The following is a 144,179-nucleotide window of genomic DNA, read 5'->3' as shown; positions in this document are numbered from 1 at the left end:
TTCACTTTTAGATTTACCTCTTGATAGCAACAACAAAAAATGAGGGCCACTTAATCCATGTGTTCTTGGAAACATTCCATTGAACTTGCATAGCCTTCGCCTAAGAATCAAGAAAAGTCATCCATGAAAATCCACAGAAACTTGTTGAGGAATGGATCAAACACAACATAGGCCTTTCTATTCCAGGAAGCTGGTGCATCCTTCAAGACAGAGGGCATCTGCTTGAAGATGATGGCTCCCCATGGAGTAATAAAAGTTTTCTTGATCCTATCATCTCCTAAAATGGCCATCTAATTGTAGCCTCCATAAGAGTAAGAGAAAGCATGGCCGACTACATCTTCTAACATCACTCAAAAAATCGGGTCAAAAAGCCATCTAGTATAGTGACCTTATTGGGAGCTTTGAAGTCTACATAGACCCTAATCTTGTTCAAACTCTTCTTTGGGGCAATAACCATCAAGGAGATCCACTGTGTGCGCTCAATGGGTTCAATGATATCTATGGCCAACATCTTATTAATTTCCTTCTTGATTGCTTGAGCTTGTATGCCTAACCGTGCACATGCTTGGCATTCCCCCCTTAGGGGTATGGAGTGAATGCTCAGAGCCGGGTCAAGTCCTGTGAGGTCCTTGTATGACCAGGAAAAAGCGTATTTCCAACTAGTACTAAAGGAAACCATCAAATCTAGTAATTGGGGATGATCACATGGCCATGATGCCAACAAAACTAGGTTGGGTTCTTCTTCAATACCCAAGTTGACTTATTAACTGGATCTTGATAGTTGTCCGGTTTCACTCCTCTGTGACATTCTAGTCAGCTTTAGTCAGTGCTTCCACATCATGAGTAGGAGTCTAATCAATGGGAAGGTCTTGTGCCTGCTCATGTAACCATCCTTTGAGGATGCTCATCCACACGCAAGTCATCTCTACCTTTCTTGGAGCTAGTCTTTTGGCTCTCTGGCTGGGCGAGATCAGACCTTGCCTTTACCACCTTTGACTTGGTAGAATCATCTATGTATGCCTCACATTGTGAATCCTCTTCGTATTGCACCTTTAGAGGAGACTTATGAGCATGCATGTGATAAGTGATGGGCTCACTTACACCAAGATGCATGACTTCTTCAATCTTTGGTGTTGGCTCTTCGAGGCTTGTGTCTTCGTCAATTCCTATGATGAGTGAAAAATAGTGAGGTTCATGTGCTGCTTCTAGCCATTTGAGGAGCTTAGTTTCTCCACGGGGGACTATCCCTATGGGCACAACCACCTCCACTTGTTGGGCTTGTTCTCCTTGTCTAGCCTCTTCCTTCTAGTCATCCTACTGTGCAATGTTGAGGGAATACCTTCTATTGGATAGATCAGCTCCACTATCAAGTTGGATCTCTCTATGCCATGTTCTTGGTGTGGTGATCCACATGTTATCATTACCCCAATCATGAAGCACTCAGGTATGTCGTAGCCAAGGCCTACCAATAAGAAGAGGGAATCCGCCATCCACTTTTGGTAGCTAGACCACCACAAAAAATCAGCCAAAAGGTGAAGTCTTCTATTGCCATTGTTACTTGTTCCACCACTCCCATTGGGCGGACTTTGCGCTCATCGGTCAAAGTGATAGTGAAAGTGGTGAAGTCTTCTATTGCCATTGGTACTTGTTCCACCACTCCCATTGGGCGGACTTTGCGCTCATCGATCAAAGTGATAGTGAAAGTGGTGGTCTTGGTGGGCACCAAACCAAGATGTCTCATGGTGAACTCTGGCATGAGGTTAATACCTGAGCCACCATCCACAATCACACCTATAGATTTCTTGCCATAAATGGACACTATGAGGTGGAGGCTTTTATAGTTAGTAAGTGTGGGATAGTGGGTAGGAAATCATGTATGACTCTTCAAAGGTAAGCATGGGTAAGTTACCGCTACTATTTATGCCCGAGGGTTAGGGAGCTTGGATTGCCCTGAGGAGGTCACCCCTAAACATAGGATCTATTTGGAGAAGTTTGTACAGTGAGACACTTTTATAGGTGGTCATTAAAATATCCTCAGTTGGCAATGTTGTTAACCTATGTAGCCTTCTTTGTGGTAGAGCTTGGGCTTTCATGATTTGTAGGGCTTCTGTGTATGCTTACTCCAATGACAAAGGCATAACTGCATTATGTGGCTCCGGTGTTGTTTCTTCTTCCACTATTTTTTGCAAACGACTAGTTGACTCCTTTGGAGGTTTCATGGGGGAAAGGCTTCTCTATGGGCAAAGGTATGCCTTAGGCTATTCTTTGAGCTCTCATGAGTAATGTAGTAGTGCCTGAGATCTCTTGGGCCAAGGTGGCTGTTGAAGGGTGAGGAGTAAGGACATGAGTGGATGGTGAGGAAAAATTGTACACATTGGGATCTTGTGAAGTAGGCAGAGAGATTATCGAGGTCATGTTGAGTGAAGAAGATGGGCGTTGCTTTGAAAAATCCCTAGTGTAATGGTCTTTGGCCTCTAGACAATGCCTTCATGGTGTAGCACCTTCTAGTACATAGCCTCAAGCAAATCACTACAATAAAAAATGCCTATCGCATGGATTCAACAATCAAGATTATTTTATTCTATATTTTCTCACATTTTTACATACAAAAAGGTTTTGAGAAAATGATCTTGAATTTTTTTTTAACAGATTAATAGTGACCTCCCCGAGTACTAAGCATGGGGTTTGAGAGTGACCATATTAACCACACCTATAGCATATCACTGGTCGGTTGGCTAGCCAGAATTTTGTGAGGCGTGGAGGGCAAGGAGCCTATGGGACAACAACTTGGTATAGGCTAGGGGTGGTATAAAAACTCTATATCAAAGGTCCATTGTATGGGAACACATTGGGGACATTGGGGGACGGTAACAGCCAAGGAGATGTACTAGAACCTAAGTGGGTTGCCCATGGCGAAGTAGTTGAGGCACCCATGCGTGTGGTGCTTATGTGCATTGTCGAGGCTAGGTTTTGGTGGAGATGATGGACACCCTTGAGATGGTAAAAATCCTTGGCCTCATGACCCCTTTACCACAAAACTGACAATGGACCATCATGGGGAATTCCTTAGGTGGGTGGATGGGGTTATTGCAATTTTTGCAGCATACATGGGCCCTAGCCTATTGCTGAGCTTTGAGTTCTTCTAGCTCTTTTTTGAGTTGTGCCAGCATATCTATCTGATGAGTTGATTGAGTCAATGTTGCTATGGATGTATTTTCCTCTTGTAGTGCCCTCTGCAATTTTAGGGCTTCTAGCTCGCTTTTGAGAGACAATAGAATGTCAGCAATAGGGGCATTCATAAGAATAGCGTGCAAAGAGTTACCTGGTGAGCCGCCAAATTGTACCTTGGCATATTTTATTTTGGTGGCAACGGTAACAAAATCATCCAATGTAGCTTTAGTCCACAGGGTTTCTCAAAGCTTTTGCTGAGACAAAGTGGGCAAGGCCTTCTCCACCCACTTCTTAACCATGAAATCTCATGGTTTTTGTGGTAGCTTGGCTACCAGGGATATAGCTCGTGTCATCGGTTCGGCAAAGGTTTCCCCATGTCCCAACTTCAAGATTTACAACTTGTACAAGGCCTTCTACCCTGGCCAATTGATGTGTCTACACAGGGCTCCCATCGATGGGCGGTCCAAGATGTTGAAGATGATGAAACAGAAAATAGAAGGAAGATAGCAACTCAGAGTAGGAAGAAGATGGAGAAGGAGAAGACACAGAGCTTGCGTACGAGATCTCTGTAGTCTATCTCTCTATATTAGAATAATAGAGTATATACAAACTCAGAGCTACAAAGCTTATATGAGACCCTAAGAGATAAGGTGTCCTTTCACACCAGATGTTCAGGGGGGAAAACCCAGTGGGAGAAAAGTGCCCTTGGTGAAGCGCGTATACACACTAACACTACTACATGTCTACAAATCCCCCCTGTAGTGATAGTGTGAATCCGTACAAGGTAGCAGATCATCATGTGTATGAGAGTAAGCCCAAAGCTTTTCGGAAAGCTTCAAACTTTTCTCGTGATAACGCCTTCGTAAATAGATCTGCAATGTTATCCTGTGTAGGACAGTAAGTTAGTGTGATCTCCCCTGCATGTAGCCTTTCCCTGACATAGTGGTAGTGAACCTCTATGTGCTTTGTTCTTGCATGAAATACTGGATTCCTTGCAACTGCCATAGCACTCTGACTGTCAGTGAAAATGGTAGTGGGTGCTTGTTGACACTCACAAAGATCTACCAATAACCTGCGTATCCATACACAATCAACTGTTGCGTGAAAGCTTCCCTGTACTCAGCTTCACAAGTTGATGTAGCCACTGTGGGTTGCTTCTTGCTTAGCCAAGATATACATGCATTTCCCAAGAAAAAACAATTCTCACTTGTGGAATGTCGTGTGTCAAAATTACCTGCCCAATCTGAATCGCTGTAACCAAGAAGCTGCATACAACTGTGCTTTCCATACATATCCTCCCTTGGAAAGAACATGGAAAGATTAGGGGTACCTGAAAGGTAACGAAGTATGCGCTTCAGAGCCTACCAATGATGCATACCTGGGCTGTGCATAAATCTTCTTGCTTGTGAAACCCCAAATTGAATGTCTGGACGAGTGTTGCCTGCCAAATATATCAAGCAACCAACCACTGCTGCATAAGTATGTAAATCAAAAGGTTCTCCAGCATCGTGCATGCTCAACCTTGATCCAGTTTATACGGGTGTAGAGATTGGTTTAGAATTTTGCATACCAAACTTGTCCAAAATTTTATGCAAATATTTTGCCTGCAACATGTATATGCCATCCTCTGATTGCACAAACTGAATACCCAAGTAATAATGTAGCAAACCAAGATCAGACATCTCAAAGGTTTTTCTCAAAGCATCTTTAAACGCTTCAATTTCATCTGTAGTATTGCCTGTAAGAAGCATATCATCCACATAAAGTGTTAGCATAATGAGAACTCTATCTCTCTTTTACTACAGAGATCTCGTACGCAAGCTCTGTGTCTTCTCCTTCTCCATCTTCTTCCTACTCTGAGTTGCTATCTTCCTTCTATTTCCTGCTTCATCATCTTCAACAATTGGTATCAGAGCAAGGTGATTTCCAGAGCCTCTACTTGCGTTTTCGCGTCCGCGCGCGCAATCGCAGCTTTCAGGCAGTTTTCGGAAAATTTGCTCGTGGGAGCATCCTCGACGTTCCGGGAGTATTCTCACAGGTGACCTGCGGTTTTACCGCCCTTTTGAAGCCGTTCCAGCCCTCAGAATTTTTTTCTGAGCAGTGTAGCAGAAGTTACTTTTCGGAGGCATTTAGATCAAGAGGGTGTGCTTTTTGACAGATTTTCTTCAGGTAAACAGTTCTTTTGGGAAGCAGCTTTTCTTAGCTTTGTGCTGAGATTTTGTGTAGAGTTTTGCTTGCATTGGAGAGGAGATTTGTGAATCTCTTGGAGGTTCTTTTGCTCTCTTGTGTGCATCCACAGTATGGCTCAATCTACGGAGAAAGAGATTTTTGGTGCGTTTACATCCGAAGACAAATTGGATGGTACCAACTATTTTGTTTGGTCTTTTATGGCCAAAAATGTTTTGGTTGGTAAAGGATTGTGGGATTATGTATCTAGAGATGAAGTTCGTCCAGGTAGGAGTGCAACTGCCACGCATGGTCGTGGTGCAGCTGTTGGTGCAGGACCCTCACAAGTCACTCCAGAGCAAAAGAAATGGGATACTAAAGATGCACAAGCTATGGTTGTGATTTCCTTAACCATAAAGAGGACAATCACACCGCATATCAGATCTTGCAGAACTTCTGAGAATGCTTGGACACTCTGCAAGCTATGTTTGGAGGAAGAAACGCTGCCAGAATAGAGTTTTTGAAGAAACAACTTGACAAAATACAGATGGACAAAGGTGACGATATCGTCGAGCATCTTACAAAAATCAGGGATCTTAAAGAGAAATTGCTTAGCATTGATGAATTGATTCCAGAGAAGGACTTGGTTTCCAAAACACTCAATTCACTACCACCATCTTATTTGACTTTTCAGACTTCTTTGACTCTGTCTTTGCGAGGTAATCCTGAGCCTCTTCGTTTTGAAGAGTTAGTGGCTTTGCTATTGCAGGAGGATCAATCACGTAAGAACAAGTCTTTATAGGTGGATGGTATGGATCATGCTCTTGTTGTACAGAACAAAAACAAGGGTAAAGAGAGTGCTCATCACTCCAAGTCTAGTGCAGGACAGTCTTCAGAGAAGTCTAAAGGTAATTCCGACAAGTCCAAGAAGAAAGGTAAATGTCACTACTGCAAGAAACCTGGTCACTACATTAGTGAGTGTAAAAAGAGAATTGCTAAAGAAAAGAAGAAAGAGTCAAGTTTGGTTGTTTCAGCTTCTGGTGATTCTTCTACAGATAAAGAAGAGTCTGCAAACTTTGTGCAGGATTCTTATGCTTTCTTAGTATGTTCAGATTTTTCTGCTTACAGTGTTGACGAGACAGAAATGATTTGGTACTTTGATAGTGGTGCATCCATGCATATTACTTCAAGGAAGGATTTGTTTTGTTCATTGGATGCAGCTCCAACAGGAAAGAAGGTGACATGTGCAAATAATGTTTCTTATCCAATCAAAGGCGTTGGTAAGATTTTGATTACCATTTCAGATGGTTCAGATTTATGCTTGCCAGATGTCTTATATGTTCCAGGGATCAAGAAGAATTTGTTGTCTGTATCCTCTCTTGCAAGAAATGGTCTTCGGGTCATTTTTGAGGATGACAGATGTGTTGTACGAGATCGAGAGAATGGTTATTCTCTTATCACTACAGGTACACTGAAAAATGGACTATTTGTGCTAGATCATTATGAAAAGCAGATTCAGGTATGTATTGCAGAAACAAAGACTCATGCCATGCAGGATGCTGAGTTGTGGCATGCTAGATTTGGGCATGTTGGTTATGGCAGTTTGATGACTTTACAACGTCATAATATGGTGCATGATTTGTCTTTATTGGAGATGCCACCAAGACATGTATGTGAAGGTTGCATTCTTGGAAAGATGCACAGATTTGCATTTTCGCAGGATGGTTCAGTTAGAGGGACACGAAAGTTGCAGCTTGTACACAGTGATGTATGTGGTCCTATGAGGACGCCATCTATGGGAAACAGCCTTTATTTTGTGACCTTCATTGATGAATTTTCCAGGTTTTGTTGGGTGTATCAACTCAAAGCAAAGTCAGATGTGTTTGCAATTTTTCAACATTATGTCGCCATGGTTGAAAATGAAACAGGTTGCAAAGTACAGACTCTTCGTACCGATCGAGGAGGTGAATACATGTCAGGTGCATTTAAGGATTTTTTGGGAAAGAAAGGCATTAAACACCAATGCACTATGCCATACACACCACAACAGAATGGTGTTGCAGAAAGGAAGAACAGGTCTTTAATGGAGACGGCTAGATGTATGCTCAAGGCTAAGAGTTTGCCTCATAAGCTATGGATGGAGGCAGTTGCTTGTGCAGCACATGTTTTGAACAGGTGTACTACTCGTGCCTTGGAGACCATTACTCCATATGAAGCTTGGTATGACAGAAAACCTTTAGTCATTTATCTTCGTGTTTTTGGTTGTCTTGCTTATGCTCACATCCCTCAGCAGTTACGTGGAAAGCTTGATGATAAGGTAATCAAATGTATATTTGTGGGGTACAGTAGTGGAAGTAAAGGTTATAGACATTACAATCCTTCTACAAACAAGATTTTTGAAAGTCGTGATGTAATTTTTGCAGAAACTACTGCTCAACCTATGGTTGCTTTTGATGTACCTCATATGCAGACACATGATGTATTTGAAGGTTTGCTTCCTTCTTTTGTGGAGAATCAAGAATCACAACAGGTTGATAATCTTGATCAATCTTTTGATCAGCATGTGAGACCTCATGATGTAGAGGAAATTGTGCGTGAAGAGCAAGAAGTTCTCAGGGAAGAAAGAATCTTGCCTAAATGGGTTCAAAAAACTTTGCAAGATAGCAAGTTGGATGCACCGTTGCCACGAGAAACACGTGCTGGTACTACTTTTGGCAGAGAGCAAGTACATTTGGCTTGCTTTAGCACTCTTTGTGATGCAGATGAGCGTGATTCATTTGAACAAGCTTTAGAGTGTGTTCAGTGGAAAGATGCTATGCAACAAGTCTATTCATAAGAATCATACATGGGATCTAGTGGACTTGCCTACAGGTAAAAAGCCTATTGGTACAAAGTGGGTTTTTAAGGTAAAAAGGAAACAAGATGGTACTGTTGACAGGTACAAAGCAAGGCTTGTGGAAAAAGGCTATGCGTAACAGAAAGGCATAGATTATGATGAAACCGTTGCTCCTACTTCTCGTGCGTCCACAGTTAGATCACTAGTTGCAATTGCTGCTCATCATGGTTAGAAAGTGCATCAGTTGGATATCAAAACTGCTTTTTTGAATGGTGGTCAAGAGCAAAAGGTATGTAGATTGCGTAAAGCTTTGTATGGTTTCACACAGGCTCCAAGAGCATGGTATGAGAAGATACATACTTATTTGATTGGCCAAGGATTTCAGAATAGTCCAACAGAAAGTACTTTGTATGTCAAACAGAGAGATAGACTACAGAGATCTCGTACGCAAGCTATGTGTCTTCTCCTTCTCCATCTTCTTCCTACTTTGAGTTGCTATCTTCCTTCTGTTTCCTGTTTCATCATCTTCAACAATTGGTATCACATTGTTGAAGATGATGAAACAGGAAATAGAAGGAAGATAGCAACTCATAGTATGAAGAAGATGGAGAAGGAGAAGACACAGAGCTTGCGTACGAGATCTCTGTAGTCTATCTCTCTGTATTAGAATAATAGAGTATATACAAACTCAGAGCTACAAAGCTTATATGAGACCCTAAGAGATAAGGTGTCCTTTCACACCAGATGTCCAGGGGGAAAAACCCAGTGGGAGAAAAGTTCCCCTGGTGGAGCGCGTATACACACTAACACTACTACATGTCTACACAAGAGTACCCGAGCTCTTGTACTAAGTATGGTCCACAACTAGAAGAGAATGTTCTCTGGAGCACATCCACCAAGGTGACCTATGTAGCCCTATAGCCCTGCTACACCACGCATTGTGGCTTCAGAGCATCAATGCAATGTTGCCTCTACACAAGGAAAAAAAAATAGTGGTGCACCATCCATGTTGGCCACTACACACACACGCAAAGTTAGTACTCAAGATGGGTCACCTGAGTACCAGTTTGGAATGTTTAGAGCAATGCGATAAGTCTCAAGAAGAGATTTCATGTGTAAGTGACTCTATTGTATGGGCAGATAGATTTTGGATTACAAAGCTCAAGGGACCTCCATGGCAGTAGGTCATGCTCCATCTTGACGTTGGTTGCTCGCTTCTCAATTTCCACTCACAATGCCAATCCCCAATGAATGACACCAACATGAGGCACACCCTCCTTTGTGAAATCAGTCATGATGTTCCATGAGTACAAGTCACAATGTATATTTCCCTTGTTGTGTGCATGCACCATGGTCATCACTAGGGCATCCATAAAAGAAGGCGTCCGCTCAAGCATACTCTTGACTCTTGCTCTATGGGAGGGCATCTAGGAGCTTCCTTTTGGGTCGCCAATATGTTGGAATAAATTCCTTTTTCTGGTGGGACACGCTGTCGAGAAATTTGCGGTCTTGCCAGGAAAGCACCGGGCTTATGGCTGTGAGAGTTTGTGAGAGAACTCAACAAAAACTATATGAAGGAGTTAAACCATAGATGCCATGAAGAATAGGGTTTGGAAATGAGTGCAATCAAAGAAGACTCACTCTTTCTCTCTTGCACTCACACACACAAAGAAAGAACGCAAAAGAGAATGTCAAAACAATACGAAGATGAAAACATCAAGGCTATGGTCATATCGTATTATGGGTAATATGAAAGGGTTAATGGATGAGTTAATGGCATTCAATCTTGGCTGACCAAATAGGCTACGAATCGTTCTTTGGAATTCCGGGATAGAAGTATTTCATTGAGCCTTTCAGGGCCGAAGAGAAACACTATACGTTGTTGAAAGTGTATTTTACGGCTAATCCATACGTTAATTCTAATAGATCGTACAGAGTGAAAGCGATAGAAATGATCATCATGTGGGTTATTCATCTAGGATAGTATGTGAGAAATGTAGATATGAGAGAAGTGAAGAGATGAGAAGTTTCCCTCCCAAGCCCTATTCTTGCCTGTAGGCAATAAGGATACTGCGGGGAGAGATGTACCTATTGTTACCTTCACACCTGGACATGCTGCATACAATTCACCGGATGAATTGTTTGCCACTTTTACCATCCAGCCATGATCTGTGTCCATCGGCCATTTGCACTTGTTGTAGAGACTCTTTGACATTATGTTTATTTCTGAACCATGGTCAATCAAGGCAACAAATGGCTCTTCAAGATCACCTACCTTGACCAAAGTTTCTGTAGTAGCCCTTGCCCAATGACTTCGTGAATAGTAACTCCTAGGAATATCTTCAACTTCTTCATCATCATTTGAGAAATACACTTGCTTCATTCTCCCACTATATTAGTAGCATCCTACCACAACTCCATCATTCTCCTTATTTTTCAGTTGCATACCTTGTGTCTTTGAGGTTTCCCCTTCAACCTGTGGACGAGAAACTTCAGCAAGGGTTTGCCTCTTTCTCTTGATGATGTCAATGATCTCCCCATGGAATTCACGCTTTGCAATGCCAAGAACTTCTCCCAGAGTAATTTAAAACTCAATCTTGCTATTCAAGATCCTTTCCTCCAAGACTTTCTTTAAATCTGTAGCAACCTCAATATCAGATTGTAGTTTATAAGTTGGGCCTTTTGTCTTACCTTTCGTTGGCTCTTTCTTCTTTCCTGTTGTAGACTCCTCCATGAGTACTTCAGGTGGAGATGCTCCTTGTGTTGAGGGTGTTTGAGAAGGCATTGAGTCGCTTCTTCCCCCACTTATAGAAGCTCTTTTTGATGGTCCTTCATCAGCATTCTCACGTCTGCGCTTCTCTTCTACAATTGCCTCATTTTGTTGGCATTTTGTAATGTAGGCATGCACTGACAATGAGTCCACTGGATCATTCCATCCTGTTTCTAGACGTATGCAATCACCTGCTTCATGTAGAATCTCTTTTGTAAGCTTTCCCTTTTTAGCTAATTGCATGACATTCATGATGGTCACTCACCTCTTCATCACAAAAATGTTCAATTTTTACTCCATAAGTAGCTGCCTCAACTGAAGAGGTGGCATGCTTGGTTGCCATATCTTCAACTAAGGTTTGCATTCCCCCCTTCCCAAAGTTAGTTCTCAAGGGTAGACCTGTCTCTCTTAAGTGGATTTTACCATCCTTAAAAAAGACAACATCTTTTGACAAAGCATCACTAAAATCATCACAATCCCTTCTTACATGGTCTGTACTATCACACCAAATACATCTATTAACAAACCCTTCTTTGGGCTGTTGTCTTTGCCTACGAAGTGGCCCTGATGGTTGGCCTTTTTCTTCAAGCTTTGCAAACTTCACCTTCAAGTCACGCATTCCCTTCACAAGCTCATCTAGCATGGACTCATCAAACTTAGGAGCGATAAAAGTAGGCTTTACCATTTTGTCAGAGGTTGAGGTGGAAGGACTTGTAGTGTTTACTACCATCTTGTCCCTTCTTCTTTGTCGTTTGGCAAGCAGTGAGACAGCACCTTCAAACTCATTCCAGTCGGTCTTTAGTCCTTGCTCAGCATCTTTATCTTCAAGAAGAAGCTTCAAATTTTCTTGAAACTCTTTACCTGCAGCTTGTAAGAAAAGATCTGTCTTCTCTGCATCTAGTGTGGCCCTTTCTGTCCTAGTGAGTTGTGCATAGCGCCGCTCAAATTCCCTAAGTAGCTCTGTTATTGATAGTCCTTGCTTTGGCTTGACTACCCATTCTAAGAATGTCCTTTTGGTCACTCTCTCCGAGTCCTCCATGAAATATTCCTCCTTTAAAGCTACTTTGAGTTCTTCCCAATTTCTCCCATGCCCATCTTTAATTGCCCTAACATGCTCCCTAATTTTTGGAGCAACAACTAGCTCAAAGCTTTGAATCATCTCACCTTCTGACACGCGATGCAGCTCCATCTCCTTCACATACTCGCGTAAGTACTTGGTTACATCTTTGCCATTGAACTAATCCATTCTGTTGACGACTGCTTGTATGGCCTTCGTTGCTAAAATCTCCCTTCTTTCAGTAGCATGTTGTTGTTGCATGAACATTGCAAATGCTTGAAACATTTGCATTGTTGCTGGGTCAAAATGCATACCCTGTTGCTCAACATGATCACCCATGGTTACCCACAAACTCTCACCCTAGCAGATTCACGTCGGGTTCACCAAAAATATGTCGAGAAATTTGCGGTCTTGCCAGGAAAGCACCGGGCTTATGGCTGTGAGAGTTTGTGAGAGAACTCAACAAAAACTATATGAAGGAGTTAAACCATAGATGCCATGAAGAATAGGGTTTGGAAATGAGTGCAATCAAAGAAGACTCACTCTTTCTCTCTTGCACTCACACACACAAAGAAAGAACGCAAAAGAGAATGTCAAAACAATACGAAGATGAAAACATCAAGGCTATGGTCATATCGTATTATGGGTAATATGAAAGGGTTAATGGCATTCAATCTTGGCTGACCAAATAGGCTACGAATCGTTCTTTGGAATTCCGGGATAGAAGTATTTCATTGAGCCTTTCAGGGCCGAAGAGAAACACTATACGTTGTTGAAAGTGTATTTTACGGCTAATCCATACGTTAATTCTAATAGATCGTACAGAGTGAAAGCGATAGAAATGATCATCATGTGGGTTATTCATCTAGGATAGTATGTGAGAAATGTAGATATGAGAGAAGTGAAGAGATGAGAAGTTTCCCTCCCAAGCCCTATTCTTGCCCGTAGGCAATAAGGATACTGCGGGGAGAGATGTACCTGTAGCAAGGAGAACCTAAAATTTGTAGAGAGGATGAATTACTAAGAGTGAAAGAGATAGATTTGGTTAAAGAGATGAGATTATATATATATATATATATATATATGTTGGATTAGAGATGAAAATGAAAACAACAAGAAATCAAGAAAACATCAATGTAGAACACATCTTACTTGAAACCCTTTGGCACCATTATTGATGGGAGAGAGAAGAAGAGTGGAGAATTCCACTTTGATTGATACACCAAGTGTAAGACCTTCTTTGATTAGAGTTGATCTTCCAAGGTTAGCTTGTTGCAAGAATGGCTAGTCTCCCTCTAGGAGAAAGTGTAAGCTTGGGCTTATGTTAATGGCTAAGTACAATTAGGCATTACTACTCACTCCCTCGAGAATTCCTCTCATCAATGGCTTGAATGCTTGAGTTCTTTCCAAGGAAGAAGAGGTCCCCTTTTATATGTGAAGGGAACCCTCAAGGGTTTACACAAGAAGAGAGGAGCCAGTGTGAACAGGAATTGGAAAAGTTGGAAATGAGTTGTCCCTGCATGATGTGGGAAGACTAGGGTCCAGTATTTTGATCATATCTCCTCAACCGTGGCTCCAAATAAAAAAGTAAAAATATGGGCAAAAACTTCAGCTCATTAGCTACGATTTTCATTTTAAAATCGTTTTCCAATTCAGATTGGAACCTTGTGTAAAAAATTCATCAAAATAGGGTCCATTTATGGCAGCAAAAGTCTTCATGTGGTCTCCTTAGCCTAGACTTTCATTTAATTCCAAAGGACACCTCATGCCATATGAAAGCATGACATTGCTCCTTGATAAAGTTTTGTAATCATGCTTGCAATAATGCATTAAAATAAGTGTATCTTTGAAATCATACCACCTAGTGTCCCACTAGGATTTGATTCTCTCCTAGTAGCTATTTAAAAAGAAATATAAGAAAAGTATAAAAAATACATAGAATATATATATATTGGAGTTTATCCTATATATAGGATCTAGCTAGGGTGTGAGATGATAATGAAATAGTAGAAATAAAGAATCAATGCTTTTTGCCCCAAGTTAAAGAGGCGGAGCTATTGATGCTTTTCCCATAGTATTTTCTGATGGTAAAGTAAGGATATGTTACCCTTGAGAAAAATAATAGGATGAGATAGAAGACTTATTATTATATTTAAATATGCATATGTACACTATAGGAAATATAATTATGTATCTAAAAAATTACAAGATAGATCTTGTAGCATGCGTTCCCACTATGTACGTGTCACAGCACGACAACGCTCCAACATGTCACCCAAATTCATTCTATGAAAGCAAGAATGATGAGAGACCATGGCTCTTCATGTGTTTCTGTCATGCATCTTACGATGCCTCTATGAAACAACTCCACACTAGCCTCTAGAGAGAAATAGTGGTGCCTCTCCACTTCATCTCCTTTGAAGTCCTTCACTACATATTGCACTTCAAGTGGCAACGAAGTGACAACAATAGTGCAGTTTGACACAACTCTGTAGCTTCCTTTGTCGAGATTTCTGCCATGCTTGATGGACTTGGGTATGAGGTAAACACCAATGACGCACTTGGACATGATGTAGGTGTGCAATAAATCCACCCCAGCTTGTGCATCAAACCTTGACACTACCACATTGTAAGAGGAGGCTACTAAATAAAAGATGGTCCTAGCTTTGTGAATATGGACATCTTACACATCAATGTTGCATGCTCTTTTAGATTTTGATCTCTCTACATGCCATGTGTTAGTCCAATGTTGTAGCTTTGTTGTATCTGCATCTATTGGTGCACTGGTGCCCAAATTTTCTAGACATTATGTCATATTTCCCACAACACTATCTATAGGCCTAAAAATAGCCTTTGCATCGTAATCTGTGAAGTATGACCTAAGTGCTTCAACTATGGTGGCAAAGAAACCCTCTTTACGTGTCTCACTCTCCAATGTGGAGGTGATATCATCCATGGCCAAGGCACAAACATATGTGACCATGAGATTCCTCATCTTTTTTTCCAACTCCTTTGTTTCTAGAGGATCCATGTATGCTACAATGATAATATTTTTTGTGATTTTAAGGACAAAAATTGAAATTTTAAAACAAATATGAGAATCATTTAACGAAACTAACAACAATTCCACCAACCATCAAACTAGCCTAAAAAGCAGGGTGATCATTCAATGAAACTAATGACAAGTCGGGCGCAATAGCAGAGCTAATGCTAAGAACAACATTGGACTAGCCTAAAAAGCAAGGCATCATTCAATGAGACTAACAACGACTCCAATCCAATAGTAGAGTTGACGTTAAGATAAACACTAAACTAGCCTAAAAAGCAGGGCATCATTCAATGAGACTAATGACTACTCCAACCTAATAGTAGAGCTAATGCCAAGAACAACACTAAACTAGCCTAAAAGCAAGGCATCATTCAATGAGACTAACAACAACTCCAACCCAATAGTAGAGCTGATGCCGAGAGCAAAACTAAACTAGCCTAAAAAGCATGACATCATTCATTGAAGCTAACAATAATTCCAATCCAATAGTAGATCTGATGCTGAGAGCAACACTAAACTAGCCTAAAAGCATATATACATACGTCACACATAAGACATAGAAATCAACCTATTAGCTTATACAATGACACTCCTAGTCTTGCAATAGATTTGATGTTGATGGCAAGACTAATAGAACTATCCATACATCAAATGTAGCCACCATGTTCAACAATGACACTTCAGGTACAAATTAGAACCGATGCCAAAGTGAAAATAGTCACCACATTGTAAAACAAAACTTCACCTATTTGCATTATAACACTGTCGGTCCAAAGTAGAAGTGATGCCGAAGACAAATGAATCGACTACTTATAAATCAAGAGTGACTCGTGGTCTAGCAAGAGGGAGAGAGGGAGGGAGGGAGAGAGACGCCACAGGACGTGGGCGCTCACATCCTCTGTGTGTGTGTGTGTGTGTGTGTGAGTGAGAGAGAGAGAGAGAGAGAGAGAGAGAGAGAGAGAGAGAGAGAGAGAGAGAGAGGTGGTAGGAGAGAGGGATAGAGAGAGTACTTACCTATAATATTGGTATGCTTTAAAAATTAACACAATCTTCTAATTCTTTCCCAGTCTCAAGGCCTTTATATATGCATGCACTCCAATCCTTACATAATCTCCCTCTCTCTCTCTCTCTCTCTCTCTCTCTCTCTCTCTCTCTCTCTCTAGCACAAGAGAGAGAGAGGTGGTAGCAAAGAGAGAAAGATAGAATACTAGCCTTTATTGCTTTTTGCTTGAAAAATGAACTCAATATTCTCTTTATTTATTTCCCTCAAGGCCTTTATATAGACACACCCCCTACCTCCCTCCCTCTCTCACTCCCTCCCTCCATCTCTCTCTCTCTCTCTCTCTCTCTCTCTCTCTCTCTCTCTCTCTCTCTCTCTCTCTCTCTCTCTGTCTCTCTCTCTCTCTCTCTCTCTCTCTCTCTCTCTCTCTCTCTCTCTCTCTCTCTCTCTCTCTCTCTTGCGTAGACACAAGAAGTCAGCGCTAGCGGCCACTGCTTTGGGGGGGGGGGGAGAAAGGGGGAGAGAGCAAGAAAATACTTACCTTCAATCTTATATTGTGTCCAACAAAAGTGCGATATCCTCTTTCTCTCATACTATCTACGCCTTTATATAGACCCTCCCTCACTCTCTCCCTCTTCTTTCACCCTTGTCTCTCTCTACCTCCATCTCTGTCTCTCTCTCCCCTTCTCTCTCTCTCTCTCTCTCTCTCTCTCTCTCTCTCTCTCTCTCTCTCTCTCTCTCTCTCTCTCTCTCTCTCTCTCTCTCGCATGAGCACGTTCAAGTGGGCGGAGAGGGAGAGAGAGTGGGGGTAAGGAAGGGTGAGAGAGAGAAGACATACCTAACTAGTCGGAGAAGGAAAAACTTGAGTAATATTTTTTAGGTGATATCTAATATATAGCTACTACAAAAAACAAAAAACTCGATTACTTTTTGTAACAGATTAAAACTCTCTCACTTTCTGTAATATAGATTGATTTTTCACTCTCACTCTCTTCTCTTTCAATCTCAATATCTATCTCTCTACCCATACATTTCTCTCTCTCTCTCTCTCTCTCTCTCTCTCTCTCTCTCTCTCTCTCTCTCTCTCTCTCTTGCGCAGAGAGAGAGAGAGAGAGAGAGAGAGAGAGAGAGAGAGAGAGAGAGAGAGAGAGAGAGAGAGAGAGATAGAGATAGAGAGAGAGAGAGAGAGAGAGAGAGAATTACAGAGAGAGAAAGATATAGAGATAGTGAGAGAGACTTATAGAGAGAGAGAGAAAGAGATATAGAGAATTATAGAGAGAAAGATGCACACACACACAGACAGAGAGAGAGAGAGAGAGAAAGATAGATAGATTCTATTATCGTCCTCAGAGGTCAAATATGACCTATGGGATCAAAGTTACATGTGATGTAGTATGTGTATGGCTGACGAGTGACTCTCGATGCTCCAAAATTGTGGTGATGAGAGTCGCAATGGAGAGCCCATACTGTGGCTAGGAGAGGAAAGTGTGTAGGTCTAAGTCATGGCTGAAAATGTGAGAGAAGCAAGTTTGGATGTGACCAAAAGCTGCACACTCTAGTAGTGTGTGGTACTCACTCTCGAACTTGTAGTGAGCATAATGTGCACAGTCAATTTGACTCTTCTCCATTGTCCGAACGCTCTGTCTCGCATCGAAGGGAATGGGAGCTAAGTCAAATGGTTGTGATAGTGTGTATCATCGACAAGGGGATAGGCTCAAGCATGTAAGTGTGAGTACGGTTTCCTCTTTCAGCAAAGAACATAGTTTTGTAGTTGGGGGCATATGGGTGGTGTAATGTATAAAGCGTGACCCACTAGATTCCTCCAAAGCGTAATACATTGGGATTGTAGAAAAGCTTCATTCACTTGGGAGTCAATTGAAGTATCATGTAGCAAGTGTAATGCATCCCATCTCCCAAACCACTTCTTTATGTCTTGTATCCATCCCGTGCTCAAGATCTTTCTTTTATGCGTATTTTGAACTTTTTTTCTTGCTTCCCATGCAATTGTAAGAAGTCGATGTGAGGGGTTTTGACCCATCTTTATCATGTACTCCACAACCCTTTCCATGCCCATAACCTCAATTCGAAGAGATCCTAACTCAAGAAATAGGAGCATATATGGTGTTTGTGTCTTAAGTTGGAGAAAGTTTGTAAGAAAACACTTTTGGACATTTTTAAACTCTTTCCAAGTAGACTTTGAGATGCTCGTGCCCCACACTTCAACTCCATAAAGAAGAACCGGTGTCACCAAGGTACTTCCTGGGAACCCAACACTTGATGTTTCCTGCATTACACATGTTCTCAAATGCACAATATGATTTATTTCCCGCCTAGGTTGCATTGTACGTTATACGGTGTACATATAATACGCTTTAAATGGACGTATTATATGGTGCGGTGCCACATCAACAAAACCATCGTATCGTATAATTTCTTATAAGTTTGATCGAAATATTAATTAGATCGAAATAAAGCTCTTTATATACCGTGAAAACAGACTGCTTTGCTCATTCTATTGATCTCTCTTCCCTCATCTCACCTATAGGTGAGCTTTACAACATGAAGAAAAATATAAAAATGTCAGTTTAAATTTAGTTATATATTTTCTAGTGAAGATTTAGAGTCTTGGATAAATTTATTCTTTTTAGGCTTTGGAGTTTTGAGTTATCTGCTTTGTGTGAAGTATATCTTACACTGGGAGGTAAGATAAGTAACATAGTTAATGATTACTTGCCTTGTGTAAATGAAACTCACACTTGAAGATGATTTAAGGTAGTTAAAGTTAGCAATTATTTTCTTTGTGTTGAACTATGTTCACACTTAGAAGTAACTTTAGTTAAATAGTTAAAGTTAAGAGTTACTTGTTGTGTCTTGAACTATGTTCACACCTAGAAGTAACTTACATTAGATTTATCTAATGATTGTTTGTCATGTGTAGAGTGATACTCACACTATAGACAATTTAGGTAATAATAATCTCTCTTTGTGTAGAGGTATTCTCACACCTAGAAGAGATTTAGAGAAGTAGTGAATTTTGATTTCTTTCCATGTGTAGAGTTACACTCACACTTCGAGGTAATTTAGATAGGTTTTTAAAAGATATTGCTTTGTGTAGAGTTCACTCACACTTGGAAGTTATTGAGATAGATTAAGCGATTTATTTATCATGGTTCAAGTGTAAAGTGAAAGCTTACACTTGAGAAAAATTTATTTTTGGTATTTATAATTTAAAAAAGTTGAAAATGTTGACGAATAAAGTAATGTAAATGGTATTACAGTTTGATTTAAATGTGTATTTAGTAATTAGTTTTGTTTGAGTTTGCACATCTGAAGAAGATGGTGAAAGGATACGAGTGGAAATACGTAGATGTATTGGTCAGTAGGAAGACTACATCAAAGCTGAGGTGTAAGACCTGCGGCCATAATTTTAGTGGAAATGCTCACAGGATAAAAGAACATGTGTTCAAAATTCTTGGGAATGTGGCAGCTTGCAAAACCCCCCCAAGAGGTATTGAAGAAAAATTTTCCGAGTGGGCACTCAGGGCAAAGAGAGTACATCTTGAGGGCTAAAAAAAGGGAGGTCCCAAAATGATGGCTCCATCTACGGTTAGGGGCATCGAGATGAGACTCGAGAATGATCAAAACCCTCACTCGACCCCTATTTCAGGTCAAGGAGGGTGTCATTCATCCTTTGTTGGGAATTGTAACTCTAATCCTACCGAAAGCTCTGCTAACATAAGCCAAAGTGAAGCATGGACAGGAGGAGAATTTGCACCAAGTGATCCTACTTTGCAACACGCATTTAGAAAACAATGGCTGCTTGAACTCCATCTTAAGTGGACTCAAGAATTTGTTGCATGTGGAATTCCTTTTAATGTCATTCGAAATCCTATCTTCAAAGATGCTTTAATGAGCACAAAGAAGAAGGGTTTTGTGGTTCTTTATTATAATAAGATGCATACAGAATATTTAGATAAAGTAAATACTATATAAGAGAATATTTACAGCGCACAAGTCTTGATTATGTGCCGGCATATGGATGCACAATTGCTCTAGATGGTTGGACAAATTGTCAGAAGAAACCATTGATTAATGTGATGTTGGTTTGTTTAAGAGGTTCCATCTTTCTTGAAGCAATCGATACATTCGTGAAAGAAAAAACTAGTGGATATCTTGCTAGTGTATATGAGCATTAGATCAGAAGAGCAGGGGGACCTAAATATGTGACTGCCATTGTCACAAGTAATGCATCTAACTACAAAGTAGCTAGAAAAGCAATTGAAGCAAAGTATCCAGAGATTACATGGGTTCCATGTGCTGCTCACTCTTTGAATTTGCTCTTAAAGGACTTTGTAAAAGTTCCTTCTATTAAGCAAACTCTTCCAGATGCAAACCAGTTGGTGAAGTTTATAAGAGAGCATTCATTTTCTTACACTTTGATTAAAACAAAGTCTCCAACCAAAAATTTACAGATTTTTTGTGTGACCCGTTTTGCGATAGCATATTACGTTCTCTCTACACTGCAACAACAGGTAAAGCAACCCTTGTTGAAACAGTGGCAGATACAAGATGGGACATTTGGCTTGATAAATATCCCAAGTATGAACCTGCTGCTTCCAAATGCTATGAGGTTGTAAAGTCTCCTGTTTTTTGGAGAAATGTAGACAAAATTTTTACTGTCATAGAACCCTTCACTCATCTGATACAATTAGTGGACAAAGAAGCCTCTATCTTTGGACGGGTTTACTGGAACATGCATGAAGCCACTCGCAAGTTAAAAGACAATACATCTTATGCAGAAAAAGAGAAAGCCATGATGATGATATTTGTCAAAAGACGATGGGAGCAGCTGCATACTGCTTTACATAGAGCAGGTTTTGTCTTGGATCCCCAGTTCCAGATGCACGAGCAATCTTCAAACAATGAAGTGATCAGTGATTTCAAAAAAGTGTCTGCTCAATTATTAGGCAATGTGGATGGACAGGTGGCATACACACAAAAGAAGGCATATACTAGTACAGAAGGAATGTTTGGGGATCCTTGGCATATAGATTCTATCAAGACGATGAGCGCACTAGTTTGGTGGAAAGAGTACGGTGGAGGAAAAGTGGAACTTCAACATGTGGGTGTGAGAGTATTGTATGTTGCCACCTCAAGTGGTAGTTGGGAAATAAATTGGTCTTCGTTCGCTTTCATGCATACTAAAAAACGAAATCGATTAAGTCCTAAACGAGCTGCAGACTTGGTGTATGTCTTTTGTAACATGTGACTTATGCATAAGCCAGCGAGGTTAGCCACACGTGCCACAGAAGAAAGCTTCGGGCGCTTCCAAACACACGAAGTAATTGCAAATGAGCTCAACTCTGATGATGAAATGGAATGGAACCCGGAAGATATTGATCGAGAATGTTCAGATGTCAAAGAAATTGATGACATGGTGCATGTGATTGAGGGAACGGATGAGCTATAAAGTTTGTACTATATTGTCAATTAATTTTGCAATGCAAAAGTTATGTGGAGTTTAGCTTCACAATCCATACCTTGTCTCTCTCTCTCACTCTCTTCCTCTCTCATTGTCTCTCTTTCTCTCCATCTGCTCTCTATCATTGTTAAAAAGAGGGTAGAAGAGAGAACATAACTTACAAAATTGCAACAACATTTGTCACGTTCATTTGTTCCAACAAATAGAGATTTACATACCAAAAAGAGGTTTTAATTACAAATCTTGAGATTTAAGATACAAAAAGAGCGTAGTATTGTTTGGGAGATTTAATTTTAATCATGGGCTTGATCTCCAAAGAGATTAGATATACAAAATTTTGAATTGCCAAGTGAATCACTTGGACCGGCATTGCCCATCTCTTTTTCGTTTAACAGGCCCATACCTTGCCTCGTACCATGCCAACTTTCTTTCTAGCTCTACTATACGAGCGTGCAACATGGTTGGGGTCTCTCCTTGACTCGCCAAATCCAAGCCTTGGGTTACAAGCTGCACAATGACTGCGATTTCTTCGGGCAAATATGTGTAATCTCTTACAAGGAGGGTCTTCTTGATTAGCTTCCCGTGCATGAATCTTCTCGATAGGGCGCCCTTTGCCAACACCACCTGTAGTAGGATGATTTTTCCAATCAACGGGTTTGTTTTCAAGATGAACATCGTCAAGCTCAATTTATCTAAAAGGGAGTAGTGCAATGACTTCGAAAAAGTGTCTGGGCATATGCTTGATGATATCTTCTAAGAGTAGTTGTATAATGCTAAGCCTAAAAGCAACATTTTTCATGGAGTGTTACATGTGAATTTTAAAAAAAACTTACCCCACAAGTGGATAGAGCGAGAGCCTGAGAGGATAAAGAGAGAGAGATAGAGAGAAAAAGAGATTAAAAACTCCATTTCGGGGTTATGTCGCTAACATAAGATATATACTACTTTTAAATAAGAAGTAATGTATTCTACCAAAATTTTGGCGGAGTTCCGTTTGTAAGTAGACTCATTTTTCAAAAAGTAAGACGGCCCTCCTTTATTAGAAGCCTCACATGAGGATTTTGTTTTTGATGATAATCTAGAATTACTTGACAAAGTACGTACACAACTTTAAGGACACGGTTATGTTAGACTTAAAACACCAAGAAACATCTTTTCTCTTTTGTCAAAATTTTGGCAAAGTTCTGTTTGTAATTAGAGCTATTTTTCAAAATAAACATGCCCTTCTCTCTGAGGAGCCTCACATGAGGAGAAAACCATTTTGAAATTTTTTCCCAAAAGTTATATCAATAAGCATAAAAACAACTTCCTTTCCAAGTAATTGGATCAAACTTTGAAGTATAAGACAATCCCCTTTTTTTCATTATCAATACCAATTACACATATTACTTTGTTTTATAACTTATTGTTTAAAAAAACACATAAGACATTATTCTAAATATTGGCAAGAAATTCTCTCAGTAGACAAGAAGTCTACCTGAAAGTTCGAGGTTGTCATTTGCACAATTTATGTTGACATTGCACCTTGTCTGTTACCCTGATGTATTGCTGCCAAAAAACATTCAATATGCCTTTCCATGAGAGGATGTTCACCATTGTATGCCTTTTAATTAAACAGTGTTCCCGTTTATGTCTAAAAACTATTAAGTAAGCTACACGATGTGTATATCCATTCTTTTAGACATTACCAATATAGTAGGTGCATGTTCCTAGAATCAGTACATCGTATTACACATTAGTCCAGATTATGTCTCCAATTTTATACATATACTAAAAAAGCGGCGTTTTTTTTAATGCTATTATGATTTATCCAACAAGTAAAAGCTTTGTATCATTAAGAGAAAGTTGGACTCATTTTTGGGCCTTTCAGTTCTAGAGAGAGAGTGGCGCTCGACCAATGAGGAAGAGGCTAACGTTACGTTGAAAATCGACATTTTGGAGTCAAGCTCTTTTTAAAAAAGGGAGGAAATTTTGTTTTTGTTCATCAAATTGCACAATTTTACCCTTTCAAGACATAAATGCCGTAAGTCGTACTAACTCTGTACCGAGGAATTTCAGAACTTTCATTGAAGACTTTATCTAGTATCTTTGTTCCCGCCCAAATATGACTTTGAGTAGCTCTACTTCCCTCTCAAAACTTCTTCCCTTTTTCATATTTGCGCTAACCTTTCTGTGTATTCTACTGCACACCATGTCTACTTCTCGAAGGCCTAGCACTACCATTGACTCTGTTAGCATTTTTAACAGTTATACTACAGACGATCAAGCATGGATGCCATCTCGAATAACTATCGGAAGTTGGGTTCTACTGCAAACTAGGAGGAGGAAGAGGAGGCAACGCAATGATTTCGTGGAGGCTTTCAAGGGACAAGTTAAAGAGTTTAAAGTGTGTGCACAAAGCAAGCGGGTGAAAGAGGTCCTCATACAACATGCTTTCCAACATGCAGACTTAAGGTTGCAAACATCTCCTCCAAGTTTTCCAAGGCATCGATCCAATTGTAAGTTATTTTCAGCATCTCGCTTAGTGCATGATTATATTCGAAGGTTAAGTGGTGGATATCATCTTTGGTATGTTTCAGATATTTATCCATCGAATAGGATAGATTGGCAACCAGCTGAGAGCATAGTTGGGATTTTTGATGCTTTCCATGCGTTTATTGGTGAGCAAATGTACCGAGGAAGACAACACAAGGAACTTGCAGATAATGGAATTTTCTTTTATGATATGTCATATGTGGAACCGAGAACTTCCATTGGTTGGGGTCGTGTAGCTCCTGTGTCACTTCCATCCTTTGAGAGCTAGGATTGGTCCTTGCCAGCTTTGGAAACTAGTAAAAGCTTTAGGAATAAGTTGTTTTAGGATATACAAAATTCCCTCAAGTATTCAATTGCCACAAAAATAGTTCGGCTCGCAGTATTTATGCCTCTTGAAGTGTTCGTAGATTTTTTCTTCGATGAGCAGATAAGAACTACCGCAACAATGTTCATTTGCAAGTCTGAGAGCTGTTTGTACTTTTTAGATGATAATTGGAATAGGAAACAATCACAGAACATAATCTGTATTTTGCAAAATAAGTCCATAATTTGCAAGTTCATTATAATCTCTCAAAATTTCTTAGTATCATTTTAGTATATTAGATATCATCTTCTTAGTGGGCCGCTTATTCCACTCGACCAAGATACAGAGAATAGCCTCGAGAACAAACCTTTACCAATGGAGCTCTACTTTCGAGACAGTCTACTTACTGTGATGGAGACAATGTCAAGCAAAACTCTTGCACAGCTCAGGGTAGATCTTACATGTGAAGAACTTCCATTTTTGCCGGAATTGTATGCATTCAGTCTCAACAATAGAAAGGTGCTTACTAAATCAATGAATTTTGATTGTCTTTAATACATTAAGATAGAATCTAACTTTTTCTACTTTTCAGATTCCAAGACGCAAGGAGAAAACAACATTGTGCAAGGAGTCACTAACAAATACACTTCACTTAATTGCTTCCACCGGAAGCTAAGTCACATACCTTGTGCACGCAAAGAGCTTTGATGCCATGCAAACCATGATATACTCTACAAAATGACTAATGCAGAGACATTTTGTGGTGATCAAACAATGTTTCAAAAATATACATTTTCATTGTTTCAAAACTTTACATATTGTGTTGTTTTTGTCAAGATTTATACAAGTAAATTGCTCCCTTTCCTTGTTACTGTCCTCTCCCCCGGTTTGTGCCACTCGTCCCCTGTCCTCTGCTCCGGTTGCTGCTACTTCTGCCTTTGGGGACGCTGGTCTCAAGCATCCTTTCGCGTCACTCGAAATCATGGGCCTCTTCCATGGCTTCCCATGCTTCTTGCACCTGTGAAGCTTCCCTCTATTCTTGCTCTTGTCGTCGATGTGTAGCCCATTCCTCTACTTATGCGGCGTCCGCATAATATTGATTTATTGCTTCTTGCATATTTTGAACTTCTTCTTGAGTCTGATTGTGGCGTTGCATCATTTCGTTAATGCGAGCCTCTTCGAACTCCTCAGCTCTTGCTGCTTCCTCTCTTGTGCATATGTTTACCAAGATTATAATATGCTGGATGGCCATTACAGAAAAATGTCGCACATCGTTGGGGGTGTAGTTATGTAATTGAAGTTCTTGTAGAAGCGTGATACAGACATTTGTTGCTTCATACAAACGTTGCAGCAAACAATGAAACAACACGATTACTTACATTCAGTACATCCATAATTTGACTGAGGAGCAACACGTTCACCAGCCACAGCTATAGTCATCAGTCTGCATAGGCACGGTTACCCATTCGTACCGGATGGTATTTCCTAGATCATGTTCTAACAAAACATGCTCTACATAGCATACAAGCTTTTTCGCGGCACTACATACATAACCACTTGATTCAGCAACACATTACAAAAAGACACTGCTTCCAAATGTACCCAAATGGGCCTTACATTTTTACACGACCGTGAAACGCCCTGCTTTGCCCAAAGTTTACGTAGTAAACAATCTTAGCTTTCATGTCAAATAACATCAGACTCCAATGATCACTACAAAGACACCATCAAAGATGAGGAGAAAGATTCTAAATGCAACATGGTTTTTACAAGGCAAGAAAAAACTCACGACTGATTGTATGCAGTGACCAGAAAGCGTACTAGATCAAAGTTGACTCTGCTAAACCAGTTCATCATACTCAAAAAGGAAACTGAGTTGTTCTGCAGATAAGGCAATATCAGCGGATCTATTGTGTATACTTTGTCTTGAACCTCAGGGGGCAGAAGCGAGACAGCGTGGCTAACATGAATCAATGGCAGAGATTAGACTTGAGGTATTTCAACGGGTTGTCCACTGCCACAAACCCATGAGTCAATAACGAGAAAGTGGGGCAGCTATCGAATTCCATCCGCCACTGACTCTCTTGGTATTGACCCATGTCTTAACAGTAGTGAGCCATTATAAAGAAAAACTTGACGATTGCCGCAAAGACATGGGTCAATACCAAGTGAGTAGTACCACTATCCAATTCCATAAGCCACTGTCTCGCTTGGTATTGACCCATGTCTCGGTAGAGACCCATTTAATGAACCAAACGTGACTTTTAAAGAGCATGAGAATTACCACAAAACAACGTTGCCGACCTCATTCCTTGCGTTGGAGTTGGTGAAACTGCGCATGCACACGAAGTCTTGATGATCGAGGTTGAAAATGCAAGCCTCCTCTGACCTTCCAGCCAGCACTATCTGTGCATACAAAGGCGCTGAGCTGAATAGAACTCTCAACTCCTCTTCATTCTCTTCGTTGATTTGCTCTAAAATAATTGACTCATCTGATACGTTGGATGGCCCTTGTGATGCAGAGCCTTGCCCTTGCCTTTCTTGAGCTGGCTCCCTGGCTACCTCAGGCTCCTCCCTAACAATTGTAGGGTCCTCCCTAACAGGCACAGGCTCCGGATCATTTTTCTTCAATATTGTTTCCTCCATAGATGCCTCAGGGTCCACCCTGGCCTTCTCTTGCCCCTCATCATCCCTTACTAGCTGTAGATCCTCCATGACTTGCTCATTTTGGTGTCTAGCTGGCGGGCCTCGATAACTGTCTCTGTTTCTTCCATGACTGTCTTGGGGTCCACTCTGGCTTGCTCATGCCCCTCTGCGGCTATCTCAGCCTGCCCATCTGTGTCGCTTCTCTCGACCTGTGATCAGGTCCTTCTGCTGTTTGTTTTAGCCCTAGACGGATCTGTCTGTCGTGCACGAGGATGGAGAGGGGGGATGTTGAGAACATCCATGGTTCTACTATCCCGGATAGGCACTGGCTGAAGCAGCCCATCGTAGCGGAAACGCAGCCTCCGAAAAGTATCAAAATCCCACGGCATGATAGTAACACGGTGTGCATGGACAGCCAGGATATATCCATCGCTGAAGAATTCAACGAGGTAGTCTTTTGCAATTTCTTGAAGGCAGAGTAGTGCACTGATGGCCCATCATATGCTGACTCTCCACTGCTCGCAAATCTCCCGCACTACTCGCTGGAAAGGGAGACGTGGAATAGCAGGTTGAACGTGTCGTTCTATCCTGCGTAGCTCTTGCAGTACACCTCTGTGCACCTCATATCGGCGTCTTCTTGCTTGAGCATTCAAAATTCACTTGTTGCCCTCCTAGTCGTGGTCTTTACACGAGGCATCTCTACAAATAGCATAACATCAAAAGACAATTCATTTGTCAGCACAAGGGACTTCAGATTTCAGAAAAGGTCAGTACCAAGCGAACAGGTGTGTCGGAAAGAGTTTGCCTTCCCTTATTCGCTCGGTAGTGACCTCAGAAAATAGTAATAGCAGACATCACTTATATTTTTTGAGGTCACGACTGAGCGAACAGGTGCATCGGAAAGAGTTTGCATTCCCTTATTCGCTCAGTAATGACCTCAGAAAATAGTAATAACAGACATCACTTATATTTTCTGAGGTCAGTACCAAGCAAACAGGTGCATTGGAAAGAGTTTGCCTTCCCTTATTCGCTCAATAATGACCTCAGGAAATAGTAATAGCAGACATCACTTATATTTTCTGAGGTCAGTACCAATCGAACAGGTGCATCGGAAAGAGTTTTCCTTCCCTTATTCGCTCGGTAATGACCTCAGGAAATAGTAATAGCAGACATCACTTATGTTTTTGAGGTCAGTACCAAGCGAACTGGTGCATCGAAAAGAGTTTGCCTTCCCTTATTCGCTCGGTAATGACCTCAAGAAATAGTAATAGCAGGCATCACTTATATTTTCTGAGGCCAGTACCAAGCGAACAGGTTTGCATCCCCTGCAACAAAATACCTTATTCACTTGGTAGTGACCTCAGAAAAGTGTAATAGCAAGCGAACAGGTTTGCATCCCCCGCAACAAAATACCAATGGGAAGGAGACGTTTAAGTCCATGCGGTCCTAACTGTCATGTCATCCCCTCCCATCACCTCCCCTAATCTAGGGGGGGTGGTACCATTGCTTCTCTCTCCCACATCTACCTCTCATGAAACCGCATAGCGGTACCACCCCTCACAAACCACTCATAAGCCAGAACCCAGGCTCTTCTTTTTAGGCATGTCCATCTAGTCTATTTAACTAGCAGTTTTTTCAGAACCTCCCTCAGGGTTTCGCAGAACAGCTACAAGAAGCTTAGGATAGTGGTGATGCCTTTCCAAGGTATACTCCCGTAGCATCAGCAGGACCGCATCCGAGCCTCCTCAGGAGATCCCCCCTTGGCCCTCCCTCGATGTTACCCTTACTGTTCTCGATCGACACAGCCCGAGAGTGGCTGCTGTCAACACGGGAGTCAATTCTCAAGGTAAGCCACTGGTAATTCTTTGCTTTCTGGTCCCAATTTCCAAGCTCCTAGTTTGAAGAGATTATTTGCTAAATGCTCTGTGCAGGATGCTAGCCTGAAGCTGGAACAAATGTTGATCGTCAGGCACATTATCTCAATCCTTAAAGACTCTCTGGAAGCAAGAAGGCCTGAAGACCTGCAGCGATTGCTCGCCGAGAATGGCTCTGTAGAGGCTATCTATAATTGGCTACAAGAGATGAAGGATGAAGTGCTTGAGCTAGCCAGTAAATATGAGGAAGCCATTAACTTTGCTAACAGGCTTCCGGAAGAGATAGTTCGGCTGTGAAGGAAAAGGACTACATGGTTACTGTGAACCCTAAACCCTCGGAAAGTAGTAGACCACTCTTTGTAAAGTCTGAAACTTGGCCTTTGCGCCTGTCCCTAGTGTTTTCTAACTCAAAACCCGGTGTTAAGTTGTAATTTTGTTTCTCCCTTATAAATTCAAAAGATCCATACTATTACTTTGTTACCTTTGCTCATGTTTGAACCACACATATTTGAAGGCCTCTTTGCATATATGCACGTGTGTATGCAATCAACTATGTTTTTGACTTTAGAGATCTGTGTTTTGATAAATGTAAACTGATTTTCCATTTGGTTAAAGCTTGCATGCTTGAGTATTTTGTTATGCAATACTAGGTATGCATGCATGTTTCAATGTGATACAACTTTGAGCGGGACCAGATTATGTGTTAAGAGATGCATATTTTTGAGTTAATTATAGAACGAATGATGTGAAACTATATTCCACACAGTATCATATTTGATACTAAATAGTATCAAATTTGGTAGTGTCTTGGATAGTATGCATGTTGTGAAATTATATTCTACATGATAAAAAATTTGGTACTAAATAGTCTCAAATTTGGTACTAAATAGTCTCGAACTTGGTACTATTTAGTACAATATGCATGTTATGAATTTAATTCTATACAGTACTAGGTATGCATATTTGGATGTGCTACAACCTTGAACGAGTAAAAAAACCACATTATGTCTTGTAGGAGGCACATTTATGAGTTGCATATAGTATGCATGCTGTGAAACCATGTTCTACTTAGTACCAAATTTGGTAGTATTTAGTATAGTGTGCATGTTGTGAATTTATGGTCTATACATTACCAGATTTGGTACTGTATGTCACCACTTTGAAGCTTGTAAGGCATGTCTAGCCAGTTTGAATGCCGTTTACATTTCAGGTAAAAATAAAATGGAAGAATATCCTCTCCTCAATCAAGTTTTGCTACACAATAGAGGAATTAAATGAGGAAGAAGAGTTGAGTCTAGAGGGGGTGCTTTTTAAGGACCTCAATGATGATGACCTACCTACCTATCAATGGATATTAATGCTTAGATAGGAGTACTAAAGGAACTCAAGATTTACTTGAATAATGTGCATCCCCACTTGGTCGATGATTGCACATTGTTGTATCATTAAGTTTATCAATACCCTTTATTATATGGGGAGATTACAAGTAAGTTTGGTGCCATGCATTGAAAAGGTACCATGCAACAAAGAAGAACCCTATAGCCCATAAGATGGCATAAGCCTAGTTTTGTGAGTATGCTCAATATGTGTATCAGCAGGGTGGGAGGTTTGAAAAGAAAGGTTGAAACTTGGAGGAGGCCTAATAGAGCCTCTCATGGAGGTTTCCCCCATCATAACAAGAAGCCTCACATGACACAAAGTGGAAGAAACATCTAAACAAAGATACAACATGCATACCTCGGGCCAGTAGTTGATTACGTCACTGATTTGTAGGTGTCACTGGATAGGATGCCTAGGAAGACTACAACTACCACGAGTAGGCTAACAAAACTAAGGGATAATATCCAATAGAAGAAGGAAAATATGCTCACGCACAAAAGGCTCAGATGCCATGGTGAAGAGAATTAAGGATGATTTTGAGGGATACAAAGCGTGAATTAGTTTTTGTCGGTTTGTTACTTTTTGTGCAGCTAATATATTGGTAAGTTTGGTACTTTTGGAACTTTTGGTACTTTTCAACCTTTAGTACTTCTAGTAACATTATGTTTTGTTTATAAAAACATCTAATTGAGTTACTTTTGGTTTAGTTTGGGTACAAAAGTGTCTGGTACTTTTGGCTAAAATTAGAACTGCTCGGTACATTTAGTAGTCTTGGTGCTTTGGGACTGATTTGTATTGCTGGGTTTAAGTTTTTACTACCACTTCCTCCACTTACTTTTGTATGATTGGCCATTATGGAACTTGAGATGTTAAGCTGCTTATCTACTTAATCCTCTCTCTTCTGTTTTATAGAAAGAATATGAGCAGCTTGAGGTTGAGTGCAAGGAAGGGCAAGACCAATTTGATTTTGTTAGCAAGGTCATTGTAGATGTAAAGAGGGGTAAGAGTTCACCGCGTTGCCAAGGCCTCTTATTGCGGATGCTGAGAATACCATTCGTGTCTTTGGGTTATGGTAGCTTGTGGGGAGGACTTGGAGGCTTCATATGTTTTTGGTATCTTCATGCTTTCTTGCCGACATTAGCACCATCTGCTATGCTTTAATGTTCTGTTGCAGAGTAGTACTTATTGTGCTAAGCCTGGTTGTGACACAACAATCCCCCTGTGGAGGCAAAGGCCTAGATCACCAATAAATCTAGTTTGAAGAGTACATAGGAAATTTTTTTGCATGTTAATTAATCTTTTGTGTTGATTGTGTTGTTTGATCAAAACATTTGTTCATGCTTTCTAATCATGTAGCTAGAGAATAAGGGTGTCAAGATGGGAACGTTTGTAGAGGACTTCAAGGAGGGCTAAGGTCTTATCAAGCGTGCCATTGGTAATGTGTTTGCTTAGGATGATGCTACCAAGGAAGTATAGGATGTACTATGGATTTGAAGAATACTGTTGTAAAAGGCCAAGGGGGTGAGCAAGGCCTGAAGGCTTCAAACACAATTGTGGACAGCCAAGGGGGGTCTAATGTGGAAGGTAGGCCATGTGCATCGAGTGAAGCAAAGATAAAAAGGAGAGTCCCTAAGACCATAAATTTGGACAAAGAGGAGCCACACATAAGTGACAACATAGAGACCAAGCCTGTTGATGCCAAGGGTAATGGTGATGTGATGCCAACTATTGATGAAGATATCCCAATGGTCGATGCAGCCAAGGCTGCCAATAAAGATATTTCAATAGCTCAAGAGGCCAAGCATGCTAATGAAGACATGCCAACTACACATGGGGCCAAGCTTTTTGATGCCAAGGGTATAGCTAATGCTTCTAATATACCAAGGGGAAGATGGAATGAGCTAGATCTCTTTGATAGCTATTCTAGAGTTAGTCTCAGAGTAAATGATCAAGTTTAGATTTTAGATTACTAGATGGCAGACTCAGACTTCAAATGAGCAGATGATAGGGACAACTGAACTGAAAGGAAAAAAACTTTAGATTATAATACCACTGAAATTGTATTCAAATTTGGATAATGATTTGAAGTACAAGAATTTGGAGAGTAGATCTTTGGAATGATTTTATCTAGAGTCGTCTTAACTTTAGGTTTCTAAATTTGTTGACTTGGAGGTTGTGCAAGTATGGCCATCAGATGCTATTGAGGAGTGGTGGAGGTTTCATTTTCCTTCTAGATAATTCAATAAATCTCTTTTTCTTACTCCTTTTTGTCAGCATCTTTATTTCATAGGGTGTCAAGCCATGCTAGGTTCTTATATAAGGATGATGTCAATTTTCTCCTGGCCAGCTTATGGTAGATGGATGCAGTCTAGATCCACCTAGCTTGGTCAAGTTGATTGGACTTGATCCGAGCTTCAAACAAGACTTCAAACATCTCTCTAAATTCTGGCTCTGAATTGTGGCCAATTCCTTTTGATGGATTTTCAAGTCCTCAACTGATAGATAAATTAATTCATTTGTGTATCTTATCAATTGGCTGACCCAAGATTTCCATTAAGTCATCATGTCTCTCAAGTTGATAAGGTTGTCTTTGAGCTTTGAGACTGTGTCCTTGGGCACCGACTTCCATGCCACCCATAAGGCAGTACTTTGCTCATACCATTCTCTGATATGATCTACAATCTTAATGTATCTCATTTTCTCTGCTAGTTCATTCTAGATTGGGTATAGAGCTCGATAGAACATGGGTAGTTCATCCTCCTTCATGGGTAGGGCATACATCAGAACAAGGGAGCCTACCAAGGCTAGCGCTGGCATTTTTGCAGCTTTTCATTGCGAGAAGTGCTAAAATTTAGCCTAGCATTTTTGCATTGCTCTACATTTTCATAGTTCAGCCTTGAGTTTTTGTATTCCCATGCCATGATCTCATCCTCCCTCTCTTGGCACCCCCTCTCTGCAACAAAATGCACCAAAACGCCCCAAATCTGCCCTGCGTTTTTTTATCTAGATTTGTGTTTTTGGATCAGCTGGCATTTTTTGAGGTGGTTGCATTTTCCGCAAACGCTTAGCCTCTTGCATACACGGGAGCGGCTAAGGCACTCACAGGAGCCTTCTACATTGACTAGAATTTGCAGACATACGCCATTGTCAGGTATCTACATCCAACCGGCACTTTTTCGACACTTATTACTTTCTTTTTTTCTCTGTTTTCAGCCCTCCGACGGCTGAGAAGTGTGAGAACCCCTTCTCTGACGCTCTTTGACGCTCCCCCCGATCGATGGCATACATGCACACTGAAATCTCTATTACAACAACATTTTCAGCACCCTTTGCAGCATTTTTGGGTGGATAGCAACCACATGGCTTGTGTTTTTTTACAGAGGATGAAGTTAGCTCCTGCCAGGACACCATCCGATGGCGGTCTCTTAGTGATTGCTACACTACACGGTATCTTCGACATCGACTTGATTATCTAGGTGTACGATCCTTTGGAGATCCATTCATTTCAGCCATCATTCGGTGGTTGTGCACTCTAGAGGGGGTGGTGACTTGTGTTTTTCTATGGACACACCTATGCACTCATCAAAGAAGTTCACACGAGATATGGCCATGCTCATGGCATATGGGATTTTGACATTCCGAGAGAAGCCACCACCATGTTGGGTGGACAGACACTTGCCACTTGACCTCGACACGTCAGATCACTTGCTTACGCATGAGCATCTACATGGACTTAGGGAGAGGATCTTGGATCTCTTCTTGGATAGTTTCATTGCTTGGATCTATAGACTGGAGTGGGACTTCAGTGCTTTGGACTCTCTTGGAGTAATTACCCGCAAGATGCGGGAGATCAGGCATTCCGCGACTACATCCGGAGTCACCCGGAGCTTGGCTTGGATGGTAGTGCATTTGGTCTTCTACACTCATGATCATTTGGATTGCTACCTTTAGAGTTTCTTACACTCACCCTTGGTAATCTTACAACAGACTTATCCCCTGACCTAGGCAGTAGGCCACTCCCAGCTCATTCACATTGAGAGCCACACCGAGTTGCGGTTTGGTGGTGTTTTTGGCACGGATTCTGTTTTGGTTGACAACAGAGGATTGTAGGCAGGAGATATAGGCAAGACGGCGCAGAAATATTGGTCTGGCGTTTCTTCTTCTCACAGGATCTTCACAGTGTAGAATGCTCAGTTTGGCTTCCCTTCTTCTACAAGATAATTACGGTGCAGACACCTTGGTTTGACCACACCTCTTCTCAGAGGCCCTTCACAGCGTAGACTATTGAGTCTGGCTTTCCCTTCATCTTGGATTACCCTACCTATTGATAAGAAACCATCCTGGTGGTTTGTGCGGTCTCTTGTTGATTGCTGTAGCTTACGGTAGATTCTACTGTGCAGAGTGTTTAGTCTGGCTTTCCTTGATTCGGAGGACGATTACGACGCAGATTACTACATCTAATCTTCCTAGAGTTTCACACAGCTTAGCTACCTAGCAACAATGGATTGAAGGTTCATGCAGTGGCTTCCGGTCATTCTCATGATGGTTCCTGGGCTTCTCCATTTTCTCCAGATGTTTTGACTACAAACACCACATATCCTATTGGGCAGTACACTTACACGTCTATTGGCACTGCTTTTACGACAAGGAGTTGTTTTCACACTTAGTTCGGGACTTTCACGCAGTATCTCCACCATGTATAGACGGAGTACAATAGTTTGCTACACTGCTTGTGACGACACTTTACCGTGGAGATTTCTTGGTGGTTGGGACACCCCAGACTGCTGCAGACATTGGAGCATACATTTTCACCATTTGCCTCACATCTTCAACTTCATGCGGTTTGTTCAACATAAGGTGCTGAGAGGGGATGTTAGACTTACACAACTCTACTGCTTCACAGGTCTAGGGCATACTTGTACGGCTAGTATGTCTCCGGGCTCCATAGTCTAGGTTGTACCTGGTCCGGCCGCCCGAGTTTGGGACCGATCGCCCACTTTTTTCTGATCGTCCACATATATTTTCATATATCATTTTTATGTTGGGTTGTGGGGATTTTTATCAGGCCTTTCCCTACCTCCCCTTGGGCACCTATTTACGGGGCCAGAGGGTACCCACTTCCACACACATCTGATTGTATGGACAAGGTCTTCTACTCATGGTAGTATGGGGGCTGATCGCCCCCTCTTCCTACACATAGCATTTTGGTGTCTACTCTCTCTCTCTCTCTCTCTCTCTCTCTCTCTCTCTCTCTCTCTCTCTCTCTCTCTCTCTCTCTCGCTCTCGCTTGCTTCTGCACACATGCATTCTCACAGATTTAGCATGATCAAGGTCCTCAAAACTGCAACAAAAGTATTCAAAAAGGATGTCCTATGGTCTAGGAACACTCTCTTAGGGTCGGGACGTCAAAAAACAACCAATTATGCACTCAAAAAAACATATTTAGCTTGCAAATAGGCCGTCCCGAAGCACCTTGAAATTGAAAATGATTATATTTAACTTAAAGAGCACAAGACAAGGAACACAATGCACATGTCGGAAAAAAACTTGGATTGCTAGAGCTTGAGAAAACTCTATTACAAAGTGCTTGAGAGTAGACGCTTTCAGTCGTACGCTCAAAAGCTCCAAAACTTTAGATAATGATACAAAGGATTGTGTTCAAACTTAAAAATTTGAACTTTATACATAGGACTCTTTTGGCCAGTGGTTGGCTTACAAGGCTCAAAACTCAAAATCAGAGAGTACAACTTATATATTACACAGATATGGCTCAGTAATCATTCGGCTTAATAATCATAGTTTCTCTTAGTTACAAGGCTTTCTTGGAAAAAATAATAAGAGTACAAAATTGATGGCTTTGTGAAGAGGTGACCAACTAGGAGGGTGCCCGTTTGATCCATTTGCTAACAATTTACATGATGACGCATATTCTTGTTTCAGAGGGCCTATGGAATGTTACGCAGGGCATTGATGTGTGTTTTCCTTTTGTGGATACAGGCTCCATTGAGAATGTTGCACGTTCTAACAGATCTAAGATTGCTAGAGTTGTTTTGCCTACAAATGAGAAATCTTGTTGGAATGTAAGAGATGTTCAGGCTCATATATTAATTTCATTATCTGTGAAGTGCACTATTACGGCTCACGTTCACTCAACAAAATCAACAAAACAGACTTTGGATACTATGGTTGGTCTTTATGCAAGTCGCTCTACATTGCTACTTAAAGAGCTAGAGTAAAAGATTATGCAAGAGGAAGATGACATGGACACTTTTCTTGCTGGTATCAAGGATATCAATGAGAAACTCATTTCTATAGGTGAAGTTATTTCTGTCAGTTCACTTACATAGACTATCCTCGATTTTTTTCCTAGTACATACAGACTTATGACTCAATAGAACCCTCAAACTGTCAAGTTTGATGCATTATGCCACATTGCTATTACATGAGTCACTTTCAAGACAAAACGAGGCTAAACAATGTGGAATTGAACAGGCTTTTGTTGCTTCTCAAAGAGGAAGTGGTAACAATACAACAACCACTTCTCGAGGTTCTTCTATGAGTAGCAGGTCACATGTGTCTAGTGCTTTTGTTGGCAGCAACTCATTTGGAAATTCATGTGAAAAAGGCAAGATCAAGATGTGTTGCCATTATTGCAAAGCTAATAATCACTTGATTAAGCAATGTCCTAAGTTGAAGGCCAAAGAAGCCAAGAAGAAAGAGGTTGGATCTACTACCAATGAAGTTAATTTAGAATCTTTCATAAATGAAGATGGTGATGATGATGTAGATGCAAAATGGGCATTCAATGTAGAGTGTACTTATGATCATTTTTCCCATGATGCATGTATGTCAATTCCTGCAGAGTCACATGTTTGGTACTTTAAAGCCGGTGCTACAAAGCATATCACTTCATGTCGTGAATTGTTTACTTCTCTCGAGGTTGTCCCTCACAAGAATACAGTCACTTGTGCCACAATGCCTCTTATCTGGTCAAGAGATTTGGACAGATTATGCTAACTACGGCGAGTGATAGTTCTTTCACACTTGTTGATGCACTTTATGTACCAGGGATAAAAAGAACCTTTTGTCTATATCTACACTTGCAAGACTTGGTCTTCTTGTCAAATTTGTGGATGACAGATGTGCAGTCCATGATCTCAGTTCTAGTGATGAAATTGTTGCATTTGGCATTCTGTGTCGTGGGTTGTATGGCAAGTGTGGGAAAAATTATGCAAATGCAGTTGTGGATTCAAAAGTTGTTCCAGATGCAAAACTTTGACATGCATATTTTGGGCATCTAAATTTTGTTAGTTTGCTACTTTTACAGAAATATGATATGGTTGCTTCTTTCCCTCCTCTTGAAGCACCTTCTAAGCATGTTCATGCAGACTGTATTTTGGGTAAGATGCAGCATTCAAAGTTTCCAAAGGATGGTTCAATAAGGGCTACATACAAGTTACAACTTGTGCAGAGCGATGTTTATGGGCCTATGCAAACTCCATCCTTGGGTAATTACCTATACTTTGTGACTTTCATTGATGATTACTCTAGGTATGCATGGGTTTATCCTCTTAAAGCTAAGTCCAAAGTGTTCATGTGCTCAAGTAATTTTTGGTTATGATTGAAAATATCTCTAAATGTACTATGGACACCCTCCGTTCAAATCGAGGGGGGACGTATATGTCTCATGAGTTTGATGATTATTTTTTAGTCATGAGATAAAACACCAATGTAGAGCGTCATATATGCCTCATCAAAATGGTGTTGCTAAAAGAAAACAAAAAACTTATGTAGATGCACGATGTATGGTCAAGAGCCAAGCTTTACCACATCCATTTTGGCTTGAGGTTATCATGTGTGCTGCTTATGTACTTAGCACATGTCCCACCAAATCCTTGTAGTCTAAGACTCCTTATGAAGCATGGCATGATAAGAAGACATCTATCAATCACATGCACGTCTTTGGTTGCTTAGCTTTATCCTTTGGTACCACAAAAGAAACACTGAAAATTGGATGATAATACTATCAAATGCATTTTTGTTGGTTACATTCCTGAAAGCAAAGGTTAAAAGTATACCATCGGCAAACAAAATGTATCTTGGTTTCACGAGATGTTGTATTTTGAAAGATTCTATTCAACCTTTGTTATCACATACCAACGATAGTAATGTAATCTCATAAGACATTTATGACACTTTATTGCCTCTTTTCAATCGTGGAAACTTAAATGTAAGTTCCAATGAGGCAAATGTACAACCTATAAGGGTTTCAAAAAATGTTATTGATGCAGATGTACATGATGTACTTGATGCAAAAAGGGCTAAGAATGAAGAGGCTAGGGGCATGGAAAAATGGTTGGTGCATACTTTGCATGACAATGAATTGGATGCATCTATGTCTAGTCGTACTCATTCAAGTTTTTGTCACACATTATATACATCAGATTGTCATATGCTTTGGTTGTTTCTAATTATGTGATAAAGAGGAATCTCTTTCTTTTGATGCACATAATTCAAAAAATCGGATGGCTACAATGTAATCAAAATATGATGTATTTGTAGAAAATGAAACATGGACTTTATGTAATTTGCCTCCTAGAAAAAAGGCCATTGGTACAAAGTGGGTTTACAAGTTGAAACGTAAGCCGGATGGTGAGATTGATCATTACAAAACCAGACTTGTTGCAAAAGGTTATGCACAACAAAAAAGCATCGGCTACAAAGAGACTTTTTCTCCACTTTTCGTATGACTAATGTTCGTTTTCTATGTGCATTGGTAGCTCACTTTGGATGGAATGTATATCAATGAGACAAATTGTTATTGCTTTCTTGAATGGTGATATATTTGAGAAAGTATATGTAATGCATTCTCGTGGTCTTGTCAAGAAAGATCAAGAAAAGAAAGAGTTGTCGGGGTATTTTGAATGTGGTCGGTGAGCCGCAATCAACACCAGGTTGCTTGTTGTGGGAAAAATGAGAGAAAAGATACAACAAAATGTTGTCATATACAAACAATGCTTTGGAACTTGATTTTTTATTACTGACAACTTATAAATTTGAATACACTATCTAACTATAACCAGGGATATGCGTTCTGCTTCCTTTCTGCTTAGTTGAGAGTGGAAGAGAGAGAAGCAGTGCCCTTTATTAAGGGAGCTCTTCTCTCATCCGTCAAGGTTGTTGGTCGCGGGGTAGAAGATCACAACCCTCCATCCCCTGGCATTTCCTCAGTGGAATCGACTGCAACAGTCGCCCAATTGCTGCCTGGTCAGCACATAGAACGTGCTTGCCATGCATTCAATCAAGTTGTGCCAACTCAGCTCATGGAAACCTGTGGGCTGCTTACCAAGTCAAGGCACATAATGTTTTCCAATCATAGCACTTGTAATGAATGCGTCGACCTCCTCGCAATCATTACCAATGATTGCACGCCCTGCCAGCACCCGTGATAAACCTCTCTAGCAATGGAAATATGCCAAGTCAACAAGCGGAATTCTCTGAATGGGAACTCAAATGCGAATGGGCTATGCTTGGCATGTGTGCTTTGACCATGTTGCGCATGCAACCGGTTGAGGTCGTCAATTGTAACCTGTTGTAGACTGTACGCGGGCACAAGTAGCGTGTTGGATGGCCCCCCTTCCAATGACCTTGACGGATGGGACTGGTCATTTATTGACCATTCCCTACCCCTTGCCTTAGAGGCCCTTTTGACCCTCGTTTCCTTCACTGCTTCTAATTTTTGAACCTTCAATGCAAGTAATTTGACCAGGTGTGCTCTTCACATAAAGGTTACTTGCTTTGAACAGGAGGAGTAGCAGCTACATAGGCTTGGTCGAGGAGGTGGGTGCTAGTGCTTTCCTTCATAGGGAGGCTACCATGGAGTTGATTCCAAATGGCAGAGGGGATATGTGACGACCCAGGAGTTGGGCCGTCAATGCGGAGAAGCGTGGTGGGCGAGTTTGCGGAAGCGTGCGGAGAACAAGGGCCCGGCTCGGACGGGACCGGCTCGGGGCAAGGTGCTTTTGTCTTCAAGGGCCTGGCTCGGACGGGACCGGCTCAGGGAGGGCCCGGCTCGGACGGGACCGGCTCGGGTCGAGGTGTTGTCTTCAAGGGGTCCTGGCTTGGACGGCACCGGCTCAGGAGGGCCCGGCTCGGACGGGACCGGCTCGGGTCGAGGTGTTGTCTTCAAGGGGTCCTGGCTCGGACGGCACCGGCTCAGGAGGGCCCGGCTGGGACGGGACCGGCTCGGGTCAAGGTGTTGTCTTCCAGGGGGCCTGGCTCGGATGGGACCGGCTCAGGTGGGCCCGGCTCGGACGGGACCGGCTCGGGCGTGGTTGCGTTCCATGGGTCGACGGTCGTGTTGCGTTTCGCGGGTCTTGCGTTCCGGTTCCCTAGCCCCACGTAGCCTCAGGCTCCGTCGCACTCACGGAGGGTCATAGCGTGCCTTGGGGAACCTTGCGTGGAGTCCCCACGGTGCACGAGTGCGTGGAGTGAGGCTAGCGTGTCTAGGTGGGGGGTCCCCTCCCGTGGCCGTTTTCGGGAGGCTCATACCCCTTATAGGATATGCATACCTCCAAAGTTCTACATACCTCCAAGGTCCTTTATGCTCCAAAGTTGGGTTTTCATCTTATGTCTGTGCACGAGATGTGCAAGTTAAGGATAAAGGTGATTTTCACATCGGACGCGTTGTCCATTTGGGATTGAGACTCCAGCAAGGCGGAAACGGTGGATAATTGTCTCTATAGGCTCCATGCTCTTTCTTCAGCAACGAGTACTCCCATAGACGATTTATGGCATTACAAATTTGGCCATTTGACATTGATGCTCTTCATCGTGCTTTTCATGAACAATTGATTGAATGCTTACCAGAGGTTGGGATTAAGCATGAGAAATGCATCACTTGAATTCGTGGGGAGCAACATAGAGAGGCTATTTAGAAGCACTTTGCACGCTGAGCTACTAGGGTTTTCGACTTGGTTCACATCGACCTTTGTGGACCTATGAAATCTATTGGGTTAGAGCTTGCGAATAACGGATTGCCCTTAGAGAATGGAGTTATGGAGCAGAAGAATAGGACTGAGGTTGAGATGGTGCGGACTATGCTCGAGCATCGAGATTTGCCAAAGTCTTTGTGGGTGGAGGCAGTTGCCACGACATTTCACATTATAAACCATTTTCAATTCCAAGGAAGACTCTGTTTGAGGCTTTGGTAAAACGCCCGATGTCTCTCATTTTCGGATACTTGGGAGTGATGCATGCGTCCACGTACCAAAGGGATATCGACTCTATGATCCAGTGGAGAAGGATGTTGTACTAGGGCGTGATGTGGTCTTCGACAAGCATATTCCTTTACAGGGGGCTTTCGCTCCCAGGTCTTCCATGACAACCCCTAAATTACTGATACTCGAAGCTCTCGATGATGATGTTTCTCTGAGGTCGACGAACCCTCTTCTCCAATTGCTATCGCTCAGGCCCCGAAGGAGAATGCACCTATCCATGATGATGCAAATGATAGTGGTTCTCACCATGGTGCTGATATAGAGAAGGATGTACCCATAGCTCCCATTTCCGAGGCAAACCCGACAAGTTACCAAAGTGGCTATTGGAGACTTTCACGAGATGTATCTACTTCATATTTTCCACCAGATTAGCGTGATACTGGTATTTCCGCGACTTCGAATTGCTTAGACAAATGGAGATTTATTGCATGTGAACAATGCTTTGATGTAAACAGTGATCAAGGACAACAACCCTCTGACAATTGAGAAGGCACTTTTACAACCGAAGTGGAAGTTGGCCATGCCAAACGATCTCGAATCCATCAAGAAGAATAACACTTGGGAGTTGGTTCCACGGCCTACCAAGTGGAAGGTGATCTACCAAGCGGAAGGTGATCAGTGTCAAAATGGGTCTACGAGACCAAGTACAAATATGATGGTCCCTTGGATAAGCACAAGGCACAACTCTTTGCCAAGGGCTTTTCTCAGAGACATGGTGTGGACTTGTAACAAAACCTTTGCCCTGATTGTGCAACCATTTGGATAGTTTTTGCCCTCGATGCCTTTTTCGGCTGGCTCGTGTATCGGGGATGGGTGTCATCTTGGCTCTTCTCAACGACGACTTAAAGAAGAAGGTGTATGTGAAGCAACCTTTAGGGTTCTTAACTCCATATCTCATTGATATGGTTCATAAGTTTTGGAAGAATCTCTATGGCCGGTCTGAAGCAAGCCTCTTGAGCATGGTACCAAAAAATAGATTCGTTATTCCTACGACAATCCTCTCATCGTTCGTTTGGACACCAAGATTTGAATTTTCAGTGAGGGAGGATTGGTGACTGTTATTATCCTCTATGTGGACAATCTTGTTATTACAAGTAGCCATGTTGTGCACATTTGCAATACTTTGGAGTGTCATAGTATGACCCCTCGGACGTAGTAGATGCTACATATTATTGGAAGCTAGTTGGTTCTCTTATCTAGGTTCTCAACACCCGATTTGATGTTAATTTCTCAATGAGACAACCTAGTTCCTTCATGCAGAGACTCACCAAGTGGCATATGGAGCAGGCTCTTCGAACTTTGTGGCATTTAAAACAATCAAAGTTGTTAGGCATTTTCTATGTGGCTAGAGATACGAACTCCAAGATTTTCTTCGAGTATGGAATGATTCAGATTGGGAAACATATCTTGATGGACGACGATCAACTACAAGTTACGCCTATTTGGGCTCAGTTGTTTGCAAAACTGCATGCGAGTCGGTGTAGTTAAGGAGGCTACTTTCAAAGATTGGCTTGCCACATCAAACGAACACAATCTACTTTGACGACCAAAGCTTTATAGCCATTGCGAGGAATCTGGTTTTTCATGCCCGGACCAAGCATATAGAGATACAGTTTCCATAATAATACAACTTTCATGGTTAGTGATCAGAGAAGAGAGAGCTCTATTGTGGGTGCCCAATGTGAGTGTCTCTCTCAAAATAACAGGCAAATCCTGCACTCACATTGGCAACCAAGCATCTATATCTCCCCTCTAGGCATTTCTCAAGCCCCGTCAAAAGCATAAAAACAACCTCTTGCACCCTAATTCTGATTAAAGTTAGTTCGAAGCTTGAGGGTGAATATGAACAAGATTCATCTGTAAGCTGTTGAATCTTGTTCATAGGCACCAAAATGTCGGCATCAGAAAACGAATTCTAGTCGACAAAAGAAGTAACTCGATCTGCAGGCGGTTCCGAGTGTGGAAGGTTTACTAAAGAAATCCAAAAATTTCCTCAAGCTGTACATTCAGCCTCTAAACATAGGCATAAATGAAGTACCTTGTCAGTTGCAGGGACTCCTCCCTCTCGCTCAATGATATCATCATGTGTAAAAAAATGTCCATTGTATGTGCAGCCATTATCCACAGGCTTAAAATCTTAGGGTGCCCAGAGCACCTCTGCAGTGATATTCGCAACTTCTGTGTCATCCTCCAAAACCTCTCTGATCTGCCTCAGAAACTCTTGCTTCAAAGCCCTCCTCTCTCTTTTTCTCAAGCCAGTGCCAATCGACAAATGCAATGCAAATTTGGTAACAGCATCTGCAAATGCGTTCTTCTTCACTGTCTGCCCATCTTCTCGCAATCGCATTGAAACCACAGGTGGCAAACAATTGCTGGCCATCTCAATCGGACTGAACTCCTTTGATTGGGAGCTACTATAATCAACACTTACACACATCTCCTCCTCTGGTGCGTTCTTCTGTTGCAACAGCGCAAGCTTCTTGACCACCTCAAGCTTGAAGAGTTTGTCGACAACGTCGACTCTTCCATAATAAGCCAACTCAAATATGCAATCCATCGCCGCAAGCTGTAGTGCTTGCAGCTCATGGTCAAGAAGCTCTACTATTTTAGAGACCCCATTATGCGCAAAGATCTCATCTACAACAACTGTGTGGCCAGCTGAAAGCATGTTTTTTATTACAGAAACAAGAATAAGCACATGACTATCAGCTTCTAAGTCCATCAAGCGGAGGATATTCTCTACCATCTTTGCCATTAAAACCAAGCTAACAAATATATCTCTATTGAAATCAATGAGCACGGAGAGAGCAAAAACTGCCTCTTTTGCCACCCTCCATGATGCAGCGCCTGGAGCAAGCAATCCCGCAAGCTTTTCAACCAATCCCGCTGATAAGATGGTGTCTTGAAGCAGGGAATTGTACCCTTTCTGTACAACAGATGCAAATGAGGCAATTGCCTTCACTTGCTCTTCCTCCTCTGAGCCCTTGGAAACGATGACAGCAACCTCACGCACCCTCTGTTGGTCAAGCCATGATTGTAATTCCGATTCCATGGATTGCCCAATTCTATCAATTTCATTCCCACGCACCTTGTTGGAGATACTGGCCAAGTAGTACTTCAGCCCACGCCTTTGTGCTGCTCGTTGTAGACGTTGCACTTGTGATTCTAAATACTGAATGAGATTGTACAAGCTCTCCAGCTTTTTCCTTGATTCTGAGTTTTGTCTCATGAACGCATAGGTCTGTCTTTCTTGTAAGAGGAGATGCTTGAGCCTGCCAATGAGGTTGTTTATGCTTTCAATGGTGGAGGGATCATCTTGTAATTGTTGGGCAGCACCCACAAGATCTAATACAGCCTTAGAAACATCTGAGGGACTGGCTACACTACATGTGTACTTCTGCAAATGTTGAGCAGGGCTAGATCGAGCTTGCAATGGATTAGGGTTATCCACATCAAGCACATCTTTTTGCAGCATGTTTGATGTGTCAGGCTGGTTCGCAAGCATGTTCATTGTACTCGCTTGTGAAACATCAACAATACAATCATGTGTCGCACTTGCCATATCAGATGTAGCATTGTCCGACTCTTCCATGTTTGGCCCCACAGGCTTGGTATCTGTTTCAAACCCTCCTTCTTATCATACTTTCTCTGAAAACCATCTTTGTAAAGAAGCACCTGGCGCTCATGCCCGGTTGAGCTTGTACACAATCAATTTAAAGAAGACCCCCCTGCACCAAATAGGAATTCAGTGACTCCAGTTTGAGTAAGGCAAAATAAGCTGATCTAAATTTCAAGTGATGCATGGGAGGGACATGACAAAAGTCCAGATTTACTCAGCGCAAAGCAATAAAATCAACAACATTAGGTAGACATGAGCTAAAATTGAGCTAGGTCGCAAACAACCAGAAAACCAACAAAGCTGCAAAGCAGGATTTCAAATGTGGTGCGTGGAAAGCAGGGGCACAGATCATGGCCAGATTGGAGTCGAAAATGGCTAAATCAGAGAAAGCTAAGTAAATGGAGGATCCAGCGTCTACAAAAGCAGATGAAAAATGAGAAAAAATAGGAGTCTGAAGGAAGTGAGGTTTACCTGCAGGGAGTCGAGGGCCAGATGGGCGCTGCAGAAATGGCGGAACCGGCTGGAGCGAGCACGTAGACATTGCAGCGCGTCGAAAATTCCGGAAGATGTGTAGGTAGGCTAGAGACTTTTCTCTCTCGCATCGGCAAGGCATCAAAAAGCTTTCGACGCTAGCACGTTGCAGTCTGCACTTAAACACTTCGCCACGTGGCACCCCACGGCTCTGAGGGCAACGGAGTACCTTTCAAACCTTTTAAGGTACACAAGCTCATTCCCTCTTACCACGTGGTCATTCCTAAAACAAATTCAAGTTCAAACATGTGAGTGTGTGTGCGTATCTTAATATATCCCCATAAGACACACGACATTCTCTCTCTCTCTCTCTCTCTTTCTCTCTCTCTTTTTGGTATCTCTCACCACACTACATTAGATAAGACACACCACATTCTCTCTCTCTCTCTCTCTCTCTCTCTCTTTTTGGTATCTCTCACCACACTACATTAGAATGGTTAAGCAAAAGTTATGGATGATAAAGCTTCAATATGACGTACCATTGGAAATTAAATAGGAAGCTTTCAAAAAATTTATTTGTTCTTGTGTCGAAAAATGCTTTGTCATAAAGCATCTCCATAGTATCAACCAACATAGATCACGCAAAAGGTGGTTTGATAACGCTCGAAAGTCTTTGATAAAGCTTGATGCAACTATGGACAAAGACAAGTATCAAAGTCATTTGCATACATACATAGAAGGCATTGATTCAAAAGAAGAGAAGAAGATAGGAAGTAAAGCAACAACTTTTTCAAGTCCAAAAAAAGGTACATGCATGTGGAAGATTTTGGAGAAACTTGAGGGGCAAGCGGGTTGAGAATTTTGGTAACTTGAGTTTTGTGGATATATACACACATTGTAGGCAATTATATGAGCAACCAAATGTTGAAAAAATACCATTTTGTGGTTCACTTCCATGTATGCCCTCTTTTTTTACTATTGAGGATGTATGCGGTGGGCTTGAAAAGTTGGCCACTCGCAAAGCGGGAGATCTTCAAGGTATCAAGCCGGAGATGATCAAATGGACGGGAGATTTTACCCATGAGTGGATGTGTGATATGTTCAACCTTGCACTTCAACATGGTATGCCTTATGATTGGAATACTAATTGGGTCAAGCATTTGCATAAAGGAGGGGATGTAAAGAATGTAAACAACTACCGAACTATAATGATTGGGTCTCTTATGGCAAAGTTGTTTGGGTGCATAATGGAGATGAAATTGAGTGATTGAGCTGAAGATAATGACAAGCGTGCAAAAAGACAAGCGAGTTTTCGTCGATGCCATAGCACCATTGATCATCTTGTCACTCTTCGTGTTCTCATGGAGGAAAGTCAGTTGAAAAGCAAGCAATTGTATTGCAGTTTTGTGGACTTTAAGAAAGCCTTTAATATGATTCCACATAATAATTTGTGGAGAAGGATGGAAGGACTCCAAGTGCCAAGTAAGGTTATGCTTGCGGTTTCTTGAATCTATGAGAAGGTGATGTGTCAATTGCGAATGGGAAGAGGAATTTCAAAAAAAACTGTAAGCACTATTGGGTTAAACAAGGATGTCCGTTGTCACCAACTCTCTTTGGTCTATGCATCGATCAATTCGAACAAATGGTACTTGACTTTATACAAGAAGAAGGCATTGAAGAGGTCACTAATTACAATGCGGTAATCATGCTTTTGTTGTATGCGGATGATGTAGTGCTTCTAGCACACACTTTAGAAGATGCACAAAAGCTTATGGTTGTCCTTGAGAGCTTTTGCTTGCATAGTGGGCTGATTGTGAATGAATCCAAAAAAGGTTATGCTTGTAAAAACCAACCATAAGGAGAAGCCATGCATTGTGTACAACAATGAGACACTTGAAGTTGTTAAGAGATTTAAGTACCTTGGCCTTGAGGTTCCGTCCAATCACAAGTGGCATGAATGTGCTATGCGTCGTTTGGAAGTGGGAAAGAGAGCACTATGCATTTGAGAACATGTGTAATGTGGGAAACATCAAGTGTTGGGTTCTCAAGAAGTACCTTTTTGATACATTGGTGACACTGGTTATTCTTTATGGAGTGGGCGAAAACTCTCAAAGTCTACTTGGAAAGAGTTTGAGAATGTCCAAAAGCGTTTTCTTACAAATTTTCTCCAAGTTAAGACACAAACACCATATATGATCCTACTTCTTGAGTTGGGATCTCTTCCAATTGAGGTTATGGACGTGGAAAGAAGCGTGGAATACATGATAAAGATGCGTCAAAACCCCTCACATCGGCTCCCTACAACTGCATGGGAAGCAAGCAAAAAAGTTCAAAAGACGCATAAAAGCAAGATCTTGAGCACGAGATGGATGCAAGACAATAAAGAAGTGGTTTGGGAGATGACATGCATTACACTTACTACATGATGCTTCAATTGACTCCCAAGTGAATGAAGATTTTCTACAACGCCAATGTATTATGGCTTAGGAGAAATCCAGTGGGTCACGCTTCATACATTACACCACCCATATTGCCCCCAACTACAAAACCAATTTCTTCGCTGAAAGAGGAAACTGTACTCACACTTACATGCTTGAGCCTGTCCCCTTGTCGGTAATACACACTATCACAGCCATTCGGCTTACCTCCCATTCTAGCTCCCATGTGAGATAGGGCATTCGGGCAATGGAGAAGAGTCAAATCAACTGTGCACATTATGCTCACTGCAAGTTCGAGAGTCTGAGTACCAGACACTACTAGAGTACTCAGCTTCTGGTCACGTCCGAACTTGCTTCTCTCACATTTTCAGCCATGAATTAGACCTACACACTTTCCACAGTCTGGTCTCTCCATTGCCACTTTCATCACCACAATTTTGGAGCATCGAGAGTCACTCACCAACCATACACATACTACATCACATGTAACTAGGTCATATTTGACCTCCGAGGATGATGCAAAGAGGGAAAGGGAGAGAAGAGTACATTCTAAGATGTACGTAAAGCCACATAAATTACAAGACTCAATGTATGTCAAGCTACATAATGACAATCACCATCAATAAAATAAGTTTCTTGAAGCATCAATTGGTGTTTGCACATTCTAAGATGTACGTAAAGCCACATAAATTACAAGACTCAATGTATGTCAAGCTACATAATGACAATCACCATCAATAAAATAAGTAATTTCTCGAAGCATCAATTGGTGTTTGCACTATCCAAGGTCCAATGTGACGCACTATCCAAGGTCACCTACAATGATTTGTAATGCATATACAGGGATACTTAGTCAAAAAGCCATTGAAGATATACCAAGAGACACTACATAATTCATAATCTACCTATACAAAAGAGTCCTTTGCCGTTCCCCCCACTGGACTCTCTTTCTCTCCCACTAACACACATGCACACACACACACACACACACACACACATTTTACATTGGGTAATTCAAGAGGTGATATTGTGGGTCTTGCCCTTGTAAGAAGAGTGTTGTCATTTGGATCCAACTACTGTTAATCTCTGTCGTGTTGACTTTCAAGTTCCTGTCTTTTGTTCAGTGTTTGGGAAAAGTGTGCCTCAGCGTAGCCTTGAGCCAGATGAAAAATCAAAGTAGTCAGTTGGAATTATGGAAAGAAGGAACAACCCTTTTGGAAAATTTAAGAAAATAAAGTTCACAGACCAAAATGGCAATTATTTTAAAAACATTTCTCTCTACTTTCTTCTTTAAATCTACATTAAAGGGAATTTTGTATTTTTGTGATTTTTTTTCCGACCACTGTAGCCCTGATTCATCACTTAGCTCTTCTCGCTTCCCTCTCCTATGTTGTTCCCTGAAGACTCCTGCGTGACTCTCTCTCTCTCTCTCTCTCTCTCTCTCTCTTTGACACACACACACACACAACTCAATTCGCGTCGTCATACAATGCTCCTAGGTAGCCTACCTATGCTAGGAGAGTTGTCCCCTCCATAATAGAGTAAATAGATTGTATTAGTGGTGACACATACCCCACAGAGTTCATAGACCGATTTTGGTCTCCTATATACATTAAAATATTTTCTCTCCCTCCCTCTCTCTCTCTCTCTCTCTCTCTCTCTCTCTCTCTCTCTCTCTCTCTCTCTCTGAATCTCGGAAGGTAGCATTAAGAGCATCACCATCTTTTTTAACCCACCTATTTCTCTCTAGCCCACTCTCTCTCTCTCTCTCTCTCTCTCTCTCTCTCTCTCTCTCTCTCTCTATACAGAACAATGTGTTTAGTGACCGGTTTTCTTTTAAAATTGTTCTCGCTCTTCTATCTCTTTATCTAGGAGGTCCTTTTCAAGCAATTGGTAAAACAATTCTAAATGTCTAAAAAAATGATCTTTTATGGTAAGACTTTGCTATACATGATAATAACGCATGGTGCTTTTTTAGCAGGTCTTTACTGCATCCAAACTCAAACGGTGCAGGCTTCAATGCCGGAGTGCATTATAGCCGTCTAGTTCCAAAAGAAGTAGTTGAAGAGATGATAACTCAAAAAAAAATTCGTAAGTTGAAAGGGAGGCTACTTACCTCCTTCATGAACGAGAATCAGTTGGAACCAATTGAAGTGCAAGCAATACTTGATGAGAGTGGCATCTCGCAGATGGGATACAAGACACTCTTCAAAGCATTAGCTAAAAAGTCTCAAAATAAACTATAGAGAGGATCATTGCTGCCAAAGCCATCACATGTAAAGGCTGCTCGCCGGCACGTAAACGATGAGGTGTTTGAGAAACTTGGATCACCATTCCATATTGAAGCAACATTCTTAGGCAAGGGCGGCAGAGAGGTACAATTTAATGAGCACAACAACCTCTTCGTTGATCTTGAAGCATTGCAAAGGTATGCAGTTCACTTCTTTGACATCAGTCGAGAGGAGTGCGATGGGGTTCTCAAGTTTGTTTTGAAGCTCGACGAGTGCGAGGTCTTGAAGAACAAGAAGCTGGAGAGAGTCACCATTACCCTCATGAACAGAGCTCTGGATCCATCAATAACAAAAGAGGATCCACGATACTTTAGCGTGCAATCCGAAAACAACATTCTAACTCTAGGATTATTTCAGGTATACTTCGTTCACTCTATGATAACAAAAATATTGATTATTTGGTTGTTGATTTTGTGTTTTCGTTTTTCACTGCAGGTTGATAAGGAAAATTTTGAAATCCTTGATTGGGTTTTTAGTCAAACCCAAATTCCTTCTATCATCAACGAACAAAGAAATGGAGCCGTTCTTTCAGTGGAAGGATTTGGCGACTACACAGTGGAATGGCACATGGCAGGTGACTTAAAGGCTCTTAAGTGTATGTACAACATAACACACAGAGTAGCTGTGGCAAATCCATGCTTATATTGCATGGCTGATGCACAATCTCTTGAGAGTGTACAATGGAATAGAGCTCCCAACAGACATCTTCAATATAAGACTTTTAAACCAGTGCTTGATATTCCTCTGAGTAGAGTTCACGTCTGTACACTTCATGCACTTTGTCGAATAATTGAAAAGGTGGTTCATTTGTACATATGTTTTGCATGGACATTAAAGCGAGAGAGTGAGTCGAAAAGAGTGATCAAAGCATTAGAGGGAGTGCTCTCAGACATTGGTTTGCATGGAGGCAATGTCAAAATCGAAGAGGACCCTAAGATGTCTCAAAGTCGGTACAAGGTACCGAGGAAAGCATCGATAGGCGGAGTGAAGGTTTCTTGAGTTTAGCCTCAAAGATTCAGATAGAGAAGAAAGGAGAAATCTATTCAACAAATGGAAACAGTTACATAAAGTGGTTAAAGACAATGCTGGTGGTGGGGCAATCCAGAATCACAAGGGGAACGTGTGGAAATCACTAGATAAAATTTTTCACTATGTTGAGCAGCATTCTTGGGACCAAAGTAAGCTCACATTATTTCAAGCAGCCTTGCTGGATTGGAAAAAGGCTTACCTTACTGGGTGGGGTGGGCAACATATCAACATTACATGGTGGGTTGGCATTCTACGTATACAAAACAAAATTTTAAATTGTACTCTACTTACCATTTTGTTTTATTTCAATGCAGCATATACAGTTCAACCATGGTCCATATTTTGCCAAGACATACGGCTCACTATCAATATGGTCCACACAAGGCATGGAAAAAACCCACTATATGGCAAGAACAGGTTATTTTAAGTACACTAGACACGGGGGAGGAAAAGATAAGGCCAATAGCCTATTAGAGTTACACCAATGGACTTATAGACGACTAATTCATAGAGTAAGGCAGAAGGAACTTCTTAAGAGTTCAAAAACTACACGATATTTACAACATATCCGCAAAGAGAAGAAACACATGGCTTGGGGAGCTTCAAATGCGGTGGAGCGCCATGCGAGGTGGCGACGGTCATGAGTCAGGAGCGGGAGAAGATGGACTTGAGCCCATCGTTTTTATCCTCTTCGATGCACCTCCTTCTTCCTCACTTTGTACCTCTTCGATGTGCAAGCTCTATAGACGAGCTCGTTCCTCTGTTGATGGCAGCATCCCCACGGGCATCAGGCGTCTTCTTTCCCTCAGAAACAGCCACTTGTTGTATGGATCTAAGCTTTCCGGGTCTTCAACCCCTGCAGCCAGAGCCTGAGCTGTGTAGGACATGAAATAGGGGGCTCTGAGTGCTTGGCACCCATACCCAATGCCAAATATGCGTAGAGCAAACTATTTCTCAATCACAATTAGTCTTTCTGCGTTTAGTGGGAGGGGGTTCCCACCACACAATCTTGTAATAACTTTCTTGCAAATAGTGGGAACTTTGCATTGTCATCGGAGTATTTATCTTGTGGTATATTATGACCCACATAAAAATTGTAATGAATTTATGGGTCGTAAGTGAGATGAGTATAATTGCCAAGTACTTGAATTGTTTCTGCAAACCTTTTTGTGGTTGAAACTCCCGATGTAGTGAGACAATGCCACATCCTTGCCTTGGACTCCAGTGACAAGCCCTTGCCATGAGCGTCCCGCTCTCTAAGGAAACTATCGTCATACACTAGCACCTGTCAACAAAAAAAATGATCATGATATTTTATCACTGGGCCATCTCCAATACCATTTGAATGCACGACAAAAGTTACCATCTGATTCTTGTCCATTTCCAGCATCAACCTCCCCCACAAGTGAATAGACTGACTATTCATTACCTGATCTCTGGGTGCCACAGGCCTACCCATGTTTTCCAAGCCGAGCTGTTTTGTTGTCGATTCAAGCTGCTCACTTGTTGGCAAATTGGCCTTCTGGACTTCGGTTCATTGAATGTATCTTTGATCAGTTGCCAACCTGAAGTGAACTGTGAGTCGCGGACAGCTATGTCAGCAATAAGATGTTGGTCCACTCCATCATCATTCACAAACCCCATGTCTGCCTCACAGAAATTCAAAATTGCAGCTAGACAGTAGTCCTCCCGTATATTGAGCTCATGCATGATATCTGTGAGCAGAACATAGTGGGTGTCGCCCGCCATAGCAAAGCTGGGAGCACAATTCAGAGGCAAAGTCACTTCCTTACTTGGACTTTCTTGCTTGCACCCTATTGCTGCATCCGCAAGAGAAACAAGAGTTAAGCTCGCATAAAATGTTTCCTTTAGTACCTCTACATGCTCCTCTTCTGGGTCGAACTGCACCTCCACATCCTCTACCTCTTCCTCCGGCGCCACTGGACAACTACCAAAAGTTGTTGACTGGGAAGTCTCTGACTCACCATCCGTCTGCAAGTATAAGTAATAGACAAACCAGTGGTAGAATTCAACTAAGTGACACTTTTTGAAGTGCTTCATACACATGTCTTGTACAAGAAGTGCATTGGAGGGACACTTTTCTAGACAGCGATTCAGTCTCCTTGAAGCACTCTTGTCACGGTCAAGGTCAGCTGGGTGCACATATCTCATGCCATCAACTATCATGGAATGGTCACAAGTGACTACCTCATACTGTTGCAAATGGTTTTGTAGGTACTCAAATGAGCAATCTATAATCCTCTTTATAGAAAACTCTGCATTAAACATTCCTGATAGTTCTGGTGCACGGTGATGAACACAGGCGTTGTATAAGAATGTGAATAGTTTTTCTTCACATGTATCCTCACTCACGTCTATCTCCAGGACTATGATCCCCATGAATGAAAGAAAAAGGAAGCCAAAACTATTTGGTGTCATAACCAAGCGAATATTGAGCCTCGGGTACCCCTCAAGGTCTCTATTCGCTTGGTTCTGTCCCGTGCGCTAATGTCATAAGAGGTGACGTCAGTTGAGTCAGAACCAAGCGAGTAGGGGCCCCAAGAATCTCCGAAGGGCCCTATTCTCTTGGTTATGTCCCGTGTGCTAATGTCATAAAAGGTTACGTCACTTGAGTTAGAACCAAGCGAATAGGGCCCCAAGAATCTCCGAAGGCCCCTATTCGCTTGGTTCTGTCCCGTGCGCTAATGTCATAAAAGGTGACGTCTCTTGAGTTAGAACCAAGCGAATAGGGGTCCAAGAATCTCCGAAGGCCCCTATTTGCTTGGTTTTGTCCCGTGCGCTAATGTCATAAAAGGTGACGTCACTTGAGTCAGAACCAAGCAAATAGGGGCCCAAGAATCTCCAAAGGGCCCTATTCACTTGGTTCTATCCTGTGACCCAAGCATTCAGAACATGTGGATAAGAACATAGCATTTAATGTTATCAGTGATAGATTTATAGGCCTACTCACTCACTATGCCCAAACTCAGGCACGGTCACATAAGGAGTAATTATTCCAACCATGCGGTTTGAGACTTTTAATTTTACCCTAACGCAGTGGCTTCGATGCGCACACAATTAACAACACACAGGAAGGGGAGAGAGGTAGGGAGAAAGAACCTATCTCTGCAATATCCAATGGTGCCGAGTTGGATGGTGATGTCATAGGCCGCCGACAGCAAGAACCAGAAGGTGGCGATGGCGATGTGGCAGCAAAGGACTCGACCCATTGGAGGTCGCTCAACGCAGGATCATGAGAGGTAGCCAAGGGGAAGAGCGTAGAAAATGCAAAGGCAACGACGATCTGTTTGTTCTACTTGGACATGGAGATGGCGACTGCAAGGGCGATCGGCATCTGACTCTCAACGTAGCATCATGAGAGGTGGACAAGGGAAAGAGCACAGAAAATGCAAAGTCAATGGCGATCTATTTGTTCTACTTGGAGATGGAGATGGCGACTGCAAGGGCGATCGGTGTCTAACTCTAAACGCAGGATCATGAGAGCTGGCCAAGGGGAAGAGCGCATAAAAGGCAAAGGCAGTGGCGATCTGTTTGTTCCACTTGGAGATGGAGATGGCAATTGCAAGGGCGATTGGCGTCTGTCTGACCCTAAACAGTCACTCAAAAAGGCACGTGGGCTGCGCTCACAAGGACAACCAGTAATACATGGTCTCAGATTCCCATGCAATATGATTTACCAACCACAATCTCGCGCATAAGTGAAGTTGTCACCCTCCCCGAGGTAAGGATTCTAAGTTTAGAGGCAGTACCCCCGCCAAACATTTCAACTATTCTGCCTCTTTTCGCGTCCTCTACTACGCATCATTCTAATTAGCTCTACCCCGATTGACGCTACGTGATAAGAAAACCATCCCAACTCTTTTTGTGCATCACCTCTTACTCTCGCACACCCTTCTCTTACTCCTATTCTGCAGTGCTTTAGTGATGTAGAACTCTACACACAGTGAAGAGGTATGCTACTTACTACCCTTTTGTGCACTTGTATTTTGTGTAGTCAGTACCAGGCGAATAAGGGAAGGTGAACCCTGTTTGCTGCACCTGTTCACTTGGTAATGACCATCGTCTTTACCATAGGATGTTTGCTTTTACACTTTTCCTTGGTCAATACCAAGCGAATAAGGGAAGGCCACTTAGTTTGATGCCCTTGTTTGCTTGGTACTGACCTCGGAAAAGTTAAGTGATGTCTGCTAGTACAGAGGTCAATACTAAGAAAATAAGGGAGAGTTAAACCCTGTTTGTTGCGGGTTTAGGGTTTTTTTACCAAATAGAGAGTGTGTTACTTAGTGTGCAATGGAAAGATAGATAGCCCTAGAGTGATGGGCATATATACAATGCACGGGGGAAAAAACCTCCTAAAGAGGGAAAAAATACCCCAGCGGTCCTAGTGTGTTCACACACATCACTACCACATGTATATGGTAACAAATCCCCCCTGGAGTGATGCGGTGAACCAGAGCTGGCACATGAGTAAAGGGAAGTGCCATGCCCTAAGGACATGATCAGTCCACAAAGGGGAGTAAGCCCAAATCTTTGCGAAAAGCTTCAAGCTTCTCACAAGACAATTCCTTTGTGAAAAGATCTGCAAGGTTGTCCGGTGTTGGCACATAAGCCAAGCTGATCTCTCCTGCTGAGATCCTCTCCCTGACATAGTGGTAATGCACCTCAATGTGCTTTGTGCGAGCATGAAAAACTAGGTTCCTCACAACTGCCAATGCGCTCTGACTGTCAGTGTAGATAGTGTTGGCAGTGTCCTATCCAACACCCAAATCAGCCATAAGACGTCTGAGCCATACACACTCAACCGTAGCTGTGAAGACTGCCCTATACTCAGCCTCACAACTCGAAGTGGCCACAGTAGGTTGGTTCTTGCTCAACCATGATATACATGAACTTCCAAGCATGAAACAAAAACCTAATGTGGACACTCGCGTGTCAAAACAACCAGCCCAATCTGAGTCCGAAAAAGCATGTAAGTCTGGCGGCAATGATCCCCCCTTGGGATAAAACAAGCCAAGATGTAAAGTGCCACTAAGGTAGCGGAAAATCCTCTTGACAGCCTGCCAATGCTTAGACCCTGGGCTATGCATAAATCTGTTGACCTGTGAGACTGCAAACTGAATATCCGGCCTCGTGTTGCATACATAAATGAGGCAGCCAACAGCAGTTTGGTAAAGAGTGACATCAGCAGGATCACCAGCATCATGTAGACTCAACTTCAAACCTGTTTCCATGGGAGGGGCAATAGGTTTGCAATCCTCAAGTCCAAACTTACATAGCAATGTCTCTATGTAACTTTTTTGACACAAGGCAATACCACCATCACACTGCTTAAACTGTATACCCAAGTAATGATGCGACAGCCCTAAATCTTTCATCTTGAAAGTAGCATTCAAATCAGCCTTAAATTCAGCAATGTGTCTCTCATTTGGTCAAGTGATCAGCAAATCATCAACATAAAGAACCACCATGAGAAGTACATCACCCTCACGCTTTACATACAATGTGCTTTCTGTTGGACTGTTACGAAAGCCTTGTTTGACCAAATGAGTGTCAGCTTTCTCGTACCAAGCACGAGGAGATTGCTTCAACCCATACAAAGCCTTGTTACATTTGCACACTTTGTCCTCTTGTCCTTTTATGACAAAACCGCGAGGCTGCATTACATAACCTTCCTCAAATATGTCACCATTCAAGAAAGTAGTAACAATGTCTGATTGATGTACATCCCAACCAAAATGAGCTGCCAATGCACATAGAAAACGCACAGTAGTCATACGACAAGTGGGAGAAAAAGTATCTTCATAATCTATGCCTTTTTGCTGTGCATAACCCTTTGCAACAAGTCGAGCCTTATGGCGATCGATCTCACCATCCGGCTTGCGTTTCAACTTGTAAACCCACTTCGTACCAATGGCCTTTTTGCCAGGAGGCAAATCACATAAAGTCCATGTGTCATTCTCTATAAGTGCATCATATTCTGATTGCATGGCAGCCATCCAATTTTCTGAATTCTGTGCTTCATCAAAAGCCAGAGGCTCCTCAACATCATGTAAGCTAGACACATCCAAAGCATAACAATCTAATGCATAAGATGCATGGTGAGAGCCTGAACGAGTACGACTAGACAAAGGTGCATCCAATTTACTGTCACGCAAAGTGTGCACCAGCCATTTTGGCATACCTCTAGCCTGCTCATTTTCAGCCCTTTCCTCATCAAGTACATCATGTACATCTGCATCATTAATAGGCTGATCTAAAACATTTTCAGAAACCCCCATAGGCTGTACATTTGCCTCATTGGAACTTACATTTGTATTTCCACCACTGAAAAGAGGCAACAAAGTGTCATAAATGTCCTGTGAGCTTACATTATTGTCTCTAGTACATGACAGCAAGGGCTGAACAGAATCTTCCACAAACACTACATCCCGAGAAACCAGAATACGTTTTGTTTGCGGATGATACAACCTGTAACCTTTGCTTTCAGCACTATAACCAACAAAAATACATTTGACAGCCTTATCATCCAATTTTCTGCGCTACACTTGTGGCACCAAAGCATATGCCAAACAGCCAAAAACACGCATGTGCTCAATAGAAGGTTTTCTATCATGCCATGCTTCATATAGAGTAATAGACTACAAAGCTTTCGTAGGACACCTGTTAAGTACATAAGTGGCACACATAATGGCCTCAAGCCAAAAAGAATGCGGCAAAGCTTGACTTTTGACCATACATCATGCCATTTCCCTAAGTTACCTATTTTTCCTCTCAGCAACACCATTTTGCTGAGGTGTATAAGGCACTATACATTGGTGTTTTATCCCACGAGTAGCCAGAAATGCATTAAATTCATGAGACATATACTCCCCCCCTCGATCGGAACGGATGGTGCCCATAGTACATTTCGAGACATTTTCAGCCATAGCCAAAAATTGTTTGAAGCACATAAAAACTTCGGACTTCGCTTTAAGTGAAAATACCCATGCATGCCTGGAGTAATCATCAATGAAAGTCACGAAGTACAGGTAATTGCCCAAGGACTGAGTTTGCATGGGCCCACAAACATCACTATGCACAAGCTGCAACCTGCATGTGGCCCGAACTGAACCATCCTTTGGAAACTTAGAACGCTGCATCTTACCCAAAATACAGCCTTCACAAACATGTTTGACAGGTGCTTCAAGAGGCGGCAAAGAAGCAACCATATCAGATTTCTGCAAACGCAGCAAACTGGAAAAATTCAGATGACCAAAGTGTGCATGCCAAAGTTTTGCATCTGAAATAGCCCTTGAATCTGCAACAGCATTTGCAAAATTTTGTCCACACTTGTCATACAAAGTGAGCTTATACAGCCCACGGCACAAAAGCCCAGATGCAACAATTTCATCACCAAAACTGAGATCATGAACTATAAATCTGTCATCCACAAATTTGACTACAAGTCCAAGCCTAGCAAGTGCGGATACAGACAAGAGATTCTTCTTGATCCCAGGTACATAAAGTGCATCAACAAGTGTGAAGGAACTGCCATTAGCAGCAGTGAGCACAATCTTTCCAACTCCCTGAACTGGATAAGAGGCGTTGTTGGCACAAGTGACTGAATTCCCATGAGGAACAGACTCGAGAGAGGTAAACAATTCACTATGTGAGGTAATGTGCTTTGTAGCACCACTGTCGAAATACCACACATGTGAATCTGCAGCACCTGACAAGCATGCATCATGGACAGCAGGATTGTAAGTGCACTGTGCACTAAAAGCCCATTTTGCATCAACATCAGCAACACAGTCTCCTTTCACAGAAGACTCAACAATGGCTGCATTTGTAGTGGAACCAACATTTGCAGTGGAACCACCCTCTTTCTTCTTAGCCTCTTTGGCCTTCAACTTAGGACACGACTTGATCAAGTGATCATTAGCCTTGCAATAATGGCAACGCATCTTCTTTTTGCCCTTATCACCAGAATTGCCAGACGAAGTGCTGCCAGCAGAAGCATTAGGAACAAAAGTTTTGCCACTCGCAGCAGAACCATAAGAAGTGGCTGCATTGCTGTTACCACCCTTTCTTTGAGAAGCAATAAAAGCCTGTTCAACTGCACGCTGTCTAGTCCTGTTTTTTCTGGAAAGTGACTCTTGCAACAGCAATGTGCATAATGCATCAAACTCGACAACTTCTAGATTTCCTTGGGTCATAAGTCTCCAAGTACTAGCAAAAGTCTGGTAAGAATCTGGTAAGGCATCAAGAACAGTCTGCACAAGGGAACTGTTTGAAATAACTTCACCTGCAGAAATAAGTTGCTCATTGATATCCTTGACACTAGCAAGGAAAGTGTCCATATCATCTTCCTCATGCATAATCTTCGACTCCAGCTCTTTACGCAGCAAAGAAATTTTAGCCTCATTGCGGCTTGCATAAAGACCTGCTAGAATATCCCAAGCCTGTTTTGCAGATTTTGCTGAACGGATGTGAGGAACAATGGTGCGCTTCACAGACAACGCAATCAATGCATGAGCCTGCGCATCCTTAACATCCCAACGAGCTTGTTCTGCCGTAGGCAAAACAACTCTAAAAGCTGCAATCCTTGCAGCAAGACCTGCAACATCCTCAACATCGCCTACATCCTCAGAACCAGGACGTACATCAATGCCCTACACAATGTTCCAGACACCCTTTGACACAAGAACATGTTGCATCATATAAGCCCACATAGGGTAGTTGTCCCCATCCAACCTGTCCTCAGTAGCAAACATCTTGAACACATCTGTGTTGTTGTTGTCAGCCATGGTAAATGCTGCACCTGATGTGAAAACTGCCCAAAAATAGGAGAAACGGAGCGGGAACAACCTATGCTATATAGCACAAACCATAGAAGACTATAAGGCACTTGTTATGCAGAAAACGGCACTGACAAAAATTATGCACAAAATGGCGAAATAGCCTGTGCAGTACTGCCTGTAGTGGAAACGGAGGCCGAAATGAGCCCAAATCAAAATTCTGAGCAGACCGAGCTCTTTGAGCTCGCCCAAAATATTTGTCGACCTGCGAACGCTCGCCAAAGCTCACTGAAATCGAAGAAAGTGAGCAGGCGTGTGCTGGAGCAAGCCCGGGAGGACATGACCTGCTCTGATACGAATTGTTGGAATTAGGGTTGCAGAGAAACACACACAGCTTGGAGAAGACGAAGGAAGCTCAAGGCACACAATAGAGAGTGTGTTACTTAGTGTGCAGTGGAAAGATAGATAGCCCTAGAGTGATGGGCGTATATACAATGCACGGGGAAAAAAACCTCCTAAAGAGGGAAAAAATGCCCCGGTGGTCCTAGTGTGTTCACACACATCACTAGCACATGTATATGGTAACATTTAATGTTCACCTCTTTGCCTCGACGTAGACTTGCTCGGACCCTCGTCAAAAAGGACAACTGCTCGCTCTGATCGTTTCACCGACATACTTTACTTAGCACTTTCCCTTCTGTTGGAGGTGCTTTGTTGCTCCACCCCTATTGTAGATGTACGTGTCTTGTTGATGCTACAAGGCATGGCACTCTCCTTGTCCTTTGGTTTTGGTTTGGTCTCATGTGAGGTTGTACTTGTGTGTTGGGGTCCTCATTGCACGGCATTGTGAGCTCCTTTAGAAGAGAGAGAAATAGCACAACCGGGGTAGAGTGAACTCACCTGAGAGAGAGAAGTAGCACAACCGGGGTAGAGCACTATCGTGGTTACTTTGTAGCTCACAACTTGTGTTCTAGCCATTGTATTAGCACAACAAGCTACTCTTCATGCAAGGAATGCAAGCAAAGCTAAGCTTGACCGGAACTATGCACCTCGTTTGCAAATGGCGTGATACTTCTCTCTACCACAAGTTCAAAAATTTGGCACTTCTAACAATAGTGACCCATCATGTCATGTTTCTTTCACATGTATGGCCACACATTTAATTTTATCCTTATTTACCTTCAAAATTAAAAAAACATTTTTGCAGAGTGAGTGGATTCTCTCCAAAATTCCAAAGGCTATATAGTCAAAGTACTAATAAGGTGAAAAAAATTGGTCATTTTTTTGTACCACCAAAGCATGCTTTCAACATGTGCCAAACTACCCTTTTTTCACTCTTTTTGAGATTTTGGCTTCTTTTTATAGCATCCTCTCATTTTATTTTACCAAACTTAGCATCATGATGCAATTAGTGGAAACCCATGAAAATCTGTCAACCTTAAAAAGCAAGTATATAATGTGCTCAAATTTCACGACCGAGGAGCTTCATGGATAGATTGTTGATCCTAGAATTGTTCTCTTCAAGAAAACATAAAAAAGAATACTTTATTTTTAGAAATCACTTTTTGCTTTTTTGAAAGAAACTTTTGCTTTTATGAACAATATGATTGGCAATATATATTCTAATTGCAATTGTCACAAAATGCATATCACAAAAAGAATAAAGGGACTAAGAAGGATGTAACTAACATTAGTATTGACTTCATTAGTATTAGATGCCATAAGGGCATGATAGTTAACAAGTGTGATGTGAAGGACTCAAATATAAGCTCTCTTGGTTTGTATCTAAAAATACAATACCTTGGTGAGAATTTTAGGTTTGGTGCCTTTGGAAAGAATCATTGCACATACATCTACCACCTCAATTCATTTCCCAACCAAGCTCACCATTGCACTATAAATTATTTACAAATTCAACTTAATTAGCCAAAACTATAAAGATGCAATGCTCTTGAATAAGACAACAAACATGTGGTGTTTGTCGACATGCATCCACTGTCTCATGGCTTCTTATTTGAACATCAACGGAGCTTATAACTACTTTTTAGTTTATAGAAAAATCTTAATTGAACCATGAACAACTGCAAAAATGTAGATGCAGGGCGTTCTTGCATAAGTGAAGATTCAATAAAAGAAAGTATTGCTCTTACATGGGACATAATCAATAAAGAGAAATTTCTTCTCACTAAATTGATGTTTTTAATTCACAAGAAATTTGTAAATTTAAATTTCAAAACGATTGCATCCATTCTATCAAATAGATAGCTCGTTCATGGAGACATATTGTATAACCCTATTGGGAGTCATTTCATGCTTGCAGATGGTGCCTCACTCATGGATGCCTCTTGTTCAACCTTGTTACCTCATTTCACCCAAGCATATGGAGCCCTTGCTTGTCAAGAGTATTGTGTGATTCACCTCATGCAAGCACGTGCTGCTTTGTTATGAAGCTCTATTGAACCTCATAGGAACCATCTCATAGCATATATTTGCTTACAGAGTTTCTCATCGAATGCAAGAATCGATATGGATCATCCATAAAATCGGATACTAGCTTCAAAAATATGTGATGATAAATTGTTTCAAGTATTTCACCTCCTATATAATCATGTATTTGAAGTAAAATTGTATGTGTGGCAGACGGTGAGCTTCCAACCATTTTTTGGCAAGGTCCAAATTTTTCTTAGTAATATACACAAGTGAGACTCCTGCCGCATCATTTGGCGACAAATTCAAAGAAGTTATATTTGAAACCAAGAGCATATGTCTAAACATCGAAAGGCAATTTTGCATAAGTGCATCCCCTCAATTCACACGTTAATATGGGAGACATTATAAATGATGGAGGTGAAGAACCTCCTCAACAAATTGAGAAGGACATCACATTTTGCAATTGCAATGCCAGTCAAAGTTTCCTGCCCTTGCAATGAATCATAGATTAGATTGGCCTTTATATATATATATATATATATATATATATATATATATATATATATATATATATATATATATATATATATATATATATATATATAATATATATATATATATATATATATAGAGAGAGAGAGAGAGAGAGAGAGAGAGAGAGAGAGAGAGAGAGTGAACTTTCATTTTCAAATAACAAAGCCCTTGCTCACCTCAAACATTCGACAAAGTGCTAGTGTTAACAAAGTGAGGAGGCACGAAGGCATGCTAAGTTAAGGGGGATGAGATTTATTCCAAAGATAGAAAAAAATTGTAGCTTTTCATAAGAAGACTGATTGTCTATTCATACAAAATGCTAAAACTAGAATTTGAGTTAGTTATGTAGGCTCTGGAGATGAAGGGCTTCATTATTTTTAGACATAATTGCCTTCTTTTTTGAGAGGTAATTTGTGACAAATTACATGCTAAGCACTCAAAAATGGATCTCAATTGTCCAAAAGGAATAAAGATTAGTAAGTCTAGAACAATCCAACCAAAATAGATAGAAGGGTATTTTGTGAAACTTTGAAATTTGAGGGGTATTTTGGGAATCTCCACAACTTAGAGAGGTATTTTCGTAATTTTTCCAAAATAATAAGGTGAAAGGTGCACATTATCATTTGAAAACAAAATAAACTGAAAAATAAAATAAAATGAAAAGATACATTGAAAAACAAAACAAATGAATATTGTAATGCCTTCATAAAAAAGGTGAAAAGGCACGAAGGCCTGCTAAGCTAAGGGAGGAATGAGATTTATGGAAAGTAAGTTTAAATGAATGTCTACAATCACATGAAATTTTTATCGTGTTTTAATATAAAATTATATTATCCATTATACATATATAATCACAAATGGTTTATATATTAAAAAAAACACCACTTAAATAATGAGGTGAAAGATGCCCATGCACATTATCATTTGAAAACAAAATAAAATAAAAAAAATAAAAATAAAAATATACATTATATTATTCATTATACATATACAAGATAAATTCACAAGAGTCGACGGCAAAAACCTTGTACTCTTTATCCACCTCTCTCTTCATTCACAAGGGATGGAGGTAGCTCTATAAAATTTATTCTGTACGATTTTGACGTCCAATGAGTTGTAGTGTAGTGGTAGTGTTGTTGAGTATGTAGCTGTAGAATTCAATTTAATCACACCGATCCATGTTTCGTGCTAAAAAGCGGATGATAGAGCTTCTCTTCCAAGGGAGAGAAGGCTTACTAATTTTTTTGTGAGTCCAGAGAAATATAATTTCCTTTTGTGCCAATGGGCATCCTCCATGATGAAGGCACATTCCTTTTTGAATGTCTTTCATCGGCTCTCGTGAACCCAACCATAATCTCGAATGATTTATATATCAAAAGAAAGTCCACTTAATTAATAAGGTGAAAGGTACACATTACACATTATTATTTGAAAACAAAATAAAATGAAAGCAATAAAATAAAAAAACACATTAAAAACTAAAACAAAAGAACATATTAATGTTCTCATTAAAAAGGATGGATTTAATAAGCATAGAGAATAATAAAGCAATTTAATACTTTAATAGAATGAATCTTGGTGAAGTCTTTAAATAAAAGGATTCTTTATAAGTGAGAGTATAAAAAAATTAAATTCGATCAATACTTCACATCATATATGGATCAAACTCCTATGTAGCCTCTTTAATCTTTTGTTCTTTAGTCTTTTTCAACATGAGCTCACGTGGGTCGCGTTGGCTCTTACCAAGAGGTCATTCCTATACAGTTTGTGAAGCTCTAGTCTGAGAATGTGTGTACGTACTCACGTCTCCGATGGGTCTTGTTCGCTTTTCACCAGCAAGACAATATTATATAATTTCTCAAGTTCAAACATATGAATATATGTGTATGTACCTATGTGTATATAAATGTGTGTGTATGTGTGTGGCTATCTTTATATATCTCCCCATGACACACATCACGCTCTCTTTTTCTCCCTTGTTGGCATCCCTCACCACACCACCTCTCAGCTCTCTCTCTCTCTCTCTCTCTCTCTCTCTCTCTCTCTCTCTCTCTCTCTCTCTCTCTCTCTCTCTCTCTATGTCTCTGCTCTGCTCCCGTAACCAACCCTTCCCAAGCCCCTCTTCAACAGAGAGCTTGACGGGTGTTTATGCGCCATTGGCCACCTGCACTCTTTGCTCAACATGGAGCTCGATGGTTGCGGTCCCACTTGCATTCTATCGTCTCCAAGCGCTTCGGCAGCACTACTGCTAGTAGTGCACCCAGCCTACGCGCCTCCACTATCTAATACCACTAGAGTGTGTGTGTGTGTGTGTGTGTGTGTGTGTGTGTGTGTGTGTGTGTGTGTGTGTGTGTGTGTGTGTGTGTGTGTGTGTGTGTGTGTGTGTGTGAGAGTGAGAGAGAGAGAGAGAGAGAGAACGAGAGAGAAGGCGATAGCACAATAGTGGCCACTAGCAAAGAGAATGCACAGTTGGGTCTCTCGAGCTGAGCAAGAGGAAGTGTAGAAAGAGTTGGGAGAAAAGCAGCGTTGAGAGAGTGGTCGGGAGCATGGGTCTACTGAGCATTGCAAATAAGGGCAGTTGTGTGTGTGTGTGTGTGTGTGTGTGTGTGTGTGTGTGTGTGAGAGAGAGAGAGAGAGAGAGAGAGAGAGAGAAAGAGAAGCGGCCCTGCATGCAAGTACCTACGTTTGTCTGAGGGTCGAAAACAAAGGCGAAACAGAGAGTGGGAGAGGGAGCCCTGGGTTGAGAGAGAGAGAGAGAGAGAGAGAGAGAGAGAGAGAGAGAGAGAGCATCACCTGATCGGAGTTGGTGTATCAAGCAGGAGTGGTTTTTCATTTAACATAAAAGGGACAGAATAAACTTGATGATAGGTTAACTTGATCCGTTGAAACAAATTAATCACGTTCCATACTGACGTTCCGTTGCGTATTATGCAATCGACACTTCATTGCGTGATGATTGAAACAAAATCAAACTTACATGTGGGCCCCCTGCACTCGAGTACTTACAAGGGCAAAACCATGTGCAAGGAGCGTATGATATTACCAACAGATGAAAGAAGTTGAGGGAGTAAACCTTAGGCTTTTATATAGTAGGCAGAACCAAGAAGATAAAAGGAAGAACCTAGCAATGTATTCTTGAACAAGATGAGGCTGACGATGGTTGTGGTGTGAAAGCGGAGGCGGCGAGTGTGGAGCTGGCACTGAATGACCAGCAAAGTATCGACGGATACTTGAGGAAACCTAGACCTAGCACCCTCCATATTGAAAGCTTTCTCACCATCGCTACTTTTTGGAAACGCAGAAACTTCTTCGTACTCGCTAACTTTTATCTTCTCTCCTTTGTCCCGCCCTTTCGATCTCAAATATCTGATCCAGGCTCCCGACCTCTAAACCTTGCAAGGGACCCCATAGTGATGACACGACAAAAGAGTGATAGTGTTAGTGAAAATGGTAGCAACTAGGGCGGATAGGGGTTGATCCTTGAGTTTACCAGTTGGAATTTTTCCTTATCCCCTTGCCCTAAACCGGCATTTTTAAAATTGAAAACGGCACGATATAAAGTTGAGACACATTTTTCCCGAACATTGGTGCAAGAGATAGGGACTCGATACATGCTTAAACTAATTAAAAATGCCGAAATGTAGGGAGAGAAGAAGAGTAGAGGGAGATATATTTAATCTTCCTCTCACAAATGTAGAGAGAGAGAGACCTTGTGTGACTCAATGCATAGTGCGCTCGGGAAAAACCATTTTCCCAAACATACAAAGTTCCTTTCCTTGAGTTTGCCAGTAGAAAACTTCAAAAAAGTAGGTTATTTTTTTAAATATTTTTTACGCTATTTTTTCTATTTTGGGGCAGAATTTCTCCTTTTTCCCTTGCCTTCAACCGGCACTTTTTAATTTTTAAATTGAAAACGGCACGATATAAAGATGAGACATTTGGTTGTACAGGCAACCACATTTCAAGTTCAACCAATGGGGTGACAAGTGGGGCACTAGATTCATCATTCCGACATCCACAATGTGTGGTATAACTTATAGCATAGATTCATACATGCTAGCTAGATGCTACTCATGCTTAGGCTAGGATAATAAAAAGTGTGATACTCTATGAAGAATTGCATTTGTTCAAACTTAACATGTATATGTATATTGCTCAGCATTGTGTACCTTGAAAGTTAGAAATGTGGGCTCTTGGTGGATGATTTTCTTAGAGCATATCATATGGGGGATGAGAGAGAGAGAGAGAGAGAGAGAGAGAGAGAGGACTTGGTGTAGATAGAGTAGTTTCAAAAGACCTCATCACCGTGCTCCTTCCTTGCACTTGTAGCATTATTTGCTTGGTGGAGCTCTTTAGCAATTTAACTCAAGTGTTCATCAGTACAGCGTAGGCCTCCTTTTGTATAGGTAGATTTCAAGTTATGTAGTAGCTCTTGGTATATCTCTAATGAAATTAACAATTATTGTAGGTAAAGTAAATAGTTAATAGTTTTTTTGTAACTAACTCTCTCTCTCTCTCTCTCTCTCTCTCTCTCTCTCTCTCTCTCTCTCTCTCATTATGAGTTTTTTTCTATTGTGGGGAGAGGGAGAGAGTAGACTCCATATATAGAGAGTGAATAATAGTAATAGACATGAGCCCCCTTTTAAATAGAGAGCCCTTTGTTGCCAATCATAGGGTCTCCCAATAGAAGAGATTGAGGAGTGCAACATAGATTCTCATTGTCTTCTATGCATACAAGTTGAGGTTGGGAGAATAAGGAGTTAGAAAATGTTGAGCTAAGCCAATGTAACTCCAACTCAATATGTTTCTCATTAACGCGCTCTCTCTCTCTCTCTCTCTCTCTCTCTCTCTCTCTCTCTAATATTAGTTGTAGTCAAACTGTTGCTCGCCAGTCCCTCTCTCGCTCGCTCTGCCTGCAAGTTGGAAAACTTGAAGCATAATAGTTGGGATGGGGAGAATATGTTGAGGAAAGTTGACATTAGGCCCAATCAATATCCTTACCACCCCTGTGAGGGCCCTTTGTTGTAACATCTAATAATTTGAGTTCTTACCAACGTCTTCTCAATAAATATATGTATTTATATTCCTCTCTCTTCCATGTGTATCTATGTGCAATAAAATGGACCTAACTAGAACTACACCTATACCTCTGGCAACTGCAACCAATTATGCAAGCTCCTCTCACATAGAAGTATATACTCAACCATTGATGATGAAGCCATTGTGACACATCTTCCTCTTCATAATGTGCGTGGTGCAAAGAGGCTAGCCCAAACGTTGGGTGGGCTAACCAAGAGACAAGTTCTTGAATCTCTTGAAGAAATCAAGTCTACCTGCGAGCGGGTAGAGACAACTCAGTTGAGCACTATGAAGATGCTTCGAACACTTAGCTCCAACATTTAGGTTGAGGGTGGAATTGCATGGAAGTTGCATGATGCGATGAAAGAGACCCAGTCAAAGATCTTGGAAAATCAAGTGCACTTACAGGCATCCATTGCTCGGATTGAGGCGAGTCAACGACAGGTCTTAAAGTTTCTTGGGAGTTTTTGTACTGAGGTCTTGGGAATTCCTAGGGGCCAACACAATGACCAAGGCCATGCCTTGGGTGAAATTGTGCCCACTTTAAGGAGCACTGTGAACAAATTGGGTGCCTTAACAAACCTACAGGGTTTTGGGGTTTCAAAGATTCGAGCCGCTTCAAATAAATTGGGCGCCTTAATAAAGCTACAAGGTTCTAGAGTTTCACAGATTCGAGCCACTTCAAATAAACTGGGATGTAAAGGGTGCGCAGGCTCATGCATTGATTGCGTTGTCTGTGAAGCGCACCATTGTTCCTCACATTCGTTCAGCAAAATCTGCAAAACAGGCCTGGGGTATTCTAGCAGGTCTTTATGCAAGCCGCAATGAGGCTAAAATTGCTTTGCCGTAAAGAGCAGGAGTCGAAGATTATGCATGAGGAAGATGATATGGACACTTTTCTTGCTACTGTCAAGGATATCAATGAGCAACTTATTTCTGCAGGTGAAGTAATTTCAGACAATTCCCTTGTGCAGACTGTTCTTGATGCCTTACCAGATTCTTACCAGACTTTTGTCAGTACTTGGAGACTTATGACCCAAGGAAATCCAGAAGTTATCAAGTTTGATGCATTATGCACATTGTTGTTGCAAGAGTCACTTTCCAGAAAAAACAGGACTAGATAGCGTGCTGTTGAACAGGCTTTTATTGCTTCTCAAAGAAAGGGTAGTAACAGCAATGCAGCCACTTCTTACGGTTCTGCTGCGAGTGGCAAAACTTCTGTTCCCAATGCTTCTGCTGGCAGCACTTCATCTGGCAATTCTGGTGATAAGGGAAAAATGAAGATGCGTTGTCATTATTGTAAAGCTAATGATCACTTGATCAATCAGTGTCCTAAGTTGAAGGCAAAAGAGGCTAAGAAGAAAGAGGGTGGTTCCACTGCAAATGCTGGTTCCACTACAAATGCAGCCATTGTTGAGTCTTCTATAAAAGGAGACTGTAATGCTGATGTTAATGCAGAATGGGCTTTTAGTGCAGAGTGCACTTACAATCTTGTTGTCCATGATGCATGCATGTCAGTTGTTGCAGATTCACATGTGTGGTATTTTGACAATGGTGCTACAAAGCACATTATCTCACATCGTGAATTGTTCACCTCTCTCGAGTCTGTTCCTCATGGGAATTCAGTCACTTGTGCCAACAATGCCTCTTATCCAGTTCAGGGAGTTGGAAAGATTGTGCTTACTGCTGCAAATGGCAGTTCCTTCACACTCGTTGATGCACTTTATGTACCTAGGATCAAGAAGAATCTCTTGTCTGTACCTGGGATCAAGAAGAATCTCTTGTCTGTATCCGCACTTGCTAGACTTGGACTTGTAGTCAAATTTGTGGATGACAAATGTACAGTTCATGGTCTCAGTTTTGGTGATGAAATTGTTGCATCTGGCCTTTTGTGCCGTGGGCTGTATAAGCTCACTTTGTATGACAAGTGTGGAAAAAATTTTGCAAATGCAGTTGTAGATTTAAGGGCTATTTCAGATGCAAATCTTTGGAATGCACGTTTGGTCATCTGAATTTTGCCAATTTGCTACGTTTGTAGAAATCTGATATGGTTGCTTCTTTGCCGCCTCTTGAATCACATGTCAAACATGTTTATGAAGGCTGTATTTTGGGTAAGATGCAACGTTCTAAGTTTCCAAAGGATGGTTCAGTTTGGGCCACATGCAGGTTGCAGCTTGTGCATATGATGTTGTGGGTCCATGCAAACTCCGTCCTTCGGCAATTACCTTTACTTCGTGACTTTCATTGATGATTACTCCAAGCATGCATGGGCATTTCCGCTTAAAGCAAAGTCCGATGTTTTTATGTGCTTCAAATAATTTCTGGCTATGGTTGAAAATGTCTCGAAATGTACTATGGGCACCCTCCGTTTCGATCGAGGGGGGGAGTATATGTCTCATGAATTCAGTGCATTTCTGGCTAGTCGTGGGATAAAACACCAATGTACAATGCTTTATACACCTCAGCAAAATGGTGTTGTTGAGAGAAAAAACAGGTCATTTATGAAAATGGCACGATGTATGGTCAAAAGTCAAGCTTTGTCTCATTCTTTTTGGTTGAGGCCATCATGTGTGCCACTTATGTACTAAACAGGTGTCCTACGAAAGCTTTGCAGTCTATTACTCCATATAAGGCATGGCATGATAGAAAGCTTTCTATTTAGCATATGCGTGTTTTTGGTTGTTTGATATATGCTTTGGTGACACAAACACAATGCAGAAAATTGGATGATAAGGCTGTCAAATGTATTTTTGTTGGTTATAGTGCTGAAAGAAAAGGTTACAGGTTGTATCATTCGCAAACAAAGTGTATTCTGGTTTTACGGGATGTAGTGTTTGTGGAAGATTCTGTTCAGCCCTTGTTGTCATGTACTAGAGACAGTAATGTAAGCTCACATGACATTTATGACACTTTGTTGCCTCTTTTCAATGGTGGAAATTCGAATGTAAATTCCAACGAGGCAAATGTACAACCTATGGGGGTTACTGAAAATGTTACGGATCGGCCTATTACTGATGCAGATGTACATGATGTACTTGATGAGGAAAGGGATGAAAATGAGCAGACTAGAGGTATGCCAAAATGGTTGGTGCACACTTTGCGTGACAGTAAATTGAATGCACCATACTCGTTCAGGCTCTCGCCATGCATCTTATGCATCAAATTGTTATGCTTTGATTGTGTCTAGCTTACATGATGTTGAGGAGCCTCTGTCTTTTGATGAAGCACAGAATTCAGAAAATTGGATGGCTACCATGCAATCAGAATATGATGCACTTACAAAAAATGACACGTGGACTTTATGTGATTTGCCTCCTGGCAAAAAGGCCATTGGTATGAAGTGGATTTACAAGTTGAAACGCAAGCCGGATGGTGAGATCAATCGCCATAAGGCTCGACTTGTTGCAAAGGGTTATGCATAGTAAAAACGCATAGATTATGAAGAGACTATTGCTCCCACTTGTTGTATGACTATTGTGCGTTTTCTATGTGCATTGGCAGCTCATTTTGGTTAGGATGTACATCAATCAGACATTGTTACTGCTTTCTTGAATGGTGACATATTTGAGGAAGTTTATGTAACGTAGCCTCGCGGTTTTGTCATAAAAGGACAAGAGGACAAAGTGTACAAATGTAACAAGGCTTTTTATGGGTTGAAGCAATCTCCTCGTGCTTGGTATGAGAAAGCTGACACTCATTTGGTCAAACAAGGCTTTCGTAACAGTCCAACAGAAAGCACATTGTATGTAAAGCGTGAAGGTGATGTACTTCTCATTGTGGTTCTTTATGTAGATGATTTACTGATCACTGGACCAAATGAGAGACATATTGCTGAATTTAAGACTGATTTGAATGCTACTTTCAAGATGAAAGATTTGGGGTTGTTGCATCATTATTTGGACATACAGTTTAAGCAGTGTGATGGTGGTATTGTCTTGTGTCAGAAAAGTTACATAGAGACATTGCTATGTAAATTTGGACTTGAGGATTGCAAACCTATTGCCACTCCCATGGAAATAGGTTTGAAGTTGAGTCTACATGATGTTGGCGATCCTGCTGATGTCACTCTTTACCAAATTGTTGTTGGCTGCCTCATTTATGTATGCAACACAAGGCCAGATATTCAGTTTGCACTCTCACAGGTCATCAGATTTATGCATAGCCCAGGTCTAAGCATTGGCAGGCTGTTAGGAGGATTTTTTGCTACCTTAATGGCACTTTACATCTTGGCTTGTTTTATCCCAAGGGGGGATCATTGCCGCTAGATTTACATACTTTTTTGGACTCAGATTGGGCTGGTTGTTTTGACACGCGAGTGTCCACAAGTGGTTTTTGTTTCATGCTTGGCAGTTCATGTATATCATGGTTAAGCAAGACGCAACCTACTATGGCCACTTCGAGTTGTGAGGCTGAGTAGAGGGCAGTCTTCACAGGTATGGTTGAGTGTGTATGGCTCAGACGCCTTATGGCTGATTTGGGTGTTGTTCAGGACACTACCAACACTATCTACACTGACAGTCAGAGCGCATTGACAGTTGCGAGGAACCCAGTTTTTCATGCTTGCACAAAGCACATTGAGGTGCATTACCACTATGTCAGGAAGAGGCCCTCAGAAGGAGAGATCATCTTGGCTTATGTGCCAACACAGGACAACCTTGCAGATCTTTTCACAAAGGCATTGTCTCATGAGAAGCTCGAAGCTTTCCGCAGCTTTCCACAAAGCTTTGGGCTTACTCCCCTTTGTGGAGTGATCATGTCCTCAGGGCATGGCACTTCCTTTTACTCATGTGCTAGCTCTCGTTCACCGCATCAGTCCAGGGGGGATTTGTTACCATATACATGTGATAGTGATCTGTGTTGAACACACTAGGACCGCCGGGGCATTTTTTCCCTCTTTAGGAGGTTTTTTTCCCCGTGCATTGTATATACGCCCATCACTCTAGGACTATCTATCTTTCCATTGCACATCGTAACACACTCTCTATTGTGTGCCTTGAGCTTCCTTCGTCTTCTCCAAGCTGTGTGTTTCTCTGCAACCCTAATTCCAACAGTATTATTGTTTGGATGGCAAGATCCATTTGCTGCCTTTGAGTGAGACGCCCCCAGAACTGAAAGATTTCATGCAATCCTGAAGAGGCAAAAATTTATTAAAGAATATTCATGGATACAATAATGCACTTGCATTTGCCTCTTTGGGTGCTCACGTTGATGAAAACGTGTCCCGGGGAAGAGGAGTTTACACGTTTAAGGCACATGGTTGTATATATCACAACATTGGTCCTTTAATGCTAATTGAAGGACATAATGAAGTTCCTCGATTTGCAGAATTTTTATTTTTTTTTACACGGAGCATGAGCTACAAAATAGATTACTTCATGTTCCACACTTGGACGTTTAAGTATTACAAACTTTACAAGAAATTATGCATATGGTGAATCCTTATGCTCATGCACTTCGCACTGCAGGTGCATGGTTAATGGATCTGTTGTTTCAGAAATCAAGATGGTGATAACTGAAGCTCGCTCTAATGGGTGGCAATATCTTGCTCCCCGTGGTGATGAAATTGCTGCTATATTGGCTGGGCAAGGCAAAGAGAGAACTATAAGGCATCGTGACATAGTGTTAAATCTTCGAGAAGGGAGATTAAAAAGGATTTCTAATTTGTATCGATCATACATGCCTCTTATGTATGGTCTTTTATTTCCAATGGGAGAAGATGAATGGGATCCTTCAATACAAAGCAGACAGAGAATTACACAAAAACAACACTATAGTTTTTGAATACAAATAAGAAATGACACTATTGAGTGTCTCTTACGAGGTGGTAGGTTGCTCCAACAATATATTATGGATGCATATAGTTCCATGGAGGACTCACGTTTGTTGTGGATAAGAAATAATCAGAGGACACTCCGTGTTGAGGTCTATCAAGGTTTGGCTGATATGGTTCAGGCTAGGGATAATATCGATGCAATTTTGGTACAAACTGCTGAACATAGAATTGTCTTGCAATCTTTTTTTACTGGAGGGCCAAGATACATGTGCCAATAGTACCAAGATGCCATGGCGATTTTTCGTAAGAGAGGAAAGCATGATCTCTTCATAACTTTTACATATAATCCACGATGGAGAGAAATAGAAGAAGCATTGCTACCATGACAAAAGTGCTTCAAATCGTCCGGATCTAACTGCACATGTATTCTATCAAAAGTTCAAAGACATGATGCATTTGCTCATAAAAAAGGTTGTCTTTGGAGATTTTGTGGGTCATGTATGTGTGGTCGAGTTTCAAAAGTGAGGTCTTCCACATGCACAGATGTTGTTGATTTTAGCATCTGAGTATAAACCAATGGAAGTATCCCACTATGATAAGTTGGTGTGCACTGAGCTCCCAAAAAAAGAGCTATTTCTAGAGTTTCGTAGTGTGATTAGTCGTTGCAATATTCACGGACCATGTAGTCCCTTGAATTCAAATGCTCCATATATGATCGATAAAAAATGTAGATTCAAATATCCACGTAAATTTAACCTCACTCCAAATGTGGATAAAAGTGGATATCCTTCGTATATGAGACGAGATAATGAAAGTTTTGTCCAATTAAGAGATTACAAACTAAACAACAGATGGATGTTCCATACAACCCATTTTTATCATTCAGATATAAAGCACACATCAATGTTGAGATTTGCTCGACCATTTCTACTCTCAAGTATTTTGTACAAGTATGTATATAAGGACCGTGATCAAGCCAATGTGGTGCTCCGTGATCATGAAGGTGTTTTTGACGAAATTAAGAGTTATCTTGATGCACAATATGTTTCTATATCTGAAGTCATTTGGCGAATTTATAGTTTTGACATACATGAAGAGAAGCGTGATATCCAAATATTGTAAGTTTATCTTCCCAATCAAAGTACTGTGAATTTTGAATATTCAGATGATTTGGCAAGGTTATGTCTTAATTAATTGTTTAATGGGATTAACCTTGAGCTATATTTTTTTCTCTAAATGATAATACTTATCTTTCTCTGTATTTGACTTTAACACTGTTTTTTGGACCGACATCCATCAACGACAAAGTAATTATTTACTTTTATAATATTCACGAGTTTACCACATGTACATCAAAATGAAACAATGAAAATTTGAAAGGATTGTGACATGACTCTCTCACTTACATTTTTTAATCAAAATTTTCTTTTTGTTAAATGAGATTGGTTTTGGTTAAATAAGTGGGACCCTATCCCTTTTAACTCTTCATTTTAATTTTGAAATATTCACGAGTTTACCTCTTGCATATCAAAATGAAACAATAGAAATTTAGAGAGATTGTGTTCTCTCAAAAAGTTTATTGTGAATTTTCTGGCTATTAGCATATTACTTTATCATTTTTTGAAGAATATAAGTTTAAGTTTATTTTTAAGAGAGCTTGAATATTTTATTTTATTTATCTTTGTTTGGTTAGAGATGGCATATCACTCTACAATGACATGGATGCACATGCAACCACCATCATTTGTCTATGGTAATTAACTGCATTATCTATGATAATCAACTATTTTATAAAAAAGTTCATATGAATTACCAGTTGTGTTATAAATCCACGGTTTTGAAAAGAGCATTTACATGCTTATGATGTTGTTCGGTTGTCTGTCGAGAGGGAGAGAGACAGTGGAGTATATTCTCAGATGTTTGTCAAGCTACATAAATTTCAAGACTCAATGTATGCCAAGCTACATAAACGACAATCATCATCAATAAAATAAAGTTCTGGAAACATCACTTGGTGTTCACACTATCCACGGTCCAATGCGACTCACACTTTGTCCAAAGCGTCGAGTAGGGCGATCTAACACATACATCTCTATCCTCCAACCGGAACAACTGTCACCATATGAATAACGTATATTAAGTGGAAGTTGTTCCTCTATCTCTTGAATACTCATATAAGCATGGCCATTATCACAATCAATATTAACTTAATGTGATAATATCCCTACAAGCCATCAAAATAATAATAAACACCCAACAAAATATATCGTCGATAATAATGGTTCATGTTTACAAAAACATATTTAATGTTAAATCTTAAAGTACATAACAAAAAAATATGAACAATTTTCAATAAGTCTCATTTTATCGTACCGAACAACTTCAAAATCTTCACTAATGCGAACAACATCATCAGCATATAAAGACCCTCTCCAAAACCGTGGATCTATAACACAATTGATAACTCATATGAACTTTTTTGCAAAATAGTTGATTATCATAGACAAAGCAGTTAATTACCATAAACAAATGATGGTGATTGCATGTACATCCATGTCACTGTAGAGTGATAGGCAATCTCTAACCAAACAAAGATAAATAAAATAAAATATTCAAACTCTTTTAAAATAAACTTAAACTTATATTCTTCAAAAAATGATAAAGTGACATGTAATTAGCCAGTAAACTCACCATAAACTTCTTAAAGAACACAACCTCTCCAAATTCTCATTGTTTCATTTTGATATGCAAGAGATAAACTCGTGAATATTTCAAAATCAAAATAAAGAGTTGAAAGGGCTAGGCCCCACTTATTTAACCAAAACCAATTTCATTTAGCGAAAAAAATTTGATTGAAAAAAGTAAGAGACAGAGTCATGCCACAACTCTTTCAAATTTTCATTGTTTCATTTTGATATATAAGTAATAAACTCGTGAATATTATAAAAGTAAGCAATTACCTTATCGTTGATGGATGTCGGTCCAAAAAACATAGTGTTGAAGTCAAATGCAGAGAAAGGTAGGTATTATCATTTTGAGAAAAAAATATAGCTCAAGGTCAATCCCATTAATTTGCAATCTTTGGATATCAAGCTTCTCTTCATGCATGTCAAAACCATAAATTCGTCAAATACCTTCAGAGACAGAAACATATCGTGCATCATGGTAACTCTTAATTTCGTCAAAAACACCTTCATGATCACGGAGCACCACAATGGCTTGATCATGGCCTTTATAGACATACTTGTACAAATACTTGACAACATAAATGGTCGAGCAAATCTCAACATTGATCTGTGTTTTATATCTCAATGATAAAAATGGGTTGTATGGAACAACTCATCTATTGTTTAGTTTGCAATCTCTTAATTGAACAAAACTTCCATTATCTTGTCTCATATACGTAGAATATCCACTTTCATCTACATCTGTAGCGAGTCTAAATTTGCATGGATATAAACCTACATTTTTCATCGACCATACACGGAGCATTTGAATTCAAAGGACCACATGGTCTGTGAATATTGCAACGACTAATCACACTATACAACTCTAGAAATAGCTCTTTCTCTGGGAGCTCAGCGCACACCAACTTATCATAGTGGGATACTTCCATTGGTTTATACTCAAATGCTAAAATCAACAACATGTGTGCATGTGGAAGACCTCGCTTTTGAAACTCGATCACACATACATGGCCTACAAAATCTCCAAAGACGGTCTTTTTAATGAGCAAATGCATCATGTCTTTGAACTTTTGATAGAATACACGTGCAGTTAGATCCCGACGATTTGAAGCACTTTATCCTGGTAGCAATGCTTCTACTTCTCTCCATCGTGAATTACATAAAGGTTATGAAGAGATCGTGTTTTCCCCTCTTACGAACAATCGTCATGGCATCTTGGTACAATTGGCACATGTATCTTGACCCTCCAGTGGAAGAAGAGGGCAAGACAATTTTACGTCCAACAGTTTGTCCCAAAATTGCATCGATACCATCCCTAGCCTAAACCATATCAACCGAACCCTAATAGACCTCAGCACGGAGTGTCCTCTGATTATATCTTAGCCATAACAAACATGAATCCTCCATGGAACTATATGCATCCACAATATATTTTTTGAATAACCTACCACCTCATAAGGGACAATCAATAGTGTCATTTCTTATTTGTACTCGAAAACTTTAGTATTGTTTTTGTGTAATTCTCTATCTAGATCCTCTTTGTAACAAAGAATCCCATCCATCTTCTCCCATCGAAAACAAAAGAACATACATAAGAGACATGTATGATCGATGCAAATTAGAAATCCTTTTTAATCCCCCTTCTCGAAGATTTAACACTATGTCACGATGCCTTATAGTTCTCTCATCGCATTGCCTGTACAATATAGCAGCAATTTCACCACCACTGGGAGCGGAGTAAGATATTGCCACCCATTAGAACGAGCACCATCTTGATTTTTGAAACAACAGATCCATTAACCATAGCACCTGTAGTACGACGTGCACGAGCATAAGGATTCGCCCTATGCATCATTTCTTGTAAAGTTTGTAATACTTCAACGTCCAACTGTGGAACATGTAATCGTCTATTTTATAGCTCATGTTCCGTGTCAATAAAATACAATAGTGCAAATCGAGGAACTTCATCACATCCTTCGATTGGCATTAAAGACCAATGTTGTGATATATACAACCATGTGCCTTAAACGTGTAAACTCCTCTTCCTTGGGACATGTTTTTATCAATGTGAGCACCCAAAGAGGTAAATGCAAGTGCATTATTGTATCCACGAATGTTCTTTAAGAAGTTTTTGCCTCTTCGTGCAGAGGATTGCATCAAATCTTTGAGTTCTGGGGCGATTCACTCAAAGGCAGCAAATGGATCTTGCCACCCAAACAACAATACTTTCTTATAAAATTACGAATACTTATTCCTTCAACCTTCCATGCTACAGCTCCACATATGGAACATTCAAAGTCTAAGCATCCTAAGTTGTGTATCAAGCATTTTCCAAATCGAATTGGTACCATGGAAGGATTTTTCAAGATGGGAGTAGATGCATAGTGAGAGCAAATTGACAAACAATGTCTTTCTACCTTCGTATAGTCTCCCTTAAATACAACCGGAGGCTCTATGCACATTTGCTCTAAATTGCTTGCATGGTCTTCAACATGAATATCCATGCACTCATGATCTGGCTCTTGGCCAACAATGGGTGGTTCTGGTCTCTCATATTAGTCTCTTTCATAAGAAATGTGTGGATGTAATCCTAAGACCCTCAATGCCTTTTACACAAAGTGTTCCTAGCTCTATTTCTTGCTATTTCACGCCTAGCTCTTTGAGATTGATCAAGCTGTCTAATACGTCTTGCATGCCTTGGAGGCAACATTCGCGGTCTAAACACCATCTGCTATGAAACTTCAATTATTAATAAAACTAAAGTAAAAACGCATGAATGTACACTACAATCCTAGCAGTTGTACTTATGTTGTAAGGAAATTGTTGATAGAGAGAGAGAGAGAGAGAGGATGGACAATAATGCAAAAAAGCTCTCCATAGAAGGGGAGAGAGCCCTAACACCATCGGCTACACTTAGAGAAACTAATTAAGGAAACTATCAATGAAACTAAACTAAAAACACATAAAGGTATACCATAATCCATGCAGTTTTCCTTCTTTTTAAAGAAGAAGAGAGAGAGAGAGAGAGAGAGAGAGAGAGAGAGAGAGAGAGATGACAATGCAAAACAAGGAGGTAGAGACCATTTCAATTGTTGTGATTCAACTTTATCAATTTGATGCACGAGAATGAGAATGAGTATATGTTAATTTCTTTAGTAATCACTTGCTATCGTTTAATGTTCATAAATCCATGTTTCATTTCACACACACACACACACACACACACAGAGGATGTGGGCTATACACCATAATCCTAGTTTATATACGTATGCTATGAGTTCTATCCTACCATATGCATCTACACGGTTGTCCATATCTCTCTCTCTCTCTCTCTCTCTCTCTCTCTCACACACACACACACACACACACACACACACACACCCCATTTGCATTTCCCTCTATTCTTGCTATTTTTTTCAATGGCATGTACAATCACACATGTAGAGAAAGATACACCATAACATAGCTTTGGAGCTTTGACATATATAAATTGAAAAGTCTAAAAACTTACATAAAGCAAAGTTCTAACTTTTTGGCTACATGGAAAAGAAATGTTCTAGTACATATATCATAAGCAGTTTGCACTTCGTTCATGTACATTGTAACCAACATGATTATTTGGCTTTGGCAAATTGTGTTTGACCATTGTATTTAGTTTATTTGAAGTGGCTCGAATCTTTGAAACTCCAGAACCTTGTAGCTTTGTTAAGGCGCCCAATTTATTTGAAACGGCTCGAATCTCTGAAACCCCAAAACCCTGTAGCTTTGTTAAGGCACCCAGTTTGTTCACAGTGCTCCTTAAAGTTGACACAATTTCACCCGAGGTACGACCTTGCTCATTGTGTTGGCCCCCCAGGAATTCCCAAGACCACAATACGAAAATTCCCAAGACTCGCCTCAATTCGAGCAATGGATGCCTATAAGTATACTTGATTTTCCAAGATCTTTGATTGGGTCTCTTTCATTTCATCATGCAACTTCCATACAATTCCATCCTCAACCTAATTGTTGGAGCTAAGTGTTCAAAGCATCTCCACAGTGCTCAACTAAGTTGTCTCTACTTGCTCACAGACAGACTTGATTTCTTCAAGAGATTCAAGAACTTGTCTCTTGGTTAACCCACCCAACGTCCGGGCTAGCCTCTTTGCACCACGCACATTACGAAGAGGAAGAGGGGTCACAACGGCTTCATCATCAGTGATTGAAGTACATACTTCTATGTGAGAGGAGCTTGCATAATTGGTTTTGCAAATGCCAGAGGTATAGGTGTAGTACAAGTTAGGTCCATTATACTGCACATAGATACACATGGAAGAGAGAGGAAAATAAATACACGTATATTTATTGAGAAGATGTTGGTAAGAACTCAAATTATTAGATAGTTTTATGTTAACTTTCCTCAACATATTCTCCCTATCCCAACTATTACGCTTCAAGTTTTCCAACTTGCGGACAGAGCGAGCGAGAGAGGAACTCACGGGCAACAGTTTGACTACAACTAATATTAGAGAGAGAGAGAAAGAGAAAGAGAGAGAGAGAGAGAGAGAGAGAGAGAGTTAATGAGAAACATATCGACTTGGAGTAACACTGGCTTAGCTCAACATTTTCTAAATCCTTATTCTCCCGACCTCAACTTGTATGCATAGGAGACAATGTAGCACTCACCAATCTCTTCTATTGGGAGACCCTATGATTGGCAACAAAGGGCTCTCTATTTAAAAGGGGGCTCATATCTACTACTATTATTCACTCTCTATATATGGAGTCTACTCTCTCCCTCTCCCCACAATAGAAAAACTCATACTGTGTGTGTGTGTGTGTGAGAGAGAGAGAGAGAGAGTTATAATTGTGATTATATTCATTTGAAATACCTTAAGGTTACTTGGTCTATGTGGGGGAGGGAGAGAGAGAGAGAGAGAGAGAGAGTTTCTACCTCAAGAGAGTTTTTTCTACTCTCCCTTTCCTCGACTTTCCTTCCTACACACACACACACACAGGTATATGTTTGTTGTTGCAATTGCTCGCCATAGATCACATGTGAGTATGTGCGTGCGTATCTAAGTGTATATGTATACATATATGTATATACACATATAAATATATGTATACATATACACTTAAATACGCACACATACCCACATTGAGAGAGAGAGAGAGAGAGAGAGAGAGAGAGAGAGAGAGAGAGAGTTACAAAAGAACTATCAACTATTTACTTTACCTACAATAATCGTTAATTTCATTAGAGATATACCAAGAGCTACTACATAACTTGAAATCTACCTGTACGAAAGGAGGTCTTTGCCTTTGCCGTACTGACGAACACTTGAGTCAAACTGCGAAAGAGCTCCACCAAGCAAATAAAGCTACAACTGCAAGGAAGGAGTACTATAATGAGGTCTCTTGAAACTATTCTATCTACACCAAGTCCTCTCTCTCTCTCTCTCTGTCTCTCTCTCTCTCTCTCTCATCCCCCATATGATCTGCTCTAAGAAAATCATCCACCAAGAGCCTACATTTCTAACTTTCAAGGTACACAATGCTGAGCAATATACATCTACATGTTAAGTTTGAACAAATGCAATTCTTCATAGAGTATCGCACTTTTTATTATCCTAGCCTAAGCGTGAGTAGCATCTAGCTAGCATGTATGAATCTATGCTATAAGTTATACTATGCATTGAGTCACACGGAGTCTCTCTCTCTCTCTCTCTCTCTCTCTCTCTCTCTCTCTCTCTCTCTCTCTATATATATATATATATATATATATATATATAATTTATTTATTTATTTTTATTATTATTATTTTTTTAGAGGAAGATTAAATATATCTCCCTCTACTCTTCTTCTCTCCCTACATTTCGGCATTTTTTAATCACTCAATGCATGTATCGAGTCCCTATCTCTTGCACCAGTGTTCGGGAAAAATATGTCTCAACTTTACATCGTGTCGTTTTCATTTAAAAAATGTCGGTTGAGGGGAAGGGGAAAAGGAAAATTTCCAACTGATAAACGCAAGGATCAAACCCCTATCCGCTCTAGTTGCTACCATTTTTGCTAGCACTATCACTCTTTTGTCGTGTCATCACTATGGGGTCCCTTGCAAGGTTTAGAGGCTGGGAGCCTAGGTCAGATATTTGAGATCGAAAGGGCGAGACAGAGCAAAGCAAATAACAGTTAGCAAGTACGAAGAAATTTCTACATTTCTAGAAAGTAGCGATGGCGAGAAAGCTTCCAATATGGAGGGTGCTAGGTCTAGGTTTCCTCAAGTATCCGTCGATACTTTGTTGGCCATTCAATGCCAGCTCCACACTCGTCGCCTCCGCCTTTCACACCACAACCATCGTCAACCTCATCTCGTTCAACAATACATTGCCAAGTTCTTCCTTTTATCTTCTTGGTTCTACCGTTGTATAAAAGCCTAAGGTTTACTCCCTCAACTGCTTTCATCTGTTGGTAATATCATACGATCCTTGCACATGGTTTTGCCCTTGAAAGTACTCGTGTGCAAGGGGTCCACATGTAAGTTTGTTTTTGTTCCAATCATCACGCAATGAAATGTCGGTTGCGTAATACGCAACGAAACGTCGATATGGAACGTGATTAATCTGTTCCAACGGATCAAGTTAACATCAAGTTTATTATGTCCTTTTATGCTAAATGAAAAACCACGCTTGCCTGATACACCAACTCCAATCAAATGATGCGCCATCTCTCTCTCTCTCTCTCCTTTCGCCTTTGTTTCCGACCCTCAGACAAACGTAGGTACTCACATGTAGGGCCGCTTCTCTCTCTCTCTCTCTCTCTCTCTCTCTCTCTCTCTCTCTCTCTCAGCATCACCGTGAAACGCGTTTTGACAAGTCGGGACTAGTGAAACGTTTCGGGCCTTGAAACGTTTCGCTCACCAAGTGAAACACAAGTCGTTTCACAAACAAGAAGTTACCATAGTCACTAATGTTAGTTTGAAAGTCGCTAAACGGACGTTTCGGTCTCACGTTTCACTGTGCTCTAATTTTGGACTGAAACATTTCGTGGTGAAACGCCGCGTTTCAAGGTGAAACGTACCTTGAAACGTTTCGTGGTTACGTTGCTCTCTCTCTCTCTCTCTCTCTCTCTCTCTCTCTCTCTCTCTCTCTCACACACACACACACACACACACACAAAACTGCCCTTATTTGCAATGCTCAATAGACCCATGCTCCCGGCCACTCTCTACGCTGCTTTTCTCTCCACTCTTTCTACGCTTCCTCTCGCTCAGCTTGAGAGACCCAACTGTGCATTCTCTGCTATTGGCCACTATTGCTCAGTCGCCCTCTCTCTCTCTCTCTCTCTCTCTCTCTCTCTCTCTCTCTCACACACACACACACACACAGTAGTGGTATTAGACAGTGGAGGCGCGCAGGCTGGGTGCACTACTACCAGTAGTGCTGTCGAAGCGCTTGGAGACAATAAAATGCAGTTGGGACCGCAACCATCGAGCTCCTTGTTGAGCAAAGAGTGCAGGTGGCCAATGGCATATAAACACCCGTCAAGCTCTTTGTTGAAGAAGGGCTTGAAAAGGGTCGGTAACGGGTGCAGAGCACACACAGAGAGAGAGAGAGAGAGAGAGAGAGAGAGAGAGAGAGAGAGGGGCTAAACACCTGACGATGCTATACGCCTCCCCAGCCAGCTGCAAGTGCGCTCTCTCCAATGAACACCAACTCGCTAATCGCCAATAGCAGCAATGGACTCACCAAAATAGCAGCAATGGATCCTCTCTCTCTCTCTCTCTCTCTCTCTCTCTCTCTCTCTCAACAGGAGCTCGCCATAGCTGGCAAATGAAATGCTCTCTCTCCTGCTCGTCACAGAGCTCGAATGCTCTCTCTCTCTCTCTCTCTCTCTCTCTCTCTCTCTCTCTCTCTCTCTCTCTCTCTCTCTCTCCAGAGCGCACTCTCCCGCTGACGGTTGGGCTTTCTCCAAGCGGTGCAACACCTCGTCCAGGTCCCGGCTGCTGGCAGCTCACCACCTCACTTAGGTCTTGCCATGTGGACGCCTGAAAAAGGCCTTCCATAATATGGTAATATAGATGCCAAAAAAAATGACAATACCTTTGGGAAATAGCATTTGAAAGGAAATGCTTTCTTTCTCTTGAATTTTTGAAGGGACACATGTCAAGCAAACAAAATTGAACGACCTTCGCCCATATTGATACTAAGGCCTTTAGCATGCCAAAAAGGATGCATTCCACAAGGGCATAACACTTTGACATGCAACATCCAAAAAACCTCATGCACAATGGGGTACATCACTCATCCAAGATAGTAGAAGTAGTGCTTTAGTCAATGCAAAAGACCATAGTGCAACCCTCTCTCTCTCTCTCTCTCTCTCTCTCTCTCTCTCTCAACTGATTAGTCAATGCAAAATACCATAGAGAAGTTTTTAACATCGTACAAACAATCCCAAGATATGTTTCACTCTTATGTGTTCAGCACAGTGAAAGATGGGACCAAAACCAAAACGTTCATAGATAAATTTTGAAAAGCCTTAAAACCTGTAAGTTGTGTTCCGCTCGATCAGTAAAACGTTTCAAGGCCATCTGAACCTCGTAAAGTGCGTTTCATGGTGACTATGCTGGAGGCCAAGTCCCACAACTGGGGTGCCAAGGAGTGAGGAGCTTGAGTCTGATGATGGGAGATCGAGACAATACCCACCTGTGTAGACCATGTATAAAATATTAACCACAAAGATCTCTCAACTTAAGCAAAAAAAAACTACAAAATCTGATCTCACATCTCACAAAGTTCAGAACCAAAGTTCTTACAAAATTATGCGCATTCCTGATGAGAGTGTCCTTTATGCTAGATGCGATGAAAAAAATGCACTCATAATTCAATGTCGAAAGGCCTATAATTGTTGTTACATAGTATGAGCCCCAAAAAAATCGGTTGTATTAATATGAATGTACTACACGTAGATGACCAATCCATTCTACTCAAAGAATGTTCTCAACGGGCAGAGATGAAGCCCTTTAATTACATATAATGCAGTCAATGACTTGCATAATGTAACAGATTGTATAGTAAATTCCGCACACACACAAGCACTGGTTTAGGCCTTGCAAATGATTGCCTGCCTGCCAACAAAGTGGTTAGATCGGGGCCGATGGCTTGCAGCTTATAACTCATTTAGACGAGTGCAACCACTGGGGCTTGTTCGGCACATGGAAGTACAAGTAGCCTGCATGCTATTTGTGATAAATGTTCCATAGACTACTCCTTACCTGCTCCATCCTAAAAAGCAATCAACATAATCGAGCCCAGGGTCAAACTGATAACCATTTGCTTAAGCAAATTGTGTGAAATCTAGCCTGGGCTCAAACTGATGACCCCTTGTAAAAACTGTGTCGTATGAAACCGATGGTTCCGGAAGCCAACTCCATAATTCATTGGAAATATCATATGACAACACTCTTAATGTACCAAGAACACGAAAGCATATAAAGTTTCCAACACCAACACAATCGACCCAGTTTGAATTGGCTATACTCTTCACATCTTCTAAAATGCATTCAGGCATGTCGCGCATTTTGATCCAACACCTTGAATTGCTTTCGAATCTCCATACAATGAGGCCCTTGTTGAGTACATCAACTGGACATACCATAAAAATAGAGTTCTGACAAGCCAGTAAACGATGCGTCTCTTTCCCATAATTGACAGGCAGGTCCTGAATTCGCCAAATTCCCATTCCATTGTCAGTGCTCTCTCCAACCACCAGCATTCCAAACGGGTTTAAGAGCAAGCTATAAAACACCCCATCACATTCAATCATCTGATCATGCTTCATGATAAAACATGTTGGCATGGAGCCCACGATCTCCCATGAATTCCTGCTGAAACAATACGCCTCGATAAGAAGTTCTCTCTTTGCCTTCCCAATGACCATTACAGAAAAATCATGTACGCGTAAGCAGGGACATGTCTCTTCGCTTGCATCTTTGGCTTTGCCTTTCAATTCAGCAGCACAGAAATGTCCTTCTGATGCACACTTTCTGCTGTCTGTAGATATCAAAAACCCTTGCCTTTCATTGTTTCTAATGGAGGTCGTGGTCGAAATTCCAGTTATGGGAGAAGAAACTCTAGCCTTCACATGTGCAAGTATGCATCTCTTGTGAGAGGCAGAAAACCCCTGAGTAACAATCACTTCAATGCACTTAAAGGGCGGCAGCTTGAAAAGGGATTTAGTTAGAGGATTGCATACATGGAGAGAGGAGCGAAAATCCAAGAGGAGGAGGCCAGATCCGGTGCCGGCACACCAGACAAAACCACGTTGAGCGGAGGGCAGTGTTTGCACATGGAACGCATCCAGCATGGACGAAAGAAAACCCACATCAAACTTGAACCAGGAAAGCCCATCGAAATCGAAGGCCAGCAGGTAATCGAAGCTTTTTGGGGTGAAGAAGATAAGCCAAGGGCGATGGCCAGAGCGGAAGCGAAGAGAGGGGAAGTGGGTGAAAGAGGGAGAGGAGGTGGCGGAGTTCCACCGCTTGCAGACAAGCTTGCATCGGAAAAGCAGCCTTAACGGCAGCCAGCCTAAGACGTTGCTCTGCACTTCTGCGGGAAGCTCCGCCCATAGAGGAAAGCCTTCTTCCTCTTCCTTCTCCCTTTTCTTGCTTGCCATTCGACTGCGTATAGTGATCGACCCCTACTTCTATTTCCAGTAGCCCGACAGCATTTTTCTCATGCCCCAGTAACCTACGTTAACGTGTTTGTCTGTAGGAGCTGTTTTGCTTCAAGAAAGGCACGTCTTAGCCTATAAAAGTCGAAGGTTTGACCCTGTAGAGGAAGCTCTAGGCATATATGAGAAGGAACTCTTAGCAGTTCTACATGCTCTAGATTCGTGAAAGCACTATTTACTGAGGACTCCTTTCATTCTGCAAACGAATCACCAAAGCCTTAAGTACTTCATGACGCAGACCAAGAACTTCGACAAACAAATGAGGTGGGAAATTTTTGTTTCCTTTCACAATTTCATTTTCATATTGCTCACATTGCTGGCAAGCATAATCAAATGGCCGATGCACTCTCAACACTACCGAGAGTGAATACAGTATCCATAGCAACTCACAATGATCTATCTTCTATGATAGATGAGTAAGCTATCGATCTCGATTTTAGAGATGTGTTTTTAGCCCTTGCACTAGGGAAGAAGAAGGACCATTTACCCTACAAGATGGTTATCTTCTCTATGTCAATAGACTATGTGTTACTAACTCACTACGTGAGAAAGTAATGTATGAATCTCATGCTCCTTATGCGGGGCTTAGAGGGATTCAGTCTACCCTAAAAGGGATAGAAACATATTTCTATTGGCCTTCCATGAAAGCAAACATATAAGAGTATGTTTCAAAATGTGTGGTATGCAAAAAGACGAAGTTTGATAGTGGGAAGCAACTTGGATTGCTTCAACCTTTGTCAATCTCTAATTCACCATGGGAGAGCATATCCATGGATTTTATCTTTGGATTGCCCAAGTCTATCCATGGGAATACAAGAATATGGACAATAGTAGACAGGTTTAGCAAACAAGCACATTTCATACCTGTCAAAAAGACTATCAAGGCCCATCAAATGGCAACCCTCTTTATATCACAAATCTTCAAATGCCATGGCTTTCCAATGTCTATACTGTTAGATAGAGATCCTAGAATGACCAGTAATTTTTGGAAGGGTCTCTTTGAGAATTTAGGTACAAGGCTAAACTTCTCTTTGGCCTATCATCCCCAAACGGATGGCCAAAGTGAAATAGCTAACATAACAATTCTTGATCTACTAAAAGCTTATGTCAAAGAAGTAGATCAAAAGTCCCAATGGGAGAAGTACTTACCCTTAGTGGAGTATGCTTACAATAACAGTGTACATACTTCCACAGGGAAAGCACCTTTTGAGGTGATAGAGGGAAGATCAAAAAATCCATTGCTACTCAAGGTACATGGGAAGATCTTTGCTGCAAATAAATATAGCCGAGACTTGCAAGAATCTTTCCAAAAGATTAAGGATGTTATATCCATTTCTCAGCAAAGGCAAAAGGTTGTTGTTGTTAAGCACAAAAGAGCCCTAGCCTTTAAACAAAATGATTGGGGCTTGCTTAAGTTTCCCAAGGCTCAATTAAGGCACACAACGGGCAAGAATCCTACAAGACACCAAAAGTACTATGCTAAGTTAGCAAAAAGGTACTATGGTCCCTTTCAGATTCTTAGGCCGATCAATGAGATGACCTATCAACTTAAGTTGCCTAACCATTGGCTCATACACAATGCTTTCCACGTGAGCCTACTAAAGCCTTACAAAGGAGATCCCCTCAAGAAGCAACCATTGAAGACCCATCAGAGATTGAGGACCAAGAAGAGGTCTGCAGCCCGAGTCCATTCTCCAACACGAAGACAAGGTATTACGAGGTGGTAAGACTATCCGACGATATCTTATCAAGTTTAAAAAATTACCCTTTTGAAGATGCTAGATGGATGCAAGGCATACAATTAAAAATTAACATAAACCTTGTCAATGCTTACAATGATTCCCTAGAGTAAGCAAACATAAATATGTTTAAATGAACAAATTTTTTGTGTAACATTTAATGGTCTAGTAACTTGTGTGTAGCAAAAAATTACATAGACATAGTGAGCATTTCATTAGAATAGATTCCTAATGAGCATAGCAAGAGTGCTTGGATGGAGAGAGCAACAAAATCATAACACCTAGTTAGATAGGCATGAACAATACTTCAAAAAGAGAGAGAAATTAAGCTATTGACAACAGTTGAGGACCGGATTTACATGAAGCCGTCGGTCCCCCCTCCAAAAGGCTTTGTATTATAGGTTTCCCCCATCAAGGGAGACATTTTACAATACAATACTTTGATTTCCTTCAATAACTTGCTGGTGCAATGAAGATGGAAGCTTCAAGCACCAAGCTCACACTTGTAAAACACAACATCAATTCCCTCACGGTCTCAAACCCAAGACCTTACACACCTTCGAAGATGGTGAGATGTAGCGGGGTATGAGAGTAGATCGAGAGGAAGAAGGAGTATCCTTACAAGAAAGAAGTATGCCTCCTCACATAATCACTCATAATAGCTTAGCATAGCTTAGTAATTAGCATGGTAGAGGAGATGAGCATGCATTGGAGCTTGGCTCTTGGTTGGATTTGCATCACAAAGCCAAGAGTTGTTGGTGTACGCCTCCCTTCTCACAAGCTTGGAGTAGATGATGAGCTTTCCATTAAAGCTTGAAAAGGAGATAGTCTTCTTTACTCCACACATGAGATTGTGTGAGTGTGTGTGTGATAATGCCTTACAAAAATCAGCCCCCTCTCTCTCTTGGTCGACCCCTCTTGATTTTTACTCATGTTGGCATCCCATTGGCCCCTGCAAAGCTTAGCCAATGACAATTAAGAAGCATAAGTGATAGCCTTGTGACATGTGTCTCCCTTTCCCCTTTTGTGAGCTCTTTAGGTATTTAAATAATTCAATTAAACTCTCATTGGACCCCTTAGTCTTTTGGCCAATAAGAATCAGGCAAGCCATTGGGTCGTTGAATGCTCATTGGACCCCTTGGGAGACTGTCCAATAGTCTCCTAGAGAGCTTAATTTCTATTGGTTCTTTTATCAAGTGTTGTTTTAAATGAATCAAACTAAATTTACTCTAGCCTAATTCTCATTGGTCCACCTCTATGGCCATCCAATAGGATTTGAATGTGCCTCGGGGCAACTGGGCTAGGGAGCTGACATGTGTCCACTATGCCCTTTGTGTAAAGGGAGCTTGCAAGAGTGTGTGCGTGATTCTCTCTAATCCCCTACTAAAAGGGCTTGCCCTCTCAAGGATATCGAGTCTTCCCACAAGCATCCAATTTACCCTAAGGCTGGACCATTGGACATAACCTTTGAATTTTGGAACCTTAGCATTTTGGAAGTCTTAATGGGTTGAACCTTAGGGTCTTTGAAGCCCATTGATGCACATTGCTCTTTTGCAGATGGCCCCCCTTTGGATCGCTATTTTCCCTCCTTTGGATCCCTACTGTGATCGGTCTGCCAGCCTAACCAATATTCTAGCTTTTTCTCCCTGATACTTCCCCAATTTAAATGATCAGTTTAACATGAGAAAATCATTTAGGAGAATTAGATATTAGTTATTATGACATTACCTCTCTCTTGAAATCACAGTCGTCCTCGACTATGGGGTAGAGAAGATAAAGCCTAGTCATTAGTCCTTTTTCTAGCGGGTAGAGGATCCCTATTTTACCCTACGACATCGTTCTAGAATGGATGACTAATCCATTTGGCACTTGAGATCCTAAGCTGTCGCAAGCATGTCTACGCATTAGTCCTATCAATCTTCCATAGTAGACTGACAAGCTCTACTTGGTGTTTGGAAGACTTCGTCTCCGCAAACTTGATTGTAAGCATGCATACTTCTTAACATTTGTGCACAAAAAGAGAGTCTTATAAGACAAAAACTTTGTTCATTTTAAACATTTTTACATTTACTTACTCTAGGGAAGCATTGTAAGCATTGACAAGGTTTAGGTTATCCTCTAATTGTATGCCTTGCATCCATATAGCATCTTCAAAAGGATAGTTCTTAAACTTAATAAGATACCGTCGGATAATCTTACCGCCTCTCAATACCTTGTCTTCATGTTGAAGAATGGACTCGGGCTACAACACCTCTTCTTGGTCGTCAATCTCCGGTGGGTCTTCAATAGTTGGTTCTTGAGGTGGCTCTCCTTTGTAAGGCTTTAGTAGGCTCACATGGAAAGCATTGTGTATGAGCCAATGACTGGGCAACTTGAGTTGATAGGCCATCTCATTGATTGGTCTAAGAATCTGGAAGGGACCATAGTACTTTTTTGTTAATTTAGCATAGTACTTTTGGTGTCCCGTAGGATTCTTGCCCGTCGTGTGCCTTAATCGAGTCTTGAGAAATTTAAGCAAGACTTAATCATTTAAAAAAAAGGCTTGGGCTCTTCTGTGCTTATCAACAACAACCTTTTGCCTTTACTATGAGATAGAGATAGCATCCTTAATCTTTTGGAAATATTCTTGTAAGTCTTGGCTATACTCATCTGCAGCCAAGATCTTCCCGTGTACCTTAAGTAGCAGGGGACTTTTAGATCTTCCCTCAATTACCTCAAAAGGTGATTTTCTTGTGGAGGTATGTACAGTATTATTGTAGGCATACTCCACTAAGGATAAGTACTTCTCCCATTGGGACCTTTGATCTAATTCCATTACATAGGCTTTTAGTAGATTAAGAATTATTACATGTTAGCTATTTCACTTTGGCCATCTGTTTGTGGGTGATAGGCCGAAGAGAAGTTTAGCCTTGTCCCTAAATTCTCAAAGAGACCCTGCCAAAAATTACTGGTCATTCTAGGATCTCTATTCGATACTATGGACATTGGCAAGCCATGGTACTTGAAGATTTGTGATATGAAGAGGGTTGCCATTTGATGGGCTTTGATAGTCTTTTTGACAGGTATAAAATGAGCTTGTTTGTTGAACCTGTCTACTATCGTCCATATTCTCGTATTCCCATGGATAGACTTAGGCAATCCAAAGATAAAATCCATGGATATGCTCTCCCATGGTGATTTAGGGATTGGCAAAGGTTGAAGCAATTCAGGTTGCTTCCCTCTATCAAACTTCGTCTTTTGGCATACCACACATTTAGAAACATACTCTTGTACGTTTGCTTGCATGACAGGCCAATATAAATATATTTTTATCCCTTTTAGGGTAGACTAAATCCCTCTATGCCCCGCATAAGGAGGAGCATGAGATTCATACATTACTTTCTCATGTAGTGAGCTAGTAACGCATAGTCTATTGGCATAGAGAAGATAACCATCTTGTAAGGATAACCATCTTGTAAGGTAAATGGTTCCTCTTTCTTCCCTAGTGCAAGGGCTGAAATCACATCTCTAAAATCGGGATCAAGAGCATACTCATCTATCATAGAAGATAGATCATTGTGAGTTCTTTAAGCTTCTCAAAAGCATTGTTCGCCTTGGCAGACCATGCATACCTAATGTTTTTCTTTGTTAGGTCATGTAATGGTCCCACGATTTGTGAAAACTTTTCTATGAATCATCTATAGTATGCACACATACCTATAAAGCTTCTTAGTTCATGTAGATTCCTTGGATTAGGCCATCCTTTTATTACCTCTAGCTTTGATGGATCCATTTGGATGCCATCTTAAGAGATAAGGTGACCTAAATACTAAATCTCTTGTAAGAAAAACTCACTTTTCTTTTGATTAATATAAAGTTTATTCTCTCGTAAGACTTGAAATATTACCTGGAGATGTTGGTTGTGTTCGTCTAGTGAATTAGAGTAGATAATTATATCATCAAATAACACTCCAGTAAAGGTTCGGTGAGGCCTGAATAGCTTCTCCATCAAGCGGTTAAATGTGGCTGGTGCATTGGTCAAGCCAGAAGGCATGACAATGTATTTGTAAAGACCAAATGTAGTGCAAAATGCAGTCTTTATAATGTCTTGATCAATTATCCTTATTTGATGGTAGCCACTTTTTAGGTCAATCCTACTAAAGTAGGTCGACTCTTGTAGCTTATCAAATAGGTCTTCTACCCGTGGAACGGGAAACTTATTCTTGATAGTGATCCTATTTAGTGCTCTATAGTCGACACACATATGATATGTGCCGTCTTTCTTTTGCACTAATAACACGGGTGAACAAAATGGAGATGAGTTGGGCCTAACCATGCCCTTCTCAACTAACTCATGCACTTGCCGTATAATCTCCTCTTGTTGAGCTTGAGAAACTCTATAAGGAGGTTTATTAGGCGGTGAACGTCCTGGAAGAAGTTCAATTGCATGGTCAACATTGCCTCATTTAGGAGGTAGTTCACAAGGGATGTCGCCAATAAAAACATCTTGAAATCCCTTGAGAAAATTGGATAACTCTAACTCCTTTTGATTGTTTATTTTTTCTTTTGCTAAAGCATTAGGTTCATTTTGAGAATCTTTAACAAAAATCATGTACATGAAAATAGAGCTCTTTATGGACTTATGGAAAGCTTGTGTATGTACAATGGGTATGGTGTTACCCAACTCCTTAGCATCTATGTACATATCTTTCTCCCTGAACCTAAAGCAGATTTGCCTTCTAGGGAATTTAACATTGGCAGCCATGCGATCAAACCATGGTGCCCCTATGATTACATCCTCGTGCTTGAGAGGAGAGATAAAGAAATCCTCCTTGTCCACATAGATTTAGACATGGAGCCTCAATTTCCCAATTAAGGGAGTGACTGAAGCTTCTTGCCCCTTGAAAGCACCATTGGTGGCAGGTAGGACATCTCCCATCTCATAGGCTTGGATGCCTAGCTTGGTGGCCAACTCTGTGGATATGAAATTGTGAGTAGAACCAGGGTCAAAGAGAATAAAAGCATCATGTTATCTTACCTTTCCCCAAGCATGGCATAGAGGAGATCCTTTGTGGTGAGTATTCTCTTCTTGGATTTCGACCAAGGCAGCTCTAGGAGGCTCATTTCGTGTATTCTTGTGGGGACAAGCACGATAAGCATGCCCTTGCTCCTCGCACTTGAAACAACGATTATCTTTATGATAACGCTCACGCTCTTCAAGAGAGAGTTTTTTTTTTTGCCTTTATAAACTCCCTTCTCCTTAGATTTGTTGTTGTTGGCGTTGCCTTTAGGAGACTTTTGGACAGTGTCCTTCCCAATAGGCTCTATTACGGTCCTTGTTCTCCGTGGGCTTAAGATTTCTCTTACCCCCTTGTTGGAAATTGTTTCGTGAAGCCACCATGGTATGGTGTATGATCGCATATGTTGTGTGGCCTTTGGGACTTGACATACTCCGCCATATCTTCAGTTAGACCCCCACAAAATTGTTGTTTTAGCTCTCCAAAATCCATCTTTTTGAAGACAATGTTTTTGAGATGTGTAATGGAAATGGCCTATGAACTTAGAGAATAGCGGAATTAAGAGAATTAGAGTGAGCAACTTTGAGAGCATAGATGGTGAACTTAATTGGTAGTAGCAACTTAATCATAACACTTAATTAACTAGGCATGAGCAATACCTTTGAGAGAGAGAGAGAGAGAGAGAGAGAGAGAGAGAGAGAGATTTTAGAGAATATGACAACAGTCGAGGACCGGATTTATGTGGAGCCGGTCCCCCCTCCAAAAGGCATTTGTATTATAGATTCTCTCATTAAGAGAGACTGGGTACAATACAATCTTTGTGTTCCTTGAGACCTCTTTGGCAATATGGAGATGGAAGCTTCATACACCAAGCTTTTTCATAATATCAACAATCAATCTTAGCTTGAAAACAATTAAGAACTCATGAACATCATTAGTCTTTGTGTTCCATAAATCATTTGAGTGCATGAAGATGTATACTTTTATGCATCAACTTGTGCCTAAAGCAACAATTAATCTACCTTGCAATACAATTAATCTACTTGCATTAAGTAACTAATCTACTTGCAATAAACCATTAGCCTTCTTGCAATAAGCATAACATGCACTTTGTAGAAAGCATTAACTATCCCAAGCCTCAGTCCCAAGACCTCAAACACCTTCGAAGGTGGAGAGAGCTAGCAGGGAATGAGGGTAGGGAAGAGGAAGAAGAAGTATTCCATAGGAGAAAGAAATAATTCCTCACTTATCATCACTCTTCTTGATTAGCATACATAATAGCACAATAATGAAGATGGAGAATATGGAAAGCATAAGCATTGAAGCATAGCTCTTGGTTGGATTTGCATTCCATAGCCAAGAGTGTTGGTGTAGGCTCTCAACTTCTCAAGGAGCTTGGAGAAGGAGATGGAGCACACCATGAGAGTGTTTGTGAGTGTGTTTGGGTGAGTATACCCCCTAAGAAACCCCCTAGCTTGCTTGGGTCGACCCCCCCTTGTAGCTCATGCTTGAAGCTCATTGGACCCCTCCAGGCCTAACCAATCATAAGCAGGAGGCATTACAAGCAGCAAGGGTAGCCTTGAGACAAGTGTCCCCCTTTCCCCTTTGAGAGAGAGGACTTGATAAATGCAAAATCAATTAATTAAATCCCCTAAATTATCATTGGACCCCTTGGGTGGCCAACCAATAGGCTTTAGGCACACCATGAGGGCAACATGAGGAGGAACTTGACAAGTGTCCCTTTTGCTATCTTTGTACCATGCATGCCTTGTGTGAGTGTGTGGGTGTTCTCTCTCATCCACCCTCATGTAGGGCTCACCCCCTCCTTGTAGGGATTGAATATTTAACTTTTTGACACCTCAACCCCTCATGCATAGGCCCAGTTCCCACCACAATCTTGGCCCTTAAGCACTTTAAGCTTGGGCTGGTTTCTCACCTCAAGTGCAACCCTAACATCTCAAGCATGTCAAGCACCTCAAGCATCTCAATCATTAAGCACCTCAAGCATCTCAAGCACCTCAAGCACCTTAGTCATCAAGCATGACAAGCAGAACAAGCACCTCGAGTTGGGTCGGGTTCCCGCTCCTCAAGCTCAGCCCTAGCTTACCTAAGGTCAAAGGACGTTTACACACATTATTGGAGGTCTTCAATGAAGCTAACCCTAAGGTCTTATACTCCATTGGTTAGCCTTGCTCTTTGATAGACCATCTCTCATTTGGGCTCCTTTACCATTGGCCCCGTGTTGAGATAGATCTATAAGCACATGTCTATATCTTAACCCTTGTTCCCGTTTATTCTCCCACATTAAGTGATCAGTTTAATATGAGAAAATCATTTGGGTGGTTAGATATTAGTTTTTATGACAAGATGTAAGTCCCAAAACTTGTCTACATATTTGTGAATAGATTCGTAGGGAGAGAGTTTCAAGCTTCGCCATTTGGTGAGTACTTTGTCTTTGGCATCGGTAGCAAAAAACTGCTTCATGATGGAAGCTCTTAAAGCTTTCCATGTCCGTGGAGCTTCATTCTTTGCCCGTAAGCTAGACCACCATTGCCTGGCGGACTTTTGAAAATGCATAGCTACATGGTGTAGCTTAGAGGACTCCGTGAAGCCCTCATCTCCAAACACCACATCAAATTGCTGGATGAAGGCTAGGACTTTGTCCGTAGCACCAAAGATGTCATTGTAGGTAAGGAAAGAGATGTTCTTTCCTTCCTCTTTGAACTTTTTGATCTTGGATGACCTCTTCCACGTGGCATAGGATTTCCTATGGCCTCTTCTTTTTGGTGGTTCGAAAGCTGCACCGTCACTTTCTTTAGAAGAGGAAGAATTTGTGGAGGATGGAGAAGAGGGTGACCTCTTTCTTGCCTTTTTCTTCCCTTGTTCCTCCTTGTTTGCACCATCACTTTCTTCATAAGAGGAAGAGGATGAAGAAGATGGAGAAGAGGGTGACCTCTTTCTCGCCCTTTTCTTCTCTTGTTTTCTCTCGTCCATCTTTGAATTATGGTGTGGAGAAGTCTGCGATGGTCTTGTCCACTTAGGGGGTGATGGAGAGTGTTTTTCCCGTCGTCTTCATGGAGCCATCTCCATTGAGATGGCAGGAGACTCACTTCTTTCTTATTCTTTCGGTGGGGGTTCTACCATCGAAACTTGAGTTCTCCTTTGGGAAGGAGATGCGTCTTCAAGTAGTAGATTTTTGAGCCCTTCGTATAGATCCTCTTCTTCTTCCCTTATTGGAGAGAGGCCTCTTTTGGAAGTCTCACAAGGAGGCTTCCTAGGTACTCTCTCTTCTTGGCGGGGAGTTTGGAGAATCCCATGTAGCTATCGTTGCACTTCATTTTGGAGGGATGGATTGCCCATGGCTTGTTGAAGCCTAGTAACAAGGTAATTAACAAGCATAGGGGCATCATTAGTAGCCTGTTCATTAGCAAAATCAAAGCTATCAACATTAATTCACTCTCTTTACTATTGTCAGCCATTCTAACAACTTTTAGGCATAAACTTTTTAAGTGTACTTTGGCACTTCAAGCCCTAGTTGCTACTCCTCTTAACCCCTTTAGAAAAGCACTCAAGCTCATGTACCCGTGGCTCAAATATCATTAATTGCAAGGAATAGAAGAGAGGGTCTTTCACCACCAAAACAATACCGGCTCCTGTCAAGCTTCTAATAGCTCAATAGTCATAGGCAAGCCCCGTAGGACTCCACTATTAAGAACATAGCTCTCGATGGTGATGCCCAGTTATATGCACGAAGCAGGTGCACTACAAGGCTAAAAAATTCATATTCTACTTACTCAATTGCAATTAATAATACCAACCATTTATAGTTAGCTTGAGAACCTCTCTTCTTGAGCAAGAAAAGAGAAACCTTGTGCTTTGATACCAATGTAACATTTAATGGTCCAATAAAGGTTCCTTGGATTAGGCCATCCTTTTATTACCTCTAGCTTTGATGGATCCATCTGGATGCCATCTTGAGAGATAAAGTGACCTAAATACTAAATCTCTTTTAAGAAAAACTCACTTTTCTTTCGATTAATATAATGTTTATTCTCTCGTAAGATTTGAAATATTACCTGGAGATGTTACTTGTGTTCGTCTAGTGAATTAGAGTAGATGATTATATCATCAAAGAATACTCCAGTAAAGGTTCAGGGAGGCCTGAATAGCTTCTCCATCAAGAGGTTGAATGTGGCTGGTGCATTGGTCAAACCAAAAGGCAATGTATTGGTAAAGACCAAATGTAGTGCAAAATGAGGTCTTTACAATGTCTTGATTAACTATCCTTATTTGATGGTAGCCACTTTTTAGGTCAATTCTACTAAAGTAGGTCGACCCTTGTAGCTTATCAAATAGGTCTTCTACCCATGGAACGAGAAACCTATTTTTGATAGTGATCCTATTTAGTGCTCTATAGTCGACACACGTACGATATGTGCCGTCTTTCTTTTGCACTAATAACACGGGTGAACAAAATGGAGATGAGTTAAGCCTAACCATGCCCTTCTCAACTAACTCATGCACTTGCTGCATAATCTCCTCTTGTTGAGCTTGAGAAACTCAATAAGGAGGTTTATTAGGCGGTGAACTTCCTGGAAGAAGTTCAATTGCATAGTCACCATTGCCTCGTTTAGGAGGTAGTTCACAAGGGATGTCCTCAATAAAAACATTTTGAAATCCCTTGAGAAAATTGGATAACTCTAATTCTTTGTAACTGTTTATATTTCCTTTTGCTAAAGCATTAGGTTCATTTTGAAATCTTTAACAAAAATCATGTACACGGAAATAGAGCTCTTAATTGACTTATTGAAAGCTTGCATGTGTACAATGGGTATGGTGTTACCCAACTCTTTAGCATCTATGTACATGTCTTTTTCCGTGAACCTAAAGTAGATTTTCGTTTCAGGGAATTTAACACTGGTAACCATGCGATCAAACCATAATGCCCCTAGGATTACATCCTCGTGCTTGAGAGGAGAGATAAAGAAGTCCTCCTTGTCCACATAGCTTTGGACATGGAGCCTCAATTTTCCAATTAAGGGAGTGACTGAAGCTTCTTGCCCCTTGAAAGCACCATCGTTGGGTAGGACATCTCCCATCTCATAGGCTTGGATGCCTAGCTTGGTGGCCAACTCTTTGGATATGAAATTGTGAGTAGAACTAGGGTCAAAGAGAATAAAAGAATCATGTTCTCTTCCATTTCCCCAAGCATGGCATAGAGGAGATCCTTTGTGGTGAGCTTCCTCTTCTTGGATTTCAATTAAGGTAGCTCTAGGAGACTCATGGCGGGTGTTCTTTTGGGGGCAAGCACAATACGCATGCCATTGCTCGCCGCATTTGAAACAACGGTTATCCTTGCGATAACGCTCAAGCTCTTCAAGAGAGAGTTTGTTTTTGCCTTTGTAAACTCCCTTCTGCTTAGCTTTGTTGTTATTTGAATTGCCCTTATGAGACTTTTGGACATTGTCCGTCCCCTTAGGCTCACCAGAACCCTTGTTTTCCGTGGGCTTAAGATTTCTCTTAGCCCCTGTTTGAAAATTGATTCGTGAAGCCATCATGGTATGGTGTATGACCGCGTAGATATGGTGCGTGGCCTTTGGGAGTTGACATACTCCATCATATCTTCAATTAAGCCCGCACAAAATTGTTGTTTTTGCTCTCCAAAATCCATCTTTTTGAAGACAGTGGCTTTGAGATGTAAGTCCCAAAATTTGTCTATATATTTGTGAATGGATTCGTAGGGAGAGAGGCTTAAGCTTCGCCATTCGGTGAGTAATTTGTCTTTGGCATTGGTGGCCAAAAACTACTTCAAGCTCTTAAAGCTTTCCATGTTCGTGGGGCTTCACCGTTTTCCCATAGGCTAGACCACCATTGCTTGACGGACTTTTGAAAATGCATAGCTACATGGCATAGCCTAGAGGACTTCGTGAAGCCATCATCTCCCAACGCCGCATCAAATTGTTGGATGAAAGCCAAGACTTTGTCCATAGCACCAAAGGTGCCATTGTAGGTAAGGGAAGAGATGTTCTTTCCTCCCTCTTTGAACTTCTTGAGCTTGGACGACCTCTTCCACGTGGCATAGGATTTCCTATGGCCTTTCCTTTTTGGTGGTTCAAAAGTTGCACCATTGCTTTCTTCAGAAGATGAAGAATTTGAGGAAGATGGAGAAGAGGGTGACCTCTTTCTCACCTTTTTCTTGCCTTGTTCCTCTTTGTCTGCACCATCACTTTCTTCATAAGAGGAAGAGAATGAAGAAGATGGAGAAGAGGGTGACCTCTTTCTTGCCTTTTTCTTCTCTTGTTTTTTATCATCCCTCTTTGAATCATGGTGTGGAGAGGTGTGCGATGGTCTTCTCCGTTTAGGAGGTGACGGAGAGCGTTTTGCCTGCCGTCTTCGTGGAGCCATCTCCGTCGAGGTGGCTGGAGACTCACTTCTTTCTCGTTCTTTTGGTGGGGGCTCTTGAGTTCTCCTTTGGAAAGGAGATGCATCGTCAAGTAGTAAATTACAGATCCTCTTCTTCTTCTTGAATCAGAGAGAGGCCTCTTTTGGAAGTCTTGCAAGGAGGTTGCATGGCTGTCAACATGAAGTTCTTTGAAAGGAGAATCTATTTCACCTACAGGGGAAAGAACATGTATATAGATGCTAGTGAGTCTGGTTGTACTATACCACTTGTAAACCCTCCTGCTTTTGATAAATCAATGAAGAGCTCAGTTTCTGCATACATAAAGTTTTTCAAGGAGTCCCTAAAAGATCCTAATGTTTAATCAAATGTAAATGGTAGGGATTAAGAAGAGTTAGACTTGTCTAATTTTCTGAAAGGATTCCACGATGTGTTCATCGATGATATCCCTATGGACTTACCTCCAAAACGAGGGGATAATGACCATCGAATTGAGCTCCTACCAGGAAGCTCACCGCCTAACAAGCCTCCTTATTGAGCTTCCCAAGCTCAATAAGAGGAGATCATGAGGCAATTGCAAGAATTGGTAGACTAAGGGATGGTGAGGCCTAGCTCCTCTCCCTTTTGTTCTCCAGTCCTTTTAGTGCAAAAGAAAGATGGTACATACCGTATGTGTGTGGACTATCGAGCACTAAACCATACCACTATCGTGCCTCGGGTAGAAGATCTATTTGATAAGCTACAAGGCTCTACCTACTTTAGTAGGATTGACCTTAAAAGTGGCTATCATCAAATAAGGATAGTGGATGAAAATATCCTAAAGACCACGTTTCGTGGTCTCTATGAATATCTAGTCATGCCTTTTATTTTGAATAATGCACTAGCCACGTTCAATCTTCTAATGGAAAAAATATTTAGACCCCTACTGTAAATTCATTGGAGTGTTCTTTGATGATATCATCATCTACTCCAAGTCCTTGGAGGAACACAAGAAACATCTCCAGGTGATTTTTTTAAGCACTAAGAGAGAACAAGCTTTTTCTCAATCAAAAGAAAAGCAAATTTTTCCTTCAAGAGATTCAATACTTAGGTCATATTATCTCTCAAGATGGTATCCGAATGGATCCATCAAAGTTGGAGGTAATAAAAGCATGGCCTAATCCAAGGAATCTATATGAGCTAAGAAGCTTTATGGTATGTGTGTATAATATAAACGCTTTATAGAAAAATTCTCTCAAATAGCAAGATCATTACATGACTTAACAAAGAAGAACGTTAAGTATTCATGGACTGCTAAGGAGAAAAGTGCTTTTGACAAGCTCAAAGAGAAGCTTATCTCCCAACCAATCCTTATGCTTCCCAATCTCTCAAAGCCATTTGAGGTCCAATGTGATGCTTGTGGTGATTGCCTTGGAGTAGTCTTGCTTCAAGAAGGGCATGTCATAGCATATGAGAGCCGAAGGCTCAATATGGATGAATAGATCTTAGGCATTTATGAGAAAGAGATTTTAGTTGTTCTACATGCCCTAGACACATGGAAGCACTATCTATTGGGGACTCCATTTATTCTACGAACGGACCACCAAAGTCTCAAGTACTTCATGATGCAATCCAAGCTTTCCAACAAACAAATAAGGTGGGAAAATTTTCTTTCGCAATTTTGTTTTCATATTGCTCACTTGCTGGTAAGAACAAGCAAGTGGCTGATGCACTTTCACGACGACCAAAAGTTAATGCGGTGTCTATATCTACTCACAATGATCTCTCTTCTATGATAGATGAGTATGCCACTGACCCTGACTTTAAAGACATAATATCAGACCTTGCTTTGGGGAAGAAAGAGGAACCATTCACCTTGTAGGATGGTTATCTTCTCCATGGAAATAGGCTATGTGTTACCCACTCCCTTTGTGAGAAAGTCGTGTATGAAACCCATGCTACTCCATATGCGGAGCAAAGAGGCATTCAACCTACTCTCCAAGGAGAAGAGGCGTACTTCTATTGGCCTACCATGAAAGTGGACATACAAGAGTATGTTTCAAAATGTGTGGTATGCCAAAAGACTAAGTATGATAGAGGGAAGAAACTTGGATTACTCCAACCATTTCCAATCCCTAATTCATCATAGGAGAGTATATCCATGGATTTCATATTTGGATTACTCAATTCTATCCATGGGAATACCGGAATATGGACAATAGTCGATAGGTTTAGCAAGAAAGCACACTTTATTCCTATCAAAAAGACTATCAAGGCACACCAAATGGCATCTCTCTTCATATCCCAGATTTTCAAACACCCTGGATTGCCAACATCCATCGTGTCAGATAGAGATCCTAGAATGACCAGTAATTGTTGGAAAGGTCTCTTTGAAAATCTAGGTACAAGATTGAATTTCTCTTCGGCCTATCACCCACAAACGGATGGCCAAAGTGAGATAGCCAACCTTATGATACTTGATTTACTAAAGACTTATGTTATAAAAGTAGATCAATACTCACAATGGGAAAGTACTTACCTATTGTAGAGTATGCGTATAATAATAATGTCCATACTTCTACAAGAAAAGCACCTTTTGAAATCATTGAGGGAAGACCTAAAAGTCCCTTGCTACTTAAAGTACATGGGAAGATCTTCGTTGCCGATGAGTATAGCTATGACCTATAAGAATCTTTTAAAAAGATTAAGGAGGCTATATCCATCTCTCAACAAAGGCAAAAGTTGTTGCTCACAATCACATAAGGGCCTTAATGTTTAAAGAAAATGATTGGGTTTAACTTAAGTTTCCGAGGCTCAATTGTGGCAAAACAATGGGCAAAAATCCTACAGGCCATCAAAAGTGTTATGATAAATTAGAAAAGAGATACTATGGTTCTTTTGAAATCTTGAAGCCAATCAATGAGATGTCTTATCAACTCAAAAATCCCAACCATTGGCTTATACACAATGCTTTTCATGTGAGCCTACTTAAGCCCTATAAAGGAGAGCCACCAAGTGAGCCAAATGTTGAAAACCCTCCCAAAGTCGAAGACCAAGAAGAGGTGCTGCAACCCAAAGCTATCCTTTGGCATGAAAAGGTACTATGACATGGTAAGATTATCCGACGGTATCTTATTGTTGGACGGGAGCGACTCACACACCCATGAAGTGCATGCAAACACTACCTAGATCAACATAATGTCAATCGAGGACACAGATGACACGATAGGCACACGGAGGAAATCTCTTTAGCTTGTCAGGCTGAGACCATCTTACACATACAACACTCTAGAAGGCCAACTAAACCACAATCAAGAACCTCACTACCCTCAACTACACCACCTAGCCACATACACACATACGGAAGGTAACTCACATAATCATGCTAGATTCATACGAAAATTAAAGAACACTATCCCCTCACTAGGATACACCTGTCCCTAATATTCTACACTCAAAACCCTCACTCAAAACCCATCCGTGGAAAACGCGTAGGATGACAGAGCAGAATTTTGAAAGTGCCTGAAATTGAAATTTATGAGTACCTATGCGTAGCTTATGTCGCCATGATTCTATAGACTACTAGCACGCGGAAAACAGACATCGTTTGATACACTTACGGCCACAAATAGCTCGTAGATGCGTCGGTGTGTGCGCTTCGTCTCGCGTGGAATGCTTGGCGTTGTCGCCTAGCTCTCCTCGAGCCTACAAAAATGGTGCAATCGGATCTCCAATGTGTTGAGCGAGCCGGGCGTAGCAAGAGGATAAAGCTCACGCTCACTCTCTTTCTCTCACACACAGTAGACGGCAGTGCTAAAATTTTGATTATGATAAAAGTCCTTTTACAAAATGACCTAGGTACCTTATATACTAAGGCTACCTTAGGTTTAACCAAAAATGGGGTTGAAAGGGTCAAATGGCTTTGTATTTACAATCTGGAAGTGCCATTGTACCCCGGCTTCTGAAACTAGAATAACTACTCATTACAAATGATGTTTATAGCCATAATCCGCAACATTTCATAACTCGCAAAAGATAAGACTTTGGTACGAAACTCGAGTTATGTTGTGTTTTTGACCCGGCGGTCAACACTTATTAAGTTCAAAACTTATCCTTTTGAAGATGCTAGATGGATGCAAGGAACACAGCTTAAGGATAGTATGAACCTTGTCAATGCTACATTAGAGTAAGCTAATGTACATATTTCTTTCAAATGACCAATGTTTTTGTCTTATAAGACTAATTCTCTTTTTATTGTGCACAAAATTAAATAGCATGCATGCTTAGAATCATGTTTGTGTTGACGACGTCTCTCAAACACCACGTAGAATTTGTCACTCTACTTTGGGAGAATGAGATGGACTCAAGAGCAGACATGCTTGCGGCAACTATGTCTGCCAAGCACCAAATGGATTAGTCATCCATCTTGGAAAGATATCGTAGAATAAAAAGGGATCCTCTACCCCCGCTAAGAAAGATTGACTAATGACTAAGGGTTCATCTCTTCTACCTCATAGGTCAAAGACGACTATGATTTCAAGAGAGAGGAGAATCTAATATATAACCAACCCAAATGATTTTCTCATAGTAAATTGATCATTTAATGTGGGAGAATAAACGGGAACAAGGGTTAGAATATAGACATGTGCTTACAAATCTATCTCAACACGGGGCCAATGGTAAAGGGTCCAAATGACATATGGTCTATCAAAGAGCAAGGCTAGCCAATGAAGCTTAAAAGACCTTAGGGTTAGATTCATTAAAGACCTCCAAAGGTTAGTGTTAAAAATCTTTTGACCTTAGGTAAGCTAGGGCTGAGCTTGAGGTGGGAACCTAGCCCAAGCTTGAGGTGCTTGTCGTGCTTGTTGACTAAGGTGCTTGTCATGCTTGCTGACTAAGGTGCTTTTCATGCTTGCTGACTAAGATGCTTGAGGTGCTTGTTGTGCTTGCCAACTAGGGAGCTTGAAGTGCTTGTGGAAACACTACCCAAGCATGATGTGCCTTGTCATGCTTGCTGACTAAGGTGCTTGTGTCTCATAAGTCAAAGGCATCCCTACAAAGGAGAGGGCGAGCCCCAAAGCTAGGGGTATGAGAGAACACACACACACACACACACACACACACACACACACACACACACACACACACACACACACACACACACACACAAGGTAAGACAACCCTCAAGAGGCAGCAAGGACACATGTCGAGCCCCTACCCATGTTACCCTCATGAAGTGCCTGAATCCTATTGGATATGATTAAAAGGGGTCCAATAAGCATTTGGATTAATTAATTAATTACCTAAGCAATTATCAAGCCTCTCTCTCAAAAGGGAAAAGAAGGACACTTGTCCAAATACTAACCCTATTACTTGAAATGACTACCTAAGGTGATTGGCCAAGCCTGGTAAGGGCCCATAGGGATCAAGCAAGAGAGGGATGAGAGAGAGAGAGAGGGGTCGACCAAGCAAGAGAAGGGCTGATTGTTGACATTCTCGTACTCATTCTCACACAGACACATTCTCATGGTGTGAGTTTTAAAGTGCAAGATCTTTGTCTCCTCTCCAAGATTGTAGAGAAATTGAGAGCCTACACTAACACTCTTGGCTATGGAATGCAAATCCAACCAAGAGCCATGCTTCAATGCTTAAGCTTGCCATCTTCTCCATCTTCATTACTATGCTATTATGTATGCTATCAATAAGAGTGATGATAAGTGAGGAACTATTTCTTTCTCCTACGAATGTTTCTTCTTCCTGTTCCCTACGCTCATTCCCCGCTAGCTCTCTCCACCTTTGAAGGTGTTTGAGGCCTTGGGATTGAGGCTAGGGATAGTTAATTCTTTTTACAAAGTCTATGTTATGCTTGTGATGCATGAAGCTTTCCATCTTCATTGCATCACCTAGGTCACAAGGAGCACAAAAATTGTATTGTACCAAGTCTCTCTTTTGGGAGAATTTATAATACAAAAACCTTTTGGAGGGGGGTCCGGCTCTGAGTAAATTTGGTCCTCAAATGTTGTCAATGTTTCTAATTCTCTCTCTTTTTTAAGTCATTGCTCATGCCATGCTAGCTAGGAAATGTGTTTAATATTTCTCTCTCCATTCAAGCTCTCTCTCTACCTACAAGAAGGAATTTCCTTAATGAAATGCTCACTATGTTATTCTCTTTCTGCTACAATGTAAGCTTATAAGCTAATTCCATTACATTCGTGAAGGTTATCAACGTAGTTTTGGATTGTTTGCTGGATGCGGTGGCTTGGCCGATGGAGTGTGAGCGCCTACAACGACATCACATTAGCATCGAGCAAGACCGCATATTGTTTATGACACGTATTTACCACAGCAATGGTTCCTAAGGGGGCTAAGGCCGACTCTTCATTTGGATGACATTTCATGTTTAGCATAGTCATAGCCACCCACATCAACTTTACCATGTCCCCAAGAGTCCAGGGTATCGTCTTTTTCGCCCCGAGCAGACGACCACCTATAATTCTCGGTTGGTCATACCATGGTCAATCGCCGCTCTACAGCCCAATATTTCCCTCACTACCCATGGGGGCCCCCACCTGCACGCGTGCCACCAGCACAGCCAGCAGTAGAACTGCGGCCACTAGGAACGTGAAGCCTATGTCATAATTTTTATTTCATATGTACCCATTTTCTATGTAATGCCTCCTTCAGACTTGGTATCTATTCTTCTCACTATATGTAAATTTTGCAAGGGACCGCTCTCTATTTTTTTATTAGTGAGGTTAGTCCATTTGTGATGTCAAACAATCCTTGGTTTGTATGTCAAAGATGTTTAATCTTGAAGTGATATTTTTTTGCTTTTTATTTTATTTAAAAAGCAAAAAGAGGACATGGTGTGAATGGTCTTGAAAGTAAAGTCACTTAGGGTTCCCTATAAAAATCCAAAAATTCACTAGTATCATTCATTCGCAAGTTTTTCTATATTCTTTTCTACAAGCTTCTCTTTCAGTCTTCTCGCATTCATAAATTCACCATGTCTATGGAAAATTGTGGACAACGCAAATTAGAGTGGGCGAGCCTCTCAATGCGGGCATGGCTCTCATTGTGGTCCACCACTTCCCTGTGTGGATTTCCCCAACAATGTGCACGCTAATCACATTCTTAACAATGTGTATGAAATGAGTATTTTATGTGCAACACAAAGTGCACGACAACAACACGGAGGCTTTTCGTGCAGTCGGTGACGCCACAAAGTCCCTATTCAATGCCATGTATGAGCTTGATGAAAGTTCACAGCCAACCAAAGAGGATGTTAAGAAAGTTGTTGTTTTTGTTTACAATGCAATAATGATTTGGGGGGAACATGGATATTGCATCCCACAGGAGTGTGTAGTCTTCAAAAGACATGTCGAGGCTTGGGTAGAAGTGTGATGACATACATTGCTTTACAAGGACAAACCAATGGAGCCAACAATGAGGATGATGACGATGACAACGACAACGACAACGACAACGACAACGACAATGACATTAGCGATGGCGACAACTAGATTTTTCCATTGTAAGCTAGTGTTAGAACAATAATCCTGTGAACCCATATGAGAATATTGTACTATTTTGTTTCACTCCATATCTATCTTTTTGCAGTTGTTGTTTTAAGATGTTCAATTTCAAGGTATGTTTCACTAGTCTTTCAATGTTGTTCATCCATTGATTTATCAAGGCAAAGTTGGATTGGATTATTTTGTCTGAAAACCCTTTGAATTTTCTTGTTGTGAATGATTTGGGTTTAGCATTATTCAGTTGGTGAGTAAACTAGTTGCTTGACATAAGTTATGATGTTTGAAATTGTGTGTGTGTGTGTGTGTGTGTAATGATTCGGGTGTATTTTTGTGCTTGTATATGAGTGTGCATGTGTATGAGTGTACATGAGAGAGGCAAAAAAGAGGGTGATTTGTAAATAATGAATGTTTGATCAAGGTGCGTTCACCAAGGGAAAAATTGTGTGTGTGTGTGTGTGTGTGTGTGTGTGTGTGTGTGTGTGTGTGTGAGAGAGAGAGAGAGAGAGAGAGAGAGAGAGAGAGAAGAACTAATAACCAATGAACACACATTTTCTAGCTTTTGGTCCAGCTTAGTTTGCAAATCATTGGGCACATGCACATAAGTAATACATCCAAATAATTTAAGGTGTGTCAAATCATGTCTTCTTCTGATAAACTTCCCCTTGGTTGTCATGTTATATGCAACAACAATGGAATTCCTATTCATAATGTAAATAGTTGTAAATACTACTTCATTTCAATAACAATGAGGCAAATTCTTCTCATTCACCATTTTTCTTGCAACTTTTGTTATGTGCCTCTTCTTTTACTCAGCAATCATAGATGCATAACGAATCTTGACCATCTCAGACCTTTCCTCAAAAATTTGATATAGTACTAAACTACAGAAGAGGGCATGACTTCCGTTCCTTATAACTCTAGGGAGATAGAGTGTTGACTCTCCACCATACTTTTGCAATGATACTTCTATATGACATACATTAATGGTCCAAAGTTTGTATAATTTTCTCATTGCATGATGAATAGTTTTATTAGTCGCATGGTTTTCTTGTAGCTTGACAAAACAATGTGCTTTACCTTGCACACTTTGATAAGACCCTTCCGCAATTAATAGGTCAATAGTCCGCTTCAATTCTTTGCATTTTGATCTCAAGATTTCTTTAGCCACATATTTTCTTGAATACTAGATGCTTGATGGTCAACCTTATTATGCATTTGATACATACACTCGTATACAATACTTTTGTTAGGAAATATGACGTAGCTAAGTAGATAATTGAGTAGATTACTTAATGGAGAGAGATGATTTTCACACACAAGAGATTATAGAGAGAGAGAGAGAGAGAGAGAGAGAGAGAGAGAGAGAGAGAGAGAGAGAGAGAGAGAGAGAGAGTACACACGATATACGTGGCTCACCCAATGTGGGCTACATCCATGGAAAAGCAGCCACTTAATGGCTTTAGTACTTCAAACAAGAAGTATGTTACAAAGGAATTATACCCTTAATAGAGCTCCTGCCTTGCTTCACTCTCACCACCTCACACCCACCTTGTCGCATCAACTTCACACTGTGAAATGTGTGTAGAAATGGCCTCCTTTTATAGGCCAAAAGGGCTGCCCTCTCTCATGAGAGGCAGCCATGTGTAGCCACCCTTGTGTAGATAAGTCCAAATCGGACCCTCCAATCCGCCCATGTGTGGCCGCCCTTGAGAAGACAAGTCCTCCTTTGAAATCGGCCACCGACCACTGGCCATTGACTACTGGCCACACATGACCACCGGCCATTGACTACTGGCCACCGGCCAACTAGCCAAACGACCGACTATTTTTTGACCACTTTTTGATCGTCGTCCGACCATAATATTCGAGCGAAAAGAAATATTCCGACGAAGTGAAAATTTTGGTTTTCGGCGAGTGATTTTGTTTTTCGGTGAGTGATTTTTCTTCACGCACGATGGATTCTCTTCGTAATGGGGGCCTTGCAAATGTGCGTTTTTAATACAAAAATTTACAAGGGGTAAATCAGGCTCCATACTTAACAACTTTGATGACCACAATTATGTCTCGTGCTAAGTCTCAAGATGAGGATTTGAAGCCGTGCAAGGCTATGGTTTGACCGTCATGAAGCTAGGGACTAACTTGTGACCAAATTGAAACTAGATTAGTGTCCATACGCTAGGTTGTGGTTTAAAGTAAATAAAATGCATAGAGATTGGGCCACATAGTGTGATATGCTTCTACTTGTGGTCGCCATCTACTTCAAGAGAAATTCTTATTGAATTATATGTCTCTCAAATTGTTCCTTTGACATTAAAAATTCTCTCAATTTTATGTCACTTATATTATATCTCAATTATTTTATGCCTTGTCAATGCCTCTCTCTCTCTCTCTCTCTCTCTCTCTCTCTCTCTCTCTCTCTCTCTCTCCTACACTTCAATACATGTAAACATAATTTTTTTGACTCACAAGCCTTGAAAACACATCAATATTATAAAAAATCAATAAATTTGTTGGGGTAAAGGCAGTGTGCCTCTTACCTTGGTCCAACGTGCCATAGCCGTCTGACCGCCCATCACTTGTACACATCTTATTCTTTACTAGATAGAAGAATAAGGGGCTCTCTCTCTCACATTATGGTGAGATGCTCCACCCATGTTCTATGTTCTCTCTCTCTATCCTTCTCCCTCTCCACACACACACCACATTTGCACACTCACTATTGGTATCAGAGTTATGGCTTGGCAATGGCATGGAGCATGGCGATGTTGAGAGCTTCAAGGCAATAGCTTACTCGCTCTTGGCAGTGGAGAGATCAAGAAAGCTTGGAAGCTTTGTGAGAATAAAATGGGAGCTTTTGAGCTTAACTGAGAGTGATGTATGCTCTTGTGGAAGCTCAAACAATGTGGAAGATAGTGTGTAGGTGAAGGTGTTGCCCTAAAAACTGTGTGCATAGCAGCACATTTTCAAATTTGTTATCCCCCTTGTAGATTGTGGCTTTGATGTGGCTTACAACTTTGCAGAAGAAATTTTTTGCAAATTCTTCATTGTTTTGTTGATCTTCAACTCAGACTGACTGTATACATAAAATTTCACGTTTTTTGTTTTCGTAGTGTGCAAGTTTGATGCACTTTTTGAAAGTGTGGTAGGTGCTAGGTGCATAAATTCTGAGCTAGAGATGCAATTTTAGCTTGTGCAAAGCTTGAGGTTTAAGGTTATTTGGTAGACCCGAGTAAAGAATCACGGAGGCATTTACACACCATCAAAGTTGTCTCTTGAGAGACGCGATCTTTTGAGCACACATGTGGAGCTTCTTTCACACGTTTCTATAGGACACTTTGACATCAATTTTGTCTTTGATTTGTGGTCTTTGCAAATGGATTTGCATATGGTTATGGCACATGGTTGATGCCCATTGTACATGCATTTTGGCGATCATTTTTGAATGCCTGTGAGCTCTCTTGAGAGCATTGTTTTCACATTGATCCATTTTCCAGCTTGCACTTCTTTTGGTGCTTGTTTATGTGCGGACGCTCCATCGATGTATGTTGAGTGTGGATTGCCATTGTCTGCACATTGTGGATCCATTTTGGCATTACTCTTTGGCATTGCGTAGTAGTTTTGGTTAATGGTTTTGAGTCCTCTTTTAGAGACTATAGTGGTGGTCGAGGTTTACTCCCACTTTGCCACATCTTTTGTTGATAGATTTTGTTCAATTTGGAGTGATCAAGGTTATCTCCCACTTTGGCATCTTGGATGTGGTTTATGGTTTGAGAGTTTGCATTGAGATTTTGCTCATTTTGGAGGGGAGACTCTATCCAATTTTCCCTTGATTTCTCACCATACTTTTGGCTTGATTTCCATACACTCTTTTGATATATTTGCGGTCACTAGATTGAGACAACGATTCCCTCTTATTGTGGTCAACTTTGCTCCCACATTGATGGGCATATGGTTATTTTTGGGCACGGATTGGTGTTATTGAATCCACTCTCTCAAGAGTGAGATTTGTGTATGCTCACAGTGGCTATAGGTAGTGATATGTACTATTTTTTATTGACAAATATTTCGATCGTGAGTCTATTGCATACAATTTATAGATAGTCATTGGTTACATGTTTCATGTACGTGTGGTAGTTGAGACTTGCATTAGTGTGACGATTGCAGAGCACAATGTGTGGTTACAGTAGTACTGTGAAAATTTTTATATGTTGATGCGCTTGAGCACTACGAGTGCTGGTGAGCTCTTTTGAGAGTGTTTTATCCCTGCAAGAAGCTCCTTTTGTTCTAGGTTTGACACAATTCTCTTCAGCATTGGTTTATGCACATTGCCCTTGTGCATGTTGTAGAGCCATTGAAATTCACCAATATATGTAATAGTTTTGAGTCTATTACGATGACTTATATGAGACAACGGTTTCATTCATGTCGACACTTGCGATGTTGGCATTGTGGTCACACAGAACACATTAGATGTCATTGCTTTAGACACATGAGGCAACAACATAGATATGTGAGTGATGCATAGATGGTTTTGACGACACAGACTAGAGATCTGACTTTGTATGCGAGTGATGGTGATGTCACATTTACCTTTAGTGTTTCTCTTGCTTTTATGTCTGATAGAAATGCCACTTTCTCTTGATGGTTGCTAGATGAGTATGCAACATACCACGTCACATCGTGACGTCTAGTGGAAGCCTTGGTTGTATGCATCTAGCTGACAGATCAACATATTACATAGAGGGTGCAGGAGATGTATGCTTGTCATTACACAGTGGTGCATCTTATATGCTCCAACATGTGTGCTATGTTCTTAAGATTTCATAGAGTTTGATCTCCATGAGACACTTGAGAGATAGTGGATGTCAAGTAGTCCTTAGAGAGCAGTTCTTTGAGATGCATTGCGGTTTGCTAGTCATTGTGAGAGGAGCCATGATTGGCTTGGTTTACCCTATGCATATATTTGATGTCAGAGACGGCATAGTCTTGATTACATTACAGTAATGTTAGCGAGAGACAACACAAACATCTTTTGCGGATGAACTCCAGAGTGTTGTGCATGACATGCTTATAGATGCAGAGTTAGAGCGGCGGGAGTGATGAACACCATATTAGAGAGTTTGAGACTTTAGAGACAATTTGGGAATCACCAATGTATTGAAGGTTTGTCCATATGGACAAATATCAAATTGTTTTTAAGGCCAAAGCCTTCCACAAGGTAGTACTTGAAAATCTCTTTTGAGCCATGCTCTCAAAACTTTGGTTAATCTTTGGCCATGTGGTCAAATATTAAGCTTGTTTTGAAAGTGGAAATAGAAAAATTCCTAAATTCACTAATATGGTGTTGATGTGGAGTTCTTTGACATGCTCATGCTAGAGACTCATATGGAAATGCTAGGTAGGTGGATATAGCCCCTACGTATGATGAGGGAGTGACGACTATCCTGGAGCCAGGATTGACGCGTCCATACATGACTAGTTATGGTAGTGTTGCAGTGAGGGTTGAGATACCTACTACAAATAGATTGGTAGAGGTCACAACACATGGTGTTGATGCAATTGGAACGAATATGCTGGCAAAGATTACACACTTATTATAAGCTTTGGGACTCTCATGTACAACCTCTTACTGTTGAGACCTGATATATAGCTACAATGGGAGTGTTTGTAGTTGGGATTGTTAGTCGAGTAATGATTGACACTAGCATGATGCATTATGGAGCAATGCAGGTTGTTACAGGATAATTGTAGAGCATGCATGTTGATTCTAGCAGGGATATATGCTTTTGCACACAACTAGAGCCTATAGAGCGGCATGCATCAACTTTGAGAGAGCCGGGAGATTGTTGGGGCAAAGACAATATGCCTCTTACCCTGATCCGATGTGCCATAGGCGACCGACTGCCCATCACTTGTACACCCCTTATTCTGTACTAGATAGAAGAAAAAGGGGTGCTCTCACACACATTGTGGTGAGCTACTATCCTGTGCTCTCTCTCTCTCTCTCTCTCTCTCTCTCTCTCTCACACACACACACACACACACACACACACACACACACACACACACACACACACACACACACACACACACACACACACACACACACACACACACACACACACACACACACAACCCTAGAGGGTTTCAACGCCACAAGCGGCAAGCTCCATCTCTCTCTCCCATAGTCCCCCCTGGGCGAGGGCATCCCTATGGGGCCGTTAAGCCTTGGCCTTGCCCCTCTCTCACAAAGCAACTGTCTCACTCTGCTACTCTACATTAACTAAGGTTGAGAACAGGCGGGTACAACAGATACACAACAGCCCAACACGCTCGGCAATATCCGGAGCCTTGTGTTTGCCTCATTTGCTCGTAGCTCGTAGTCATCAATAGTTTATCCTCTGTACTTTAACCTTCAAGTAATTTCACCTTAAGCTTAACAACCTGTTCATGCCCTGACATTGGATGTGTCTAAACATGTGTCTAAACATGGCAATGTCCTCCTTTGGTACTCCGGCTTCCAACACTCACAAGAGTTTTCTTCCGGTGGCAGATGCGCCAAGGAAAGAACCCAGCACTCAACAAGAAGCAAGGATTACAGATTTGGAGGCCAAGGTTCAAGAGATCATTGCGGAGAATGAAAAACTAAAGGAGCGCTTGCACAAACTTGAAGATAGGAAGGAGTCAGAGAGCTAAGCTATACTTGTTGAAGTAGACAAAGCCTAGGTTGCCCTCACCGAGATTGTCATGGCCATTGAGAAAGGAGCCCACAAGGTAGCACATAAGAAGATTAACACTGAGATACAAGCAGCCATAAAAGAATGCCAACTTCAAGAGTCTTTTGGGCTCAAAGTCAAGATTGGAGGGCTTGACCCACCATGGTGCACCGATGAGGACAGTTTAGAAGAAGCAATTATCATCAAGCTTAACGACATTCTTCAACCAATTAACATCAAGCCCAAAACTGTGTCCTAGATCCATGACACACACAAGCAGGTGCCACCCAAGCAATGTATGTATCCTCACTTTCAAGGATAAAGAAGAACGGATGAAGTTGCTACGCCAATCCCGACTCTTGAAGGGCACAAAGCTTTGGATTTCCAGGAATTGACCATGGCTCGACTCAAGATCAAATCAAGCGAACTCAAGAAGATGCACAAAGCTCACAAGCAAAGGAAATGGGCTGTCTATCAAGGTGGGAAAGCCATCATCCAAGAATTTTGAAATCCAAAATCAGCCCTCTCCGCACTTGATCCCCCTTAGGTTTTCTTTTCTTTTTGTTTACCTTTTTAATGGACTCTCAGTCCTAAACTGATATGTATCTGATGCATTCACTTAGAAGAAGCCATTGTAGTGTTTTGTTTTTGGTCCCATGGGTCAAATCTGACCTCCGTTGACGATAATTCAATCTGTGTGTGTGTGTGTGTGTGTGTGTGTGTGTGTGTGTGTGTGTGTGTGTGTGTGTGTGTGTGTGTGTGTGTGTGTGTGTGTGTGTGTGTGTGTGTGTGTGTGTGTGTGTGCAAGCGCACTGCACTGGTGCACTCACAAAATTTCTATGGCAAGGCCAACAAAGCAAGACTAGTCCTTTGGAATTCCCTCGACTCAGTGAGATCCACTTGTCCTCATATAGAAAAGCCTCCTCGACATGCCACCACAAATGTACCATATGATAATAGAACTATGTAGCTAGGGTGAACACATTGGTGACGATCTTGGTAGAGAATACATTCCAACAGGAGACACCACCACTGCAATCACTAAGTTTGCAATGTGTCAGTAGGTCCGTCCACGCAAGTCGCACCTCTCCAAGTCGCTAATCAAGATCCATTTTTCCAATGTGAGAGAGGGACCCCGACCGAAAGGCTCAGCCTTCATACCATTGATCAACTTTTAATTCTCCATGGTGAGTGGTATCACTCACCCTCATTTTTTAATTCTCACACCTCAAAAAAACACTATGCAAGATAAGTAGACATATGTATACATGATACACACAATTAATAACATGGTTAAAGTTTGCATCTCACAAGCTAAGAAATCATTTCCCATGACTTAAGGTGGTTGAAACAATTTGTTGTTCATCAAACTCTTTATCTCATTGTATTAAACCCATGTATATCTTCCATTTTTAGTGCAAGTGCATGGGACCAAAGGAAACAAAATCAGAACCTTATGTCGGCTTGATACTTTGTATCGGCAAAGGGATCTCCCACTGTATAGAAAACTTCCCCTTGTTTGTAAGAGTGTACAAAAAATAACACCCACGTTGGGAGCCTTCAATACTATCCCTAAAGGGAATTTGACATCCATGTTGGGAGCCTTCAATAATATCCCTAAAGTGAATTTGGCATCCATGTTGGGATCCTTCAATAATATCTCTACCATTCAAGGAATGAGAGAAGAAGAAAAAAGCACATTGACTTAGGAATGGACGGTGGACTATATCCCCTATACCCCATCACCAAAAGCACACAACCATTGTTCAATTGTTATGCATTGATGACATTTGTCGAGCCTTCATTAAAGGGCTATTTGGAGAGGGATGAAGGACGGGACCTTTGTAAGATTCCATGGGAAATTGGGTAGGGATGCATCCAACCAATCCTAGGGAATGTATATATAGAGCCTTATACTCACAGAAACAAGATAAAAAAGTAAAAGAGCAAGAGCCACCAAACAATAATGCGGAAACTTACAAGTTCTATATGTAACACAAAATCATAAAAACACATTATGCACAAGAACACGACCCTTGTAATATTTGCACTCTAACCATCATCTATCTGTGTGTACAGATATGGCTAGTACGCTAGAGCCATCCACTCCTGCCTTAGGTGAGAGGTACCCTTGTTACTTTTCACAAGTGTTTCACATGGTCTTTTTGGTGCTTGCCTGTGAATGGGATTTGGTAGGTACGCTAGCATGTGAGAGGAATTTTGAGGAGTTAGAATGGCTGATACGTCTCTTGACTACGACTGATCCATACATAGTAGAGAGTGTCTCTCCCATTGCACAAGCCTATCCTTTTGACCAAGATGACTATAGGCATCTAGTGACCTTCTTAGTAAACATTGGTGCCTCTGATAATGAAGAAGATTTACATGATTACACGGATGACACATATGGTCTCACGGATGATGACTTCGTTTTTGTCGATGATGAGGATAGGGGTTTAGTCTTAGGGTTCCCCCCCAATATCTACAATATCCTATTCCCTTGACTCTCTAGGGGGAGTGCAAATAATTAGGTTAGCGTTCCTTATGTTTTTTAATTGTGTTCAATAAGTGTTGGTACCTTTTTCCACTGATGTGCCTCTAGAAGGTGGATGTTTGGTGGTAACTATTGTGCAGTTTGTGACTACATAAGGATGCCTTTAAAAGACAACAACAGTGGATGTTTACATGTTACAACGGATGTTATCCATTATATCAGGTGTACTACTTTCTTTTATCTATGCTTCCACATTTACATGTTTGCATCTTGTCATTTGAATTTTGATATGCATAAAATTTATGAAGTTGTGACATTGCCAATTTAGATACTATAATTTTTTCAAACTTCTAGTACCTTGTTCTTCTCTTTGAGTTTGGTCTATTAGTTGTCTTTAAGTAGGTATCAGGACCTTAGGCTAAACTAAGCCACTTAATTGCTGAATTTAATTCCTAAATAGTCTATTAATTATAGTAACTTTAGTAATGTTTTAGGCTATGAGGATATAGTTCTCTCTAGTTTATTCCACCTAAGTGTGACTTGTGTTATGGAAGCCCATGTGTTAAACTGGTATTTGAAACCTCAAGTCTCCCGGCTAGTTTATGCTCAAGCTGGTATTTGAGACCTTGAGTCTCCCAACTGCTGGTATTTTAGACTTCGAGTCCCCCAGCTACTTGTAGCAACTATGACAACAACAAAAAAGAAAACAAAGAAAAAGAAAAAAAAAAGAGAAAAAGAAAAGAGAAAGCAAATAGCACAAACTTCCTTGTATCTTATGTGGATCACACTTAAGTGGTATAAGTGACAAGACCACTAGTTCTTAGACCTCGACAAGCATTCCTAAGGTTAACTACTCTTTAGTCCGATATTTTTTTTATTAACGTTGGTCAATCTAGTACTTACTCTAGCCCTAGCTCTTGTGTACTTCTCTTAGAGTCAACTTAATAGACCTTAACTCAATTGCATTTCATTCAGGTACTACGCTTGTTCTAGTTGGCAATGCTACAATTCATGAATTTTTTTTTGCATTTCCTAGAATATCAGGTATGCATCTCACTTATTGCACGCATGCACATGCTGCCTTTGAGCTTTCACAATGTTGTTTTTCTTTTGCTACAGGTACTCCTATCGTGGATCCTGATGCTGCACTGTTATATTTCAAGGGCGGAATCTACATCAGGAAGGGGGGCATGTTAACCATCGACGTCCACTTCTAACAGTCATGGGCCAGGCTTTTCGGTCCAATAGGAAAAGGGTAAGAGTGATCACTGATGAGAGGTGCACTCTAACTGGAACATTCAAGGATTAGTTGGCTAAGCATGGGCGCCCAAGTGTGAATGGGTGAGCTCATATAAAAGTCACCTAAACCTAAAAATCACTCATTCTCTCATTTGTTCAATTGAAGAGTGCTCTTGCTCGATCTCCATCTTCTTCTTCATCTCCTTGTGTGTGTGTGTATCCGTGAGAGAGAGAGAGAGAGAGAGAGAGAGAGAGAGAGAGAGAGAGAGAGAGAGAGAGAGAGAGAGAGAGAGAGAGAGAGTGATCAAGCATTACAATGGCACGGTGGTGGCGAGGCGATTGAGCGCGGTACGATGGTAGCTCTGTCTTCTTCGCAGCAAGGAATCCTCCACGAAGGCGAGCGTAGAGCGATGAGTGACACACCCTTGCTCTCTTCAGCTTGCTAGATTAGTCTAGTTGTGTGCTTGGAGCCATTTGTGGCTCGCACACAGTGTACGGAAAGTCCCTTGCATTGACACGTGCGAGAGACGCACACACTTGCACATCTTTTACATCCCAACAAGCTTGCTCAGTCGTAGGCAAAACAGCTCTGCAGCAACAATTCTGCCACCAAAACCAACAACATCCTCAACATTGCCTACATCCTCAGAACCAGAACGTACATCAATGCCCTACATAATATTCCAAATTCCCTTTGACACAAGGACATGTTGCATCATATAAGCCCACATAGGGTAATTATCCCCATCCAATCTATCCTAAGTCTCGCAAACATCTTGAACACATCTGTGTTGTTGTTAGCCATGGCAAATGCTGCACCTGATGTGAAAACTGCATGAAAAGAGGAGAACGAAGCGGGAACAACGCGTGCTATACAACACAAACCGTAGAAGACTGTAAGGGACCTGTTATGCAAAAAACAATTGTTAACCACTGACGTCCACTTCTAGTTGTCATGGGTTGGGCTTGTTGGTCCAATAGGAAGAGGGTAAGAGTGATCGCCGATGAGAGGCGTACTCTAACTGGATCATTCAAGGGTTAGTTGGCTAAGCATGGGCACCCAAGTGTGAATGGGCAAGCTCATATAAAACTCCTAAACCTAAAAATCACTCATTCTCTCATTTGTGCAATTGAAGAGTGCTATTGCTCCATCTATATCTTCTTCTTCATCTCCTTGTGTGTGTGTGTGTGTGTGTATGCGTGAGAGAGAGAGAGAGAGAGAGAGAGAGAGAGAGAGAGAGAGAGAGAGAGAGCATTACAATGGCACGGTGATGGCGAGGCGGTTGAGTGCGGCATGGCGGTAGCTCCCTCTTCTTCGCGGTCAGGAATCCTCCATGAAGGCGAGCGGAGGGCGGTGAGTGACTCACCCTTGGTCTCTTGAACTTGCTAAATTAATCTGGTTGTGTGCTTGCATCCATTTGTGGCTCACACACAGTGTACGGCACGTCCCTTGCTTTGACACGTGTAACAGATGCACACATTTTTGGCGCCGATGTCGGGGAGATGCCTTGCATTAAGCTCAAATAGCACTCTATGCTGCAGGTGCAATGTCAGATGTAGAAAAGGTAGAGAAAGAAGGTGTGTGGCTGTTGAGAAGGATTTGTGAACTTTATTTTTGCTGCAGTGTACTATTTTCTGTTAATAACGTGTTAAATTTTTTTGTTGCAATGTATTGTTGTCAATTGATATGGTGTTAAATTTAAGGTATTAGATCTCTAAGGTGCACTAAGTAGATATGTTAGTTAATTAGTTGTTGTACTATTGTGTTAAACAGTGTGTAACAGTAGCTCTGTTAGTTGCAAGTAGGTAGGTTAGGTGTGTGCGCGCACGGCGCGATCGAGGCGACCTTATTATCCAAATAATAATAATAATATTTAAAAAGAAGGACCGACATCGGGAACATTCCCCAAGCCCAAGTGCAGCCTCAGCCCTCAGTCACCCTTTGGACCTACTTATTTTAGCCTCACGCCTAAGTAAAAATCGATTCTTTTGAGGACCATCGGAGCTTCGGGTAATCGAACGTTGTGCTGTAAAGCACACCACGACCCCTTTGAGCAATACTCTCGTTTTGAGCTTTCACACACTCTAATCCAAAAACCGATCGTAAAAAGACATTAAAAAACATCAAAAAACAAGTGAAAACGGGGTGCAAAACGCCCAAAAAATAAAGCTTTTAACCTTCAAGGGTATTCGCCAACGCTTGTAGGGTGCCAAAGGCACATGCATCTATGCTTTGGTTGTATGCTAGAGACCGAGCAACTAGCGAGCAATTCGACTTACGCGGGTTCTCAATACCCACCTATTTTAGGTTCCGGGCCCTCGACGGGGACCCAAGGTAGTACAACCCAAGACCCAAACATAACAGCTAGTGACTCTTCATCTGACTATACGATATTATGGAAGGGCATCCTACACCAAACCCCGAGCAAGGAAAAAAAATGTACCTATCTGGGCCCCATAGCCTGGATCTAGTGTGTTTAGTCGCTTTATAGAAACCTTTAATAGAGCTACTCGCTGTGAACCTGCGGCTAGTGAAGTTAACGAAGGTGAGGGAGAGGTAGATTTGTCTTTGGTATCTCAGGGGGAGCCTATAATCCCCAAGAGTGTCCACATCAATATCTTGCCCCCTGCTTTCATGGAAGACCCTGCAAAGCAATCACCCCCCGAAGTTCTACTACCTAATGGGGAGTCTTGCGGAGGTGAAAGAAGTTGAGTGCTATATGCAAGCGGCTAGGGAGATGGAAATGGAGAGTTTCCTAGAACAACGTCGATCCGTGAAGGGAAAGACCCCTGGGAAAACAGGCATAGCAATCAAGCCATCGAGTTCTCCTGAGTTAGTAGGCAATGTGGGTCAAGCTGTGGGGAACAACAATGCTTCCACCTCAAGGGAAACCTCTAGTACGTCGGGCCTAGAAGGGATATTTCTCAACAAAAATTAGGAATATGACCTACAAACTTAAACCTTGACTGACCTGTACACGGGTTACCCATACCATATAGGTTGGTTAGAAGTTGTACAATCTACTTCTAGCACCACAAGTCTAGAAGAGCGGAAACAGATGGTCTACAATGTCATCCATAGCATCATCCAATCGGAGAGGCAAAATCGAGGGATTAACATTCCTTCAATGGGCCTTGTGAGATTCTTGGATACGGGCAAGGCGAGACAACCGACACTATCATAGATGGAAACTGCTTGTGAGATTCTTGGATACGGGCAAGGCGAGACAACCGACACTATCATAGATGGAAACTGCTTTAGTATTCTGTCGCTTGGAGTTTCGGTACAGTCTGAACCCACAAGTAGTAGTTTTACTTTTCCAAATCTAGATCATTTGTCTCTTGGAGACACTACGGCTACGATACCTACTCTGGTGATGAGTACAAAAAGTACACCTTGGACCTCATTTGTTAGCACTGCATTGCTACCTAGTAGCACAGTGCCCCCAACAATACCTACAAGTGTGCATCAAGCCTATGTACCTGTCGCACCTCATGCCTACGTAGCTCCCACATCCCCAATTATTCCAAGGGCTTACACTCCACAATGACATTATCCAAGCTCTTATTCAAGTGGGTCCATACCATTTAGCAATAACATGTTGTATCTGGCACTGGCTATTCCTAGGGCCACACCTATGAACTTTGGACCACCATGTGGTACACCACCATACGAGGTATGGGACCCGAGGGCCGCGTGTATGCCAAGGCCAAGGCCAACTCCCATCCCACATGTAGCTCTAGGAGTTCCTACACACCTGAAGCCACTATACCTGCTTATTTAGGAGATTTGGCAGCATTTTCTCAAACCATCAATTGATCTATTGCTGAGAATATGCGTAACACACCTGATAGAGAGCCTAGACGTAAGGCAGTACAAATAGCCAAGCTCACACAGAAATTTAGTGGAGATGGGGATGTGAGAAAGCATATCAAAGTGTTTGAACAAATATGCGATTCTCTAGGATAACACTATGACCTGCAGAAGAGTAATGCTTTCAGCCTAACCTTAAGTGGGAAGGCTGGGGATTGGTATATATAACCCTAAGGGTGGAAGAATAAATGATTTACCCTACTCTTAGGATACTGTTATTGAAAGAATACATACGAGAAGGAGTGCTTTGGGCTGTAGCCTCTCAGCTCCAGAAAGCCCAATGAGAGGAAGGAGAGTCGGTGAGAGACTTTATTAGTTGCTTGAAGCATTTGAATTCTCATTGTAATCCAAATGAGTGCTTCAATAATAAACAATTGCTTCATAGATTCATTAGGGGATTACGACATGAGGATATCTACAATGGCCTAGTCATTAGAGGTATCACCACTTGGTAAGCAGTCGCCACCAATGTCATCCTATTGGAGATAATTTAATGATTCAAGGAGAAAGAGTGTCTGTTGAGCCTAAATCTACTAGCTCGCAAGCATCGGGGCATCAATAAATGACCCTAAAGCCTATTGCTAAGGAGCCAAAGATATGTGAGATGACTTTACCATATCTCACCAAGGCCATTCAAGAGAATCTTAGAGACAATCGTGCTCCGCAAAACAATCATATGTATCCAAGAAGGGAGCAACAATGGTCCTCATTATGATATGGTCCGCATAGTACCAATGAATGCCCTACTTTTAGAGTAAAATTCAATGGAAATTGCAATTCCTGTGGTGGCAGGTATGGTCATCAAGCTAAGGATTGCATAGTATTTAAGCGCACGATGGCCAATAGACCAACCTTAGCATGGACAGACAGACCTCGAGTGCCTGAATTGATGCCGGCCCCACCTCTTGAACAAACCTCACAACACATGGTCCCTAGGGCCCAAAATGTTGTTCAAAAAACACCCTTACCACCTCCAGTGCTAGGACTGCAACCACCACATTTGAGAATCAGTTCAATGAATCAAGTGGGTTGTGAGTCATCTATTGCTTGTTTGGAAGGCTATGAGGAATATATATAGACCCTAATATTGCCTATGGGATTGATGCGCTTGAAGAAAGTCTACAATACTACATGGAGAACTATTGGGGACAAGTCAAACCTGTCTATTAAATAGCTGCTCTTGCTGCAAGAGGCCAAAATATTAATTACATTGCCAAGAGACCACCTCTTCAATGCTATGAGTGTGGAGGTCCACATCGCGTGGCCGAGTGTCCTATTAGGCTACAAAAAAATGCCACACTAATGCAAACCAATCAAGTGAGCACATATAGAATGCCGATACTCATGTGTAATCGATGTGGCATAGATCATTTGATTGCCCAATGTCTAAATAATCCAAATGCACTGAAGATCACACCATTAAACTTGATTGAGGTTACTTAGGAGCCATCACAAAGTACACATGTGGTACCAGTAAACATACTCACACGATCGATGCTTCAAAAACAAAATTATATTCTTGAGGAAAGAGACACGGCATCAATTGTCCAATCTCAAGAAAAGAAGAAAACACTAAGGAAAAGATCGCAAAAAGCAACGAAGTCAGACCCCAGTTCAAGGACCAACATAGGGACCGGTGACAACCTCGTATATATGAATGACACTAAAGCGGACTAATTCAGGTGAAACCATGGAGATCAAAACGACCACTAAGAAAGAAACCAACATGTAAGATTGTCATGGGCCACAATGGTCAGGATCCAAGAAGAAGATTGGAACTTATCCAAACCCTACAGAGGAGATTGAGCAAGTCAAGGAATTAAGGAGTTTGGTAGAAGATACCCAAAGGGATCTAGAACCAGCACTAGGCAGATCCAGATTACAGACACATTGTTCCCTACGCAACAACAACCTCACAAAGTCCATAGACCCCTAGCCATACCTAGTGTCATCCAAGAAGAAAGTGGCTTAAAGTCATGGGAAAGTGGGCGTACTCACTTCTTGTTGGAAAGAATGTTTACAGAGGGACTACCTGACCCTATCAAAGAAATGGAGATCCCATCTTCCCCACGTCAAGGGACTGAAGCCCAAAAGGTGCCGTTAAATATTGCCAAATTGATGGATTTCATGGCTTCAGAAGTTAGAACCACCATCATGTCCAAACTATATGGAGACCCTGAGCTATTCTTAGCTCTTTGAGCTTTCCTCAATGGAGAACTGAAGGTCGGGCTACCACAATTTTCATTGATGGATGGAGCTAGGGAGATGCCAAGAGGAGGAACACTTAGATCCACAACCCAACCTAGATGAGAACACTATTGTAGAAATACATGTTAACAAGTTGGGACAATACTTTGAGGGCAATGAATCCAATGCAATCATACCAACCACTACCAAGGGATTAATTGTGAAGAGAATCCTTGAGGGTGGCATTGAGGTTAGCATTGTGACTAAAAATTGATGGGAAACTATGGAAAGACCTCACCTCGGGACCACAACCATAGTAGTAAAGATGGACAATGGGTCTATTGTTAAACCTATTCGGAAGGCTAGAAGATCTCAAGTTCAAGGTCTTTGGACATAAAATAAGAAATACCTTCATTGTTATGGATTTCTCCAAGCACACTATGGCATCTGAGATGATCTTAGGACATCCTTTCATGAGGGAAGCAAAAATGGTGCATGACTGGTCTAAAAACCATGTCTACTTGCAGTTGCAAGATATTGTCATTCGAGTGGATCTTGTAACTGGTCGAGTACATCCTCTAGGAAACATGTTTATAATTGATCATAGATCTGAAACCTTACTTCACTCGGCCCCATTGCAGTATTGATACACATGTAAAGTGGACACTGATGTTGGGGAAGATTCTCCTTATATGGGTGTACTACGTGGGATGACTAAGTTGGACAATGTCGATTGGGTCCACTTAGCAGCAACCATAGACACTTTGAGAAATAGGGGTACGACCTTGGTAACACCTGAGGGGGATGAAATGCCACCACTCGTACCCTTAAATATGCTAGAAGCAACGCATATAGCTTTTGATGACCTACAAGATGAAGGTTTGACCGGCATTGGAACCAATAGCATCTCACAAGACTATAGCCCACACAATTTGGGGTCAGAATCATCAATTGAAATTGACTCTAAGGACGAAGAATCTGAGTTAAATCTTAGTGCAAATGTGGGGACAAACCATTCAGGGCCCAGTGGTACCCTAGATGACAATCTATCCAAGGGAGCAGAAGACACAAGTAGCGATTCACCTAGTGACTCTTCACTAGAGATCGCCCGTAATCAAAAATTAGACAAGAAGAGTAAGAGATATAAGAGGCGACGATATCGAGAAAATGTGCGTGCTAGAATAAATGAAAAGAAATCTACTACAAAATGGCTTAATTATATAGGGGCATGTGATGCTCATCGGAAGTTGGCAGATAAATGGGGTGAATACCTTCAAAGCGTTATGTGGTGTAGTCCACAACCCATTGACATCGCACAACTAGAGGCTACAGAGAAGCCAAAGTTGAGCCGTACCATAAGGAGACAACAAAATCGAGAGTTAGCTCAACAACAAAAGAAATCAAAAGTGAAATCACAGTCCACAGAACAACAGGACCCCACAAACTTACACCCTGCACCTGAACATTTCAAATCCTATATTACAGAGGAACGTAAGGTCGTGTATACAAAGGCTCAAAGAAAACCTATCAATGGGAGCAATGGAGTCTATGACGGTCCAACGATAGTTAAGGAAATAGAGTTAGCAGACCCAGGAGAAGAGTCCAAACCTGTTTTCATGGCCCAAGATCTGACAGAGACTGAGGAGTGTGTACTTAAAGAACTTCTCATGGAATTTAGGGATATATTTGCCTGGACATATCATGATATGAAAGGTGTTCCACCTACCGTGGTGCAACACACAATCCCCATGAATAGCATGGCTAAACCAGTTCAACAACAACCCTACCCAATGAATCCTAAATATGCAAAAATCGTTCAAGAAGAGATTGAAAAGCTTGTGAAATGCGGATTCATATACCTTGTTGAGCACTCAGAATGGGTGTCTCCAATAGGGATTGTTCCAAAAAAGAATAGGAAACTTAGAGTGTGCTGGATCTCAAGAAGGTCAATGCTGCCACTAGGAGGGACCATTACCCCTTGCCATATTCAGAACATGTGCTTGAAATAGTTGCAGGGAAGGAAGCTTATAGCTTTTTAGATGGGTACTCTGGCTACAATCAAATCACAATTGGACTAGAGGACCAAGCTAAAACAACCTTTATAACTAAATTTGGAGTGTTCGCATTTCGTGTTATGGCTTTTGGCTTAACCAATGCCCCTGCTACCTTTCAAAGATTAATAAACATTGATTTTAGAGAATATTTGAGGGAGTTTTACGAAGCTTTCTTGGATGACCTTTGTGTTTATTCCTCTTAAAAAGAACATCTATCATGTTTACAAAAAGTGTTTGAGAAGTGCAAATTGTATCGCATCTCCTTAAACCCTTTCAAATGCCAATTTTGGGTTAAACATGGAGTCATTTCAGAGCATATAGTGTTCAAAAATGGGATTTTCACAGATGAGGGCAAAATTAAAGACATTGTTGAGTTGCCACCACCTATGAACTATAAAGAAGTTCAAAGGTTCATGGGCCATGGTAGTTATTACCGACGATTTATTTTAAACTTTGTCGAGATAGTTCGTCCTTTGTACAAGCTTCTTATTGAGTTCCACTGGACCGCGGAGTGTGACCATGGTTATGAGTCATTGAAAAAGACCTTGACAAGCGCTTCCATTCTACAAGTTCTTGATTGGAATATAATTTTCCATGTGCATATTGATGCATCAAACTTTGTTATTGGGTGCGTTCTAGCTGAACCAGGAGAACATAAATTGGACTACCCCATTAGCTTTGCAAGTTGTCAATTGAATGATGCCAATAGAAACTAGATCACTACAGAGTGGCAAGGTTTAGCTATGATTTACGCAGTGAAGAAATTTTTCTACCACCTTCTTGCCAACAAGTTTGTTTTCTATGCAGATCATCAAGCCTTGTTGTATCTAGTAAATAAAGCTTGTTCCACGGGAAGAATTACACAATGGTTGTTAAGTCTCCTTGAGTTTGATTTTACCATTGTGGTGAGACCTGGTAAAAGACATGTTATGTTGGATCATTTGTCTCGCATACCCAATGGTGAAGCCCCTACTAGAGTCGATGATGAATTGCCCGATACTTCCTTATTTCTAGTCGAGACCATGCCTAATGGAGTGAGAAGATTGTGAAATTTCTAGTTAATGGTTTTCCACCCAAAGAGCTTCGTAAGGACATAGCTCAAAAATTGTTAAAAGAACGTGAGCCTTATTCTCTCACTGCAGGAACTCTCTACAGGCTAGGGAGGGACGATATTCTTAGATGTTGTGCCTGTGAGGATGAGTATTTATACATACTGCAAGAAGTCCACATGGGTATAGCCGAAGGACATTTCTCAAGAAAACTAACAGCTAGAAAGGTGTTGCAATCAGGCTATTGGTGGCCTACCTTATTCAAGGATGCATCACTTTTTGCGAAGGGATGTGATGAATGCCAACGCTTTAAGAAGCCACAAAGGAAGGATAAGATGCCTCTACATCTCATCAAGGTAGCCCAGCCATTTGAAAAGTGGGGCTTAAACTTTGTAAGTCCGATTAGTATGGCTGCGCATAACACTCAGTCACAATATATTATCGTTGCCATTGACTATGTGACAAAATGGGTTGAAGCAAAAGCAACACAAAAAGCTGATGCAAACAACAGATAAGTTTCTCTTTGAGAACATTATCACACATTTTAGATGCCCCTTTGAACTTGTGAATGACAATGGAACCCATTTTATAAATGAAGTGGTAAAAGAACTCACATCAGACTTCATCAGTGTCTTCAAAAAATGCTTCCGTGATTCTCAAATTAGCCTCTCGTTGGTGTCTAAGACGTTGTTGTCTTTCTCGAGCCTCAACTCTTGCTTGGATCTTTTTAAGCTCTACCTGTTCTTTGGCTAGTTTCTTTTGATGGATGGCTTGTAACTGTTCCTGGCTTAGAGGATCATAGTACCTTTTGAATTTACTTCCGTTGAGGAATTTAATGGTTTCAACTCCATCTAGAGTCTCTACACGATTGGTACCTTGCGGGGTAATTTCACACATTTGATATGGTCCTTTTCCTGAATATTTCAACTTTTTCTTTTCGTTATGCACTCCATACATAAGGACTTTATCACCAACATTGATATCTTTGTTCTTTAAATGACTGTCAAACCATTTCTTCCTTTTATTTTTCTCCACATATGCATTTAGAACAGCCAATTGTCTTTCTTCATCTAACCTCTCAAGGATGTATAAGCGCTCAACTAAAGGGTTACCATCCCAACCTTCTTGTGAAGCTACGCGCAGACTAGGAATTACAAACTCCCATGGCATAATTGCTTCTTGGCCATATACCATTTTGAATGGTGTAGAATTAATAGCCACTTTGTAAGAAGTACGATAAGTCCATAGAGCTGATGTAAGCTTTAAATCCCAATCTGTACAATGAGCCTTAACTATCTTTGTCAAAATGGAGATGAGAGTTTTGTTGGTACTCTTAGCTTGGCCCTATGGCTCAAGGAATAACACTTGAAATCTCACCTCTTCATAACACAAAAAACAACAAAATATTGTCAATCCAAAAAGTCACAACATCCTTGCCAGTAGCACAACCCTCTAAAGCTTCAACTTCCATGGCTACAACTGACAATGCTACATCAAAGGCTCCACGTGATCTGACCAAGGGTACATATCAATGCGTCCCCAAGGTATCGTTATTGGACCCCCTTATGGTTCAAGTTAACTCACAAAGGAAACCTCAAAGGAAGGCGTCCACTCAGGTTCAGAAGGTGAAAACCAAATCATGTTGGATTCCCAAACAACTATTAGAAGCCCAAGGCTACTATGATGGAAATGATCGAATTTGGGTACTCAAATGTAAATCGTGTCCTTCCCTATCCACTACAAAACCATGTAAGTCAAACCTTGTGATTCCAAAGTCGATGGAAGACCATGGGGAGGGAAAGATCACAGAATGCTACACACCTATTCCAAAGCTAGTATGGGTTCCAAGGCAAAACCAAACTATTCGGCTTAGCTCAGGAAAGGGGGAGTTCCATGAAGCTTCTAGATCCTCATGTAATGTATCCATAGAGGTAAAAGCTTCTACACAACCTCCACCTACCATAGGCAGCCTCCATGAAGCTACAAAAGATTTGACACCTCCCATTGTTCAATTATTACCTGATGTACTACTTCAAGTTCATTCATGGAAGAGTACCTTACCACCCTTACAACTCGATGAGGCACCCAAGGTAATAGAGAACTATTGGCTAAAATCCTCACCTATTACCAATTGGAATAATTGGTTCCAAAAGGTGATGACATCCTTTTAAAAGTATGATCTACCCAAGGAAGGGGGGAGTCTTCGTTCACGTCAGCCTATTAAATTATTTTCCTCTTATCCTTCTTTCCTTGACCCTTGAGCTTTCCGATTTTAGGGATTGTATATATATAGATATATATTAATTAACCACCCTAGCTTTTAAAAAAAAAGTAAAGAGCAAGAGCAATTAGCAAACGAGTGTGCACAATACTAGTCAAAATCATTGACCTAGACCTACACATGTCATATCAGGTACAGTAAAACATAAACCTATGTCATCAAACACCTAACCATCCTCTATTTGTGTTCATAGGTATGGTTGATTCTTACGAATATTCTTTTTACCTATCCCAAGTAATGCATTTATGTTATCCTCATATTTTCTCTAAATGAGATTCGGTTGAAACACTCGCTTGTGAGAGAAATGTTGAGGAGTTAGAGTGGTTGGTTTGCCTCTTGACTACGACGGATCCCTATTCTATCGAGAAAAATCACCCAATTGCCCAAGTTTACCCTTTTGCCCAGGCTGAGTATGCACGCATCATGACATTCCTAATACTATTCTATACAAAAGAGGACAAGGACGATAATGGTGATTGGACAGACGAGACACATGGCCTTACCGAAGAGGATTACACATTCCTTGATGATGAGGATGGCGGTTTATCCTTAGAGCTACCGACCGAGCTCTCCAACCTCCACTTACTTTAATCCTCATCACTTGAATGATGGAGGGTAGGGAGGATTAGTACGATAGGAGTGTTTCTGTTTTAGAGTTTAGTGATTGGCAAAGTTCTTTTTTCCCGCTGATGTCCCTCTGGAAGGTGGATGTTTGGTGGTGACTATTGTACAGTTTGTGACTACATAAGGATGCCTTCAAAGGACAACAACAATGGATGTTTACATGTTACAACGGATGTTCTCCATTATATGAGGTGTACTACTTCTTTTTATCTATGCTTTACACAGTTACATGTTTGCATCTTTTCATTTGAGTTTCTAACAATGCATAAAATTTATGAAGTTGTGACATTGCCAATTTAGATGCTATAATTTTTTCAAACTTCTAGTACCTTGTTCTTCTCTTTGAGTTTGGTCTATTAGTTGGCTTTAAGTAGGTATCAAGACCTTAGGTTAAACTAGGTCACTTAATTGCTGACTTTAATTCCTAAATAGTCTATTAATTGTAGTAACTTTATTAATGTTTTAGGCTATGAGGATATAGTTCTCTCTAGCTTATTCCACCTAAGTGTGACTTGTGTTGTGGAAGTCCATGTGTTAAGCTGGTATTTGAGACCTCGAATCTCCCAGCTATCGGTTTTTCAGATCTCTAGTCCCACAGCTACTTGTAGCAACTATGACAACAAAAAAAAAGAGAAAAGAGAAAGCAAATAGCACAAACTTCCTTGTATTTTATGTTGATCACACTTAAGTGGTATAAGTGACAAGATCACTAGTCTTTAGACCCCGACGAGAATTCCTAGGGTTAACTACTCTTTAGTCGACATTTTTTAATTAACGTTGGTCAATCTAGTACTTACTTTAGCCCTAGCTCTTGTATACTTCTCTTAGAGTCAACTTAATAGTAGACCTTAACTCAATTGCATTTCATTCAGGTACTACGCTTGTTCTAGTTGGCAATGCTACAATTCATAAATTTTTTTTTGCATTTCCTAGAATATCAGGTATGCACCTCACTTATTGCACGCATGCACATGCTGTCTTTGAGGTTTCACAATGTTGTTTTTCTTTTGCTACAAGTACTCCTATCATGAATCATGATGCTGCAATGTTATATTTCGAGGGCGAAATCTACATCAGGAAGGGGGCCATGTTAACCATCGGCGTCCACTTCTAACAGTCATGGGCCGGGCTTGTCGGTCCAATAGAAAAAGGGTAAGAGTGATCACCGATGAGAGGTGCACTCTAACTGGAACATTCAAGGGTTAGTTGGCTAAGCATGGGTGCCCAAGTGTGAATGGGCGAGCTCATATAAAAGTCACCTAAACCTAAAAATCACTCATTCTCTCATTTGTTCAATTAAAGAGTGCTCTTGCTCGATCTCCATCTTCTTCTTCATCTCCTTGTGTGTGTGTGTATCCATGAGAGAGAGAGAGAGAGAGAGAGAGAGAGAGAGAGAGAGAGAGAGAGAGAGAGAGAGAGAGAGAGAGAGTGAGTGATCAAGCATTACAACGGCATGGTGGCGGAGAGGCGATTGAGCGCGGCATGATGGTAGCTCCCTCTTCTTCGTGGCAAGGAATCCTCCACGAAGGCGAGCGTAGGGCGGCGAGTGACACACCCTTGATCTCTTGAGCCTGCTAAATTAATCTAGTTGTGTGCTTGCAACCATTTGTGGCTTGCACATAGTGTACGACAAGTCCCTTGCTTTGACACGTGCTACAGATGTGCACAACAACACTGACAAAATTTCTACACAGAATGATGAAATAGCCTGTGCAACACTGCCTATAGTGGAAACGGAGGCCGAAATAATCCCAAATTAAAAATCTGAGCAGTTCAAGCTCTATGATCTTATCCAAAGTATTTTTCAACGTATTGACACTCTCCAAAGCTCACAAAAATCAAAGAAAGTGAGCGGGTGTGCTCTAGATCTACTAGCGATTAAGTTGGAGAAGATGCAACATCCTCTGATACCAATTGTTGGAATTAGGGTTGCAGGAAAACACACATAGCTTGGAGAAGACGAAGAAAGCTCAAGGAACACAATAGAGAGTGTATTACTTAGTGTGAAATGGAAAGATAATATAGCCCTAAAGTGATGGACGTATATACAATGCACGGGAGGAAAAACCTCCTAGTGAGTGGGAAAAAATCCCCTGACAGTCCTAATTGTGTTCACACACATCACTACCACACGTATATGGTAACATGATTTGGATGTCTATATGTATGTTATCAATCTCTTCCACTACCCCCAAACACCCCTCATTGCCCCCTTGAAGTATATATCACAAACCCCTCCCTTATGTTTTAGTAATAAAGGAGAAATTATAAGGGCTCTAACCCTAACTTATATGCTTATTTAGCTTCCCAAAGAATGCCCTTCTCTTTCACTTACGTGGTACGATAAGTTTCTCATGGTGAACCCCCCGAGAGGTTATTCAAGCAGTTAATGCCTCCCAGTCTCTAGAAAACTTGTGATGATGTGATTCACTTCAGCTCTTCACATTTCCCTAAAGGTATTTGTGGTGCACATTGGTCATTAATGAATACTCAAGCCATGAGGTTATTCCCGCTTAAAGGTGAAAGCGACTATCCAACAAAGATGGTATTCTTGTTTTGTGGTAGTAGCAATAGTAATCATCTTGTTAGGAAACACCTATAAGGTATCACCATGTCCTCTCAAGTCTACAAACCTTTTTACAATCCCTTGAGAAAAAGATACATGTCTTACCGATAGAAGAGTGCCTCACAACATATAGAAATTGTTTCCACACTATCGTACTGACAATTTGTGAGAGTGCATAAGTCAATTGTCATTGACCGGTTGGTGACGAGGATGAAGGGAGAAAGCATCATAACTCCAAGTCACTCTGATTTGGTGACGAGGATGAAGGGAGAAAGCATCATAACTCCAAGTCACTCTGATTCGGTACCAAAAGTAGGGTTTTTGGTGCATCTTCAATGTGGGCTACCACATCATGAAGGCTGGATTTTCATGAGTGTTAAAAAATGGATGATGCTAATTTAGAAGCATAGAAAGGGGCTAGTAGGTCTGCCCAATCTCAGAAAAAAAAAATAGAACATATTAAGTGCATAAGTGAAGGATGAGTTTAGAAAATGAAAAGACAGATGAAGGTGGAAAGTCAAAAGACGAATGAAGATGGAAAGTCAAAAGACTTTTTGTGTCCATATAAATAGGTGTTTTTCTGCTCTTCCATTTTTCCTTTAGCGTTTTCTTATAAGTTCTCTTTAGCGTTTTCCTCTCTCTCTCTCTCTCTCTCTCTCTCTCTCTCTCTCTCTCGCAATGATGTATTCATCTTTCTTAGGTAGTATTGTTGCAAATCTATGTGCTTCGTCATTGCCTGTCATTACATGCTATAGATTAGCGCAATGCCTATAGGGGGAAATCCTCAGAGACATCCACCAAGAGGGAATCCTCAAGGAAATTCACAAAGTAGGAGTTCAAAGGAGAAGAAGATAAGGGTTCAAGGGGAGTAAAGGGAGAAGAGACCCATAAGGAAGAAGGGATCCACAAGGAGAAGGACATTCAAGGAAGTGTATTAGAAGAGAGGGAAGAAGGATTCGAGGGCAGTAAAGGAGGGCTTACATGCCAAGGGAAAGAGGGCACTCAATGAAGATACTAGGCCAAGGAGGGGCATTCAAGGGCTTCAAAGCTGATTCGAGGAGAAGGAAACTCAAAGGAAAATGCTCAAATCATTGACAAAGAAGAGGAGTAGAAGAGAGGGATCTTCACATCAAGAGCCTGGAAGAGAATGGAACTAGAGACCGGGGGGGTGGGGGGGCAGTGACTTTGAGGACATCTGGAGCCCAAGAGAAACATAAGGCATCTTCCAAGCCAATTGGGGGCATTAAAAGGGAGAACCATAGGCAACATACCATTCTTTTGTATACTTATCTCTTTTAATGATGAAGGTTTATGATATGTTACTTCTCCAATTTTAGAGGGCCACCTTTTTTGTTGGATTTGGAATGCATAGGGCGGAATCCATTACCTTTAATTTCTTTTAGACTTCATGTTGTAGAGCAAGAAGTGTGAGTAGCCAACTTCAATAATAGATTTGTGAGACAAGATGAGACAGCTTGTACTGAAGTGCTTGGCTAACAAGAAGGCTTTTAGAGTAGACATGTATATCTTGGAGTGGCACAATAGTATCCAAGTCACTATGTTGAATGTAGTGTTCTTCTACTTGCTCCCTTTGGTTTTCCTATTGAGGATCTATCTCACCTCAAAAGGATAATAGAAATTGGCATACATGTCCCCAAGGGCACAACCCTATACAATGCTTTTTTTGTAGCAACTCCTATCTTGCAATCTCATCGTGAATTTGGTTTCTTGTGTTAATAGTGTTGATCACATCATATGCTTCCAAAATGCACACATACATCAATGGATTTGGTAGGATGCCTCAAACTACATCTATTCAAGGAATTTTAGTGCTTGCATGCTTTCATCTTTGTGCATGTAGAGTGATTAGTGAAAACCAAGAGAGAACATTCGAAGCAAGAATTTTTTTGAGGACCAACATGCGTGAAAAATATTGGGTGTGCACTTCACATACATGTCCATGAGTGTGTTCCATGCATGATACCTTCTTGGCTAACAATGTCATCATGAATCCCCTATCTGCTACTCTAAGCATGGCTCACGTTTTCATTATGCCAATGATATAATGGAATGATAGTAGTATATACATATGGTGGTGAGCTGGTACCCTCCTTACCCAATTTTATAAAATGCACAAAATGTCCCTTTTCTTTTAGAGCTTCTTGTCTTGGATAGTCAAGGCCATCTCTACTTTTATAAAGACAAACGTCTGCAATACATGTAATGGAATTTTCCTATTCAATTTGAGAGTAGCGGAATTTAATGAGAGTACTTTCAAGAAATGATTTTGTGAGCATAGTGGGTAGACATAATTGAAGATAGCAACATAATCATAGCAATTAGTTAACTTGGCATAGACAATACTTTTGCAAGAGAGAGAATTTAGAGAACATGACAACAGTTGAGGACCGGATTTATGTGGAGCCGGTCCCCCCTCCAATAGGCATTTGTATTATGATTTCTCCCATAAAGAGAGACTTGTTACAATACATTCTTTGTGTTCCTTGTAACCTAGGTGAAGCAATGAAGATGGAAAGCTTCATGCATCACCATCATAGCATAACCTAAACTTGAAGAAAGCTTTAACTATACCAAGCCTCAGTCCCAAGACCTCAAACACCTTCGAAGGTGGAGAGAGCTAGCAAGGAATGAGGGTAGGGAAGAGGAAGAAGAAACATTTCATACGAGAAAGAGCTAGTTCCTCACTTATCATAACTCTTGTGCTAGCATACATAATAGCATAGTAATGAGGAAGAAATAGATGGCAAGCTCAAGCATTGAAGCATGGCTCTTGGATGGATTTGCACTCCATAGCCAAGAGTGTTGGTGTAGGCTCTCAACCTCTACTTGCTTGGAGAAGGAGAGGGAGCTCTTGCACTTTGCATAGTACACAATGAGAGTGTTTGTGAGTGTGTGTGGGTGAGTATACCCCCTAAGCACCCCCCTAGCTTGCTTGGGTCGACCCCCCCTTGTAGCTCATGCTTGAAGCTCATTGGACCCTTCCAGGCCTAGCCAATCACAAGCAGGAGCCATTACAAGCAACAGGGGTAGCCTTGGGACAAGTGTCCCCCTTTCCCCTTTGAGAGAGAGGACTTGATAAATGCAAAATCAATTAATTAAATATCCTAAATTATCATTGGACCCCTTGGGTGGCCAACCAATAGGCTTCAGGCACACCATGAGGGCAACATGAGGAGGAACTTGACAAGTGTCCTTGCTGCCTCTTCAAGCTAGGGCTTCCCTTGTGTGTGTGTGTGCGTGTTCTCTCTCATCCCCCCCCTTGTAGGCTCGCCCCCCTCCTTGTAGGTATCTTTTTGACTTTGGATGAGCAAGCCCCTTAGTCATCAAGCATGACTAAGCACTTGAAGTAGGGGGTGTTCCCACAAGCATCTCAGGCAAGCTTCTCAAGGCACCTCAAGCACCTTAATCATGCACCAAGTCAAGCACCTCAAGCATGGATCCAGTCAAGCACCTCAAGCATCTTAATCAAGCACCTCAAGCATGACAAGCACCTCAAGCACGACAAACACCTCGAGCTTGGGCCGGGTTCCCACCTCAAGCTCAGCCCTAGCTTACCTAAGGTCAAAGGACTTTTAAACACATTATTGGAGGTCTTCAATGAAGCTAACCCTAAGGTCTTATGCTCCATTGGTTAGCCTTGCTCTTGATAGACCATCTCCCATTTGGGCCCCTTTACTATTGGCCCCGTGTTGAGATAGATCTATAAGCACATATCTATATCTTAACACTTGTTCCCGTTTATTCTCCCACATTAAGTGATCAATTTAATATGAGAAAATCATTTGGGTTGGTTAGATATTAGATTTTATGATAATACATGTTGATCAAAGAAATGCCAAGCATGACCTCTGTTGGGGTTATCAACACAAGAATCTCTCTCAACGCACATGCTCTTAAATAGAGAATCAAACTCCACTCCATAATCAAACTCATCAGAAAACGCGGCTAGACAACTTCAAACAGAGCAAACTCAGAGCCAAGAGAAGAAGATTAGACACAACAAGAAACTCCATTGATCAAAGCTTGAATACATCTCGATTGTTGTGTGTTTGTTACCCATGAGCTTTACTATAAAAGAGAGTTACAACTGTCTAACTGAATGTTCTTGGCATATACACCCGGCTCAGCAAAGTCCGAGACCTAGCAATATGTTGACTGAAGCTAATTCCGACCAGCATGACATAATCCGACTGAGCACTATTCTGACAATTCTATTACCCTTTCAACACATGGCACGCCCCGGTGGTGGATTTCATAGAATCCAACTCGGATTTACATATCCCTTGATCCAAAACAAAATATGACAAAAAACAGCTTCAAAAATTACAAATGCTACTCAGTCTATAAATGCTAAAGCTTTATTCACTTCTCAATAGCTTCAAAAACAACACCACCTACAACTGTATCAAAAGAAACCTCCACCTTTTGAGAATTGTCATCAACTGGTATTGTAAAATATGCTAAGACAATGTCATGTAGTTCCATTCAGGCTCAGCATTCACTTTTTGCTTTGATTCTTGGTTCTTCATCTCTTGCAATGGTTTTTTTGAACATTCAGCTAACTCTGATTTTTGCTGCTCCTCTTCAACTACCACCTTCTCCTTTTGTTTTGCTTTAAGTTCCTGGACCTACTTAATCCAATGCTCTCTTTCCTTCTTGAGTTTTTCTACCTCCATCATCTAGTCAGCTTCATGTGTACTAACAAAACCAGTTCGAACCATTTCATATGGGTGCTTCAACACAGTGGTCAATCTCTCTTTCATTGCTTTCCATGCCCCTTGCATTGCACTCTTCAATTGTTGCCTAAGTACCTGCACATCCCCTTCTGACATCAATACTCCATTAACACCTAACTCCTCTTGATTCAAAACCTACTTCTCCATATCCAACAAGGGTTTATGCCTCTGATCAAGCATCATATTCTGCACCTGCAAATCTACATTTCTACTGGCTAATTGCTCCAGCTCATGGTTCACTTTCCCTTTCAAAGTCATTGTCCATTCTCTGAACATCCCTAAAGACATTTTGAGCTTTGCTAATTCACTCTTATGCTACATCAAAACATCCTGCAGCTCATCCTTATGTTTTAACTTCAAATTCTCCATTTCCAAGTTCAAATTCTGCACAATATCAGCCTGTTCTTGCAATAACACCCGTGCTTCGCCTGTTTTTGACATGGACTGGGCCTGATTATCTTATTGTATCTGCTGGCTGCTCAGAAACTTTTGAACCTCTGTTAACATGTGTATAGCCATCCCTGAAGCCTAAATGGAAACCTTCTGTTGCACCTTCTTGACAATCCTTGGTTCAAAGTCCAGTTGTCTCACTTCTTTGAACACTTTAGAGTCTACCTTTATCTTCTTTGACAGTGTGAAGACCTTTCCCAATTTGGTTGATGTTTGCACCTTCTCATTAGATGTAATGATTGGAGCATCCAACTTCTTCATGGATTCAATCATTTTTGCATTTGAATCCTCCTTCAATGCTTCCTCCTTTGAATATCTTGCTTGTACCAAAAACCTAAAGGATGACATCTTTTCCTGATTTTCCTGCACATTTGTTGGCAGCTCTACTTTTTGCCTTGAATTCTTATCCTCCTTCAACACCTCTGACCTACCCAACAAACCTGAACCTGTTTGCTCATCTGCACCCTTATCTTCACCGAGGGATTTGTGTGGAGAACTGAACATAGTTGCCAAAAATGTAGATAACCTATTGCAATTTTGAGCCTTCCTTTTATCTAACATGTAAACCTCAGCTGCAATTTTGTCAAATAGATAATTTGTCCAATTTACTTTACCTCCCTGCTCTGCAAAACACAATGGTCCATAGTTCTCCTTTGACATATAGTCAAACTTTATGAGAAAGCACAATCTCTCCAAACACCATTTGAGCTGCTCTCTCCTTACATAATTTACATTCTTCATCATGTAGTATTTTCTACCACCCTCTGTAGGCCCAAACTCTTTCTTCAACAAAGCTTCAGAACATTTAGGGATTGTGATGATACCTTTCAATGGTAAATGAAATACATGTGAAACCAATTCCGGGGTAAAGGATAATGTGCTTGAAATCATACCCTTGGTTTTTCTGAGAATATCTAGCTATGATTTTTCATAGTAGTTATGTCTCCATTCATCCCATGGGGCAGAGTTGCAAATGCATCACAAGAAGTTCTGGACAAATTCTCACAATAATTCTCACATTATGACTTACCTCAACATCATGAGCTTCTGCTTGGGAGACACAAAAGACCTAGCTAGGTACAATTGGGGACAGGGGACCGTCGGTCCGATTGGGGGGCTGGCGGTCCCCTTCCCCCAATCGTACCTAGCTAGGTATGCTGTGCCTCCCAAACACAAGCTCATGGTGTTATGCATTGCTCATAATGTTATGCATTGTATGAAAAACACTGAAAAAGGATCCCTTTTCCTACATAGAAAATTTATAAATCTTCTTGTGCATGCAGCCCTACGCTTTGTAACCATGCCACATTAGTCTCTAGTGTCAAGTCTAGGGATACCTTAAATTCCGTAAAAGGGTCCATCAGGGACTGCTGCAGTTTTGTTGTGCTGAGCAGAGTCTCTACGGCCACCTCTTCTTCTCTAGAAGCTTCTTCCTCCTCAGGGCTGCTGATGTCGACATTCAAAACTTGTCCCTTGTGATGCAAACTTCTTGGCGGTTCATCATGCTCCAACTTGGGCTGCATGGTAGTGGTAGACTTCCCTCTCACCATGGTTGGAGGTATGTGTAGGGTGGGTGTGTACTTGAAGAAGTCGGGTGACAACATAAGGCAAGGTAGAGTTCGATAGAGGTGATGGCTCACACTTTTGAACAGTGCACCTCGCTTTCCACTCAACACTAATAGTACTCGGCGCACTATGATTTTACCTAATGGTGAATCATCCCGCATTTCAATGTGAATTTTCAAATCTCCCTTAAAAAATCTGACCCAAAAAAATCCGATTAGCATAATTCCGACTTTAGGTATTCCAAAAATCCGACTTGACCACTATGAACATTGATTCCTCTGTCCTGTTATTAAACTGTTGTGCATTGTACAATTAACCTCAACACTATTGTTGGTCATCCCCTTTTGAAATTGATGAGCTCCAAATCTTGTACCCAGACTGCTTTTTGCAAACTCTTCTAGTTGAACCAATCGTGCTAACGGCCATTCCAAATGGGGTGGTTTCCCTTGGAATTTCTTTAATCTGAAACCATTAACAGGTTTCTCAACTCTAATACCAAAAACATCAGCAACTATGAATGTTCCCTGTCCCAAATCCTATACAATCTTATATGGACCAATATATCTCAAATTTAACTTTCCTGGATGTGGCGGTAATCTGGAGTTATACAACATTACCCAATCTCCAACCTGGAAAAGTTCAAACTTAACATTCATACTCACCCAAGATTTCCTCCTTCTTTGAATCACTTCAGATATATAGGAACTAATAAACTTGTCCTCTTCTAACTGCATCAAATATTTGCTCCTGTACCTGACTGACAATTTGGGACTCAATTTTTTTGCAGTTACTTTAAGGTTGGAACCACAAATTTCATAGGGACCACAACTTCTAGACCATACACCAATTTGAATGGAGTCATATCTATGGTGACCTTGAAAGCTATCTTAAAGGACCACAATGATGAATCAAGCTTCTGATCCCAATCCTTCTTGTTGTCTTGAACAATTTTCTTCAATATCTTCACCAAGGTCTTATTTGTGCTTTTAGCCTGTCCATTAGCTTGAGGATGATAAATTGTGGATTTTTTGTGTACAATCATATGAGTTTTTGTTAATTAAGCAATCAACTCATTTAGAAAATGGCTTCCTCTATCACTCACCAACTCCACAGGACATCCAAACCTAATCATGATGTTATGATAGAGAAATCTAGCTACACTGAGCTTTATTGTCTTTGAGAGCAACAGCTTCAACTCATTTAGTACAATAATATGTGACCACCAGAATGTATTACATCCTTTACTATTAGTGGGCTTGACAGGTCCCACAAAATCCATTCCCCACTTCTAAAAAGGTTCTAGAGGTAATATAAAATGATCAAACATTCTATCCCCCAGAACTTGGCTGACCAACCTCTGACAAATCACACAGCTTCTAGCATGCTCATGGGCATCCTTCAATACAGTGGGCCACCACAATCCAGCTTGCAACACTTACTTACCTGTTATATCACCTAAATTTTTTTCCTCTTGCTGTTCTTGAATGAGATTCTTGCAAAACAGCCTTTTGTTCAAAATCTGGAACACACCTTCTAATGACTTGATCAATCCCTTTCTTGTATAATGCTCTTGCTATCACCAAAAATGGTCTACTTTTTAAAGAAAACTTCCTCCTCTGGTCTCTTAAAAATTCCATTGGCATTGTACCATTTGTCAAAAATGTTAATATCTGATCATACCATGATTCAGAGATTGTATTTTGAACTTCGAACAAATCAACGCTAGGTAGATAATCTTGAACACTTGTTGGTTCCTCACCAGTATCAATTCTACTTAAATAATCAGCTATGGTGTGCTCTTTTGCCAGGAGTATGAACAATTACAAAGTCAAATTCTTATAACAATAATATCCATCTAGCTAATCTTCCAGTCAGTAATGGCTTCTTAATCAGGTAAAGCAATGCATGATGATCCACATGAAAAATAACTCTGTTGCTCAGCAATGGTTAAAGCATATACCATGCCAAGAGCTTCTCTTTTTGTCACATCATAATTCCTTTCAGTTGATGTTAACACCCTACAAGCATAGTAGACAGGTCTGAACCATCCCGTAACTCTTTCCTACATGAGGACAACACCAGTAGCCATATCTGATGCATCAACAAATACATGGAAAGGTAATGAGCAATCTAGAGGTTGTAATATTGGTGCTACTGACAACATCTTTTTTAACATCTGAAATGAGCTCTCATGAGGTTCAGCCCATATAAAAGGTACACTCTTCTTTGTTAGATGAGTAAGAGGTAGACAAACATTTTCCAAATATCTAACATATCTAGCATGACATTTCACCTGACCAACAAACCTGCTAACTTCCTTCACCTTCTCTGGGGCTTTTGCTCATTTAATAACTTCAATATTTTTCTCATCAACGGAAATCCCTTCATGATAAACCACATGACCTAAACGTACTCCACTTCTAATAGCAATAAGACTTTTAAAAGGATTAAGGCACATTCTGAATTGCCTACACCTTTCAAAACATAACTTCAAATGATGTAGATGTAGTTCCTTCTTTCCAAATACTGAAAAATCATCCACAAAAACTCTCATGAAATCCTGCAAATAAGGTTCAAATGTCTTGTATGCTGTAAAATTGAATGATGGTGGTCCATTTTTTAGTCCAAAATGCATAACTGTAGATGCAAAAGCACCCCACTCTGTTATAAAATTTGTTTTGTATTGATCCTTTTCAGCCACCTAGATCTGATTGTACCCTGAAAAACCATCCAAAAAGCTATATATTTCTTTGTCTGCTACAACATCCAATATGGCATCACAAAATGACATTGGAAAAGGATCTGCAATAGTGGCTGCATTCAACTTTTTGTAATCGACACAAAATCTGGTTTTTCCATTTTTCTTGGGCACCACAATGATTGGTGACAACCATGTAACCTCACGAATTGGTTTGATAAACCCAACAACTAATAGCTTATCAATCTCTTGCTTTACCTATTCTGCAAAGTTTGAATTCATTCTATACCTCTGTTGCAAAATTGGAATTGCATCCTCCTTAAGATTAATGTGATGTTGATGTAGACCAGGATCTATACCTTTCACTTTAGAATAGTCCCATGCAAAAACATCTTTGTACTCCTTCAACAACTGAAACAACTCATGCAAAAAATCCCCATCTGTATGAATAATAACCTTGACAATTTTGAGATCCTCTTCTATACCCAAATTGAGATCCTTTAACTCATCTTGCTTGATCCTAGTTGATCCTCCAAATCTTTTATTGTAAATCTTTTCAGCCAACTCTCTTGCTTCTTTTTCCTCTATCTGTAAGGCTTCTTTGGATTAGGATTTGAATTCTGATCTACCATCTGCACCAACTCTGATCCCTATATTATCTACCCAGGTAATAAGTCAGAAGCTACCTATCCTTCCTCTTCATCCTTTTGTAGGATACCTTCAACATCAATTTCAAATACTGGTATAATGGTTGGATTTGCTTTTAGAAATTCTTCTTCTTCATCATCCTCCAGTTCTTCTACCAAGTTAATTGTTTGAGCATACAATGGTCTTTCCTTAAAAGGAATATTCTTTCTCCCAAGCATAGGAGTTGCAATTTCTTGCTTCCCTTTTTTTTATGACAACTTCATTCTCACGCCAATCTTGCTTGACTTTAGCCAATCTGAACCAGGGCCTCCCCAACAACATATCATAGGAGTCTCTCCATCTTCAACACAACAAAATTCACCTGAAACTAAATTCCTACAATATAAATAGATTGTTGTCTCAATATTACTGATGGTTGAACTCTCCTTTGATATGCCGTCTTCACCTGAAATGGCGATGGCTGCAATTTTTCCAACTTCATTTTATAATACAGAGACTCAGCTAGGATGTTGACTCTAGATCCTCCATCCAACAATACTTCATCAAACAAAGTGCTGTGAAATACCACTTTTATAATAGGAACTACAAAGTCGACATCTACTGGATCAACTTTGTTCACTACGGGCTCAAGTATGCAATTTGTCTGAATTGGATACTCCCTTGATAACAATCTATTCAACAATTTTTCTTTGAAGGCTGGAACCATACATAATAATTGATCCTAGGACATATGAAATTGAGAGTTTATTAATGATTCAAACCAATCCTTGTCATCTTTTTTATTCAAGGATCTCCCATAATGCTGTTGCAATTGATCCCCCTGAACATCTGAAGTACTATCATCCACATTCTGATTCTTTTGGTCCTTCTACACCTGTTTCTAAACCTAGTCTTTGATTCCTTTTTGTTCCTTCC

The 144,179-nt window shown here is 41.0% G+C and overlaps 2 protein-coding genes and 1 pseudogene across 8 annotated transcripts; all 3 read right to left on the bottom strand.

The window, feature by feature from the left end:
* Nucleotides 1-42,410: 42,410 nt before the first annotated feature.
* Nucleotides 42,411-45,794, bottom strand: LOC147435689 (uncharacterized). Its single transcript, XM_086488679.1, has 2 exons — nucleotides 45,640-45,794; nucleotides 42,411-45,277 (listed from the first exon to the last, which is right to left on the bottom strand). The coding sequence occupies exon 2, from the start codon at nucleotides 45,139-45,141 to the stop codon at nucleotides 43,687-43,689; it is 1,455 nt and encodes a 484-aa protein (XP_086344805.1). The 5' UTR covers nucleotides 45,142-45,277; nucleotides 45,640-45,794; the 3' UTR covers nucleotides 42,411-43,686.
* Nucleotides 45,795-45,905: 111 nt separating this feature from the next.
* LOC147435688 (uncharacterized) lies at nucleotides 45,906-87,462 on the bottom strand. Of its 7 annotated transcripts, XM_086488680.1 has the most exons (5): nucleotides 86,335-87,462; nucleotides 85,302-85,385; nucleotides 85,226-85,242; nucleotides 81,979-82,067; nucleotides 75,863-76,123 (listed from the first exon to the last, which is right to left on the bottom strand). In XM_086488680.1, exons 1-5 carry the CDS (start codon nucleotides 87,352-87,354, stop codon nucleotides 76,104-76,106), a joined length of 1,230 nt encoding a protein of 409 aa, XP_086344806.1. In that variant the 5' UTR covers nucleotides 87,355-87,462; the 3' UTR covers nucleotides 75,863-76,103. The 7 variants fall into 7 exon arrangements, 1 of the variants encoding a protein (XP_086344806.1); XR_015185102.1 differs by lacking the exon at nucleotides 75,863-76,123 and adding an exon at nucleotides 45,906-45,922 and having other exon boundaries at nucleotides 85,226-85,385; nucleotides 86,335-87,459; XR_015185104.1 differs by lacking the exon at nucleotides 75,863-76,123 and adding an exon at nucleotides 80,022-81,675 and having other exon boundaries at nucleotides 85,226-85,385; nucleotides 86,335-87,459.
* A 50,020-nt stretch (nucleotides 87,463-137,482) lies between these two features.
* LOC147435687 (uncharacterized) lies at nucleotides 137,483-138,856 on the bottom strand (annotated as a pseudogene).
* Nucleotides 138,857-144,179: the final 5,323 nt, after the last annotated feature.

Source organism: Adiantum capillus-veneris, chromosome 18 (assembly GCF_014529385.1).
Source record: "Adiantum capillus-veneris isolate H3 chromosome 18, ASM1452938v2, whole genome shotgun sequence".
NCBI classification, from domain to species: Eukaryota; Viridiplantae; Streptophyta; class Polypodiopsida; order Polypodiales; family Pteridaceae; genus Adiantum; species Adiantum capillus-veneris.
Note: the sequence above shows the minus strand (reverse complement) of the source record. Positions and strands in the feature narration are given on the sequence as shown.

What these genes read in the sequence shown, in the direction of transcription:
- LOC147435689 (XM_086488679.1), bottom strand. Translation starts at nt 45,141, where the DNA reads ATGGAAGAGTCGGACAATGCTACATCTGATATGGCAAGTGCGACACAT.
- LOC147435688 (XM_086488680.1), bottom strand. Translation starts at nt 87,354, where the DNA reads ATGGCAAGCAAGAAAAGGGAGAAGGAAGAGGAAGAAGGCTTTCCTCTA. An exon ending in GTCAGAACTCTATTTTTATG is followed by an intron (nt 85,386 to 86,334) that starts GTATGTCCAGTT and finishes TGGTCTACACAG; the next exon opens with GTGGGTATTGTCTCGATCTC. An exon ending in AAAGACCTCCTTTCGTACAG is followed by an intron (nt 76,124 to 81,978) that starts GTAGATTTCAAG and finishes ATATGGTGACAG; the next exon opens with TTGTTCCGGTTGGAGGATAG.